At 37.5% G+C, this 121,896-nt stretch overlaps 4 protein-coding genes across 4 annotated transcripts; 1 reads left to right on the top strand and 3 right to left on the bottom strand.

Moving 5' to 3' along the window:
* Nucleotides 1-2,320: 2,320 nt before the first annotated feature.
* LOC121426405 (cytochrome P450 20A1-like) lies at nucleotides 2,321-20,307 on the bottom strand. The gene is made up of 12 exons (XM_041622698.1): nucleotides 20,269-20,307; nucleotides 19,187-19,320; nucleotides 17,248-17,300; nucleotides 15,300-15,469; nucleotides 14,704-14,849; nucleotides 13,163-13,330; nucleotides 12,313-12,391; nucleotides 8,948-9,124; nucleotides 6,802-6,925; nucleotides 5,715-5,826; nucleotides 3,788-3,852; nucleotides 2,321-2,843 (listed from the first exon to the last, which is right to left on the bottom strand). Exons 2-12 carry the CDS (start codon nucleotides 19,256-19,258, stop codon nucleotides 2,582-2,584), a joined length of 1,428 nt encoding a protein of 475 aa, XP_041478632.1. The 5' UTR covers nucleotides 19,259-19,320; nucleotides 20,269-20,307; the 3' UTR covers nucleotides 2,321-2,581.
* A 4,465-nt stretch (nucleotides 20,308-24,772) lies between these two features.
* Nucleotides 24,773-43,072, top strand: LOC121426471 (cytochrome P450 20A1-like). The gene is made up of 9 exons (XM_041622792.1): nucleotides 24,773-24,944; nucleotides 25,935-25,987; nucleotides 27,175-27,365; nucleotides 28,175-28,320; nucleotides 28,832-28,999; nucleotides 35,629-35,707; nucleotides 37,271-37,447; nucleotides 39,141-39,264; nucleotides 42,880-43,072. The coding sequence occupies exons 1-9, from the start codon at nucleotides 24,834-24,836 to the stop codon at nucleotides 42,887-42,889; spliced, it is 1,059 nt and encodes a 352-aa protein (XP_041478726.1). The 5' UTR covers nucleotides 24,773-24,833; the 3' UTR covers nucleotides 42,890-43,072.
* A 4,056-nt stretch (nucleotides 43,073-47,128) lies between these two features.
* Nucleotides 47,129-52,444, bottom strand: LOC121426650 (carbonyl reductase [NADPH] 1-like). The gene is made up of 6 exons (XM_041623019.1): nucleotides 52,439-52,444; nucleotides 51,652-51,921; nucleotides 51,264-51,376; nucleotides 49,067-49,195; nucleotides 48,421-48,565; nucleotides 47,129-47,443 (listed from the first exon to the last, which is right to left on the bottom strand). Exons 1-6 carry the CDS (start codon nucleotides 52,442-52,444, stop codon nucleotides 47,249-47,251), a joined length of 858 nt encoding a protein of 285 aa, XP_041478953.1. The 3' UTR covers nucleotides 47,129-47,248.
* Nucleotides 52,445-85,678: 33,234 nt separating this feature from the next.
* LOC121426649 (protein ALP1-like) lies at nucleotides 85,679-86,980 on the bottom strand. Its single transcript, XM_041623018.1, has one exon. It carries the CDS (start codon nucleotides 86,978-86,980, stop codon nucleotides 85,679-85,681), a length of 1,302 nt encoding a protein of 433 aa, XP_041478952.1.
* Nucleotides 86,981-121,896: the final 34,916 nt, after the last annotated feature.

The following is a 121,896-nucleotide window of genomic DNA, read 5'->3' as shown; positions in this document are numbered from 1 at the left end:
CGCCGCCGCCGTCGGAAAAGCGGCGCCTATAGTCTCACTTTGCTTCGCAGGTGAGACAAAAACTAACAAATGATAGGCGAAACACTGAAGAACAAACAGATACATGTAAACAAAAAGACGGCTCTTTTCAAAGCATTAGTAAGCCAGTACTTCTAAAACAAACAAATATATAATGGCGATTGGCGAGTACGTAAATATACTTATAATATTGTTAAGGATCTATGTCAGAAATCATTTTAAGTAAGAGATGTCTAATGATCGTAATAAATTTGAACTACCCCCATTCATGTTACTACATTGACATAAATGGATATCAAAACTAAAAAAAGAGTACTTTGAGAGATGAATGAATATGATTTATGCATAAATCACTCAATGTCTCCTAGCACTGTTGTTACATTTCAAAGGTTGAATAAATTTAGAGAATCCTGCATATGATTTCATTTTAATCAAAAGATGCTTTCTTAATGAGCAGTGCCCTATGACACTACCGATTTCGTTGACAACCTTTTATGAAAATATAATTTCAGAAAAAACAATGAGCTTTTTAAGAAAAGGTAAAACAATGAAGATTACCGGTATCAGAACAGAGCTGCTGTGTCTTGAAAAAAAATAATTATCTGTGACCTCACAGGCTAACTGCATGTAATAAGAAAGCATGTCAAATATTTTTTAGCAAGGGATAAAATGTATTTTTGTCCTTTCAAACAAGCTTTGTAATGGGTATTGCAATCTGGGAAACGGTGAAAAATTGTAGGCTTGTTTCAAAATGGATTAACAAGCTAAGGGGATGCCCGGGGGGCCACTTACATTTTTTATTCAATGAATTAGTTATGCTAATTTATGCATGAAATAAAAAATTTGCTCTAATCAACTATCATATGGCCCTAAAACTGCTAATTTTTTATTTACAGACTCTTTGTAGGATCTCGATCAAACCTACTTAAAAAAAATCTGGTATCGCAATTAATTTCTCATGTATTTCTGTTTTACAACTTTTTGTTTTTTATTGGTTTTTCGATGGAAATTATTGCAGACTTCTGATCATGAACAAGACAAAATAAATTAAGTTTAATCAGTGAAAGTAGAAATAATGATACATTTATAAACATTGGCTAAATACCAATTTCCACTGTATTTGTACATTGTACATGAATTCACATTTTTCAGCAGTTTGGGGTTTGATATGCACTTACATAATGTTGCACAATTTCGTAACCGTATACCCGGGCATCACAAATTTGGTCTCAAAAGTAATGCAAGATTTGAAAGTAAAAATTCGCGAGCGGCGCGGTTGAAAGGGGTGGGGGGAAGGGAATCCGCCTTCCCCCACCCCTGGGCCTTTAAGGGTAAAAATGGAAGTACTGTACATTTCTAATAAAATATGATTTTTGTTGTAGTTTTAAACTAAATTATACAAATATGTAAAACTGAATGAATTAACTTTAAATCAGATAGGCAAGATATATTCGTTGATATGACATTAACAATTCTAACACGTGTATTAAATACATTCTACAATCGCTACATGTTTTTTTTCTAGAGAATACCGGTAGTTATAAAGACAATATAAGTATTTTTTTTTCAATTTTCATACTGCATGATGAGAAGTACATGTACCACTTGTTAACATGGGCAAAAGCTATTTTGCTTTTCTCATAACTAAGTAACGTAGAAAACAGAACAGGCTAAACGACCGGTTTGTCAGTTTGCGCGACTTTACATACGACTGGCGATCCTTTTTTGCACTAAAGTATAATAAAAAGTGCCTGTTTAAACATAATGAAAAGGCATTACAATTAGCTGTAATCTAACCATGCAAATATTGAATTTTCTATTTAGATTCTCACAAAGCTAGCAATTCAATCAAGAACAAACTGTCAACAAACTGCTGATGGGAAAGAAAATAGAGTGATTCAGAATGTAATTTAGCACCTAGACTCAAAATGGCCACTCGGTACACGCCAGTCGAGTGTAAAGTTGTACATAACTTAAGCTTTATGACACACCATCCCAATATTGAATTTCACAACAATTGCTAACGAGGGGGGTGTTTTTAAACAGTTAAGTGTGACTTAGAGTCGGACTTCAATTTCCATTTGCGCAAAGTTGAGAATAATAAAAATAATAATAACGCAGTATAGCACATATCCCATTATGTCATAACATCCCTATGCGCTTCCAAAAGGACTTGAATATTATTACCCCGGCTTTAGCCCTGCAGCCTTTTACAGCGCTGTGGCATTTCAAGGAATAAATTCCTGCCAGGTACCCATTCACCTCACCTGGGTTGAGTGCAGCAAAATGTGGATAAATTTCTTGCTGAAGGAAATTACGCCATGGCTGGGATTCGAACCCACGACCCTCTGTTTCAGAGTCAGAAGACTAATCCACTGGGCCACAACGCTCCACTCCAGAAGGCATCACTGCATTTGCCAAGTCAAGCTAAGAGGATACGCGCTACTACGTATAATCAATAAGATCGCACATTATGAGCCATGTGCACGTCGGTACAAAAGCATCTCTCTAAATCATACTAACTCTTCGAGAAACACCCCCCAGATTTACAAACTGATGGATCTCAACGTTTTTCAACTGTAATCCAGACGTCCCCGCCATCTTTGTTGACAAGATGCGAGACCAGACCGTGAACATGATGCGGTTTTTGACCCGGGACTAAGGCGATCTTGAAGGCACGTAGGAAGACCGCCAGGAAGATGGCCACTTCCTTGTAGGCAAATTGCTGTCCCGGACACACCCGTCGGCCAGCGAAGCCAAAAGGCTGGAATGCATCGCGAGGGCGACTCTTAATGTTAGCCGCAGAGAAATTCTCCGGATTAAACCTGTAACATTAACAGAATCAAAATAGGTTGTGTTGATGCTCGCTTGATATGTATGAGTAGACAAGTGGTTACAAAGGGTGAATTAGTGTTGAACTGAATGGACAGTTGGTGAGATTCTGTGAATACATAATTAGTAGACTGGGGCCTTAGTTGTGGGGTTGTGGAGTGCGCCTGTAATCCAAGCTATGTAGGGAAGTTACAAATTGATCCAGAGGTTCGAGCCCTGGTCACGTCTTTTGGATGGTGACGTTAAAGTTCGGTCCCAGACGTAAATAATCATACCTGATTGATACATGTCTAACAAAACTCAAATACACACAAACACACATTTTATTTTATGCATAGAATAAAATGACAAAATTAGTAAAGATATTTGGGGGTGTTTCATTTTCTAGCTTTGTTGAATATGCCATGGATAATGTGCAGCCCAATTTTTGTTGTGATCGCACAGTTGGCAGTCGAGATGATGAGAGCGGGGCTGACTCAGCCCCATGGCCACCAGCCCCCCCCCCCCCACCTGCACCCATCTGTTTTCTTAGAAGTTACAGTAGCCAAGTCTGTTTTTATTTATTTATTTCTGATATTTCAGAATATTGAATAGATAAATGTTCAGGTTAATTGAATAGATGAGTAGATGGATTAATGAACATTTAGCTGAATAAATGAGAGAATGACTTAGTCAATGAATAAGTCGTTGAACGGACAATGAATGAATGTGAATGAACAGATGAATGATGGATTGAATGACTGACAAAGTGACTGGATGAACGAGTAGCACAGTTCATCACAGACTGGATAGCTGATTGAAAATACAACAAAAACATTGCAAGCTTGCATGTTTAATATAGACCAAAACAATGAATCTTCCTATTTTCTAGCTTAATGTTTCTTTTAAAGTAGACAATTATTTTATCCCGCATTTATTGAGAAAAAATCTCACTCACACTTTGGGGTTTGGAAAGTACTTCTCAGACATCAAGGAGACGCCCAAGGCATGAATTACTGGAGTCTGAAATGAGAAAAAATTGAAAAATTCATAACATACATGTATGCTTTTACCTTTATCATTTCACTAAATTATCACACAACAAACAGAGGTGATATATATCTGTCTCCTCACATAAAACAGAAAGGGAAATCAGACTGATACGAAAAGCCCAATTACAACAAATTCTGATAACTGATTCCCAACTTATACAAATCGTTTTAAAGTTGTGGTTTAAGTATGGGTAGCCAATTGTTACATAATCACTACCAGTAGAGATATCATACTTTCAGCTCATTCGGCTCTCAAATCATTCATAATCATTCATAAGTATATTACATAGATGATTGTCTTCACCACTGATGAATCAGGAAAGAGCACAGTAAACATAAGAAACATACAACTTAATAAAAAGTTTGATACTCTTGGCTTTCCATACTTAACCCTAAAAAGACTGGGGGGGGCTGATTCAGCCCCCCCCTCGACATTTTTCGCGATAAATCCGCCGCGCAATTTTTTTTTACCGCGTCGCTCGCTGACTTTTTACTTTCAAGTCTCGCGCAACTTTTGAGACCAAAATTGTGACCCCCGGGTACGCGGTTCGGAAATTACGCAACATTTCGTAAGTGCATGCACACCCAAAATTACTCGAAAACGTGAATTTGTGTACAAATCCAATGCAAATAGTGTTTTTAACCAAAATTCATAAATGTATCATTATTTTTCCTTTTACTGCTTAAATCAATTAATTTTATCTTTTTTATGGTCCAAATAAAGTCCCTGACAATTTCCATTGAAAAAATAATAAAAAACAAAAAGTCGAAAAACAAAGAAATACATAAGAAATTTAGAAAACAATAGAATACATAAGAAAATAAATGTGATGTTGAAATTTTTTTTAAATAAATTTGATCAGATGCCTATCTAGAGTATGTGAAACAAAAATTAGCATTTCAGGGGCATTATTTTATTAATTACAGCAAACTTATGATTTTACGCATAAATTAGCATAATTAATCAAACATGAGATTTTTGCAGAATTTGATGTTATAGTTTTGTAGATAATGCCATGGGTAACGCGTGTGCCAATTTTCGTCGCGATCGCGTGATCGACGGCCGAGATCATAAGGGGGGGCTGAATCAGCCCCCCCCCAGTCTTCTTAGGCGTCGAAATAGCCCAGTCTATTTAGGGTTAAACCACAACTTTAAACCTGAGTTTAAGTTAAACCCGACTTCAGAATACGGGCCCTATAAATCGTTTTAAAGTTCCACTCTCAAAGAAGTCATGCACAAGGGGCTTTTGCTCATGCAGGGTCAGCCCTGAGGAATCCTCTGCCACAGCTTGAAATCTCAGACGTCAGCGACCGCCTTCAGGTGCAACGTGTATAATAATGCTTTTTGACAGACAACCTATATTCATTAGTAAATTTCAAACCTGTCTTGTATATCTTTTTTTCTTTTCTTTCTCTTAACTCTTTGTGCACTGCACCATGAAACCCCTCTGTGCTGAATTACTTTCAGGGAGGGAAAAAATGGACTGCTTGGTTGAACATGAAATGCAAAGTTTAGGCGGCACCAAGTGTGCATTGGTGCAAAGTAAGCGTGGAAAGGGGTTAATTTGCTCTGAAACACCTTGATCATCAAATCAAGATGGAATGTGCACTTTAAAAATTCAATCTATCATTATCATTGAAATGTTCTGGGTGCTTACGATAACTGATATGTACTGCGATATTAGCTCAACTGTGAATTCATAAATAAATTCATCATGTTAAGCAGGGCCCACTGGGAGAACAGTTCTCGGAACCTTAAGCGACTGCCCTGAGTAAAATATGACATTACTATTATCAATTCACAGACGCACATAAATCAGAGATTTTGCCTACCCCCTTTGGAATCACATGACCTCCTAGGGTAACGTCAAAGTCCTGGTATCTGGCAGCGTAAGGGGCAAGAATTGAGACTCGAAGGGTTTCATCTATCACCTGCCTCATGTACCTGTTGATTGGAGAGAAAAATTCCAATTGCAATATCAGAGATACATGTTATAATAAGACAAACATCTATTGTTATCTACCTTGTTGCTTGTATAATAATGTTGCTTGAGTTTAAGGTTAGGGTATCACAGTCTCTTTTATTGGTAAAATGAAAATAACACAATTTTTATTTGAATTAATAATACTTCGGGACAAATCTTTACGACTAGATATTAAGTTTGTTTTCATTCTAATAAGGATGACAGCACAGTCACAGATTTGAACATAGATATTCATACGATGATTTAGAACATTACAATTCACGCAGTAAGGTATTTCATGTCTCAACATTAGCATCAAATTCTACAAAGTTTTATTACAAAATGTAGTCGCAGGCCCATCATAAGGTGTGCAATGGCCTTTATACATAATAAAGCCCGGAGCATTGTCGCAGGAGCAAATGGAAGTGTCACATAATTCTGAACACAGGTTTGTCTCTATCATCCCCGGAATCATGAAGAAGAGGAGACGGTGTGAACGGCAAGGTGCACTCATCTGTCCAAAACCATATAAACGTAAGGTAAAAGATAACTGCCAGTTGTGGTAACGATTTCAAAATGAGTTCGTACAGAATCCAATGAAATGACCACCTAAGTGTCTGTTTGTATAAATGAAAAATATGTGCCAAAGGATTCTGGAAGAAATTGTGCAATTGCTGAGAAATTAGCAAACAAGCGCTGGATTCGGCTAAAGCGTCGGGCCGACATTCAAAGCAATAATAATACACTGACCCACATGCGCTTATCTGTGTTGGTGACCTTCAATGTGAACATTTTTCAGCGTAGATTTCAAGATTTCAAAAAGTTCGGTTTATGTAACTGTACCAGATCTAGATCCACAATGAAAATGACAATTAAGCCTGGTTTTACTGACTTTCTCATGAAATCAGTGTTTACTGCAACTACTTTCATTTATCTTTAATCAAGAGAAAACTTACGTCATTTCTGCAATGTCTTGCATGCTGACCGGTCCAGTCTTGCCCACGATGTCCATCACATGGTTGTACAGTTTTTCCTGGATCTTATCATGTTCTGCTAAGAAGAACAGTGCCCAAGCAAACACTGGAAACGAAATGGAATCAAAAGAAATCTCAAAATCATCAGAATACTATACTATTAATAATGATGATAATGGTTGGTTTTTATACAGCGCATAGCACATAAACAAATACATGTATGTCTTTGTGGCTTCAGAAAATAAAGGAAAGGAAGAGATGTGTTGGTGATTTCACTTTGTTGAGGTTAGGTACAATTTAAACAAGTGGGTGTAATAAGGGCTGTTTTGAATTTAGTTATTAAACTTAACTAATTGTTTCTGAGCCTTCTTTGAGCAGAAATCCAAGGGCACGAACATAACATACATGTATTCAGGTAAACGTGAATATGTCGACCTTTATAATTCAATAAAAATGCATGCCCATGTCAGAGCAAGTTTTAGACCAGGGGGCCGTTTCATAATGCTGTTCGTAAGTTAGGAGTGATTAAAAGAACGACTGGTTATTCTTTCTTACACGCTAAACCATTGCCAATGAATATACCATTTACCACAAGAAAGGATCACCAGTCGTCCTTAAAGTGGCTCTTAATGTACGAACAGCTTTATGAAACACCCACCGGGACCCGTAACACAAAGCTTAGCAATTGATCTTTGGGCTGATTACACACAAAGCGTTCAATTAGTATACAAAATCTGTCACTTTGTGAGCAGAGCTGCCAACCTGAAAAAGAACATTTCAGTATTTTTAAAGGACAAGTCCACCCCAACAAAAACTTGATTTGAATAAAAAGAGAAAAATTCAACTAGCATAACACTCAAAATTTCATCAAAATCGCATGTAAAATAAGAAAGTTATGACATTTTAAAGTTTCGCTTATTTTTAACAAAACAGTTATATGAACGAGCCAGTTACATCCAAATGAGAGAGTTGATGATGTCACTCACTATTTCTTTTGTTTTTTATTGTTTGAAATATGAAATATTTTGATTTTCTTGTCATTGTCATGTGAAATGAAGTTTCATTCCCCCCTGAACACATGGAATTCCATTATTTTAACATTACGTGCATCAGGCAAGGTCCTAATCATCAAATTCGTAAAAACTGAGATATTGTATAATTCAAACAATAAAGAACAAAAGAAATAGTGAGTGAGTGACATCATCCACTCTCTCATTTGGATGTAACTGGAGTCGTTCATATAACTATTTTGTTAAAAATATGCGAAACTTTGAAATATCATAACGTTCTTATTTTACATCCGATTTTGATGAAATTTTCAGCATTGTGCTTGTCTGATTTTTCTCTATTGATTCAAATCAACATTTTTCTGAGGTGGACTTGACCTTGAAAGCTGAAAATCAGTATTTTGATGATGACATCAGTATTTTCAAAAAAATACCATAAGACAACACATAAAAGGGAAACTTTAGAGAAATCGGTATTTTGCATGAAACCATCGGTATTCTTCTTATTTTCAGTACTAAATACTGAAAATCCGTACTACTTGGCAGCTCTGTAGTGAGGCATAATAAAAACAAGTGGAGCATAGGAACTGAAACTCTTCTGGGTAAGATCCTGGTGGATCAATTAATGACAGGATCCGACTATTGCTGTTTTGACAGGGTTCCCAGCTTTTCAAGAAAACAAAATTCCCTAATGAAGTTTAAAAATTTGCTGATAATTATTCCAACCCATTCCCAGTTTCGCATTTATCACTAAAAATGTTGGGGGGGCTGAATCAGCCCCCCCCCCAGTATTTTAAGGGTTAAAACACTATGGTTATGTTTGGTAGAGTACATTGTACCAGATATGTGTTTTCTTTCAGCAAGAATTTTACCCACACTGTGCTACACTCGACCCAGGTGAGGTGAATGGGTACTCGCCAGGAAGAAATTCCTTGGATGCTCGTGCGCCCGATCAAGTTAGCCATGCTAAAGCCAGGGTAATAATAACATTATCACATAAAGCAAGGCCCGCTGGTAGAACAGTTTTCAAATACAGTAATGGCATTATTGTTATATAATTATTATTATTATTGTCAATATTTGTCCTCTTTATGAAAATACATTTAATTCAGACCACTCACAGTTCCCCGAAGTGTGGAACCCTCCGACCATGTATGAAATCATGTCAGCCTGCAGCCTGCCTTGTGGATAGTCTGATTTGAGAAGGACGTCGATGAAAACTTCTTTATCTTGGCTGGGAGGATTAGCCCTCCGTTGATCGGCCACGTTTTGGACAATGGAATACAGCCTATCCCTGGCTGAAAACACAAAATACAAATACATTGTAAAGAGTCTTGGGGGTATAGAAAATAAATGCCAATTGTGGTACGAGTTAGTATAGAATCTATTTCTCTTGTGCTGTTATCGATAACATAACGCATATCCATTCATATTCGCTAGCAATGAATTGGAATAGTGATAGGTGCATTTTGGTGGATTTACCAAAACTATACACAAGCTTTAACCCCGTACTATAGGTGGGGCTAAATTGCCATTTAGCCCCACCTATAGTACGGGGTTAAGCTTAGCCCACTTTCGTTTTACACTAGCGATCTTAACCCCGTACTATCACTCTTAGCACCGCAATTGCTTAGATAACCCTGCTTTTTTGCAGGGCCAAATAATCCCGTACTAAAGGTGGGGTTAGCCCACTTTGCAAAAATGCTGTGTAAAAAGAAAGTGGGCTAAGCTTAACCCCGTACTATAGGTGGGGCTAAATGGCAATTTAGCCCCACCTATAGTACGGGGTTAAGGAAATTTTAGCCTGTGTAAAAAGGATAATAGAATAATTTCACCATATTCTTAATTTTCATAATAGTTGGAATAGCACGTTCGAATTCTTCTTGATTATATTTCCTCTAATAGCCACTTCTAAAGCACCGAAATAAAGGTATCCTGCAATAGGATACACTGCCATACGTATATATGATTCTCTCTGATTGCCGAGTGTTTTGTCATGTTCGTAACTTCAGAAAAGTAAACAAGTTGGACTGACAGTGCATAATCTGCGTCACAAGTTACACTATGTCGGCGTCGCCAAAGCCTAGCCTAAAGCTAAATGTCACCGACGTGGACGTGATGCGGCCTTGTCTAAACTCCCATGGGCATTTAATTTTTCCTTGAACCAGCTTATTATTAAAATGTTCACTCGTTGATTTATTTATATCAGTAAGATATTTTTACCGATATATCGACATAGAATTTTCTTAATGATAACAGCACTTATAGAATCCAATAAAATACAAGTGGAATGCCTCTAGCAATCTCACCTGCATCACGCAGTTCAATATAGCAGCAGTGCTGACTTTGAAAACTACTCTAACTCGCACAAGATGTTCAGTGATACATGGTTACTCTTATGTCCACTTTTTATGAACTAGACCAATAAACTTACAGAGATACGATGGTTATTCAACAAAAAACCCCAACATGGCCAAAGTTCATTGACCTTACATGACCTTTGACCTTGATCATGTGACCTGAAACTCGAACAGGATGTTCAGTGATACTTGATTACTCTTATGTCCAAGTTTCATGAATCAGATCCATAAACTTTCAAAGTTATGATGGGAATTCAACAGATACCCCCAATTTGGCCAAAGTTCATTGACCCTAAATGAACTTTGACCTTGGTCATGTGACATAAAACTCAAGCAGGATGTTCAGTGATACTTGATTAACCTTATGTCCAAGTTTCATGAACTAGGTCCATATATTTTCTAAGTTATGATGACATTTCAAAAACTTAACCTCAGGTTAAGATTTCGATGTTGATTCCTCCAACATGGTCTAAGTTCATTGACCCTAAATGACCTTTGACCTTGGTCATGTGACATGAAACTCTAATAGGATGTTCAGTAATACTTGATTAACCTTATGGCCAAGTTTCATGAACTAGGTCCATATACTTTCTAAGTTATGATGTCATTTCAAAAACTTAACCTTAGGTTAAGATTTGATGTTGACGCCGCCGCTGTCGTCGGAAAAGCGGCGCCTATAGTCTCACTCTGCTATGCAGGTGAGACAAAAATGACCACCCTAGTGTCATTTTGCATAAATTAAAAAAACATGCCAAAAGAATTCTGGCAGATATTGGGTCATTGCTGAGAAATTAGCAAAATAAGCATGGGATTCAAGCCAAATGTCAGGTATTTTTCTAAGCAATAAAATATACAGTCCGACATGTGCTAATTTTTGTCAGCGATCTACAGTGTTATCATTTTCCAACTTGGATTTCATAATTCCACACAGTTCAGAGTACCAGAGGAAGATCTAGAATGATACAGTGGAAATCAATCTTGGTTTTATATTAAATTTTCTCATTAAATTGGTGTTTATTGCAAGTACTTTCCTTTATCTTTAAAGTAGATCTACTTGTACTCATCAAGTTTGCCACAGCTACTGTAAAGCTCTTATCAAATTATATCGCCAGCGTTTATCTGAACCGTCGTATCAGTCAATTTCGATTAAAATAAAAATTTGATTTGATATTTTTGCAGAAAATATAAGTACAAGTCCTACATGTATTCTATCCATAACCAAATTTCTACGCAGCAATTTATTTTAGTTTCTGAGATATGAGGGGATTACCACGGCAATGCCATACAAATGTTTGGTAAAAGGCGCAAATCCCATTGGAAACTTTTAATGTAGCAGAGCAATACGACATTTTGACTGACTGCAATTTCAATGCGCGTGGTCAGCCAAACCATCGTAACGGCCATCAGCACTGGACTGACTTTGCACATAAAAAGCGAAACGTTTTCACTGACCGCGCATTGAAATCGCGGTCGGGATTGCTGTATCCCCTATGGCGCTTTTTGTATAAGGGGAAAAAACTGCTCAAACTGAAATTTCAAGCATGGAGCTCTTTTGAAATATTTTCTATGATTCTTGGTTTTGTGTAAAATAATGATACCAATATCAAGCAATTGTCTTGGTCTTTCCAACCATGTATTTTTCAAGCAATGAATATGTTGTAAGGCTGGGGAACTAAGTGTGAAGATCAGAGTAAACTTTGGAGTAAATTTTCTCTGAAATGGGTTTGCACCGTCGTATCACACATACGACGGAGAACCGCCGACGATATATACATACATATTAAATAGGTAACATTGCATGTAGATTCAAATCAGGGATAAGTCAATACGCCATCACGTAAACAAAGTCGCAGGGAACACATCTGTTACATTCTAGGATTTCTCAGTGACTATGCTTGCCTTGTGGCCAAGTCTTGTTACGCAGGAATGTGTATAATCATAATAAGAGCTCATAAACTTACTAAACCTTTGGTTTGTCTTTGTAAAGTCATGGTTATAATGACAGGACGAGGTAGCTTTGCTTATTTCATCTACATTGCATGCTATGTGACCCAGGCATCAAAAATGTTATTTTCCGGTGCAGGTTTCCGTCATCAGACAGAATCTATCCACATCAAGTCACTTACCTTGTTCAAACCTCTTCATTTGGTCACTTCCCTCCTCTGGAATGTCGCCTTTCAGTCTCTCTTCCATCTCACTCCAGACCTATTAAAACAATATACAAATAATGCACGTAAGCGCGTGCATGCAGGGCCAAATAACGAACGATGTGCGAGAAGAGCCAAGGGATATACCGCACCGAGGTCCGCATGCCCGAGTGCGCTATATCCATTTGGCGAGTCGTGCACAGAGTTCATTATTTAGGTCCTCTACGCACAAGAATGCGTACATTGTTTATTTATATATGTACAACACCTCATGTTACTAAGTTGCCCCAAATGCTATATTCTATCTAAATTCTAGATAATTGTAGATAATTCCAGACCTCGCACTATCCTGCACTCTGACGTCAGAGTGCAGGATAGTACTTTTGGTGTGACGTCAGAGTGCAGGATAGTGCGTTTTGGATGCAATAGTGCAATTCGCTGAATATCACGTGACTCGATTTGGACCAATCAGATTACAGAACATTCTTGGGAGTTGTACGATATACAAATAGCGAATAGGCATGAGTGCGCTGGTGCAAGATTTCGCATGAGGTGAAAGAAAGATGCTCTATTCAACGAGGCGTTAGCATAATCTAACCAGGGGCCCGTTGCAGAACACTTGCAATCAATCGCAACTCTAAAAAATCTTGCGCAACTTGATTTTCAACTAATCAACAGCGCGCATTTGGGACTCTTTCTGCAACAGCCCCCTGTGCCAAAATGCCTTTTATACTGTACGCAACTGGGAATTTAAGAGCAACTCTCAATTAAGTCACACTAAACTCTTAGTGAAACACCCCCCCAGTCTTCCTATTCCTGTTATACCTACAAGATCATAATCCTTCCTGAAGTTATTAATGCTCTTGTCGTCCTTGAAATAGTCCCCAAAAGATGTCAGCATGATTCCCTTGATGGCTAGACTAAGACCCGTCTCGTGTAGTGCGATGTGCTCCCCGGGAGGTAGGGATGAGATCTTCTCCACCAGCTGCTCTGTGATCTGTTCATGATATGTGCAAAATAGGGACATAGAGTTTTAATCACATGATGCTCCTCAAATTGGCAACACAAATTCCTGCTTTCATGACAATACATTTCCTTCAGCCATGAGACATCAAATGTGACCTGCCAACCAAAACCAATTATAAGCCACCCAAAATGAATTTTAAGATTTGTATTGAGCTTTTATTGAAAAAACACTTCCTCAGCTTTAAAGTGATATATCACATATAGCAATAGCCTACAAAAGTATTAGAATGAATGCACATGAATGAGTACTTGCAGTACTCTGCCAACTTTGCTGAAGAATGTGCGATCATCGAGCAAGCAGGTTACTAAAAATATACTTACATGTACTAGGTTTTGGATAAGCTAATTCTGTCAGTTTTACTTTCTGAAGACCGAGGGTGGTATTCTGAAGTCATTTATCTTAAAAATATTTTATTTAATACCTCTTAAAATGAAATTGGTATTCTGAGATGACATTTTATCTCTGAGAACAAAATTTGAAATTTTATCTGCAATAGATTTTATCTTGCATATCTAAAGATGATACGCGACAGAGTAGTGCCTGCGTAGACATATCCATCGCGTATCTGACCATGGCAGCGCGGAAGATGTGCTTGTGCTCATGTTTACTTTGAAGAAAAATAGAAATAAACTTAAAATAGAGTGGGTGTTGTTTTAGTTCAAGATGTTCATTTCAGCAATATTGCTAGGTGAATAAGCTCCAAATGTTGAAATGAAAATGAAGAAAAAATTTATAGTTATTGAGAGTAACACCTTAACATTATTCCAGTAGAATTAGGAATTATTTCATGAGCTTTTTCTTGACTAATATTGTATTTGAAATGATGCTTGTAAGAATGTGATATTGACATTGAAAAAAAGATGGGAATATTGCCATTTTTTCAAAGAAATCGATACAAGGATGCGCTAGCGTATAGTGTAAGCGCATTTGAATTTAATAAATAGACGCAATCTCGCTCCTTTGTCACACCTCCTGGCGTAACAGATTTTCATTGGTTGAATAAGATGAGAGAGCTATAAAACTGTGTTCCTCATTGGTATTGCTTCAATAGAGATATTGCTTCAATAGAGATATAGCTTCTTATAGAGATAAAATGAAGCTAAAATGGTTCTCAGAATACCGATTCAGAGAGATTTTAAGGGTATTTTATCTCACTGATATTAATGGAGATAAAATTACAGAGAATCTTTCCTAATAAATCATTGTTGGTTTGGGGGTGGCTGGTCACATGTCAAACATCATATGTATTTTTTTATTTGGTGCAATAAATCAACATGTACGGGACGAGTTCAACGCATGGCCATGACATTACACTAAAGACTAGAGTAACAGCATCAGCTTACCTCATTGAAAATTTCAATGAAGTTCTGAAGAGCTTGAAATCCAAAACATCTGTCGGTGAGGTCCCGTCTTTTACGACCGTCTGCGCCGTTGGCGTATTGGATGCTGTCTGGCGTGATGAGAGGCTCAAACAACTTGAACAGGAGAGCTGTGAATTTTCAAATATGAGGATAACAATCATGGTTATTCAACACCTTAACACTCATCATTGAAAGAGGAAGTAGGTCTGCTATAAGTTTCAAAAGGAGGCACAAAGGCACAGATGTTAGTGATAGTCTTGTATTACTGTACAGTTGTGATACCAAGTTAATGTAATAGTGCAATATGGAAGGGCATTTATCTTTAAAATGACCCGGTCCCCGTAACACAAATGTTAGTGATTAATCGCTAAATTGAAAGAACAATTCTGATTGGTTCCTAGTCAGTGTACTGAGCACATGCGCATGCAACCATGATCTAGATGGACCATTTTATTTACTGATTAATCATAAAGCTATTAAACCCATGTTTAACGATAACATAGCCATCAGAATACCGCCATGGACATCAAAGCTATGCGCTACTCCTTGACTATAATTAAAAATTAAAGGCGACTTACGAGGCCTATCAAAGACCGCTTGATGTTCTTTAAACAGCTCTGGGGACTTGATGCTGACACAGAGTTGATCGGTGAAGTAAAACGATGCAATGTCTCCATACTCAGCATGAAGGTTCACCAGAAATTGATGAAGACTGCCGGCATCACCTATCTCATCTAAATTCCCTTTCCTGATAAAGATAATCATTAATCGTTCATAATTTTAAAAAAATTATTAATTTTTACTAGTTTTGGTAATGATCTCAAAATGAGTTCATACAGAATGAAATAAAATGACTACCCAATGTACAATGCATAATATAAAATATGTGCCAAAATATTCTGGAGGAAGAAATTGTTCAATAGCTGAGAAATAGCCAAATATTAACCCTATATCTAGGCCGGGGTATTTTGGGAGTTCATATGGTCGGGGGGGGGGGCTTGAGATCTTGGGCATTTGCCGCGCAACTGTGCCAAAATTGGCACGCAGGTTGTCTTGGAAATAATCTAAAAAAAATTGTTTAGAAATTTATTTCATGCAAATTGCTATTTAACAAGTGATTACGCTAATTTATGCATAATTAGTATGCAAAATCATACTCTCCCTCTTACTCTCTAAACAAAGCTCCAAATGTTCACATTTTTGGTATCAAAACTCGTTATGGTATTCTTAGCAAGTGCACATGAAAAAGATTGTGATATCAGATCAATTTATTATGTATTATAGTGTTCTTTAGCAATTTCTAATATATTTCTTTGTTTTTTGGACCTTCTGTTTTTCAATGAAATTTGTTGGGGATTCTTCTGAGGTCATAAACAGCATAAAATAAATACATTTAGATCAGCAAAACTAAAAATAATCATACTATTATGATTTTTGTTTGAAAACACAATTTGCATTGACTTTGTACACAAAATCATGTTTTTGAGCAAGTTTTGGTCTGACATGCACTTACATAATGTTGTGTAATTTCGGAACCACGTACCAGGGTGATGCAAAACTGGTCTCAAAAGTTGCACCTTACTTAAAGTAAAAAGTCAGTGAGTGGTGTTTTTTTTTTTTTTGCGGCGAAAATATTGCGCAAATTGTTGAGGCTTTGTACAAGGTTTTTAAAAAAGCTATAATCCCTACATGGGATTTCAAACTGTCCGAGATTTGCCACTCGGCAATCATTGTAATCTTTTTCAAAACTTTTGCTTTTCTCAGCGATATTTTTTTTTTATATATTCCATATATTAAATGCTATTTATATGAAAAGGTTCTTAGAGCAGACAGACACAATGCAAACATGTAGAAGACGAATAGGAGAGTAGACCCTACACACCTGACAAGCGCGCATGGTTGATGGCCGAGTAGTCACATTCTACTGAAAATGCTACTTTAAGACTTAGTCTTGGTAATTTTTTTATTGAGAGAGCCATAATTTCCCATCCCTTTGTCATATTGATACTTGGTGCAAACTTCCGACCCCCAAAATCTAAACAAAACAGTTTGATAATGAAATTGGATTTCCTTTTACTTTCATAGGATGGTGGAAGGTGGAAGTGTATTTCCTTTTCCTTTCATAGGATGGTGGAAGGAACAAATTAGTACAAAGTGTAACAGTGTTATCCCCTTCAAAATCCACACTAACTATAAGTGTCCAGTCACCAATTAAAAGTACATGTAATCCTAACTGAAAATATAGAATTTTCAACAGATTGAAAAAGAAAGAATAACACATTTAATTAATGTAAATTTGCCCTTTTTCACCTTGTCATTATTCTTACAATAATAGTAACATTACTTTCCACTACACTACACTATGTATAAAGCGGACGCATCCGAGAATAAATCAACAATGGTTTGCCAGGCTTCCGGGCTTTATCAAACAATAAAAAATATAAAAATGTACATTCCTCAATTCCAGAAGAAAGTGGCAGCTCCCTACACATTAAACCAAATCTTGACAGGTTGGCCAATACTCACACCGGGTCCGACGGTTCAAGCCCTGGTACAGTTGTAGCCTTTGGAGGAGATGTCTGTATTCAATGGGGAACAAAATATTAATGAAAACATCAATGTCTTTTTTGGTGACAGTGTTCCCTTGCTACATACCTTTGGGATATTCTTCTAGGTTACTTGATACAAAATTTTTGAGATGAATCACAAATTCTAAAACATGATTCTGGTAGGGTATTTTTTCATCAATCTGTAAATATCTGTAATAGAGAGTAGAGGCGTCGTTTCAATGCATTTCAGGTGCTATGTAAACATAGGTTGATAGTGGGTGTCATGAGATGTATTCAACAATGACCTTGATTAGTTTTAGTTGTTCGCATTTCATGACTGATTGTAAGCCTTTGTGTCAAGGTGTTGTTAATCAGATGGTTGAAAACATTTTCTTATTCTAAAGCAACATACGTGTGCATACATTTTTACAAGAGAATTTTCATCTATTTCATGTTGAACAAAGTGCCGTGCCAGAAACTATGGGTAAATTTCTTGCTGAAGTAAAAAACATGCCATGGCTTGGATTCAAACCCACGTCCTCTGACTGAAAGGCGAGAGTCGTAACCACTAGACCATGGTGCTCCCATGAAATATTTCATTTTATATAAGAGACAATAAGTACCAGTGGCGGATCCAGAGGGGGGCGCCCCGCGCGCGCCCCCCTATTTTCGCCGGATTTTTTTTTTTTTTTTTTAGTCAATTTCAAGGGCTAGATCTAGTCATAACTATATTTTAACTTACGCTCATGGCCTTTGTGTTCGCACAAATGCACCTCTGTCATACTGTTTTGCAATATGTAAATTCCGGAATTCCAGGGCACGCAAGTCGATTGGTTGGAAAGTTGCACCACTTGTAATCGGGAGTTGCAGTGCAGTGACCAGTGTGAAGATGTTGGATTGGATATCATTTTTTCCCGAAATTTTGTGTTTTTTGTAACATGCGTTTGTCCGTCTTTATGGCAAATACATGTAAATTGTAAGTAACAGATCGCGAGAGAAAGTGTCAACGATGAGAATGATAATGTCTATCCCCGAGATTATTCTTCATTCAAAGATGAAGCCCTATATCGGGCGCCACGTGCGCAGCATTATCATTCTGCCTTGGTCATGTACGTTTTCACTGAAATGTATAGGTCAGACATATTTGTATTTAATGTAAACTAACTTTTACACTTTCTGGTAGATTCAGAGGCATATTATCCAGGGCGCCCCAACTAAGTTTCGCCGAAGCAATCATTCCAACGAATTATCAAGGAGCAAAATTGTATATTCTCAATCACCAGTCGACCCCACTCCGCGTTTGCTGTGTATAGGCAGCTATATGTCAGCGTAAGGAGCGAAGATTTTGTGATGGGGGGGGTGGGGGTTGGGGAGAATAAAAATACTTTCGTGCTGGGGAAAAACGTCCCGAGGACACATTGTGTATTGTTAAAAAGTAGAAATTGTGACATAACCCCCCCCCCCCTTACCCCATTTTTAATGTTTGATAATCTATAGGTTTGCTGATTACAATATATCTTTAAAAAAAAATTGCCAGCAAAGAAAAAAAAAAAAAAATAGTTTTAAAAATCTAGGGGGGGGGGGACGACCTCCCCGAAATATTTGAGGGAGAACACGTCCCCCGTCCCCCCAGTAGTCAGTATGTGTCTTTTATTCATGAAGTTACAGAGATTTAAGTGTGCATTTTTCTTCTAAAGGTGCTCTCAAAATATGACTTTTGGACATGATTTTTTGAAAAAGTCCTTGCCGTGGGAAGGGGGGTATCCCCCCTCCCACACCCTCCCCCCGCTCGGTCGCTTCGCTCCCTCGCCGCTGGCGTCCCCCCTATTTCAAAATCCTGGATCCGCCCCGAGTACTGAAAAAAAAATGAATCAAGGGGTCTTGATATTGAGGCTAAGGGCTATATAAGTACTTACTGGATAAATGTATATCAGTACACCAACAAGGAGAATAATGAATGTCACAGCAAAGATGGCAAAGTCTAACATGATGATGCGTCCTCTTGTATTTCTGTTACAGAGATGATTGGCAACAATCAGATGACTTTAGTCTGAGAAAATAAGAATATTAAAATATGAATTATGAAATAAGCCTTATTTTCTCTTTTTCTTTGGCATGTTTGGGGCAAATGCTTGATTTTTTTACACTGACAGTTTCCATTAGACCTGTTAATTCATACCGCTTGGCTCTTATTTAAATTTGATTCTTTATATCATTTTTTCTTAATTAAAAATAGAGATAAAAAAATGAAAATTTTCTTGCCACATTACTTTCCACCAATAGAGGGCGTACACAAAAATATGCCCAAAATTCAAGTTTTTGAGCGCTCTGGTGAATACAAAAATTATTCCCACATTACTAATGATAAATAAATTAAAACTGTATGGAAATTAGTAATTTTGGTCACAAAAGTGATATTTCAATGATTTTTTAAAGTGTGTGCTCTATACAGCATTGGCATACCATAGTCCTACCTGTAGATTCTCCACAGGCCAGATGGTAGCAGTGAACAAGTGCGTTTTCCCTAGATTCTAGTTAATTGTATCTAACAATTCTAACGTTACAATGAAAACAATTCATCTATCATCTCTGTGGCAAGACAAGCTTCCAATCAAATATCCCAATCAAAATCAAACATTATAATGAAAAAATCATCATAACCTTGTTCACTGAATGAGTGCATCTAAACATCTTCTTTCTAGTACTAGGCCTACAACATATAGCTGCACCAACCCCTATGAACGCTCGATTCGCACTCGCGGAGCTCCCCGGGGCAAATCCATCGAATTGCCGTTTGCAAAGCCAACGCCAACCGAACCGGCATATGCGTATCGTGCCATGCCTAGAATCGAGGCTTATCGGTAATCAAACAAATGGAAAATAGCTTAACTTTAACATTCATTAAAATATGAACAAATAAAACACATAAGAAAATACTCTTTTCTTAAAATCGCTTTATCAAAAATGTTATAAGCGCAGTTTCTTAACCTTACAATACAACGCTCTCCACCTACGTCACCTGCTTGATGTATGGAACGCTTAATATTTTTTCTTTTCACGTAGTGCATATTTTGTAACGGATGCATGTTTTTTTTTTCTCTCAAATCAAAATACACATTCATTTTTTATGTACAAGTTGTACAAATTATATGAAAAATGATTATAAATTATACAATAAATCCATATCCCATATAATTATACAAATATACATCAAACTTCAGATACCTGAAGTAATTAATGAATTTCAAAATGAAATGTTAAAATATTGATGCATTAAAATAAAAGACTAATAAACGACAAGAGAGAGAGAGAAAAACAAATGATAAAAACAGTGATATACCTCACACCCCTCTTCCTCCCCAGGTATAACGAGCACCCTCCCCTTTATGCCTATTCTACATGGAAGGGACAGAGATTCCCAGTATTATATTCATGTTTTTTCTGCAATGAAAAATGAAAAACAAAGTACGTGTTTTTTGTTTAATTTTTGTTTTGTTTTGCGGTTTTGTCTCTTTCCTTAAATAAGACATCTTGCATGCTTCTATATAAAGCCAGCCCTTTTTTTCTTCGCATTCTCCTTTTATTTCCTTTTAATTTTATCCATGGTTATGAAGATTTTTTTCTTTGTAACAGATTGCAAAATGATTGACTAAACGTTCCGTTCCTTCATCCTTTATTTCTACACCTATAATTATACAATAATTTCCTCCCAGCTTAAATAACCAATAGAAGTGGTGGTTTGTATAAGCATTGTTGTGCAACTAATGATTCTTAATTGAAACTCTCTTAAACTGCTGTTCAGAGTATTGTCTTGGTCCGTCAGAAAAATGTGTTCAATCTTTTCATAAAAAAACTGTATTCGTTCTTTTAACCTTTCGAATACATCAGGTAGGGCGAAGTTCATAAAATTTGCATGTAGATACTATCTACTGATAACTTTTTTTTCAGATATAAACGATATTTCTCCCTAATAGAAGCCTCTTTGTTATCGATTTTTATATTTCTTTTGCTATTTTCATATTTCGCGTATTAATTGATTGGGCGATCAAATGAATTTATTCTTTTTGATTTTATAACAGAATATATAATATTGTCCTGAAAAAAAACATGTAGCACCTTCCTATACCTATCTTACATATAAAAAAATACTACTGCTAAGGGTGTAGTGAAGATGAAATTTACAAAAATACTGGTAATAACAATAATGATATAATGTTAATAATGCAGAGAGTAAAAATAATCAACATTCAAATGCAAATTTAAATCTAAATTTCATTTCATTTCCAACAGAAAATATAAAGCAAAGATGTCAATTATAATTATTCATATCAGTAATAAAACTACTAAATATAACAATCATAGTGGGGTTAGAGAATAATGATAGAATTATAACAATGATAACACTGCTAAATGTCAATGAAAAGAAATAATTACCAAAATATCAATATTTAATGCTTTTCTCGCGTTTTCGAAAACCTACTTCTCAATAACATGGAAAGAGAGAAAAAAAAGTAGTATACAAACCTGTAAACTTTAAAAACTTTCTCGCGTTTTCGAAAACCTACTTCTCAATAACATGGAAAGAGAGAAAAAAAAGTAGTATACAAACCTGTAAACTTTAAAAACTTTCGAATTAGTGAATTTTAGAAAATGTTCGATAAACAGATAGTAACATTTGCTACTATTCCGAATGAGTAATAGTACAAGGTGCCGATCTAAATTTCTATAGTTAGACAATTTACCGGGACCTACATGAGCATCAATGTATCGTCCTTTCTGCAACACTGGTTATCCCAATTTAAAATTTATTTCTAAATAAAACAGCAAAGAAGATGGGCTGGTCAATGCTAGAACCCCTCAAGAAAAGCAGAAAAATATAGGCTTTTACTAACCGTGAGATATGTCGATTCTGCGAGTATATAGGCCCTATATATCCTATTGGTCCCAAATGACCACAACCGTGTTGAAAATCTGACTAAGGCCTATAAACTTTCATGCCTCCTGCAACAATAGTCAGGAGAACAATCACTTCCATTAATGATAATTTTATAACCACTTCAGATTCAAAGTCTAGTGCGTAAGAATGCCCTGACCTGAGCAGAGTCAGATATAAACTATATATATATCCATATATTAGTCTGCAGGCACAGACCCTGGTTGAAACTTTGATCAGCAAGTGTGTCTCCACGCAGAGACTAGCACATACAAAACCTGCTGTTTCAATTCAGCGAGAGGACCTTCATCAGTACACAAGGCATGGGTAGGCTGCACATTCAGACCCTTAACTTGAGTGAAGGGTTTGCACAGCAGACTATACCCAAACATTATAGACCGCAAGTGTGTTATAAACCACTTAATACTGTTTTCCTTTCTTTTCTGCAAACATGACCGAGTAAAGTGCAAATGGAAAATAAATGGAGAAAAAGATAAGGAGGAGAAGAATGAGAAGAAAGATGAAGAAGAACAAAAAGAAGAAAGTAGAAGAAGAATGAAAATGAGAGGAGCCAAAAAGAAGAAGAAGAAAGAGAAGAAGAAGAAAGAGAAGAAGAAGAAGAAAGAGAAGAAGAAGAAGAAGAAAGAAGAAAGAAGAAAGAAAGAGAAGAATGAAAATGAGAGGAGCCAAGGATGAAAATGTTTGAAAATGGGTCGAGACATCAACCTTCTTATAAAACATCTCAATATATATATATATATATATATATATATTTAATATCTAATTTCATTTTGTCTTACAAATTACCCTATAAGCGAATTGTATTTATTATTAAGATGTTAAAAAAATCTTTCAAATCTCTATTCCAATCATCAATGCTCATAATTAGATGGGTTGAATAGATTCGATGGTGTTTCAAACCAATTTGATTTTATATCCAATATTGCATCTTCATTACAACTATTATGGTTGGCCTATTTGATTAGTCCGAATTATATGAACGCAAGAAGTAAAAAAAAGTCATAAGGTATGTGCCGCAAACCATTTTGATTTTATATTAATTAATATATCTGACTTTCCCTCTCTTTTCAATTTTGGCTATCTGTAACCTCTATCCTTTTTAAAAGGAGTATGAGATGTGGGTCTAACAGAAGTGTATGTGTGAGGGTGTGTGTGTTTCAATTTGTCCCAATGGGCGATCGAAAATACTTTGCCAATAAAGAGCCAAAATACATACATGTACATGGAAATTCCGCACTGCAAAAACTCTGGTGTTGATTCTCTACATGTCCACACCAGAAAAGTGTTGAGCAACACCAGTTTCGTGTTGGTCTAACACCAGATAGGTGTTTGTACAACACCAATTAGTATCAAAACATCATCGGTTTGATTCCAAACTGGTGTCGTTTTAATACTTCTCTGGTGTGGACATATATAAATTCCGGGCTGGTGTTAAATCAACACCGGAGTTCTTGCAGTGCAATGATTGATTCGCTCTACATATATTTTGGCTTGAGTGAGTGACCAAACTTCCTGCGTAATGCCAATCTCTCCTATTTTTTTTTATAGTGAGGACATCCTGTATGATAAATATTTTGACTCTTGGTCAACATGGTTACAGGTCGACGTGACAATCTATCTTGTACCCTAGCTGATTTCGTATTCCCTGAAGACCTCGGCCAGGAAGGTTAGTAAGGGCTTCAGGAAGGAGTAGGACATCAGCCTTGCCCTGAGAATCTGATCTGCGAATAGTACACCTTGTTGGTCAGTTTGGCATTGGTCATCGTGGTCAGAGCTACCGGGTGAAATTAGTTGGTAAATTGGTTGAAAACTGAGAGCGTCGATATCTAGGGGTAAGTTATAAATGTAACTATTACTTTGCATGCTTAGGTATTTTGAGACCAGAGAGGGGGGGGGGGGGGGGGCTGAGGAGTGTGAAATGTAAGGGGTGGTAATTATTAATAAGTGGATAAAATGATATGGAGCTGGCGTTATAACGAAAATAAAGTCATTGTTTGCCTACACTTCATCTTTTTTGACACGTGTTACTCTTCTTCTAATTATTATTATTTTTATCAGTAACAAAATACATACCTTCGCTGACAATCTCATTTTTTATAACACTGTTCTTGAAAATGTAAACCGCACACCGATGAATGCAAGACAATTTAAATGACATCGGAATTATCAAACTCAATACTTTCTTACATACTTTCTTCTCACACTCTATACTTACACTATATCATACATTTGGGGTTGTGCAATCCAAACACAATTACAAGGGATACTGTTGTTGCAGAAGGGGGCGCTATTAGGACAATTTTTTTCAAACTCAATTCAGATCGCACACAGATCTAATCTAAATATATTATTATTATCGTTATTATAATCATCATAGTCATCATAATCATCATCATCATTATTATCATTACTACGTACTATCATCATCATTATCATCATCATCACCACCACTATCATTATTGGTATTGCTAGTACTTTCATTGTTTTATCTTTGTGTAAAACACTGCATTTAAAATACCCCTTCCGCCGCTCCCACTCTCCCACGTTTCTTTTATAATCATTTTCCAGTTTTGCAGATATAAGAGTAAAACACAAGAGGATCCGTCATCATGTTCGACATTACCGCTTATGCAGCGACTTTCATTTTTCTGCTACTTGGTGTGATCGTCTATAGAGGGCCTCAAAACTTTGCAAAGTGTTGGCTCCATCTGCGGTCGTTGGTAAGTACTGGCATCACTGGGTGCCACGCACGTATAGCATTCCCCCATAGACTTGTGTGTTAAAATGGCACTTAAAAAAATCATATAAAATAAACGTGAAATTAGAGGGTCAAATGTTTACTGCCATTAGATAGGATATATATCTGACTTTCCGTATCTAACCAGAAAGGTTATCGTAGCCAGGTCATTTTATGAATAAATCGCCATTCATAAAAATACCTTTGATGGGATAAAACTCATCAACTGGAACAGTAAAATAGCCCTTACTCTTCCGCCGGTCAAAAATAGTTCCAAAATCATTGACATATATTGCAAATTTGGGCAAAGGAAGTTCATTACTATAGTTACAATTTCTAGAATCATTGTTAGACTTTCAATCATATCAATACACTTTTGTCAATCAACAATATCAAATTGAAAAAAAAGTGCTAATGGGTTGGGTCAAAGATATATATCTTTTGCCTTCCTGTTGTAATTAGGCTCATGGTTCCACTGGTAAAAGTGAAGTTAGAGGTCGTGCAAACAATGTATATTGACCTCCCATCTAAAAGTCGTTATCTTTCTTTGTTTTTAGAGACAAGATGGATTATGAGGGGAAGAACGTGGCTGTTGATAAAATTGATAGCATATGCACCGGGTGTCATAACTGGCGATTTGTATCATTTAATTTAAATGATTTCTTACTTAATGTCAATGAAAACAATTTCGATTGCGAAGAAAATACCAGAGCAATCCCTACAGGTCTGTCTTAAGTTTCGGAGCTCACGAAAAAAAGGCAGAGTCCAGAACAGGACTGGTGTCTTGATGTATTGATTCTCGACAAAGACTTCTTGTATGCAGACGGTCATGAAGGGCATCTGACAACACATTGTATATGTTCCTGAAAGCGTTCTGCGTCGCAGTGCCTCGTTGCGAAAGGAATCAATACGATGAACGATAGTCCTGATATTCTCAAGATTTGAATGGCTGTGTTGCTTATTCATCATGCAGAAAAGTCCGCAGAGAGCCACAACCGTGCCTGGACTTGATCCATCCGATCCAGTGTGAGTATATGTGTGTTATCATTTAGCGGTATATGTAATCAGCCACCCCAAAACCAACAATAAGTCGCCAGGAAATGTTCCCTGTAGGAAGCCAGAATAGTTTGATGAATTAAAAAATATACAAAAAAATACAGGGGCTACGGAAATAGGGATGGGGGCTGCACTTTTTTCCTAAACCGTGAACAAAAACGTAAAAATTACCATCTTATTATCATTTTTTGCACCTAATCAGCACCCCCCACTTTCAAAACTGTTCCACGCTCCCTGTTATACATCGTATTTTATACAGTAAACCACAAAAGAAATGGTAAGTAAGTGACACCATCAATTCCCTCACATTTGCAAACCGACCAGGATCAGAATATAAGTGATTTGTGAAATTATGCGAAAAATTTAACAATGACTTTCTTATTTTTCCGATTTTGATCAGTTTAACGTTGTGGTTAGTTGTTTGACTTTTCGTTTTGTATTCAAACCAATTCTTTGTTTGGGTCGACCTCCCCTTTGATTATCAATGATACCCCCCTCCTTGATCATGTCATTGAGACCTTTTTTAATTTAAATATATCGGCGAATTTGGCATGTTCTTTTAATATAGATGCGTAAAATTTCTTTCTTGTGACGTGATATACAAATATGTAAGATTTTTTTCTGAGGTGGACTTGATCTTTAAGAAGCTTTATTTTTTCACTTTTCGTAAGAATTGAATAAATCATTCATTCCCCCAGCCTCTCTGCCCTAAAGGGGAATTCACCCTGACGACAAGATGGTTTGAATAAACAGAGAAAAAAGAGAAAGGTTATGGGTGAAATTTTGCTGAAAATCCTTGAAAAATAACGGTTATAAAATATTTTTTTTTAAATTATGTGACGTCACAGACGAGTGGCTTTTCCATAATATTGTACGTATATAATTCCCAAAGTGTAATATTTTGAGAGAACAAACATTATTTCTTTCTTTTTTCAATTCTGAGGTAGATGAATAAAAAAACACGATTTCATAGCCCTTAACATTCTATACATTATGTTCTATTAAAAGCGTGGATTTCATATAGATAAGGGTGCTGCTGGCATATGACGTCACAAATAGAAAACTTTGAAATTATATACATAACTCTATCATTTATTGATCTTTTATCAAACCTTCACCAATATTTTCCTTTAATGTTTCCGCTTACTTATCATCAGTGTGATCTTCCCCTTGGACAGGAAAGGGAATCTTGATGAAATCGAAGATGCAGGAAGCCTACAGCAGTTTTTGGCAAATCTTCATGCCGAGTATGGCGACATCGCATCGTTTTATTTCACCGATCAACTGTGTATCAGTATCAAGTCGCCAGAACTATTTCAAGAACACCGGACAGCCTTTACCAAACCATGTAAGTCATTATATAATAGAGTTGTTAAATCAGCTATACATGTAAATTGACATATTTGTTGGAGAACGTCATGTTGAAAAAGAGAATGGCTGGTCGTAGGTGTGTGTGGATATGTGTTAATGAAAAGTAGTGTGTGTGTGTGTGTGGATCTGTCTTAATCAGAGTTGATAGAGAGTGATGCTTTTTCCTTCTCAAATTCTTCGGGGCAAAGAACATTCCTTCAGAAAATAGAGAATAATAGAGAAGTGGGTTATAATTTAATTTATATCGTAGCTAACCGTGTAACCTATCTTCAAATTTCGCAGAATGAGCAAAAACTTTGCAAAAGGGCACAAATCATGATTTTGTGGGCGTTTTGTAGCCTATTAAACCCAATGGGGAGAGGGCCTACCAAGAGGCAGTGCTCAATGTTGGCGAAATGCCCTATACTGGTTTCATCAGTGGCGTACAGAGAGGGGAGCTTGGAACGCCCCCCGCCAATTTTTCGCTAGCAAGAAAAAAAAAGAAAAAAAAAGAAATAAAAGGAAAGAGAGAAGGGTGATTGATATTCGATATTATTTTCTGAATATCATGTCGAAATCTATCACAAAGTTTGATTTTTGTAATAAAAAGATCAAACTTTTTGCTCGCTCACCTCGCTAGCCCGCAACTTTTATTTAAGATAAATTTTTCTCGATACCCCATATTTGCCCCCTCCCTCACAATATTTGGCTCATTACGCCACTGGATTTCATATTTTTGTTTTAAAAGATTAAATGCTAATTGTTTTTTTTTTTACTTTCATTCCTCGTATATCTACCAACCACTAGATATTCTCTTCAAGCTCTTAGAACCATTGTTTACAAAAGAAAGCATCGTCTACGCGGAGGAAAGTGATGTTCGTAAAAGACGAGAACTAACAAACAGGTGTTTTGGATTTCAAGCGCTCCAGAACTTTATTGAAATCTTTAACGAGGTAACAGGACACAAGTCGCTATTTTGCTTACTCGCGACTCGACTTGCTAATTTAGAACATAACTTCGACTTGCAACAAATGACTAGAGATTTGAACTGAGATTTGCAAAAAATCACTTGATACCTGAATAGGAAAATGACTTGTATACTAATCTGTTGTTGATGGAATAACAGATATATGCAAGATTTTATTCTACAAATCAATAATTTACATTAGAAGTCTCCCTTAAACAGGATTGTGCAGTTTTAATCAAACTGGTATGGATGGATTCCAATAAGAAATGAGATGAAATAAGTCTATCAGGTTGGTTTTTGTGCAGATTGAGGTGGATTTATGGAATGGAGCATTATAATTAAGGCGTTAATCAGTAATTGTAAAATAGGAAATGCCATGATTATGCAATGAATGCAAAATCGTACATACTCTAAACAAATATTGTTCACAGAATACGGAAATATATTTTTAAAGAGAAAGAAAATGGACACTTTCCGCATCACCTTTTTCTTAACAGATCACAGAACACTTGGTGGAGAAGATTTCATCATTACCGCCCGGGGAACACATCCCTCTGAATGAAACCTGTCTTGGTCTCTCCCTGAAGATGATAATGCTAACAGTATCTGGAGAATATTTCAAAGATGACAAGACCAGCACTGAATTTAAGAAGACGTATGACTTGGTGAGTAATTATACTTGTGTGTTCCAACTTGCAGAACTTAAGATCTGGGAAGCGTTCATGAAAGGACTTGACAGAAGTTTTATGCGACAAGTGCTGTTTTATCGACAGTTACCAATAGGAAGTAGGAACAGTGCTTCTGAGCCAATCAGAATTTAGGAAAGATGTCAGACCAGACAACTTGTCGGACGAAAATGTTGATGAAACGCTCCCCATGCTTTATCTCCATCGTTACAATTTTTGAGAACTGATTCATTACAACGAAATCCATTCTCGCGTCATAAAGTGGATGCCACCTTTACAAGGCTATCTACAAATGATTTCCAAGTAAAAATTTGTTCACCCTCATGAATTTTATTCATTTTTTTTGGGTGGGGTGGGGTTGCAATTTGTTCCCCTTATAAATCACACTGCATCACACTTACAAGTTAATAGCTCAACTTCTTTCTACTGCATGCACTACTTGCATCTGCGACCGCATCGCATCCACTTGATCTAAATGAAGAAAGATATTATGCACCTGGTGGGTGTTTCATAAAGCTGTTCGTAAGTTAAGAGCGACTTTAAGAACGACTGGTGATCATTTCTTGTGGTAAATGGTATATACATTGACGATGGTTAAGCGCGTAAGAAAGGTTCACCAGTCGTTCTTAAAGTCGCTCTTATCTTACGAACAGCTTTATGAAACGGCCTCCTGCTGGTGTCCACCATCATTTTGAAACTTAATTGCTTATAGTCCGGCAGCCCAGGAGGTTTATTCAACCGAAAGCCGGACAAGCAAATGACCCCATAGCTGGATGGCATGGACCTTGAAGTTTACAAAAATGCATTGCTGCCGGGTTCTATGCGTGGTCTTCCCTCCGAAATGACGTAATATATGACGTCACTACAAAATGGCCCTATTTCACCATTTTTCAGACATTCTACACAAAGCATGAAGTCAAGGGAGAATATCTCAGCCAAATCACGCTTGTTTTGTATGAAATTTATACAATGTATTGTTCGAGTAGTGCACAAGAGATATGCAAAATTTCACGAACAGAAATTATTGTTTACATATGCAAATTACGTAATGAAATTTGCATATCATTAGTTTTGGAGATTTCTTGCATAAAAAATTGTCAAAAATCGATTCAGAAATTTATTTTCTTTTTTAGTGTACTTTATTTGATATTTTTCCTCTCAAGCATAATATCATTGTCTTCATCTATATCTCTACTTTAAGAAAATATATGTCAGTAGTTGGAAATGACATTATAGACTGTGATTTCAGCCCCCTTTTCAATATGGTGCGCACATAGAAATCGTGCGTTTTTGGCCTATTTTCACCATATAGCTGAGGTGTGCGACCGATATGCCTACTTTATTAGTGCTTCTTGCATTTTGCATGATATTAAATCTTCCAAACAACATATTTTCATCTTCATTTTGACTCTGGTGATGCATCAATGATTTCAGCACAGATTGATTGCCCATTGGACAGTCTATAGGCTACGTTTTCAGCCTAGTTTTCAACAACGAACCTATACCATGTAAGACTGCATCGTTGTAGTCGAGTCGGATAAGAGGTTCCTGTGTACCATCAAAGTATTTTTCACTCAATTTTTCAATCAACGTTTTGGTATTTGTCTAAACTGTCTCGTTAATGAATCTTGATGTTAATCCCTTCCAAAAATCGTGTCCAACGGGGTTCAAAATTGATATTTTTGGCGGCTCTTGGACTTTTTTTAAAATGAAAATCAATTATTTTCATATTTTATTGCACAGAGTCTGACAATGGGACAATCTTTTAATCAATACGCATTTCACTATAATTGGGATAGTAGAAATCGATTTAATTCGTTCTCTGATGATATATTTTGAAATAAAATTTATCCCGAAATGGGCATGATTTTGGTCAAAAATTTGCATGTGCATTGATTATCTATCTGTTCAATCATTAACATCAAACAACTATCCAAAATATCAGCATTCGACACGAAAGAGGATATAATATACCGATAATACTGTAACGCTTCATGATAATATGTATGTCTTTATTTGCTTAGTTAAAGGGCAAATACCATTATTACCGATTTATTGGAAAATATGCCACTTTGGAGCCCATATTAAGGGAAAAATCGTTTCTGATATGGAATAAAGCCACTTTCATTCTTTTAAAATTACATGGAGATAAGAAGGGTAGAGTTTCCTCTATCTGCTACTAGCATACTGAAGCATACCCCCTTTAGGGAGCGTCGAAATCACCCACCCTTTTTCATATTTTACCTATTTGTGGGAAAATATGCTTTTTCAAGCCCCCATTGAGGCAAAAAGTGTTGCTGCTATGTAGTACGGCCACTTTCATTGTTTTTAAACTATGTGGAGACAAGAGTAGAGTTTTCTCTATCTGCTACAAAAAAGGTGTGCTGGTACAGCAAAGCCTACCCCCTATGAGGACTGCTAAAGTTACCCGATAATTATACGTATTTTGCCCGTTAATGGGAAAATATGCTATTTTAGAGCCCCCATTGGGGCAAAAAGTGCTTCTGCTATTTAGTAAAACCACGTTTATTATTTTCAAACTATATGGAGACGAAAGAGTAGAGTTTCTTCTATCTGCTACATATAAAGAGGTGTTGGCATATTGGAACATACCCCCTTAGGGGGTCTCCGAAATCACTTACCCTTTTTCCATATTTTACCTATTTATGGGAAAATATGCAATTTTCGAGCCCCCATTGAGGCAAAAGGTGTTTCTGCTATGTAGTAAAACTATTCTTATTGCTTTTAAACTATATGGAGACGAAAGAGTGGACTTTCCTCTATCTGCTACATTTAAAGAGGTGCAGGCATATTGGAACATACCCCCTTAGGGGGTCGCCAAATTCACCTAACCTTTTTCCATATTTACCTATTTATGGGAAAATATGCTATTTTCGAGCCCCCATTGAGGCAAAAGGTGTTTCTGCTATGTAGTAAAACTACTCTTATTGCTTTTAAACTATATGGAGACGAAAGAGTAGAGTTTCCTCTATCTGCTACATATAAAGAGGTGCTGGTACCATAAAGCCTACCCCCTTTGGGAACTGCCAAAGTTACCCGCCCCTTTTACGTAATTTGCAAAATCATGGGAAAATGTGCTATTTTCGAGCCCCCATTGAGGCAAAAGGTGTTTCTGCTATGTAGTAAAACTACTCTTATTGCTTTTAAACTATATGGAGACGAAAGAGTAGAGTTTCCTCTATCTGCTACATATAAAAAGGTGTTGGCATATTGGAACATACCCCCTTAGGGGGTCACCAAAATCACCTACCCTATTTCATAATATAACTATTTTTGGGGAAAACATGCTATTTTCGAGCCCCCATTGAGGCAAAAGGTGTTTCTGCTATGTAGTAAAACTACTCTTATTGCTTTTAAACTATATGGAGACGAAAGAGTAGAGTTTCCTCTATCTGCTACATATAAAGAGGTGCTGGTACCATAAAGCCTACCCCCTTTGGGAACTGCCAAAGTTACCCGCCCCTTTTACGTAATTTGCAAAATCATGGGAAAATGTGCTATTTTCGAGCCCCCATTGAGGCAAAAGGTGTTTCTGCTATGTAGTAAAACTACTCTTATTGCTTTTAAACTATATGGAGACAAAAGAGTAGAGTTTCCTCTATCTGCTACATATAAAAAGGTGTTGGCATATTGGAACATACCCCCTTAGGGGGTCACCAAAATCACCTACCCTATTTCATAATATAACTATTTTTGGGGAAAACATGCTATTTTCGAGCCCCCATTGAGGCAAAAGGTGTTTCTGCTATGTAGTAAAACTACTCTTATTGCTTTTAAACTATATGGAGACGAAAGAGTAGAGTTTCCTCTATCTGCTACATATAAAAAGGTGTTGGCATATTGGAACATACCCCCCTTAGGGGGTCGCCAAATTCACCTAACCTTTTTCCATATTTACCTATTTATGGGAAAATATGCTATTTTCGAGCCCCCATTGAGGCAAAAGGTGTTTCTGCTATGTAGTAAAACTACTCTTATTGCTTTTAAACTATATGGAGACGAAAGAGTAGAGTTTCCTCTATCTGCTACATATAAAGAGGTGTTGGCATATTGGAACATACCCCCCTTATGGGGTCGCCGAAATCACCTACCCTTTTCCATACTTTACCTGTTTATGGGAAAATGTGCTATTTTCGAGCCCCCATTCAGGCAAAAAGCGTTTCTGCTATATGGTGAAGCCACTTTCATTCTATTGAAACTACATGGAATCAAAGGAGTAGACTTTCTTCAATCTGCTGTGGTTGCACAGCAAAGTCTATCGCTTCCGGGGGTTCCGAAAGTCACCACCCCTTTTCCACCAATATCCCTTCCATATTTTTTCCAATATGGGGGTGCCAATCTTGGAGCCTCTGAAGAAGGTAACAGTCGATGTGCCAGCACTTTTTTTTACATGTAGCTGATAGAAAAAAATGCCTCTTCTTTTATTTCCAAGTGGTTTCCAAAATCAAAGCTAGCTTTACTATATAGCAGAAATGCCCTTTTGTCTGAATGGGGGCTCAAACATTGCATTTTTTTACAATAAAGAATGAAAATAGACATATGTAACTGATAAAGAAGATCCTACTTTGTCATCTTTATGTGGTTACAAAACAAAAACAAGGACTTTACCGCAAGGCAGAAACACTGTTTGCCTCAAAATGACTTATTTTCCGAGAAACTGGCAAGACTGCAAGATACGAAAAAAAGATTGGATGACTTTGGCAGCCCCCTGAGGGGTAGGCTTTGCTATGCCCCAATTTCTTTATATGTAGCTGATAGAGAAAAGTGATTTAAAGGAAAAAAATACATACTCAAAACAAAATTTTACCACATTGGGGGCTCCGAAAAGCACGATATCATAATAGTCAAGCTATGGATAATGGTATGGTACTGTATGTAACAATTTACTGGTTCTTGTGGGACTATGCTTTAAGGTGCCCGAGAGTAATTGCATGCAAAATGAAAATGCAGAGCAATGCCTCTTTTTCAAGAGATTTAATTATCATAAAAATTGTTTTGTGTAGAAAATGCCTTTTACCCTCGTACATGATACAAGCAATACATACCTTTCTATCGATCGCTAAGTACGTTATTTTCTGCATGTTAGGCACATCAACAAAGGCGATCGGATGCAAGATGAAACAGATAGATGTCAATGCACATGAACATTTTGGTTCAAAATTTTTGATGAATTCTTGTTTTTAATATATTAACCGGACTATTCAGAAAACAATTTCAACCGATTTCTACTATCCAAATCCTAGTGAAATGCGTATTGACTTAAAATTTCCCATTGTCAGACTTTGTGCAATAAAATATGAAAATAATTGATTTTCATTAAAAAAATTCCAAGAGGGCCGCCAAAGATATCAATTTTGAACTCCGTTGGACACGATTTTGGGAAGGGAACATCAAAATTCATTAACTAGACACTTTAGGCAAATACCAAAACATTGAGAGAAAAATATTTTGATGGTACATAGAAACCCCCTTATCCGACTCGACTACAACGATGCAGTCATACATGGTATAGGTTCGTTGTTGAAAACTAGGCTGAAAACGTAGTCTATAGACTGCCCAGTTGGCAATCAATTTTTGCTGAAATCATTGATTGATCACCAGAGACATAATGAAGAGGAAAATATGTTGTTTGGAAGATTTAATATCATGCAAAATGCAGGAAACATCAATAAAGTAGGCATATCGTTCGCACACCTCAGCCATATGGTGAAAATAGGCCAAAAACGCACGATTTCTACGTGCGCACCATATTGAAAAGGGGGCTGAAATCACAGTCTATAATGTCTTTTTCAATTACTGTTATATATTTTCTTAAAGTAGAGATATAGATGAAGACAATGATATTATGCTTGAGAGGAAAAATATCAAATAAAGTACACTAAAAAGAAATAAATTTCTGAATCGATTTTTGACAATTTTCTATGCGAGAAATCTCCAAAACTAATGATATGCAAATTTCATTACGTAATTTGCATATGTAAACAATAATTTCTGTTCGTGAAATTTTGCATATCTCTTGTGCACTACTTGAACAATATATTGTAAAAATTTTCATACAAAACAAGCATGATTTGGCTGAGATATTCTCCCTTGACTTCATGCTATGTGTACAATGTCTGCAAAATGGTAAAATAGGGCCATTTTGTAGTGACGTCATATATTACGTCATTTCGGAGGGAAGACCACGCATAGAACCCGGCAGCAATGCATTTTTGTAAACTTCAAGGTCCATGCCATCCAGCTATGGGGTCATTTGCTTGTCCGGCTTTCGGTTGAATAAACCTCCTGGGCTGCCGGACTATTAGTACGATGGTGCTCTCCTGAAATTCCTTTAAATTGTCTTAATAATGTATGATATATTTTGTTGGTATTTATTTCCGTTGCTTATCATTACGACTATCACATTACTTAATATATAATTATCTTTTTTATATTTTTCCTGTATACTTATCTCTGTTGTGTATAGAAATAAAATCGATAAATGAAATAAAACAATGTCAAACAGGGTCACCCATGGTCATCTGACTATAGAACACGGGGTATTTGGTAACGAAATTGTTTGTCTTTTGATGTTTTTTGTTGTTCAGGTGTGGAATGAAATTGAAAGTAGGTTTGCTGGTGATATTCCACCAGAAGGAAGTGGCAGAATTAAGACATTCAAAGAAGGTATAACAATTTTTTAGTATACATTATTTGGATGGGGGGGGGGGTGATCATATCAAATTAAATTTTAATCAATTTCCTTATTATCGTTCCACGAGAGATGTGTTTGTATTCAACGAACTGAATACGGTATATTAAATGTCTAGTTTGATGTATTAGCACCCGGTTTCATAAATGTACAGTTAGATTCCAATTAGGCATGGTTACTACCACGGGAACTTTGTTTTTGATTGGCCGTTGTGCCCAGTTGCCATGGTAGCTCCAAAAGAAAATTGAAGTTGGCATAATAAAACAGGACCTTGTATGTAAATAATTATTATTCACTATCGGGGGGGGGGGGGGGGGTAATTATATGATTATTCAACATTCAACTGGAATATACAGCTCTTACAAGTTTTATGGGTCTATATTGTACCCAATAATACCATTCATTTTGTTCACCAATTAAAATCCTTACATTATTATAATTACTACTATTAGTATTTCTAGTAGTAGTAGTTTGTAGTAGTAGTAGTTAGTAGTAGTAGTAGTAGTAGTAGTAGTAGTAGTAGTAAAAGTAGAAGTAGTAGTAGTGGTAGTGGTAGTAGTAGTCGTAATAGTAGAAGTAGTAGTAGTAGTATTTCTAGTAGTAGTAGTTTGTAGTAGTAGTAGTAGTTAGTAGTAGTAGTAGTAGTAGTAGTAGTAGTAGTAGTAGTAGTAGTAGTAGTAGTAGTAGTAGTAGTAGTAGTCGTAATAGTAGAAGTAGTAGAAGTAGTAGTAGTAGTAGTAGTAGTAGTAGTAGTAGTAGTAGTAGTAGTAGTAGTAGTAGTAGTAGTGTAGTAGTAGTAGTAGTAGTAGTAGTAGTAGTAGTAGTAGTAGTAGTAGCAGTAGCAGCAGCAGCAGCAGTAGTAGTAGTAGTAGTAGTAGTAGTAGTAGTAGTAGTAGTAGTAGTAGTAGTAGTAGTAGTAGTAGTAGTAGTAGTAGTATGGTCAGTTCCCCCATGTCTGCGCGGTCTCCCAAGTCTGCGTACCCGCGTACTGCGCGATTCTAGTAAGAGAAGATAAGCAACGAGTACGAACTTTACACATGCAATACATAGACAGGTATTCATAAAAAATCTGACTCAAAATGATGCGAAAATAACGAATTTCGTGTGCAAAGTGAGTGAGTGCGCAGACATGTGGTACCATTTTTTTTTCAATCTGAAAATGACAGCCCGAGGTTTTTTCAAGAAAATCTTATGTTTTCTTTCATTTTTTCATGAGAAATTTGGTACACTTACTCATAATAATATAAGGAACATTATTAATTGAAAGATTTGTGAAATAAGGACTTCATATTAAATCTTAATTCAAATTGTGAGGTGCGCAGACTTGGGGCCCACCATCATAGTAGTAGTAGTAGCAGTAGTAGTAGTAGTAGTAGTAGTAGTAGTAGTAGTAGTAGTAGTAGTAGTAGTAGTAGTAGTAGTACTGGTAGTAGTAGTAATAGTTGTTGTTTTTTGTTGTTGTTGGAGTAGTAGTAGTATCATTATCATTAGTATTGTTGTTGTTATCATTCGTGTTGTTGTTTTTATTGTGGTTTCAGCAAAGGAAATATTATTTTCGTTCTTTGGTCGTATCATTAATAACCGAAGATGCAATCCTCCCAGTGACGAGAGGGCAGTTTTCATTGATGTTCTAATCAAGTCTGACTACCAATCAGAAGTACTCCTTGCTGATCTGGAAACGTACTTGAATGGAGGATTTCATGCGTCCGGATATTGTAAGTGGTCTGGGATGGCCTATGCATGAGTAAGAAGTCCTGTATAAACCCGTTTTCAATCACATAATGTAGCAGAGTGTGACATGCCTTGATTGTTTGTCCTACACTCTAAAAACAGATCAGTCAAATATGACTAGTTAATAGGGTCAGCTGGGCGCGACTGTTATTCTAGTCATATTTGACTATTTTCAAGTCATATTTTACTAGAACAGAGTTATTTCTGACTAGAATATGTGTCAGAAATGTGTCAGATCAGTGATTGCCATATCAGTTGCTCCCAGCTGACTACTGGTCTAGTCAATTTGACTGATCTGTTTTACGAGGGAGTCTTTGCTCCATGATGCCCGACGGAATCAAGAACATAGAAATGTATTATCAAGTGTCCCTCAGTTATTAGTGAATAAACAAAAAACAATTTTGGGCTCTATAGACAAACACAATATTTGCACCTCCAAAGCTTAATATGCACTGCCGTTCCGGTTTACCAATATTTTCGACAAAGACCTCTCAGCTGTTCATTGTCATTTGGCGGATATATTTAATACATTTACAGTGTTCTTGAATCTTCTGTACGTCACAGAGCGAAAGCTCCCTATTGTCACTGACAGCCAACCTAAAACGCTGTTTAAGATTTTATACAACGCTGTTTACTATATGAACCTTACAGTAGTTGTTCAACCATGTTCACAGTGTAAACAGTCATGTTTAATTTATTGAAGATTAGGTATTGAAAATTAAACGTTGTTGATCAAGATTTTTAAACACTTGTTTAAACTGTTTAAACGATTACTGTAAGGTTCATGTAGTAAACAGAGTTGCATACAAATTTTAAGCAGCGTTTTTACTGTGTATAATCTCACAATAAAACTTCTCCAATACATAAGGTCATATTCTGGGTGTGACATTATGCATTGGTGTAATTTCATGCGTCGCTGCGACACTGGGTTTGGGGGGGGGGGGGGGGGCTGGCCTGTACAACATCACAATATGATTGTAATTTTTACGACATTGTACAAGATTAGTGTACCGGAGAACGTGATATGATGCAGGCCCTGAAATATATACCACACGGACCCGATGGAAGAACAGTGGTATCTTATTGATACCGCTAAAATGGGCCATCCTCCATCTGTATGTTATGTTAAATTGATCATGTATATATTTTATATTTTTATATGGAAATGAATACAAACAAACAAACAACACTCTTGGTGGAGCACAGAACAACCTAAACCTCAGCAACAAACAAAAAATGTATTAGGGATCAGAAAACAAAATTGAAGAAGTTATGATAATTTGTCTGTTCAATTTTACCAACTCTTATAATTACAAGTTCAGTGTTCATGACTGTTTAAATTCTTAAAGGTCTGAAAAGATTGTCAAAAATCCTTATGGGCGATTGCTGGTGTTATATTTCTTTCTTTGTAGTTTCGGTAATTCTTGTGTCGCGTATAAGATTATTGTAAAGAATAAGTAATCCAGTCAAGTTGAGTCTTTGGTTTAAATTTGCATATCAAAATTTCGTTAGATCAAGGTAAGACCTGACTAAAACAAAATGTGGTGAAATGTTCGAATTCTTCAACTTTGAAGCTCAAATGATTGCAGTTGAAAGGACCATTCTTGGTGACTTAATTGTGGCTTTTGACATTTTTAATTGGAACGGCGAATTGGTTTGCTGTAACTTCAATTGCAGTGTTTGCTTGGGCACTATTCTTCTTAGCTGAACATGATGACATCCAGGAAAAACTGTACAACCATGTGATTGACATCGTTGGCAAGACTGGACCGGTCAGCATGGAACATGTAGCAAAGATGACGTAAGAGTTATGAACCATATTATTTACAGTTATGTGATACTTATTGTTTAGACAGAAAATTTGTTTGCTAAATACAAATCCGGTGATATTTTAGTCATACGATGTCGAATACGCAAAGACGCATGGAAAATGTTTATTTTAACTTGAATCGTGTTGATGATATTATAGAGCAAAAGGAAATCCGACTCCGGACCGATTAAATGTATTATACGTTATTTCAAATGACAAACGATACGTCAATTTAAGGGGCTAACCGTTTTCCATGGAGTGACTATATAATAACACTTACTTGAACACGTAGTCCTATTCCGAGTACAGCATGCTGCTGGTTTAAACAAGAAAACAAACAATTCCATATCAATTTATGATAAATCTTTATAGGGCTGGCCATCAATTTGTTTTTCGTGCTAGCTACGCAGTCGCATATTGGAAGCTAGTGAATCTATAATTATCAAATGCCCGTAAGTATTTGTCGAGATTTGATCAATCGAAACACAAAGACATTTTTTCGATATTTCGTCAGTACTAAAAAAAGTCGGACGAAGCTGCTGATCCGATCAATCAACCCTCGACAAAGACTTCATTATTGTGAGGACTTGCATGCATTTCAATGCATTTGCTATGTTATAAAATCATTCCCCGTCGCTTAGCGAGAACTTTCTAGCAAATGTGACGGCCACAGTTCTGTAGCAATCTCGTTTTAACCTGTATCACAGCTGTACTAAAAAACAATCTTTCATCATGAAGGTAAAGAATGTGTCTAAAAAAATCAATGTTTGTCACCGAAAGTTTATTTTCTGGAAATTTGCATACGAATGTTTTCATAACGTTGAATCCCGGCGTTGATAAAAACTGGAAAACAGATAAATTGACTGCAACAGCTTACAGCAATTGCCATGGGTTTTTTTCTGTATTAAACACAGTTGCAATTGAACGCAATCATTAGGGAGTTTCACACTGCGACGGAGAGCGAATTCATGAACACAGGAAATGCATTGATAATGCCCGTTAAACGACAATCAAGAGATAGGAGTTCTTTGTCGAAAATTGGTGAACCGGGACTCACAGCAGTTTCATCCTAAGTTTCGGAGCTGAAGAACAAGTGCAAATGTGTCGTTTGTTCAGAGTCTTTGACGAAAGTGCTGTTCTTTAATCACCAATTTTCGACAAAGACTTCTTGGTTGCTATTAGCCATAAAGGGCATTTGATATAAATGTTTTCTACACTGTTAGAAAAAATAAAAGAAGTTCTGCAGCAGAGTCTCGAGATCACCTGTAATCTTACCGAATTGCGTAATCTTACAGGAAATTGGTATTTGATGTATGGAATCTTACAAATTTCCTTGAATAAAACACCCTTTTCCCCTTTTTAAACAGACCTGTTCTGTTAAATTGCAGAAAAAATTCTTGTTTTATGAATTTACAGAATGATTCTGGTATTGCTTTCTACAAAATCTTCTGTTTATTTTCTGTAAAATCACGGGTTTTTTACCCATTTCCTGTAAGATTACGCAATTCGGTAAGATTACAGGTGTTCTTGAGACTCTGCTGCAGGAACTTCTTTTATTTTTTCTAACAGTGTATGTTCTTGAATGAGTATCGCTGTGGTGATGATATCATTTTGGTTCATAAACAGGTACATGAGACAGGTGATAGATGAAACCCTTCGGGTATCGGTCCTCGCCCCCTTCGCTACCAGATACCAGGACTTTGACGTTACCCTAGGAGGTCACTTGATTCGGAAGGGTGTAAGTAAGCAGTCACATGCTTTATGCTTTCGGACAATTCATGAAATGAACACCCTGTTTTACATCCGAATCCCATTTTCTCTAGTTTAACTTTGCTCTCGTATACTGACCAAGTCATGGTCCTTTGAGAAAATACACTCTAAAAAATGAAGAGCTAATTTAGCTCTTAAAGAGAGTGTATAGTGACTGCACTTCGAAGTGCTGATTTGTCTAGTTCAAATTTCAACACGAAAAATCAGCACTCTGAATTGCAGTCACTATAAACGCTCTTTAAGAGCTAAATTAGCTCTTCATTTTTTAGAGTGTACAGACTGTCAAAAGAACAAGACATCAGAGACAGAAAATTAAATTAAGGAAGGTCCCACATATAGGGGTTGGACGCAGGGTCGGATCCAGGGGTGGTATTCTGGAACACTGTCATAACTTTTGTCATAAATTTTGTCATTTCTTTCCGAGATGTGACACCGCTATGATTGTCACAAATCGGTATTCTGAACATTGTCTTTTCCCTGTCATATCTCTCAAAGTTCCCGCCCATCTTTTCGGAAGCAATCCAATCAAAATCATCGTTAGTTCCCAGTGGGAGCCCTTCTAGCCAATAGGAATGCCCCGTGACAGGTAGGGTTTATTCCCAATTCTGTTGCTGGCATCGCGCAACTACGCGAATATTGATGCGCTTAATTACAAAGAGAGACAGGGAGCTCTGGAGGATTTTAGAGGAGAAGTAGAAAGATAAGGAAAACAGAGAAAAAAAGAGAAATTAATATTTAGGTTCTAACTAATTGTAGCATGAAAATATAATTTTAAAAATTGTCGTGGATGATGAGCGAAACTAATACCACAATCTAATCTAAATGGTATCGTTATATGCTTGACATTCAGTCGGCAGGGTATCGGGATATTTGGTACTAAAAGATATGACAAAATTTATGACTGCTACCCCCTGTCATAACTTTTGTCATATCTTTTGCTTGTATAAAATGATTACGCGCATTAAAGCCGCGTATTTTTGGTGCGCGCCAAAGAGATAAGACAAAATTTATGACAATTTTTGTGACAAAAGTTATGACATCCACCAGAATACCGATTTTGTCATATCTCTGAGATAAGATAAAATATGGAGATAAGACAATGTTCAGAATACCGCCCCTGGATTTTACAAAAGGGGGACACATTTTCCCGAGGAAAAATTTGACAAGCAAAAAAGTCTTCACTTTTAAGGGGGAGCACACTTCTGTTTTTACGGCATTTTTAAGTTACACATGTTAATTGTGGCTCTCAAGGGGGAAGAGGACGAGTGGGCACGGGCCGGCTTTGTCCCCCCCCCCTCCCCCTCCTGTGTGCGCCAGTGGTCAGACGTACATATCTTATGGAATTGCCCAATAAGATTATTTAATTTTCGCTTTCACGAGACACAACTGATTAAAAAACAGAAAAAAAATTTTTTGGCAAATGCCGTTCGTGACAAAGATCAATCAAGAGGTCTTTGTCGAAAAGTCGTACATCAAAACAGCCATTTCGTTGTGGACTCTGGACAGGAGACATAATTTGTGATTTTCCGTCAGCTCCGAAAATTAGACTGAACTGCTGTTCTGGTTCACCAACTTCCGACCAATACCTCCCACATTGTCATATGATGGGCATTTCGATAGATTTACTGCGTTCTTGTTGCGTCGATCGTGGACTCGTGGAAACGGAAAGTTCCTAATAGCCTACCTTATCCCCAAAACAAGAATCCTCTTAGAATTACAAATGAGGAAGATGTCTTTTGAATATGGTTTCTACTAACAGGCATTTCGGAGGAACGTTGATAGGCCGGCCTAATACTAATTAAATCTATAAATTGACATTTCATTTGTTCATTCTAGACTCCAGTAATCCATGCGCTAGGCGTTTCCTTCATGTCTGAGAAGTACTTTCCCAACCCCAAAATGTGAGTGACACATATACCATGTATACGTTGCAACTACCGTCGTGCATGCACTGCTATGCTATTGCATGGGATATCAAAAGTCAATGAAATGCATGGTGCATAATGTTCGAATGTAATTAGATTATTTAAGCGCCTTTTTTCAAGTAAGTATATGTATATTATTTCCCTCCAAGGCTGTTTAGATTACGAAAAAAAAATCATTGTTTTGTTACCATTACTATGACCATTATAACCACTTGATAATTGGGGATCCTGTTACAATCAGTATTATCTTTATATACTGTTGTTATCATGATTATCTTCATGACTGATGATGTCATCATTGTTATTGATATTTAAATTATTATTATTTTCATTATCTTTGTCATTATATTATCATTCTAGTTATTGTAATTACTTTCTTCCTACATCTTATCGTTGGTAGTATTTTCATTTGTTTATTATAAATATTATTGATATCAAAATCATATTTATTATAATTTATTCTATTTGGGGGAGGTCTGCGCAAAGAAATATACATGACTTAGACTCAATATTCCATGATACTTTTTTGAAATTTTGAAAAGATCAAATTATCATAGAGATGTAATAATGATTGATTTTTTAATTCTTCAAATATGATTTATTGTGGTAGCAATCATTTCCCAATTCAAATTTCATCATCGCCGGATAAAACAATAGCATTATTGTTTTGACGCCATTTTGTTTTGCCCTTGTATAGGTTCGATCCGGAAAACTTCTCTTCGGCTAGTATTAAGAGTCGTCCCCGCGAGGCGTTCCAGCCTTTTGGATTCGGTGGCGGACGGGTGTGCCCTGGTCAGCAGTACACCTACAAAGGAATGGCAATCGTCCTGGCGGTCTTCTTACGTGCATTCAAGGTCTATCTTGTTCCGGGTCAAAGGTCACAGCATTCTCACGGTTTCGTGTCCCATCCCGTGAACGAAGATGGAGGCGATTTATGGATCACTGTTAAAAAACGGTGAAAGTTATGAGGGAGGGGGCGAACTGTCCCCCTCTTTGCTATTGTTTCTCATTGAATGATTATTATAAATGATTAATCTTAAAGTATGCCTTTAGAGGTAGGTATTAGTAATCCATAGTATAAACTATATAGCCTATAATTATATATCTGTACTGAGAAACTTAAATTACGTCAGTACGATTTGGAATTGATTTTTTTAATTCCTACAGCATGCACAGTGAGGCTCAAAATAGACTGGGATTTCGATTTTGATATACATGTACATCCAACTGTATTCGGGAATTAGATCATTCAGCTTTTTTATTGGTTGAAATGTTTATATCAATTGCTATGGTATTTTTTTAAAATCAGATCCCAACGCGTATTGTGCGCTTGGCTTAAGGGAAACAACATTAGCAATTTCATATCTACCTTAGATGAGGTTCCCGTCTTACAAAGAGTTACGATTGATCCGATCACAACCTCAACTATATGGAAGTCCATCAATATTATAATTCATTTTCTTTGGGAAATTTACACAAAGACCTTTGTAAACACAAAGAAATGGGTTGATATTTCTGAATTGGATCGCTGAGGTAAGCAGGGGCGTTCCCAATATTTAATACAATATCTTTTGGCCTCTGTACGATAAAAAGGCAACGCTACTGTAATCCGACTAATACAACAAAAAGGAATTACGGAGGTGGAAGACAGTAAACTACGGAAAATTGAAATAAAGTAACTACAAGGAGGAAAAATATAAGAAAACGAGAAGAAAAAACAAAAAGAGGTAAGAGTTAACTGGAAAGTAATATCTTAAACTGAAAGTGGACATTAGGTTTGTTCTGTTTGTTATGGTTTGATGAAGTCACTGAAGCTAGTAATTTGCTATTGAGTTCCTTTTAATGGACACAATCATATATCGGACTTGACATTCTTCCCTTTTTTTCAGCCAAAACGCTCATTTATTTGACGTTCAAGCAGAGAGGTGCTCGAATGTCGTAAATTTGTCACTGTAAAGAAAATATATTTTCAGCGGTTAATTGCTCTGACTCGTCTTTCCCTGGTAAAAAAAGGAACAGCTTTAGACGGTTATCTAGGTACTATACGCTCTTAAAATCCGGGTGAATTTTTACCCGAAAATCTGGTCTAGCTGTTCATGGAATAAAAAGGGACCCCGTAATTAATTCAGCTTTGACACAGAAGTGGTAAAATTTGACTCAGATCAGAGTGCTAGTATAGGCAATTTGGGAAGATATTTGAGACGGAATAATTTCGATTTATCACAAGCGCCTCTACGTATTTTACTGAATCCGTTATTTATTTAAGCATGTTTACAATGTCATGAATAAGATGAGTACACCGTAGTTGATTACACATCAAGAATAAGTATTTATAAGTAAGTATAAATGGATGATGTAATGTGTAGAAAGATGTAAAATATAAAAAGTTGTTCAATTTATCCTTTTTTTGTTCTTCGCCATCTGTTTCTAACAGTTTCCGAAATGAATAGTTTAATTCAATAGCAACCAACATAATAAAATTTGAGAAAAATATATCAAAGGTCATTATTCGTAAATACGGTAACTATCACTACCATGATCATGATAACCATTATTACTTTTATCACTATCATTAATAGCATCACTATTATTCGTTGATATTTCAAAATACTCGGGAATTGATCGTAATAACGTGTTTAAATCAATTGTTTGGCTTTTGTGGTACAAATAATGTGCTTGACTAGTTGTATCATGATGATAGTAACGAAAGATTTATATTCAACTAAATTAATGAGTTACCTTGTCATTTAACACATTAATTATGTCACAGTCAATACGTTATCATGACATGGAAATATACACAAGTATATATGAAACAAATTTAAAAGAAAATATATTCAGAAAGAAATGGTTTCATTTAAGAGTGTTTTCCGAACTGGGTGGCAATATTTCATTTAAAAATACATGATCATTGTTTACTTTATGGATAAATCTTATCTGAATATTAAGTCAGTTTGATTATTAATAAATGTGTGTACATGTTAAGAGTTACATACCTATTTAACTTGTTTATTTACTGTTTTGTATGAAATATTTTTGTATAATTACGTTATGAATGAGACTTTTAAGATAAAGAACCTTGTGCAAGGGGAAAATGAAAAGACAGAAGAAAAAAAAAATTACTATTACTCTTATAATTAAGAAGTAAAAAAATGAATAATAATAATGATGATAATGATTGTTATTATCATTATTATCATATAATGATCATACATGTACTATGAGTTATCATGCTGAAATAATAACGGTCGACCTTAAAGTATTTTTTTTTTGGGGGGGGGTAGTATATCTCCCACTCCCTCCCCCCCCCACCGATCGACATCAATGGGCCTATTATACAGTTGAGGCCAGAAGTTAACATACACCCAAAAAATTCAAAGAAAAGTTGACACTTGTCAAATATCATAAAATTTACTGTATCTTATAGTTGTGCTATCATGACAAATTTGATATCAAACAAATGAGAATGTCATGTCATAACATTGCTTTGTCATAAGGGGCGGACAAATATTTAGGTGTCATTTTTTTCCTAGAAAAATCTTCATATTTTAGACAAAATAAAAATAAAAACCTGACATAAACATTTCATATTTGTGCTTGTTACTTCTCAACTGGGCGCTCATGGCGCTTGCTCAAGAAAGGAAATATAAATGAATATATATATATACTATAGTCAATGTCTATGGCGGCCATATTGAGTGGGAAACCAATTTTCATAGGAGTGAGCACCATAAATGCACATAATTGTGATCTATGATGTAAACATCGTCTGAAAGCATAAATTCTAACAAGATATACAATTTCTTCTGCCAAGTAGGTGACTAATACTGTACTTTGATAGTCAAAATGGCCGCTACACGCCCTAACCATGCTAACGGAATCATGTACAATGTGAATAGGGACAAATGGTTTTAACAGATTTGGACTTTTCATGACGTGAAATACTCTCTAACTATATGATTTTTGACAAAATATTGATTTCTTGATATTAAAAATAGCCGACATGGACCCCTGTATAACCTTATATGTACAATATGGGGAAAACTAATTTTCACAAAAATACATACATTTAATAGCCAATGCGCCGGCAATTTTATGATTTTTCATGGGCTGGCCGATTTGCGGAAAATGCTCAAGGTTACACGAGTAACTCAATTTAGATTTGGAATCAGCACCCTCGAATTGACAAGAAACCATATATATATTATTACAAAACAAGGTTTGGGGACTATCCTGGAATAGACTATAGTGGGAAAATGCTGATGAATCCCTTTTCTTCTCTAGAGTGGAGTTAAGCCATGGCAGAATGGTTTCCTGTTCATCACAAAGTTCCCGTGCATGTCTTTCGTGCCTGGAGGCAAGAGAGCGAGGTAAACGGGGGTATCGGCCCCTTCTGCAACAGACAACTTTGGGAAACCAGGTACCCTAGGATCGATGTTAGAGGTCATGTCGGTATCTACGAAACCCGGGCAACACTGCATGCATTAAAAATGAAGTAAGAACAGAGAAAAGCCATTAGACAAGTAGAAAGATAGAAAATGCAGTATTTTCTACCGTTTACTCCACCGATTTACGAATCAAAATACAAAATTCGCAATTATTACGAAAAGTATTAAATTGATTTAAAAATGATTCGATTATAATGACAATGGATAACAAAGGAATCCATATATGTTTAAAGACATGAACAAAGAATGATAATAACAATTAACTTCAATTGCAGAGATGATGGGAGGGGAACATGTCACACTCCTCGTCAAATTATCTACAACGAACACACAACTAAACAGGGGTGGATCAAGGATTACGGAATGATAAGGTGTATTTTATTTTGCCTAGCATTAAACAATAAAGCCTAATAAATTGTTACTCAAAAAGTGGTTACTCTTTGATTAACAAAAATGGTAGGTCTTAACTATGGTAGGTCTCTCTATAATGAATTGACGGGTAGTACAGAATGGAGAAAAGGTAAATAAAGGTGTATGATTTCAATGGGTAATTTTCTCTAACGGCTTCGATGTAAAATATTTGTTTGTATACTTCGATTTATGTTTTATTGCTTAATACAAGTGAAAAGATACTGGCAAATGACCCCCCTCCCCCGAAATTCTGAAAACTTAATTATTTTACATGAAACTTTTCACACCATTCACCAAAAGTGTGCACAACATCCTTCAATTTTACATTAAAAATTGCAAAAGTGCCCCCATTTACAAGCTCGGTCGCTTTGCTTACTTCCTGCATGTCCTTGCTTTCGAGTTTCTTCGGAAAAAATTTACATGTCTTGCCTTCTCCCAGGAAAAAGAATCTGATACCATTGTGTACCATACTATACGTGTCTAACTGCGAATCGTTTTAAGTCAACTTTTCTTTTTTTTTATTTTTTACAAATGTCTTCAAATAATTCTGGTAGCCCTAGCGCCATACACGTGTATTGATTCCAATAGCTTACCGAATTGATGATGACATCATTTTTCGTGTTATCACGCGACATCAAACTAGCTTGATTTATGGTGAGTAAGATGACACCGAGCTTACTAACTTCATATGGAAAGGGTGCCCAACCGCTTTCTTCAATTTTATCCATTTTGCAGGCACTATAATATATAAAAGAAAAGTACAGATATGACAAAAAAGAAAATAAAATCGATTCTGCATCAATTTCAAAGAACAAAATTCCAATATTGGGCGATGGGTATGAGGTGCATAACCTTTGAAGTGGTAAGGATGATAAACAAGTTCGGAGAAACAATAACAGCAAGTGCAGATGAAGATCACTTGTACCGAAAAATAATACCCACTGACAATAAACTTAATAGAGTGCCTGACATTTATTTAGGCAGACTGACTGAATGTGGGTGAAAGTCGTCTCTATAGTCCGTGGTCGTTATAACAACATGATTACTTTGTATGAATTTGACCATCAGCAAGGTGTCTCGGTCTCAGTCTTTGGTATCGTAGTGGGCACCAACACACAAGTGTTGCTGCCCTCTACGTTCGTTGGTATCATCGTAACGGTGTTTATCTCCTCGTCTGAAACTGTCTCAGGTTAGTTTATAACGGTATTCACTACGCCATATTTTCAAAATGTTTCTCACCTCATGAAGTCATTCATGAGTTCCACAATATCTTCTTCGGCTTGGATTCGTCGGATTCTTTCTTTCATACCATCGCTTAGTTCCTCTTCGAAAAGTCGATATCCTAACCAGCTAGCCACATTGACAATTCTACAACATATTTTTTAGTGGAAACGTATGATCAAATGATGAGAAATTGGTTATTATTATTGTTGTTATTATCATTATTGTTATTATCATTATTATAAAATATGGTAGGTCCTTACCTTGTATCTCTGAAAATAGATTTGACGAGTAGTAAATCCCCAGTCACATAAGATAGACACGGATTCTCAAGGATCAACACGGCAATGTCGGCATGATATAGGGGAGGTCAGGGATAGTTTTGCCCCGGATTGAGCGTTGATCACTTTACACACGGCATCTTCACGTGGATCTACCCGGACCATGCCGGCAGAGCACGTCATCTGCATGGATTATCAGGGCGTCTACACGGACCAACGCGTCAGCTACACGTACCAACACGTCAGCGTCACAGACCATAACGGCAGCTCTATTGAACAGTCCGGCAGTCGAAAATCTGCTAGGAAATTGACCTTATTTTCCTTTTTCACTTCATTCTTTCTGTCGTCCTCTTCTTTTCTGAGTGATTTTTTTTAGATCCAAACTTCCTTACACAGTAAAAACGCCATTCTAAATTCTATACAACGTCGTTTACTATTTTACTGTAGTCGTTAAGTGCTTGGAATCTTAAACAACAGTTTAATTTTGAACAAAAATAAAACACATTTATGTCAACTTTTTAATAGCTAATAGAATGTTCCTGAAGTAAACAGCGTTGTACTTGATTTTCGACAATTTTTTTTAACCGTGTATGTATTGTATCTTTAAAGACAAATTATTCATTTCAACATGCCAAAGAGGATATCCGCTGTGAACGTCGTTATGCCAAAGCAACGAAAACCTCCTAATGAGGAGCCAGAACCTGAGCCTGGCAGATCAAGGGGCATCTCCCCTGCTTTATTTTATGCTTCGTCTACTGGGAACATAGCACCCAACACGACTGGAAAGAGATCCAAGAAGAAGACTCTGGTACTGACTGACGAGCAGGAAGCTGACATGGCTGACTGGTTGAAGCGCCACCCTTTGCTCTACACCAAAGCCATGAAAGAATACAAGGACACCGCCAAGAAGATAGACTTGTGTAACGAGAAAGCCAATGAACTGAACGTCGCGACGCGTCGATGTGTAGGAGAGAGCAAAAGAAAAAAACCCCGCAAATTCGGATGGTTTTCAGACGGATAGACCTATTGCATATGCTCTGTACATATCAACGCATGTAAAATGGTTTCGGCTGGAGAGGTGATCTGACCCATGGAATCAATTGCCAGCGATCCACCAATAATCCACATTAGACGTAATATCAATTCGATGGACTGTAATAAGCTATATCTAAGCCTTAATGCATTAAGTTTTTCCTCACTCAAAATGTACTCGACTTGTTTCAATAAAAAACTCACTTTCTTATCCATGTCATAATCTACCATGTAGGCCTAGCACTTCGAATATATCCAGACAGCTGCCTTAGTAGAGGGCCGCCGCCGGCTCAGGCGATCATACGCTGATGACCAGTCGCAAATGCATGAAAGCGGGATTCAATCTCGCATCTTGGAAAGGCACGTATAAATGGAATTTGCACAAGAAAAGCAGATCTATATGGCTTAGCAATGATTGTAGTGCAGTTTTCTACGTTTGATTCTATTGACTATAATGTACAATCAGTCTTAAAAATCGAGTGTATGATTAATCGCTAACTTTTGCATTACCAGACCCTAATTATGCGTCCCCGAGGTTTGCGAAAACTCGCTATTGCCTTTCAGTTTAACATGTAATATGACCTAAGAAAAATCCCATCAGTCTTCGCGAACCGTGTTCCTGTGGATAAAAAGTGCCATTGAAACAAAATTCAATACAATTAGGTCGTTTACCTTCTGGTCTCTCTCATCATAGACCTATTCGTCATCCTCATTAACACTGCATATTTTTTATTATTGCTTTTCGTAATTCTGTATATTTAGATATTTATGTGGGTTCACGAGTAAAATAGTCATAATGTATCTTGATGGTACGGTATTGGGAACTTTGATCAATTTGCGATGCTTAATGGTTGTTTTCTTTCTTTTTACCCCTCCCTCCAAGAGAGTAATGAACCTCTCACCTTCCACCGCTGCGAACCAACGGAAATAGGCTTTTGCAGACGTCCCGTAAGCCGAAGAAATTCACTTTGATGGTTTGTACTGACTCCTCGTCTAGTGGGATTTCTGGATTAAACTATAAGATAAAAGAGCGAGTAAAAATTTTGACCATTTTTAATGTTAGTACCAAAATCTAATTTTCTTATAGACTATTGCAATGTTTAGCAAATAATGTCAATCCCCTTCCTTTTCTTTTTCCTCTCTCCCTTTTCTTGGTCGTGACTTTTTGTTTGGGTTGGGGGGGGGGAGGTCAGAGACCCCATGCCCCCTTCACATCTGTTCGCCAGTATGTCAAGGGAAGACTTTCTTTCCTGTAAACGTGTAAATATAATATTTGTATGCCACACTTACACCTCGTAGATAAACTGCTGCGTTGTTGATAAGAATATCAATCCCGCCATGTTCCTTCTCCAGATCATCCCGGAATCGATCAATGTTTGCTTGATCGCTGATGTCGAGAAGATGAAACTTGGGATTAAGTCCTTCTTTCTGAAGGAGCTCAACAGCAGCCAGGCCGCGCCCTTCATTACGCGCAGTCAGGTAAACGATCCCATCTTGTCCAAAATGACGGCATAGAACTCTTACGACTTGGAGACCAATACCCTTGTTAGACCCAGTTATCTACAGACACAACGACACGTCAAAGACACAAATAATTACAAAAATAAGTGTCATTTTAATGTTAATATTCACAGCAAATCAAACATTGATACAATGATTACAATCACATACAAATGACTGCAAATTAAACAAAAATATAGGCCTACATTAGCCTCGTTCAGACGTGGGTTCACAGTCAGGCTCTAAGCAAAATCTATAATACATGGATTAAAAATCCAAAAGATATTTATCTTATCATGACCCAGACGTAGGCTGTTTTGTTCGGAGGAAGGGTAGGAAGAAAGGTCGGAGTAGTGCCCATCTGGTCAGAATTACTCGGACCTTCTTCGACCGAGATACTCCGACCTCCGATCAGTACCCGGATAAACTTATGAGGCCGACGTATCTCATTAAACATGCAATTTTTTTTTCTCTCTCTCTACTTTGCTTTTGTTTCTCCTTTTAGTCAGGCCACGATAGGTGAATTATTTTATCAAGCGAACGATGCATCGGGACAATATGGGAATGCACCCCTTACCCCCATATTAAAAAATGAAGGTCTTGCAGTGCTTCTCTGCTTCACGTGGCCCCTACAAACGGAGGAAACCAAATAGTGCCCCTAGATTTAAAAAAAAGTAAATTATCTTGAAGAAAAATATCAGAATTCATTCTCCGAAGAGAACACGTATGTGAACCGCCTGTAGTTTACCGAGACAGCTACGTATCATGATTACAATCATTTGCTTTTAGGTATGACTATCATAAAATTTCAGCTCGCTCTTCGCTCGCATTATGTGATCACCGAGATGCACATCCGTTTAATGGCACTGTCCTTAAAATGCCTCTATTAGGTCAACATACCTGGCAACTGCATGAGCGCGCGCTCACTAACACCGTGTTTACACGCTGCATTTAAATAAAGCCGATGCAGCATCGGCTTTATCATAGCGTGTAAACGCGATTAACTTGCGTCGGCTCTCTGTTCAGAATCGTGAATTTTGCATCACCAAAGTAGTAGGTTCATAACCGTGAGCCGATGCAGAATCGCCTTTTTTACTACGTGTAAACATAAAGCCAATTCGGCATCGGCAATTAGCGCGCACATTTCATTTACTGTACCATTATGACGTACTTGTAAGCACATGGATCCAGCGTTGTCTTTATTATGATTCGTGTAAACCACTAGCGTACCTACGGGGGGGGGGCAGACTGCCCCCCGGCCCTGACGAGTCACAACCCATGCAAGGGACCTATCCCTGCCCCCCCCCAGACGAGAAGTTGAAGACTTTTTTTGGCTTCTCAATTTTTTTCTGCTGTTAAATGTCCTTTATATCTAGTTGAGGACATTTTTTTCTTGTCATTTTTTTTGTGGCACTAAATCCTTTATTTGTGGTTGAAATCCTTTTTTTTATTTGGCATTTTTTGGGGGGACGATTTTGCCCCCCCCCCCCTGTGGAAAATCCTAGGTACGCTGCTGGTCTAAACGCAGTGCAAGATAAACCAAAAAGCCGATTCTGCATCGGCTCGCGGTTCTAAACCAAAAGCCGATCACAAACCCGGTATATTATGACGTATATTGTTGGTGCGCGTATAATTTCAGGTTTTTGCCACGCGAGCCGAATGATTCTGCACCGCGAGCTGTAACAGCGTGTAAACGCGATGCAAGATAAACCAAAAGCCGGGGGGAACAGTTCCCCCCTAAATTTAAGGTGGGGGGACGGTTCCACCCTAAATCTTTTGTTGATAACCTTTTTTTTTGCTTGTCAATTTTTTTAGATGTGTCCATCATTGCAGGTGTACCCCCCTAAATTTATTTTCTTCCGCCGCCAATGAGTGCCCCCCTACGCCACTGGGGAAGTTAATTTGAAAAAAAAAATACAAGACAGTCTACGATATTGCATGAGACCATAGACTTCTTATACTCACACTCTGAGAGAGCATTAATGTATTTTGCATTTAGATTCTATTTTGCGAGCGAGCATTTAGCGACCGAGCGAGAAATTGTTGAATTTGAATAGTGAAAACTTTGATTTTAGAGCACTTGACAACATGAATGGAACACTGCATTAATAAATACATATTTACGCAAAAAAGACCTACATATCTATTATTTGTGATCGATTTTTTTTTTTTGGGGGGGGCTTCAGTCCCTAACCCCCCCAAAAAAAGATAAGAATAAAAATAAAAACACGCCTGACGTACACACATCTCGTAAGCAATTACCCCCACCCCTTTGCTCCTCAATCCGCCTTAAGTTCTTTTTAATATGGATAATCATATGCAAGTAAACAAACTCACGACAATAGTTGGATTCGGCGCCGAAATTACCTTAAATTTAGGGGGCACAAAATTCATGTTCGAACGGGCCGCCATATTGACCTGAAATAAGGGGGCGCCAATTGATATTTAACCGGGGCACCAAATTGACCTTAAACTTTAGGAGGCGTCAAATTTATGTTTGGTGCCAAACTACGGGGCTCCAAATTTACATAAACTTTGGGAGGGGGCGCAAAATTGAATGATTGATTCAATGATACCCTGTTTCAAAATTTGAATGGAGCTTGAATATACGCCCTTTTATAGATCAATAGATAAAAAATTTCAGCGTTCGATTTTTTTGGGTTTCGTGATATAATTATCCTGTTCCTGAATCCAGGTAATGCTTTAAATTCCCCTTTTAAGTTCAAAACGGAACACGCCCGGGTCTCTACATAACGCCAAATATACAGATATAAGGAAACCGCTCGCATCAAGAATGGCTAGTACTTCATCAACGGATGAAGGTGATAAAGGCAAGGGACAGGCCGGCTCCCCAGCATCAAGGACCCGTTCTAAGACGGAGGGCCGCCACAGTATGAATTTTAATGGTGTTATAGTCTAATCTAGATTGCTGAAAAATGTTCAGAAAATGGTGAAAGCATATGAAAAGTGGCACAAAGGTAGAGCATTTTATTCTAAACATCTTTAGCAACGTGAGTTTCCCAAATATAACAACGGTTACTAGGTAACATATTTACCTTAGTAACTGAACTTTATTTGGCTTAAATGTATTGTTTAACTTTGTGAGCAGCTGATTTGAAAAAAATTCAAACCAAGATGAAACATGTGTACAAGTGCATGTATTAGAACTAATAAACCCTGAAAACAACCATTATTGAGAATGAAAAGCTAAGACTACAAGGCAAACCCAGATTTTGTAAATAGGCCGTGTTACAACCGATAATTGGGACCTTTCGCAATCATCACGGACGCTAGTATTAGGGTCCCCTAACACAAAAGTTAACGCTTAATCATACACTTGATTTTTAAGATTGATTGTGCATTACAGTCAATAGAATCAAACGTAGAAAACTGCTCTACGATCAATGCTAAGCTTTGTGTAACAGGGGGGTTACAGGTCCTACAAATCTGCTTTTCGTGTGCAAAATCCCTTTCCGCGACACCCGTACCGCATACATGCATGTATATTACGACTGATGGCTGGAGATATTCAAATGCAGAACCTAAAATAGATTTATGACATGGAGAAGAAAGTGGTTTTTCAAACAAATCGAGAACATATTGAGTGAGAAAAAACTTACTGAATGAAGGCTTAAATATAGATCATTACAGTCCATCGAATCGATATTACATTTAATGTGGATTATTGGTGGATCACTGGCAATTGATTTCATGGATAAGATCAACCTCTCCAGCCGAACATTTCGCATGCGTTGATATGTACACATCATATGCGATACCTTTGAACTCGTTTCCTTTTGTTTCTTTTGTTTACTCCTTATACACAAACGATATGCCTCTCGCACACGATGTGAGGGGCATTATGTTTTACATTCCCCAGAAATGGGGATTAGATTCAAATTCCGGGGGGACCACTTCCATTGATGAGTGGATACCAGGCACGACCATGGGGGTTTCGAAAAGTACCCTAAACATGCTAAACAAGGGAAGCAATTCTTTTCCAGATTATGAAAATGCATCTCTTAACAAGTATTTGGCTTGTGAAACCCTACAAGTATTGAATATATATCCCTTATTTCAGCATTTTAAACATCGTTTTGACACCCTTATAACGTTACATAGGCCTATATACGTAACGTACCTGCCCACTCTGTCCCTTTTTACGGGTGGTCGCTACTGGTATCCACTAATCAATGGAAGTGGGCCCCCCGGGCGGCCTCTCGAGCTCTAGGAGGAGTCAAATGTGGCTTTGGAAAGTCGTCCTCAATCGGATAAATCGCTGTTACCATAGTAGCAACCAAAATTTTGCACACGAAACGCATATTGAATGTTTCCGTCGCAGATGCGAAACGAAAAAAAAATCTCATGTCACACAATTTGCATTGCAGGACTGAGTTTTACGACCATGATGACGGGCCCAAAAAGTCCCTTCCAAAGTCAACGACCGTTGTAAATAAGCGTCCGCGTCCTCAAACGAAAGGTCGGGACTGTCGCACCAACGCATAATGTCGCAGATTGCGACATTCCCGACCTTTCGTTTGAGGACGCGGACGCTAATTTACAACGGTAGTTGATTTTGGAAGAGACTTTTTGGGCCCGTCGTAAAACTCTAGCCGGCAATGCAAATTGTGTGACATGAGATTTTTTTTTTCGTTTCGCATCTGCGACGGAAACGTTCAATATGCGTTTCGTGTGCAAAATTCTGGTTGCTACTATGGTAACAGCGATATATCCGATTGAGGACGACTTTCCAAAGCCACATTTGATTCCTCCTAGAGCTCGAGAGGCCGCCCGGGGGGCCCACTTCCATTGATTAGTGGATACCAAGAGCAACCACGCGTAAAAGGGGACAGAGTGGGCAAGTACATTACGTATAGACCTATGTAGCGTTATAAGGGTGTCAAAACGATGTTTAAAATGCTGAAAAAGGGATACTGACATATCCAATACTTGTAGGGTGTCACAATCCAAATACTAATTAAGAGATGCATTTTCATAATATGAAAAAGACTTAATTCCACTGTTTTGTGTGCTTTTCGAAACTCCATTGTCGCGCCTGGTATCCACTCATCAATGGAAGTGGTCCCCCCGGAATTTGAATCTAATCCCCATTTCTGGGAATGTAAAACATAATGCCCCTCACATCGTGTGCTAGAGGCATATCGTTTGTGTAGAAGGCGTACACAATAGAACAAAGAAACCCGTTAGCTCAAACCATGGACCCTATAGGGTCCGTGCTTAAACGTATTGTACATGTATATGCTGTGTACAGAAATGGTTTTGGCTAGAGAGGTTGATCTGACCCATGAAATCAATTGCCAGTGATCCACCAATAATCCACATTAAATGCAATATCGATTCGATGGACTGTAATGATCTATATCTAAGCGTTCATTCAGTAAGTTTTTCCTCATTCAATATGTACTCGATCTGTTTGAAAAACCACTTTCTTATCCATGTCATAATCTATTTTAGGTCCTGCATTTCGAATATCTCCAGCCATCAGTCATAATATACATGTATGTATAGTGCGGGTGTCGCGGAAAGGATTTTGCACACGAAAAGCAGATCTGTAGGGCCTGTAACCCCCCTGTAACACAAAGTTTAGCATTGATCGTACAGCAGTTTTCTACGTTTGATTCTATTGACTATAATGTACAATCAATCTTAAAAATCAAGTGTATGATTAAGCGATAACTTTTGTGTAAGGGGACCCCAAAATTAGCGTCGGTGAAGATTGCGAAAGGTCCCAATTATGCCAAGAGCGTCCGACGCATAATGTCGCAGTCAACGCATAATGTCGTAGTTTTTCTAACGCATAATGTCACATGTCGCAACGCATAATGTCGCAGCAAATCGTTAACGCATAATGTCACATGTCGCAACGCATAATGTCACAGCGGTATTTTCTTCAGGACTCGAGCTACAGATAAGATATAAAACATGCTTTGACTTAGTATTTTGAGACAAGAAAAAGAGAATGAAATTATTTTGAAATCAGGATTACTCTTTGTATGGATATTTGTCGCTTTATTACCATTTCGTCTACTGCCTTTTCCCCACTATCGCATGGTCTGATATCATTTCGTCTACCATTAGTCAGTCAACTATCAACATAGTCCAATATCCATTTTGTCCAATATCATTACGTCTATTACCTTTTGGTCTAATAGCCAATTGGTCTAATAACCACTTGGTGTACTGTCATTTTCGTCCATGTTCCATTTGGTCTAACTTTAGTCGGTTCGCTATCACTTTGTCTAAATCCATTTCGGCTAATACTCATTTGGTGTCGTTGCCACGGGTCCAATCACTAATATGTCCAATCATTGGTTCTCGGACAATTACCCCCACGGACAATCACCCTTCCGGACAACTAATCCCTGACAATTTTACATACCCGAGGACAATTACCCCCTGGACAATTACCACCTGAGGACAATTACCCCCGAGGACAATTACCCCCTGAGGACAATTACACCCCGGACAATTACTCCCGGACAACTACCCCCGAGGACGATTACCCCCTGAGGACAATTACCCCCCGGACAACTACCCCCTAGGGCAATTTCCCCCCGGACATTTACCCCCTGGACAATTACCCCAGGACAATTACCCCCTGAACAACTACCCCCCGATGACAATTACCCCCGGATAATTACCCCAGAGGACAATTACCAACTGGAACAATTACCCTGCCCCGGGGACAATAACCCCCTAGACAAAGGGAGTGCACAGAGTTAGGGCCTAAATAGTAAAATTACATGGCGTTCTTGTGTATATTATCTTTGCATATTTTCTTTGCTTACTGTATTAAAACTAAAGCCACATCTTAATCTGGAATGTGCACCAATTGTTTCATAATTCTTAGCTTCTTGTTAGATGAATTGTTTTAAGATAACAGGTTTATAGGTTCTTCTTGTCAATAGTAGTGTTGATGGTTTGCGTTACCGACTTTCAATATTTCTACCTGTGAAGGTGTCTTTTTAATGTTTTATCTATTTTCCTTATTTTTTCCTGAAATTAAACCCCAAATGAATCAAGAAAAAATCAGATCAGTTGGAATCAGAGAAATTAGGCATTTGTGATGTCTAATCGTGTCTTGAATGAATTTTTCAATTGTTCTATGAAAACTAAGTATGTGGGCCAGTTTACACATTTTCTGATGTACATATGCGTAGCTATATAGCGCAAGCCCCCACTCCTATTTTTCATGAGGCAGAAGGCATTGCTAAACAAAAAAAAAAGAAAAAAGGCGGAAAAGGAAGAAAAAATGAAAAAGAAGAAAATGAGAGGGGGAGAGAGGAAAAGGGAGAAAGAGAGAAAGTTATTAACATAAGATAAAGTAGAAAATATATTGAAAACCTGTGCCACCGACCCAGACCATTATAATGGTTCACGCCCGGGGGGGGGGGGCACTCAGTATATAATAATGTGCAGCGGAGGGGACCCCCATTTTTACACTCAAATTTCCGTTCCGAGGCATAGCATCTTTGTCTTATTGAGAAAAAGAACAAATAAAGCCGCTCAAAGGCAAAACATTTTTTTCTTATCGAGAAAAAAGAAGAAAGAAATCCGCTCCAAAGCTTGTCATATTTTTCGTTACCCCGTTCCGGTCGCATTGATCTGCTTCAATGAGCTGCAATTTTGGTGAAATGCGGCCGCAGAGCGCTGTCCGACCATCACCTCTGCGCGAGCGCACCCGGCGGACGTGCCGCCGGGCGAGCTACATCATGCACGCATGTCCGTTCCACAGGGATGCATCAGCACTGACACGCTAGCGATCCGTTCCAAGGACCCCGTTTTTTTTCTCGCCCGCGGCACACCCCTACCACTTTTTTGGTCGAGTGCCCCCTTCCCCCCTGGAGTCACGCTTGATTCGATGCCAGAGAGAAGGTGGGGGGGGGGATTTTCCGGGGGTAATTGTTTGGCGGTAACTGTCTGGGGAATCATTGTCCTCGGGGGCATTTGCTGGGGGGGTAATTGTCTGTGAAATAATTGTCCAGGGGATGATTGTCCGGGGGTAATTGTCCTCGGAGGCTAAATGTCAAGAGGTGGTTGTCCGGAAGGTGATTTTCTGGGGGGTAATTGTCCTAGAACCGGTGATAGGACCTTTGGCAACGATACCAAATGATTGTTAGCCGAAATGGGTTTAGACAAAGCGATAGCAAACCAACTGAAGTTAGACCAAATGGAACATGGACGAAAAGGAGAGTACACCAAGTGGTTGTTAGACCAATTGGCTATTAGATTAAAATGTAATAGACGTAATGATATTGGACCAACTGAAAAAAATACAATCAGACTAAATGATAATAAACACAACGGCTATTAGACAAACTGGCTATTAGACGAGATGGTAATTAGACGAAATGGTTATTGGACTATGTTGATAGTTGACTAACTAATGGTAGACGAAATGATATCAGACCATGCGATAGTGGGGAAAAGGTCGTAGACGAAATGGCAATAAAGCGACAAATATCCATACAAAGAGTAATCCTGATTTCAAAATAATTTCATTCTCTTTTTCGTGTCTCAAAATACTAAGTCAAAGCATGTTTTATATCTTATCTGTTGCTCGAGTCCTGAAGAAAATACCGCTGTGACATTATGCTTTGCGACATGTGACATTATGCGTTGACGATTTGCTGCGACATTATGCGTTGCGACATGTGACATTACGCGATAGAAAAACTACGACATTATGCGTTGACTGCGACATTATGCGTCGGACGCTCTTGGCATAATGTCGCAGATTGCGACATTATGCGTTGCTGCGACATTATGCGTTGCTGCGACATTATCGGTTGTAACAGGCCGCGTCTATAAGACGCCTAAATAGCACACATAAGTGTATGGGATGAAATTAAGATGGTGTTTCCGGTCACTTTATATTTCAATTTTTGAAGCACTAAATAATTATTTTCGAACACAATTTTTTCTGGGCTTCATTTTTGTCACATATCACAGACACAGGTGAAAATTGTGACCTTCTAACTCAGATTTTTAAAAAGTCAAACCAATGTTAACCAATCACTAAAAAAAAAACAGTTTCACAAATATGTCAATCTTATGAGTTCATCGTAACAGAACTTATTCAAGGAGCTGCAAAGCTGAAAGTTGTAACTGTCTATCGTCCGCCGCTTTCAAAGAAGAATAGTGCTAATAACTGGACTGATTTTTCCCAGGAATTTTCGGCTTTGTTAGACAGATATTCTCTCTACACAGGGAAATTGTTCATCTTAGGAGATTTTTCACTGGGACAATCAGCTGTGTAACAACACCAGATATTTTCTAAGGATATACTCCACGATCATTATCTCCAGCAAAGAGTGTACGTGGAACCGACTCATGATATTCATGATTTTGGTCACACTCTAGATCTTGTTATCATCCGTGTCAATGACGACAGTGTGCATTAGGACTCGATATCAGATCATTGCTCTGTCCATTGCCTTCTTCAACTTGAGAAACCAAATCCCGTGAAGAAGATTACATATCGTAAAGTGAAGTCGATTGATTCAGCTCAGCTTAGATCAGATATTGAATAGTCAAGTTTACTTGCCGATGTCTCCAGCTCCACCGAAGAATTATTTCACCAGTCATGCCAGTATAATGAAGTTATGAGGGAAAAATCTCCGCAAAGTACATGTTTCATCGTAAAACAACCTGCAGTGCCATGGTACAATGAATGCATTGCTAATGCTAAACGGAAGCGAAGACAGCTTTAAAGACGATGGAGGCGGACAAAGCTCACAGTCGATAAACAATATTGTTCAAGAACCAGAGAAACGTGGTCACAGCACTGTTTGAGAATGCCAAGGCTAGGTACTACAATGAGCATATCGTCGAGTGTGGAAATGATCAAAAAGCACTCTAGGGAACAGTCAACAAGCTAATATCTCGCAAGACCGATTCAGCTGCTGCACTAGCTTCCACATCATTCCTCAACTGCTTAGCTAGTGACTTCTCAATGTATTTTACTGGAAGGATTGAGTCTACAAGATGTAACTTAGAGTCACACACAGTCAAACCTGATAGGGCAGAGTCAGAGTCTGAATCAGCGAGAGAGTTCGATGGAAATCTACCTTCCTTGTGTGATGATCATCCATCCGAAACACCATCATCTCCTTTAGATATACAGAGTCATAAGGAAGTCCCCATTCAAAGTCATGCTCTCTTGATCTTATAACAACTACAATTAACGACTCCACAGTGTTCCGCCCTCGGACAGCTACTTTTTACTCTGTACACTGCACCTCTTGGATATTGCTCGTCATCATGTATTGCAAGTTCACTTCTATGCAGACGATACACAATTGTGTGTGACCTTCGAACAAAGAGTGAGAGATGATGCGGACGCTATTTCACGTCTGAATACCTGCTTCTCAGAAATCAGAAATGGATGGTACTGAAGTCGAGCTGAATAATGACAAGACCCAGGACAAGACTAAATATCTAGTCATTTCTTCACCACATATGCGAAACAAGATTGTTCCACAAAATCTTCAATTTGGCTGTGTGTCTGTTCCTCTTTCAGAGAATGCTCGTAATCTTGGTGTTTTTTTTTTGTTTGACCAGTGTATGAAGATGGACAAGCATATTTCCAAGGTGTGCCAGGCAACTTACTACCAGCTACGGAACATATCGGCTGTAAGATCACTACTCACTCGTTCTGCAGCAGAAAGCCCTATTCATTCCTTAATCACCTCCAGGATTGACTTCTGTAATGCTGGCTGGTTATTCCTTCCACTATGCTGAACAGACTCCAAGGCGTACAGAATGCTGCTGCTCGCCTGCTAGCTGGTACAAAGAAATATGACCACATTACCCAGGCGCGGATCCAGGATTTTGTAGGGAGGGGGCCCAAATTCGACCCCCCTGATTTTGGCGCCCCTGTGTACTTTTCGGCAAAATGGCGGCCCCTCCCTCCCCCAGGCAATCATAAGTGCCTTAAATGCATGTTAAATTATCTTATTTCATGGGCACATGAATCAGGGGCGGATCCAGCCTTCGCCAATAAAGGGGCCCGGAATTTTTTTTCAGCGATATTTTCCCCGATCGGCCGCTCGAAGATGTTTTTTTTCGTTTGTTTCTTTGAAGGGGGTAGTCCTATAAGTCACTTCTTAACTTTATTCTTTAAATCAACATAAATGTATGATATCATAATCCTTATTTTATAGTGCCTGCGCGAAGCGTGAGCAATTTTTTTTTAATTGTATGTATTTTTTCCTAAAATTTGAACATTCGGAAAAAAGATGTGCCTGCAATAATTACTGCGAACGCGAAGCACTAGTAGAATTTTTTGATAAACGTTTTCAACTGATCGGAAAGGTAGGCCTACCAGTCCTGTTAAAGACTGCATACAGTTAGCCATGAAGATGTTATATATTTCAACAATCAAATAATGCGAGCGCGAAGCGCGAGCTGAAAAATTTTGACATTTCTACATAAAAAATGGAAAACTTTAATCAGTTTTTGTAATCATGAACAGGACAGCTATACAGTATAACTAAACAATTGATACGAGCGCGAAGTGCGAGCGGAAAAATTCTAGATTTAGACCTAGAACGGGACACTCTATTCATGTTTCCTAAATCATGAAAAAGATGAGTAAGAGGGGATCTTCCTACATTAATCATGCGAGCGCAAAGCGCAAGCAGAAAATGTTTGTATACGTTTTGAACTGATCGAAAAGTGCCTTTTAAGGACTGCTTGCATTTAGCCATGAAGACATTACATATTTCATCAATTAAATAATGCGAGCGCGAAGCGCGAGCTGAAATTTTTTGACATTTCTTTATAAAGAATGTAAAACTTTAATACAATTTACTTAATTACAGAAAAAAAACAATGTCGAATCTGTACTGATTCCCAATATTTATCACACACAAATCCATTATTCCATAAACTAAAGACTCTAACAGTATTTGACATAAATACACTTCAAAGTTTCCTACTTATGTTTAAATAAATAAATAACATGCTCCCACCTACCTTCATTCCACAACTTTTATTCTCTGAATACATCTATTCATTCATACCGTACCCATAACTCTTCAAATTTCCATTTAATCAACCCCAAACTGCTTATTGCGCAGAGATCCATAAGACACCATGGTCCAGATTTGTGGAACTCTCTACCAGCAGAGTCTGTAAAACAATCTTCGTCTCTTCACTCATTTAAGGCAAACGTTAAATCTATGTTATTATCAGAATATTTGAAGTAAAATTTCTGTGTCGTATCCTTTTTATCGTGAATTTATTCCTCCTTCGATTTAGTCATTACCAATATCTTCATCATGACCACCATCATCTCCATGGCCTTCATCATCATCATCATCATCATCATAATCATTATCATCATCATCATCTTCATACTATAATATTGCATGAATTCATGTTTCGTATTTGAAAATATATGCCAATTCTGCTTTATAAATGTATTAATTCAATTAGTATAAGTTTGGGATTGTCATTTTTTCAAGCAATCTGCTTATGATGACAATCCTCCTGCAAATTGTGAATATCATATAGTTAATCATTTTTGTCAGGAATCATTTTTTAGTACTCTTTATTTACGATTCATGCCAAAAATGCTAACATATTATGTTTATTATGTTGTAAAAAAAATTATTATATGAATGTTATGGATGCAGAAGAAAACAATAAATCAAATCAAATCAATTGATGCGAGCGCGAAGTGCGAGCGGAAAAATTCTAGATTTAGACCTAGAACCGGACACCCTATTCATGTTTCCTAAATCATGAAAAAGATGAGTAAGAGGGGATCTTCCTACATAAATAATGCGAGCGCAAAGCGCGAGCAGAAAATGTTTGTACACGTTTTGAACTGATCGAAAAGTGCCTTTTAAGGACTGCTTGCATTCAGCCATGAAGACATTACATATTTCACAATCAAATAATACGAGCGCGAAGCGCGAGCTGAAAATTTTTGACATTTCTACATAAAAAATGTAAAACTTTAATCAGTTTTTGTAATCATAAACAAGATAGCTATATAACTAAACAATTGATGCGAGCGCGAAGTGCGAGCGGAAAAATTCTAGTTTTAGACCTAGAACGGGACACTCTATTCATGTTTCCTAAATCATGAAATAGATGAGTAATAGGGGATCTTCCTACATTAATAATGCGAGCGCAAAGCGCGAGCAGAAAATGTTTATATACGTTTTGAACTGATCGAAAAGTGCCTTTTAAGGACTGCTTCTAAAAAAATCGAGATTTCAACCTTGAACGGGATACTCTATTCATGTTTTGTAAATCATGAAAGGGGATCTTCCTACGTTAATAATACGAGCACAAAGGGCGAGCAGAATTTTTTGATATTGTGATCTGAAACTGGATAACTGAATGAAAATGCGCGCGCATGTTTCAGATTTAGACATAGAATCTAGGCATTCTGAACAATCTTTTATCATGAAAATAAAAGCGAGCGCGAAGCGCGAGCTTAAAATATTTGATATTCCGATCTGATATTTCAAACTCTTTGTAGGAAACTTGTAAGGTGGATATAAATCGCACTTGATAAAGAGCTGATATGTTTCATTATTACTTTAATTTTGAGACATAGGACCTTGACATCCTTAGGACATGTTATCATATGAATATGATGACTATATATCTTCCTATTCATCTTGCTAAGCGCGAGATAAACCAAAAGTGACAATTTAATTATTAAATTGATATCTTAGTATTAATGCATAATGAGGGCGCGGAATCTGATGATATTATGGCCTGAACACTGAACATTTCAAGCACCTTTTTATTTATGAATAGGATGCATCATTAATTAGTTGATATATTTTTAACCATTAATGCGAGCGCAAATCGCGAGCCGAAATTTTTGATAAACTGTCATGAAAAGGGGATTTTAAGTAGTTTGTTATACAATCAATATTGAGACATACATAACCCGCAAATCAAAAATGCAAGCATATCAGCGCTAGCCGACGCGTTTTGACAATCAGACCTGAAAAGGGATATTTTGAAAACTTTATGGAATACATGAAAATAATAGGTACCTGATAAATCAAAATTCGCGAACGCGCAGCGCAATTGGAAAATGTTAATATTCAGACCATAAAACTGACATTTTTACAGAGCACTTTTTAAAAATCAATATGTAAATCACAAAAATTAATGAAAGTTCAATTTCCAAGGAGAAATATGTTTTGTATACTGACTTCCAAACTTGATATTTAAGCTCCGTGTTGAACAAGATATGTGGATCACTTAACAGGCAATGCGAGCGCGAAGCGCGAGCGAAAATTTTATATAGTGACATAAAATATTTTTTCCAAGTCTTCCTCTCATCTTACTTTATTCATTCGTCTTCCTCCTTTTCTTTTTTCTCTTTTCTTTTCCTTCCTTTTTCTTTCTTCCCCTCCCCCTTTTTTTTGCTCTACCATAGGGGGGTCCGGGCCCCTCGGGTCCCCACCTGGATCCGCCTATGCATGAAGAAGAGGCAATTGAATAATGGTTTTATAATGATGTGTTCATGAATAAATGTAATATCACCTTAAAAAATAATCAATGCGAGCGGGAAACTCGAGCGATTTTTTTTTTCAACCATTTGATGCTTTCAATTTCGTTTAACTTCTCATCAGAGTAGGCCCTGCTGGAATTATGTGAGTGGGAGCCAGGCGCGGATCCAGGATTTCTTAGGGGGCCCTAATTTCAAGTCAAGTAATAATCGTGCCGAAATATTGACTCCCATTGCCGAATGGGTAATGTCTAATTCAGTTACTTCTCACAGAAACCTCTCTTGCATTGTAGGCATTCTTCGTTCTTGTGGGTACTCCCATTTTTTTTCTACTTTTTGCTTCAGGGGTTGAAAAATCTTACGGGGATGACGCCCCTGTATCGCCGCGTATGAAAACTGGTTGTGCAATAACTAAATTGCATATTCTGCATGAAAGAAAATTAATATTTTATTTTGGGTAAAATATTCTTGAAAAGAATCAAAAGTATCAAAAGGTTATGTATCTTATAATCTTGCTCAAATTTTATATACTCCAAATAGATTTTCAAAAGAAACAGAATGCGTGTAAACGGTGAATATAAAAAGAATATAAGATACTAAAGATAAATATACTGTAAAAATATACTTTATTGTCAGTGTCTTTATAAATATGAAAACAATGCTCTTAAGTTCGCATCATTTTGGACGATAAGTTCTTATCTCTCTCTTTCATACAATACTAGTGAAACATGAATTCCAAGGTCCCATGTATCTTGTATACATCAACTATTTCAAGATGTAACAATAAATGTAAATGATAGCAATGCAGTTTAGGCCTGAGTAAATCCACGTAATAGTTTCAGTGGAATTCGTTTAAAAGAAATAAAACGTGATTTCCCACTGTAGGTTGGAAACGAAAAGGTGTCGTATCAACTGTATATAGCTGTCTTTTACGCATTACTACATGAAACAAAAATATAGGAACGATATAAACCATAGAGTTATTTCAGTTATTTGAGTATTTGACGATTCGTCAAAAAATAAAAAAACGCATCCGAAACTTTCACCATTACAATGAAAGTTTCATTTATTCTTTTACATATTGCACACTAAGAAATAAAGGTTCAAAATTGAACCCCGAAAGGTTCATGCAAAATCAGCACCCTATGGGTTAAAAATTTGAACCCCTGATTTGGGGTTCAAAAATTTAACCCTGTGGTTGGGGTTCAGTTCGAACATCATTTTGGCATCCCTTCGAACTCAATTTGCCTTCCCTAGTTCGAATATCATTTCGCCCCCTAGCTCGAGTATCAATTTTGCGCCCCACTAGTTTGAACATCAAATTGGCGCCCCCTAGTTTGAGTATAAATTTGGCGCCCCCTACTTCGAACATCGATTCGGCCCCCCTCCCTAGTTCGAGTATCAGTTCGGCGCCCCTACATGTAGGTCGATCATCAATTTGTCCCCCCCCCCCCCGGCCCCTGTTCGAACATCATTTCGGCCCCCAGTTCGAACATCATTTTGGCATTCCTTCGAACTCAATGTGCCTTCCCTAGTTCAAATATCATTTCGCCCCCTAGCTCGAGTATCAATTTTGCGCCCCCCCCCTAGTTTGAACATCGATTCGGCGCCCCCTAGTTTGAGTATCAATTTGGCGCCCCCCTACCTCGAACATCGATTCGGCCCCCTCCCTAGTTCGAGTATCAATTTGGCGCCCCCACTTCGAACATCATTTCGGCGCCCTCCTATAGTTCGAATATCAATTCGGCGCCCCTACATGTAGGTCTAACATCAATTTGGCGCCCCTAGTTGTATATTAATTTGGCACCCAAACATGTAGGTCGATCATCAATTCGCCCCCCCCCCGTTCAAACATAAATTCGCCCCCCCCCCCCGTTCGAACATCATTTTGGCATCCCTTCGAACTCAATTTGCTTTCCCTAGTTCGAATATCACCCCCCCCCCTAGCTCGAGTATTAATTTTGCGCCCCCCCCCTAGTTCGAATATCAATTCGGCGCCCATACATGTAGGTCCAACATCAATTTGGCGCCCCTAGTTCGAATATCAATTCGGCGCCCCTACATGTAGGTCGATCATCAGTTCGCCCCCCCCCCCCCGTTCTAACTGCAATTCGGCCCCCAGTTCGAACATCATTTTTGCATCCCTTCGAACATCATTTCGGCGCCCTCCTAGTTCGAATATCGATTCGGCGCCCCTACATGTAAGTTCAACATCAATTAGGCGCCCCTAGTTCGAATACTATTTCGCCCCCCCCCCCCCTAGAGCGAGTATCCATTTGGCGCAACCTAGTTCCCACATCAATTTGGCGCCCCTACGTCGAACATCGATTCGGCCCCCTCCCTAGTTCGAGTATTAATTTGGCGCCCCCATTTCGAACATCATTTCGGCGCCCTCCTAGTTCGAATATCAATTCGGCGCCCCTACATGTAGGTCCAACATCAATTTGGCGCCCCTAGTTGAATATTAATTTGCCGCCCCTACATGTAGGTCGATCATCAATTCGCCCCCCCCCCCGTTCGAACATAAATTCGCGCCCCGTTCGAACATCATTTTGGCATCCCTTCGAACTCAATTTGCCTTTCCTAGTTCGAATATCATCCCCCCTAGCTCGAGTATCAATTTGGCGCCCCTAGTTCGAATATCAATTCGGCGCACCTACATGTAGGTCGATCATCAGTTCGGCCCCCCCCCCCGTTCTAACTTCAATTCGGCCCCCAGTTCGAACATCATTTTGGCATCCCTTCGAACATCATTTCGGCGCCCTTTTGGTTCGAACATCATTTTCTTTCCTCCTCTTCCTCTTTTTTTCTTCCCTTCCTTCCCCCTCTTCCTCTCCCCTTTTCTTCTCTCATTTCCTCTCTCTCTCTCTCTCTCTTTTCTTCTCTTCGCTCTTCCTCTTTCTCCTTTTTTCTCCTTTTCCCCTCTTCCTCTCTCTTTCACCCTCTTCCTCTTTTTTCTCCCCCTCCCCTCCCTTTTTCTTCTCTTCCTCCCCCTCTTCCTCTTTCTTTCCCCTCTTCTTTTCCCCTTTTTTTCTTCTTTTCTTTCCCCTCTTCTTTTTCTTCTTTTCTTTCTCCTCTCTTTTTTTCTTTCCTCCCTCTTCCTCTCTCTCCTTTTCTTTCCCCTCCTCTTCCCCTCCCTTTTCTTGTCTTCCTTCCCCCTTCTCTCTCTTTTTTTCCCTCTTCTTTCTTCCCTCTTCCTCTCTTTTCCCCCCTCTTCCTCTTTTTTCTTCTCCCTCCCCCTTCCTTTTTCTTCTCTTCCTTCCCCCTCTTCCTCTTTTTTCTCTTTCTTTCCCTCTTCTCTTTTTTTTTTCTTTTTTCTTTCCCTTCTTCTTTTCTTTCCCCTCTCTTTTTTCTTCTCTTCTTTCCTCCCTCTCCCTCCCCTTTCTTTTCTTCTCTTCCTCCTTTTCTTTCCTCTTTTTCCTCTCTCTCTTTTTCTTCTCTTCCTTTCCCCTCTTCCCCTCTCTCTTTTTTTCCTCCTTTTCCTTTCCCTCTCTTTTTCCTTCTCTTTCTTTCCCCTTTTCCTCTCTCTTCCTTCCCTTCCTTCCCCCTCTTCCCTTTTCTTCTTTTCTTTCCCCCTTTTCCTCTCTTTTTTTCTTCCCTTCTTCCTTTCTTTTTTTTCTTCTTTTCTTTCCCCTCTTCCCCTCTTTTTCTCTTTCTTTCCCTCTCTCTTTTTTTTTAGCCGAAGGGGGGGACAAACGAACTAGCTAGGGGGGCAAGGCCCCCTCGGCCCCCCCTATGGATCCGCGCCTGACATCACCCCTATTAGAGTTGCATTGGCTACCAATTAATTGAATTCAAAATCCTCCTCCTTACTCTCAAGGCTGTGCATGGTTTAGCTCCAGGATACGTGACCTCCCTTACACGTTCGTGTACGTCCTGGCTTGCGCTCATCTGGTGTCACTCTTAATGTACCCATCGCACACTTCAGGGGATTTGGAGACCGTGCCTCTTCTTTGTTCCATGCATTTGGAACTACCTCCGTTCTTCACTTCGTGAAATTGACAGCATAGAACTCTTCAAACCGACTCTCAAAACTCACTTAATTCGGCAGATGTGTACTGATTAACTTATTAGATGAGCCTGCGCCTTTGAATATTTCAACAGATATATGGCGCAATATAAATGCTGTGGATCATCATCTTCATCGATGTGTCACATAATTTTTTTGTATCAGTTTTTATCAATTTATTCATTTATTCAACGGGAGCCTTTTCGATAGCAACAATTGCTTATCATAGTTCAGATTAGTATAATTTACTCAGAAGAGCTCAGAAATTAATTCTAGCCCATAGATTCCTTATGTGAATGTTTTTATAGGTAGACCAAAATGAGCACCAAAGAAACGGCTGATGGGAAACATATTCCCTGATCAGTAACCAATACGTATAGGGTGTTTTTATTATTATAATTTATATGAGCCACCACATCTTTTCTACATTTTTTAAAAGCATTAATACATTAATCACAATAACCCAGGAACATGTTTACAATGCACACTCGCCCATGATAAGTACCAGTTGTTTTGTAACATGTTTTTTGCAAACGATTGTTAAAGGCCGTATGGTAATTTGTGTTTAAGAAGCACTAATACTAGTAGATGTTTGAAAATGTACAACCTTGCACAAATTTAACTACCTCTGTCATGATATGGTTTATATTTAAAAAAAAAAAACGATGTCTATAGGTTCCATATCATCGGCATAATAATACTTGATGCTTGTTAGAAAAAAATTATTAGGGAATCACGTTAAACCAATATTTCTCCATTAGGAAACCATAATTATTAGGGATTAACCTAAACATAATTATGTAAGATATCAATCGTTGACTAAATCATTTGGTGTCTTTCATAGTAAAGGGTAATTTGTTTAAAAAAATTATTACTATATAGTTACATACTTATCGTTAAATGATAATAGACCTCATGATTATTTATATGAGCGATTGACAATAAACATGATAAAGGTAGAATTGATCAACACTTGTATCATCGAGAATTAAAAGTCTAGAAAACGTTGAAAATCTATTTTCCAAGGATCTCTTTTAAGATCCTGTATACTACAAAATTAATGCCCTTAGAAAGAATTTCACATATTAAACATTCGACGAGAGGTATCTCTTATAGAAGAATAGTTTAATAAAAAGAGTTCACCAGGAGGTCATGGGTTCTTACAACCTAAACATCTGATCTTTGAGAGGTGAAAGAATGACCGCCAAGAATATGATTTAGTCAACTCAGTTTAAAAGCATTTCAAACAACATAATCGAGACAGAATGTAATTTTAAATTGAGTTCTTGTATGGATACAATTTTATCTCTTGCTAACAGTAGTCGGTCGCTTGAAAGGCCTTGGTTCCCCTTCCCTTCCGTAGCCTGCAATGATGATCAGACCATGCAGACCGGACCTAATGCTACGTGCAGTAGTTGATTTTGACTTGTCAGTTCGTCTCCAGGTGTTTTGACTTGGACTATCCTGCACAGCTCCGGGATATCTCAGGAAGTAAGAGATCTGTCAGAGTTGACTTGGATCATTGAGTTCCGTTTCCAGACGTGTTGGTCTGGACCCTGCAGCTACATGATCTATCATGACTTCTACAGAAGTTAATTTGGACCTGTTTGTTCCCATTCCAGGTGTTTTGACCTGGATCAATCCTGCAGCTTTGGGATCTTGCCAGAGTTGATTTAGACCTGTCAGTTCCATCTCGAGGCGTGCTTGCCTGGAGCCTGCAGCTATTTCAACAGCTCAGTCTTAGCATGTAGTTCTCACTGACATTTCACAACATTAATGTAAGTTGTACGATGCATTATGTTTATCATATCTCAATTGCTTTCTGAACTCCAAAATCAAAATATCTCCTAACATGGTCATGTAACAGGGACCCTGGAACGGTTTTCAAAGTGCGGGTGCGGGGGGGGGGGGGTTGACCATGCACAAAATCACAATAATATGGTAATTTTCACGTTTTTGTACATGGTTTTTTTTTTGCTAGGAACGCTACGTGTTTAGGGTTAAATTTGCGAGGGTATAGAAATTCAATATGAACGATGGAATTTTTTCCCAACTGTCAACACTACGTGTTTAGAGTACGACTTGAGCGAGGTTTGGGAGTTGGGGTCGTACTAAAGCCAATGATGTAGGTTAAGGTAAAGCCGACGCTTGTTACGATCTAATAAGCGAATCGTGCTTATAGTGTAACTCGCCGGGTAAGTTCGCGTAAAAGTGTTCTATTGCAAATATAATGTACGAGCGTACAGTGAATGGGTAGTTTATGCGAGAAAATCACTTCAGTACAAAATATTCACGCACAAACACTCTGTATGTTTCTTTTTTCCAACTACTTAAGTTTTTCTTTTGGGGTGGGGGTTGTAGTCCGTTCTAAAAAACACATCTTTCTCATCACAAAATAAAAGAGATTTAAGACATATAATAACCTGGTAAAAAACTGCAGCATATTTTTCATTTAGAGCAAATCATAGGCGATCGTGTACGTGTGCATGCAGTGGATCCTATGCGTGCATCCGGTGCGTTGGTGTACAAACAAATGGTACCAAGCAACACAGAGGCAGTGCGTGCACACACTGGACACATTTTCAATAAGCTAGGGAGCGAGTTACACTATAGCAGGAGTTTACAGTTTAAGACCGTAACAGACGCTGTACTTGTTAAAGGTGCTGTCACACCTTGGCGTTTTAGACAGCGTATGCCCGACGTATCAAAATTTCTCTAAAACGTCGGCATACGCTGAACTTTGATTTTTTTTCAACTCTGGGCGTATACTTAGCGTATTCATAACGAGTTGGACGTATACATAACGTATTAGTAACTTATATCGAACGCTTCGTTAACTTATAAGTAACGTATTCCAACGAATGCTTAGCGTATTGCTGGCGTACACAACTTATGCCCTACGATAGCCTAACTTACGCATAGCGCGCGGCAGCGTATTGCTGACGAACACGTGGCCTATAAAAAGGCTGCCGCTCGACTATTCAAATCATAATCGCACGATACATCACCTATCAACACCACCGCCATGCCGAAGAAAACTCCTGTGAACCCCACCTTTATATACCAATTCCTATAAACATGATAAACGTTGTCAATACGCCATTATACGGTAGCTGTAAGTTATAAACACGTTCAGTAAGTTTTGTGGTCGTCCGGAGCACGTCTTCATACGTCAATATACGTTGGAGTTAAGTTACACATACGTTCAAAGCACGTTACTCATAGGTTAGAAGTAAGTTTTAGGGTACGCTGGACATTATCTAGACGTACATCGACTTATGAGTAACTTACGAGTAACGTGTGTCAACGTGTATCAACGATCGCGTAACTTGCCTACAACTTATGGCCCGCGTATGCGGGACGTATGAGCCATACGCTGGCAAACGTCGAAAAATTTTGTGCTTGCACAAAATTTTTCGACGACCTCGCCGTATGACGACGTATACCAGCGTGTTTTAGCGTACTCTTAACGTATGCAAAACTTACCCGTAACGTATTCGACGTATGCCAGCGTATTCGCCAAATTCCTCATACGTCGGGCATACGCTGTCTAAAACGCCAAGTTGTGACAGCGCCTTTAGGGGCTCAATTCAGGGAACGCTTGCAAAGACTGTCGTTTTGTTTCCAATTTTTGTTAGGGGTAGGGTGTCACACGCTAATACTTGTTAAGGAGTGAATTTTCAGAATATGGAAAATTCTTGTTTAGGGTACGAAAACAAAACGACAGAAAGAAACGAAGTGAAAAGCATCAATCGGGCAAGTGGAGAAACTTACCACCGCTATAGGAGGCGACATATTCCAGACTGGACAGCGAAGCGTAGGTACTTCCAATTTCAATACATTCCGAGATGAGAATCGAATAGTGCTTGTCTGAGGCTTCAGTCACAACTCAGTGCCGCTGCCGACTGATTTGTTTTCTGCTCAGGTGCCACTCGAATGAACCAGTTCGCAGTTCCTATCTGCGCATGATCATGATCATGTACTAAAGTGACATTTGGTTTAAAATCTAATCTAGGCAACTTTGATGTCTTGATAATTTATATACTCTTTTGAATAGTGGTTTTCATTTACATCCACAAAAAACAACAACGCGTCCACGAACGACTGGCATTTCACAGTTTGCCAAGTACATTGTGCAACATGCTATGGTATACATTCAAATTAGGAATTCAACAAATGCCTTCATAGAGTGTCCATTGGTGTGCTATTCTAGTCACCTGTATCGGTCGCACAGAAACGCTGTTAGCTATCATTTCACTAACATTGCGCGCCAACAAAGGGCCCCTGTTACAACCAGAAATCTCGCCGCGATGGCTATAATGCATTATTTACATCTGAGATCAATGCTTGACATCACAATCTGTATAGTATTATCCATTAAAAAATCAGCTCTTAACAACATGGGTAGGATTACTGCATAGAAGGCAGAGAAAGTTGTTGTTAGGGGATTAGAGTTAGGCAAAATCTATAATTTGTGCGTAGTCTTGGTAGTGATATAGATTTAGGTATGATTATTTGGGATAAGCCCGTCAGTCATAAGGACCATAAGTCATAATACTAACTGGTCATAAGGACCGCTAGTCATAACGTGTAAAATCCTATACCCAAAAGCTCGCTAGTCATAATAGGCAAAAGGGTCGCTAGTCATAAGGTCATAAGGACCATGGGTCATAAGGTCCGATTTTCATAATGCAAGATAAGGGTTGCTATTCATAATGGACCATAAGGGTAATTGATCATAAGGATCGCCAGTCATAATCAACAATGAGGGTCGGAATTCATAATACTAGATGAGGGTCGCTAGTCATAAAAAGGAAGAGGCTACATTGATCATAAGGGTCGCCAGTCATAATAGGGATGAGGGTCGCCAGTCATAATGGTAGAAGGGGTTCGCCAGTCATAATAATGGATGAGGGTCGCCAGTCATAATAATGGATGAGGGTCGCCAGTCATAATAATGGATGAGGGTCGCCAGTCATAATAGGAGAAGGGGTTCGCCAGTCATAATGATAGATGAGGGTCGCCAGTCATAATAGTAGAAGGGGTTCGCCAGTCATAATGGTAGATGAGGGTCGCTATTCATAATAGTAGAAAGGGTTCGCCAGTCATAATGATAGATGAGGGTCGCCAGTCATAATGGTAGAAGGGGTTCGCCAGTCATAATAATGGATGAGGGTCGCTAGTCATAATAATAGATGAGGTTCGCCAGTCATAATAGTGGATGAGGGTCGCTATTCATAATAGTAGAAGGGGTTCGCCAGTCATAATAATGGATGAGGGTCACTAGTCATAATAATAGATGAGGTTCGCCAGTCATAATAGTGGATGAGGGTCGCTATTCATAATAGTAGCAGGGGTTCGCCAGTCATAATGATAGATGAGGGTCGCCAGTCATAATAGTAGAAGGGGTTCGCCAGTCATAATGGTAGATGAGGGTCGCTATTCATAATAGTAGAAAGGGTTCGCCAGTCATAATGATAGATGAGGGTCGCCAGTCATAATGGTAGAAGGGGTTCGCCAGTCATAATAGTGGATGAAGGTCGTTATTCATAATAGAACAAAGGGTTCGCCAGTCATAATAATGGATGAGGGTCGCCAGTCATAATAATGGATGAGGGTCGCTATTCATAATAATGGATGGGGATCGCCAGTCATAATAGTGGATGAGGGTCGCCAGTCATAATAGTAGAAGGGGTTCGCCAGTCATAATAATGGATGAGGGTCGCCAGTCATAATAGTAGAAGGGTTCGCCAGTCATAATAATGGATGAGGGTAGCCAGTCATAATAGTAGAAAGGGTTCGCCAGTCATAATGGATGAGGGTCGCCAGTCATAATAATAGATGAGGGTCGCTATTCATAATAATGGATGGGGATCGCCAGTCATAATAGTGGATGAGGGTCGCCAGTCATAATAGTAGAAGGGGTTCGCCAGTCATAATAATGGATGAGGGTCGCTATTCATAATAATGGATGAGGGTCGCCAGTCATAATAATAGATGAGGGTCGCTATTCATAATAATGGATGAGGGTCGCCAGTCATAATAATGGATGAGGGTCGCCAGTCATAATAGGAGAAGGGGTTCGCCAGTCATAATGATAGATGAGGGTCGCCAGTCATAATAGTAGAAGGGGTTCGCCAGTCATAATGGTAGATGAGGGTCGCTATTCATAATAGTAGAAAGGGTTCGCCAGTCATAATGATGGATGAGGGTCGCCAGTCATAATAAGAGATGAGGTTCGCCAGTCATAATAGTGGATGAGGGTCGCTATTCATAATAGTAGAAGGGGTTCGCCAGTCATAATAATGGATGAGGGTCACTAGTCATAATAATAGATGAGGTTCGCCAGTCATAATAGTGGATGAGGGTCGCCAGTCATAATAGTAGAAGGGGTTCGCCAGTCATAATAATGGATGAGGGTCGCCAGTCATAATAGTAGAAGGGGTTCGCCAGTCATAATAATGGATGAGGGTCGCCAGTCATAATAGTAGAAGGGGTTCGCCAGTCATAATAATGGATGAGGGTCGCCAGTCATAATAGTAGAAGGGGTTCGCCAGTCATAATAATGGATGAGGGTCGCAAGTCATAATAGTGGATGAGGGTCGCCAGTCATAATAGTAGAAGGGGTTCGCCAGTCATAATAATGGATGAGGGTCGCCAGTCATAATAGTAGAAGGGGTTCGCCAGTCATAATAATGGATGAGGGTCGCCAGTCATAATAATGGATGAGGGTCGCCAGTACTCATAATAGTATAGAAGGGGTTTGCCAATCATAATAATGGATGGGGATCGCCAGTCATAATAGTGGATGAGGGTCGCCAGTCATAATAGTAGAAGGGGTTCGCCAGTCATAATAATGGATGAGGGTCACTAGTCATAATAATAGATGAGGTTCGCCAGTCATAATAGTGGATGAGGGTCGCCAGTCATAATAGTAGAAGGGGTTCGCCAGTCATAATAATGGATGAGGGTCGCCAGTCATAAAAGTAGAAGGGGTTCGCCAGTCATAATAATGGATGAGGGTCGCCAGTCATAATAGTAGAAGGGGTTCGCCAGTCATAATAATGGATGAGGGTCGCCAGTCATAATAGTAGAAGGGGTTCGCCAGTCATAATAATGGATGAGGGTCGCCAGTCATAATAATGGATGAGGGTCGCCAGTCATAATAGTGGATGAAGGTCGCTATTCATAATAGAACAAAGGGTTCGCCAGTCATAATAATGGATGAGGGTCGCCAGTCATAATAATGGATGAGGGTCGCTATTCATAATAATGGATGGGGATCGCCAGTCATAATAGTGGATGAGGGTCGCCAGTCATAATAGTAGAAGGGGTTCGCCAGTCATAATAATGGATGAGGGTCGCCAGTCATAATAGTAGAAGGGTTCGCCAGTCATAATAATGGATGAGGGTCGCCAGTCATAATAGTAGAAAGGGTTCGCCAGTCATAATGGATGAGGGTCGCCAGTCATAATAGTAGCAGGGGTTCGCCAGTCATAATGATAGATGAGGGTCGCCAGTCATGATAGTAGAAGGGGTTCGCCAGTCATAATAATGGATGAGGGTCGATCGCAAGTCATAATAATGGATGGGGTTCGCCATTCATAATAGTGGATGAGGGTTGCTATTCATAATAGTAGAAAGGGTTCGCCTGTCATAATGACGGAATGAATTACATAAGGTTGATTGTTATCAAAATAAATATGGATTTCTAAAGACTTCCAATCGTACCTCTGATGAGTATTTGTAGGATATTTCGGACAGAAAGGACATGAACTTTATGCCAAAAGAAGGCCCAAATGACCACTGATATTGTGATTTGGCAAATGAAACCACTTTATTTGGAATCTGGGTGCATTTTTACTTAAGATAGACCCTGTTAATTGCATGTGGCTACAAATTAAAGCATTCTGTTAAGGGATAATTTTTCAAAGAGTGGTTAAAATGGTAAGTTTTGGTCAAAATTTGGCCAAAATGGCGCGAGTACGGTCAATAAGAGTGATATTTTTGGAATCAGCGCAAAATTTTACCGCGGATAAGCTTGTTAAACTTTCCCCACCAAAAATTCTGAATAAAGCCCCCCTATCTCCTACACAAATTTCTCTCTCCCTAGCTCGATCACATACACACACCCCATCCTCAATCACAGCTCTCATATCATATTAAAGATTAACTAAAAAAAAAGTACATATAGAGTAAAGACATTTTTCTCTTTAAAAAATCTTTAATGAAAAGAAGGCTTTTAGAAAATACTGTGGTACAGGTTTAGGTCCAAACTATCCAAACTTTGCATATATTCAGAGTAGATTTCCTTGATATTGGAATTATGCACAATCTACACCTTTTCCCCAAGACATAACCAATTGCATTTTCTAATATATACATTACACCCGTCCCCTGCATATACTGTATAAAAAAATCATACGGACATGTCAAACAAAATGTTGTAAGAAACAAGTGATTTTATATGATGAATTAAAACATAATTATTTCAATATTGGGTGTCATGAACATCCCAAATGTTAAGGTTTTAATGTCTTAAATTTCCGTGATTATCGATGTTAATCTAAAGGATGATAATTTAATAAATTAATATTGGACACATTCTTACAAAATGTGTTCACTTGGTTAATTGCACTGTGATGAATCAAGACTATCATGATTATCAAAACATTTTAAACTAGTGTCTAAAATCAAGGCTTTGTTGCGGGGAAATATTCTATACAAATAATTCATGACATATTGCCAGGTTTAAGAATATAAAATGGTGAAAACCATGAATCAACATATTAAACAAAAATGCTTATTAACAGCTTATGCTAAACCATGTAAAATCTTATTTAACAAAATAAAAGGACAACATCTGTCATCCTGATTTAGTCTTGTATATCAAATTTATGGTAGCCATTTATACAAAATGAAAGCCATGTTGGAAACAAATGGTAATAAGTTTGCTATGCTTTTCGTCTTATTAAAACCTCTGCACTAGAAAACCTCACACATCTCACATGGGAAATATGACAGATCCACCACAGCATCCTTTAAAACCTTGCATTTTCTTGTGTTTTCTGGGTATTTAAAATAAACAGTGCTAATGTTATAAAAAGCTGATTAGCTTATTAGGGCCAATACTACTATGGTATGTTATTTAAAATCGTTGACATTCCTATGAAGGCATTTCTAGATCCGTTGAATGGTTTAGAGTGGACAAAGAGACTGAAAACTTGCCCCCCCCCTTAAAAGAGGGGAACGTATTTTGCTTGTCAATTTGTTTTGGTTGAAAACCTTTTTTTGGGGGGTGGCTTTTTAAATATTTCCTCTGAAAATTTGCCCCCCCCCCCGGATTACTAGATCTGTCCGTGAAGTTGATTCAGAATCCATAAAATATGACTTGGGATTAAACAAACTTCCCACTTCATCACATACTTCCTTCACAGACAATTAACTCTAAGTAAACGGCTTGATCATAAAGAAGTGCCAGAAGTTAATTAAAATAATAATCACAGCAACATATAGATCCTTCAAGGTTGCCCTTGGGCCCTTTGCAAAAAAAATTATGCCATATCTGGTAAACAAGCAAAATCTCTGGCATCCAAAATTATACCATTGGAAATTACACATTAAAAAACTCAGGCCAAAAATTTGCCAGTTTTTTTTGGGGGGTAAAAGCTAGTTTTATGCAACAGGCCCCTGGTAAGCAGGCAATAAATTGCCCGAGTTAGATAGACACACTGACACACAGACACACACTGTGTCCAGATTATCACATGCTGACCAGGTCATAGTTCAGGACTTAATATGGTGTTACACAGGGCTGCTATAGTTCGCATTAGTGCAATGAAGGGGAAGTTCATCATCCTGACACTAAGACAGTTTTTATAAATGTAAAGAAATGTATATATTTCATTTTTTGTGATGTCAGACATGCAGCACATACATTATGCTGAGTCATTGCACTTTTTCCGCCAAAAATGACCCTCATCCATTATTATGACTGGCGACCCTCATCCATTATTATGAATAGCGACCCTCATCCATTATTATGACTGGCGAACCCCTTCTACTATTATGACTGGCGACCCTCATCCATTATTATGAATAGCGACCCTCATCCATTATTATGACTGGCGACCCCCTTCTACTATTATGACTGGCGACCCTCATCCATTATTATGAATAGCGACCCTCATCCATTATTATGACTGGCGACCCTCATCCATTATTATGACTGGCGACCCCCTTCTACTATTATGACTGGCGATCCCCATCCATTATTATGAATAGCGACCCTCATCCATTATTATGACTGGCGACCCTCATCCATTATTATGAATAGCGACCCTCATCCATTATTATGACTGGTGAACCCCTTCTACTATTATGACTGGCGACCCTCATCCATTATTATGACTGGCGACCCTCATCCATTATTATGAATAGCGACCCTCATCCATTATTATGACTGGCGAACCCCTTCTACTATTATGACTGGCGACCCTCATCCATTATTATGACTGGCGACCCTCATCCATTATTATGAATAGCGACCCTCATCCATTATTATGACTGGCGACCCCCTTCTACTATTATGACTGGCGACCCTCATCCATTATTATGAATAGCGACCCTCATCCATTATTATGACTGGCGACCCTCATCCATTATTATGACTGGCGACCCCCTTCTACTATTATGACTGGCGACCCTCATCTATCATTATGACTGGCGAACCCCTTCTACTATTATGACTGGCGACCCTCATCCTTTATTATGACTGGCGACCCTCATCCATTATTATGACTGGCGAACCCCTTCTACTATTATGACTGGCGACCCTCTTCCACTATTATGACTGGCGACCCTCATCCATCATTATGAATAGCGACCCTCATCCATTATTATGGCTGGCGAACCCTATCTACTATTATGAAAGCGACCCTCATCCATTATTATGACTGGCGACCCTCATCCATTATTATGAATAGCGACCCTCATCCATTATTATGACTGGCGAACCCCATTAACTATTATGACTAGCGACCCTCATCCATTATTATGACTGGCGAACCCCTTCTACTATTATGACTGGCGACCCTCATCCATTATTATGACTGGCGAACCCTTTCTACTATTATGAAAAGCGACCCTCATCTACCATTATGACTGGCGAACCCCTTCTACTATTATGACTGGCGACCCTCATCTATCATTATGACTGGCGAACCCCTGCTACTATTATGAATAGCGACCCTCATCCACTATTATGACTGGCGAACCTCATCTATTATTATGACTAGCGACCCTCATCCATTATTATTACTGGTGAACCCCTTCTACTATTATGACTGGCGACCCTCATCCATATTATGACTGGCGAACCCTTTCTACTATTATGAATAGCGACCCTCATCTACCATTATGACTGGCGAACCCCTTCTACTATTATGACTGGCGACCCTCATCTATCATTATGACTGGCGAACCCTTTCTACTATTATGAATAGCGACCCTCATCTACCATTATGACTGGCGAACCCCTTCTACTATTATGACTGGCGACCCTCATCCATTATTATGACTGGCGAACCCTTTGTTCTATTATGAATAGCGACCTTCATCCACTATTATGACTGGCGAACCCCTTCTACCATTATGACTGGCGACCCTCATCCATTGTTATGACAAACGACCCTCATCCATTATTATGACTGGCGACCCTCATCCATTATTATGAATAGCGACCCTCATCCATTATTATGACTGGCGAACCCTTTGTTCTATTATGAATAGCGACCTTCATCCACTATTATGACTGGCGAACCCCTTCTACCATTATGACTGGCGACCCTCATCCATTGTTATGACAAACGACCCTCATCCATTATTATGACTGGCAACCCTCATCCATTATTATGAATAGCGACCCTTATCCATTATTATGACTGGCGACCCCTTCTACTATTATGACTGGCGACCCTCATCCATTATTATGACTGGCGACCCTCATCCATTATTATGAATAGCGACCCTCATCCATTATTATGACTGGCGACCCCCTTCTACTATTATGACTGGCGACCCTCATCCATTATTATGAATAGCGACCCTCATCCATTATTATGACTGGCGACCCTCATCCATTATTATGACTGGCGACCCCTTCTACTATTATGACTGGCGATCCCCATCCATTATTATGAATAGCGACCCTCATCCATTATTATGACTGGCGACCCTCATCCATTATTATGAATAGCGACCCTCATCCATTATTATGACTGGCGAACCCCTTCTACTATTATGACTGGCGACCCTCATCCACTATTATGACTGGCGATCCCCATCCATTATTATGAATAGCGACCCTCAACCATTATTATGACTGGCGACCCTCATCCATTATTATGAATAGCGACCCTCATCCATTATTATGACTGGCGAACCCCTTCTACTATTATGACTGGCGACCCTCATCCATTATTATGACTGGCGAACCCCTTCTACTATTATGACTGGCGACCCTCATCCACTATTATGACTGGCGATCCCCATCCATTATTATGAATAGCGACCCTCAACCATTATTATGACTGGCGACCCTCATCCATTATTATGAATAGCGACCCTCATCCATTATTATGACTGGCGAACCCTTTCTACTATTATGACTGGCGACCCTCATCCACTATTATGAATGGCGACCCTTATGATCAACGAACCTTTTTCCTCCTTATGACTGGCGACCCTCTTCCTTTATTATGACTAGCGACCCTCATGTTTGATTATGAATGGCGACCCCCATCGTTGATTATGACTAGCGACCTCTATGAACAAAGCCCCTTATGAATAGCGACCCTTATGACTATTATGACTAGCGGTCCTTATAACTAGCGGGTATTATGACCAGTGGTCCTTATGACTGGCGGGTGGACCCCGATTATTTGCACATCTTACAAGTTTAAAATCTTGTCTAGGAAAGGGTAAAGGAATGTAATTCATTATCATATAGGCCTACAAAATTGATTATAACATTTTAAACATGAAATGGCAGCAAGTAGTATTACTAGTATAATTTTAAAAATATCGAATAAGCTTTAAAAGATTTCTTAAAATTGCCTATCATGATATTACGATGGAGAGTCTGCCCACTTTTCATCAGTTTCTTTTGTTTGCAAATGCTCTTCACAGACTTCACTCATCATGCTCGTGATAGAGTATTGGCCAGTGATGGTAATGTATACATTATCTGCAATACTATAGAAACCATTTGTACAACATGTGTTATGTTTACTGGTAATGCTGTTCTCGAGCAGCTTCCAGTTTTAGGTGATTCTTTAATGCACTCCTAAATTGACAAAAAAAAATTAACGGCTTTTATTTTATTATGAAGAGCATTGCAAGATTGGATGCCACTAAAATAAAAAGTGTTTCCAATATGTCCTTCACGTTTTGGTAATACGAAATTAAAGTATTAAGTATATGGTGGAGCGTTGTGGCCTAGTGGATTAGTCTCCGGACTTTAAAACAGGGGGTTGTGGGTTCGAATCCCAGCCATGGCGTAATTTCCTTCAGCAAGAAATTTATCCACATTGTGCTGCACTCAACCCAGGTGAGGTGAATGGGTACCTGGCAGGAATTTATTCCTTGAAATGCGTGTGCGCTGTAATCATAGTAATTACGGCAGCCAAGCTACAGCTGGGGTAATAATATCCAAGTCCTTTGGAAGCGCATAGAGACATTATTCATAATTGTGATATGCACTATACAAGAACTGTTTATTATTATTATTAATTAAAATTACTATTTCGAGTATCGTACCTGTGGATATTTCATACACGTTTAGTGTTAGGGGGTTGAATAATTACAAGTAAGCAGACGATATGAATAGCAGACGACATGCACCCATACGTAAGTCACCTGACCCACCGGCGGGAAGGATCTGCACTGAGCTGTACCACTGCACTACATACCGATACTACACACACCATCCAACCAGACTTCACATTCATCCCCCGTGAGGTACGGACCTGTACAAGAGAGCTTAAACTGTGACGGATACAAGAGAATAAGGTAGGACTTTTTCCCGGTGTGAAGTGTATGCGAGCTAGTGAGTTTGTATATCTGTTGGTGTTTCGGCCCCTCCACAATACTGTCAACGAGGATAAAGGTGTTTTCTATGTATTTTCGGCAAAACAGTTTCCTTAAGCCCCTTTCACAATTGGCGCCTCACTCGTGCGATAATTTTTTTTTTCGAAAATATTTTTTCCGTCCTGTTGTAGAAGTGTTGTCTTTGAGTCGCAAGCAATATATAAAATCGTACGAGAGGTGAACGACCACTGCACCAGGAAACAACAGTCGTGAGACGTAATCGTGCGATTATTTTCATGTTTCCGGGTGCAACAGTCGTACAACGGCTGCAACGGTTGAACGCTGATGCGACCAAGTCGCACGACATATGCGTTTTGTAGCGCCATATGTCGCACGACCTAGCGACCCGTTTTACGACTACTTCAACCGATCGTACAAGGCTACGACCCATTGTGCGACACACCGCACGACCTGTCGCGCGAGGTGTTGGCCTATAAATTCGACACGCGATGCGACTTTCTTCATTGCTACATGCTATTAAAGGAGAATCAACTTTTATTATTTCAAACATTTCATTGTCAAAGAAATTTTTGTTTAAAATAAATGTTGACATGATCAGTCATTTCTTCTTTGAAATGATTCATTCCACTAAATCAAGGAGGCAGCAACAGCGCCGTCACATCAATCATCATCCATTTGAACTTGTCAGATATGTCAAATAAAGAAAATGAACAGTGAACTTTTGTTTGGATTGTTATTGTTACTTGATGAACTCTCTCAATTTAATTTACAACTGACCCATTTTGGAACATTTATTTTAAACTTTATTTTAAACATTAACATGGTCAATAAAATTAATTATCGTTAATAAAATGTCTTTGAAAAATATATATCATGTTTAAAACAACATGATTAATGACAAAAGAAAATATGTTATATCTGTACATCTTTTTTATTCTCATAAATCACATTTTTTTCAAACATGTTCTCCTTCATTATTTTATTTCAAACACATGTTATTAAGGAGAGTTAACTTTTTAAATTTCAAACTACCTTTCGATGTAAAAGTAATGTATGTTTAAAATAACTGTTGACATGGTCATTCATTTCTACTTTGAAATGATTCATTCCACAAAATCATGATCGAAGTTTACATGCCATTTTTATGGCAGAGTCTGTGCTGTATCCCAAGTAGTGCGCCAAGTGGCAGTCTATATCATGTGTTGTTGCCAGGGCAGGCTTCCAACTGGACTGTTGTAGTAGTGCTTCAGGTAAGTTCTCAGCTTCTTGCCCTCTTTGTTTGCCTGGTAGCCTCCGCCAACTCGTTCAACATCCTGCAGAACTGCTGCGTTTCTCCATGCCCCAGGGATGTGGTTGCCCAACTCATCTTCATGGTCAACGTCAATGTTCTGAAGCCCAGGAAAACGATCTCTCATTAGGTTGTGGAGGCACATGCAGGCCATAATGACTGTCCTGGCTTTTTCTGGATCAAGCTGTAGGGTACTCAACAAGCATCTCCAGCGATGGGCAAGGATGCCAAAGCTGTTCTCCACCACACGGCGAGCCCTCGAGAGACGATAGTTGAAGGTTCTCTCCTCGTCGGTCTGCTCACGGTTGGAGTACGGCTTCTGCATCCATGTCCTGAGAGGGAAGGCGTCGTCCCCAATTAAGAAGTAAGGGGTGTCTCGGTCATCATCTGGCAGGGGCTCTGGATCTGGCAGGCCAAGAGTACCATTCTCCAGTCCACGTCTCAGCGGGCTGTGGTTGAAGACCTGGGCATCCGATGATGAACCGGGATTACCAACGTCAGCCCAGAGGAACTTGTAATTGCCATCAACTAGGGCCAAGAGGATGAGGCTGTAGAAACCATTGTAGTTGTAGTAGATCGTACCAGAGCCTGGTGGATTTCTGATGGCCACGTGTTTTCCGTCCAAGGCTCCGCAGACATGATGAAAGTTCCATCTGTCAGCGTAAGTCCGGGCCACTTCTCTCCATTCATCTGGGGTAGTTGGACAGGAAAATACTTCATCTTGGTATTCACTGATGATGGCCTGGCACACCTCTGGTATAAACAGAGAGATGGTATTATGGGCAACACGGAAGGCATACTGCAGGGTTTTGTAGCTGTTGCCGGTCGCAAGATATCTCAAGGTGATGGCCAGTTTGAGCCCAGGATCCAGTGGCTGCCGGTAGCGATAGGACTTCTCTATCCTCGGAGTGATGCGCTGCAACAGTTCAAGGAACGTTTCTGGTGGCATCCTCATGTAGTTCAGGAAGTCACCCTGACATTCTCTCTGCAACTCCGTCATCAGATTATCATACTGTCCAAACAGCACACGTCTCTCAATCCAGGGTTTGACCCACCACCTTCTTCTTTGCCTTGCATGTCTTTGACGTCTACGGATGAGTAAGGCCATCAATATGACATGTCTGTCTTGAACGTTTTGGATTTGCCTTCTCAGACTTAGCAAATGCAAGAGCCTCCCAGGAGCTATTGGTCGAGCAGCAGCCATGTTTACAGTATGGATGGTCCAGACATTTGGGATGAAAGCTCAGGAGTTCTCGAGCTTATATTGGGGGTGAAAAAAAAATCGTACAACGTTGCAAAGGGGGCAAGACAAGTCTTCCAATAGTCTTAGGGTGGTACAACGGACTCGTACGACAGGATGCATCATCGTACGACATGAAAATACTCGTGCAACACTCGTTCGGGGTCTTACGAGTGCGTGCAAGGTCGCACAACACTCGTACTGCCTGTCGTGCAATTATTTTTCATCGCGTCAGTCGCTCAAAATATCGCAGCAGCACGGTTTTTTTCCCGACCGAGATGCGACCATTTTGTCGCATCTGGATCGTACAATAAGTGGTACAACGGCTACAACGAGTCGTACAACGGGAAAAATTTCGAGTCGCAAGCCGTTGTAGTCTGTTTGGCGCCAATTGTGAAAGGGGCTTTACTTCGCCATAGCCAACGCCGATTGCAGAATCTGCGCTGCATGGCTGTGGCCAAATATAAAAAAACTGCTGGCTAGCGACCGACGGGTTTCCATTCTCAGCCGTTCTCTGATTGGTCAATTAAGGCAGTGCGGTGTCTGTGTTCCGTGTGTGTATGTGTGATGCGAAGCGTGCAGTACATGTGTTCACTGGACGTGAGGGCATAGAGTAGAGACCCAGTCGTTTTCTTGATTTTAACTTTACAAAAACAATGATTAGGGATGGGTTTATTTTGTTGCAGTGTGTGCATGTGAAGGATATTACAGCTCTTAATCAGCTGACTCTCTTTCCAAACTTAAAAGTGTAATGATAATTGCTACATTCCAATTATTTGATTTGTTTGTTTTAGAAAGGGTCTTTTATTTTTTACTCAGTCTATCAATCCTCTCATTGATTAAAGAGAGTCTTCACTTAATTGCGTTGAAACAGAATGTCCACTGTAATGAAAATGGAAACATGCCAGTCATTGACCAGCATAATGTGAAAATGGAAACATGCCGGTCAGTTTACCATATGTTTCAGTGTATAATGAAAATGGAAACATGCCGGTCAATTGACCAATATAATATGAAAATGGAAACATGCCGGTCAGTTTACCATATGTTTCAGTGTATAATGAAAATGGAAACATGCCGGTCAATTGGCTATAGGTTTCAGTGTATAATGAAAATGGAAACATGCTGGTCAATTGACCAGTGCATAATGAAAATGGAAACATGCAGGTCAATTGACCGATATGATATGAAAATGGAAACATGCCAGTCAATTGGCTATATGTTTCGAAAAGTGAGTTGATTATTTTATTACAAGCCTGAATTTGCTTTTCTCCTTTGACCGCCGCGCTGCTGCTGCTGTTGTTAGTATTATATTTTTGTAATTATATTACTGGGTGTTTTTTGGAGAAAACACCAGAAAATTGCTGCTGCTGTTGTTAAATTGCTAGGAATTTATTATTTTTGGGGGTACGTCTCAGGAAATCAGGAAATTAAGTAATAATTATTTTGTTGTTGCTCCTGCTATTTTATTGAATAGTTTGTTGTTAATTGCTGCTGCCGTTGTATTAATTATTTTGTCGCTGCTGTTGTTGCTGTGCTGTTGGATTGTTGCCGCTGCTGCTGTTGAGTGAATGTTGTGAGCTGTGCTTCTGACATTCAAATTTATAAATTATAAATTGTAGAATTAAATAAATTGTGTATTTAATTAGAGTAATTGTATATAGAACTATTCATTATTCCATTTGTCACAATTCTATTGAATCTGATTGAATTCTATATTGACACAACTAACTTATAAATATTAACTTTTGTTAAAAAAAATTACAATAATAATAAAAAACATACTTACATAATTCAATAAGAAATTATTTGAAATTATTTCTATATTTTATATATTATCCTTCTTTGAACAAGTAGGCGTTCAATTGTTTGCATTCCCCCCCCCCTTTCTCTCCTAAGAATTAAATCATACAGGAATTTTTTTTTTAAGGCAAGGTAGCCTCTGGAGTTAAATTTTATTACATTGACAGGATATTTTGAGGTTAGTTCTGTTAATTTCTCTTTCATACTTTTATTTAAAAAATTAATTTTGTCCCAGATTTAGGTGTGTTGTCAAAAGTGTTTGTGCGTCTTTTCCTTTAAACTCTACGACGAGCCCGCTGACCGTGCCTTTGTCCGTTTTTCTTTCCTACGGGTCAGTGCTCTTGCCATTCAAGACGGCAGCGTGCCCTTTTGCTGCGAAAACGGAAGCGTGCGCTTTCATCTTTTCTTTTGACACCCCCCCCCCCCGGTTGGCTCTCCGATAAGATGTTTTTGCATGAGCGCCCTCTATGTCCACGATATCGGCGTTTAAGTCAAACTTTTTTTTTCCAAAGTTCACAACTAGCTATCAATAATGCATATAGCATTTTCATTTATTTGAAAGCAAGATAAAAGAGCATTGTAGATTAAATACCTTGCTCACGGGCATATAGGTGCCGCGGCCTGGGATCAAACCCCGGACTTTTTCATGTATAGCCAGGCGCCTTAGACCACTCGGCCACGGCACCTCTCGACCACTCGGCCACGGCACCTTTCGGCCATGGCACCTCTCGGCCACGGCACCTCCACTATTGAATGCCCGATCTCTAGTCACTGATCTGAATATCGTTGTGTCCTTGTATCGGTGTGCCTAGTCCAATGGGGTATATTTTCCCAAAGTTTCGCTTCCACAATTTCCTTTGATAATTTTTCGTTTCGGGTTTCTGTATATGACAAAGTTCAATAAGATTTAGATTTAGTTTCTTCAATAGAACAATTAAGCTCTAACCCTAGCACGGGTATGTTTTTTTTTAACAATAAACCGTTAGGATATTGACTTTCTAAAAGTAAATATTCAGGCGCTTGTAAGATTTTTTTCATCACACTGAGCCCACACAGACAGCATTGTCAGGTGAAAATGAAAAATATAAAATTGTCCTTAACATCTTTGTAAACGAAATGCAAAACCCCCCGCAAAAGATGCAATATAAATCATACCTGGTTCCAAAAATGATGGCATTATACCCTTTTCATAAACCCATACTCCAATTAGCCGCCTAAGAGTAATGCAGATAATTCAATAAAAATTGCGTTCACAAACTCCGAAAATAATCCGCACTATTTTTACAAGCGCCCGTCCTGAAAAAGGCGGATAATCGTCATGACAACTGGACATGCCCCCTCCGATGCGGTGGTGTTGGAAAAGGGTGACCTTGTGACCGCACCATGGCAATTATCCGCATTATTTGGAAATGCGTTCATAAAGTCAAAATCTGGTCCCGATGCTGCTATTATGCGGATAATAGCAGCATCAAAATAATGCGGATAACTCTGGTCCTCCTCCGATTTTACGACCAAATTATGCTGCTATTAGCCGCATAATTGGGTTTATGAAAGGGGTATATATTTATACACTGAAACGCTACTGTGACAAAAAATAAATACATAAAAGGCAAGCGTTTTTTTGTAAAAAAGGATGAAAAGTAAGGGCATGGTTGAAATTCAAATTCGAGCTAAACAAAGGCGTACAATTTAGCCAAGTGCATATCGATTTTACTCTTATGTTTAAACATTGACATGTTAGAAACTCGTACAGTCAAGGAAACTCCCGTTTTTGCGAGAGCGGCAGAATCTCGAATAACAGGGATTGGTGGTAGCATGACGTTATCTTTTAGGATCTCACTGAATAGCTTTCCTGTACAAAGTGAATGGGGTTTTCTGACATACCCTGACTAAAAAAATCATATAAAAAAAGCACCACGGTGGCGGTTTTTATTTTCGAATATGTTAAAGAAAACTAAATTTCTCAACTATATTCGAAATTAGAGAATTCGCCACCGTGGTGCTTAGATGCTATTGAAGAAAGAAGACATATTTATGATGAAAAAATGCAAGCAAAAGTTCTCGTAAGAGGACGTTAGTCTCTGCGTTCAGCCTTTGTGCCGCGATACTCCGCTGCATGTTGTAGCCGAACGTGTGGTGTGTGTGCGTGTTTGTGTACTGCGCGTACAAAGTGTGCATAGAGCTATGGTACTACAATGGACCCTTCCATGATCAGGCTGAAAGCTATCTTGGGTACGGCATTGCGTAATATCTGATAAGAAAGACTTGGAAAATATAATCGTTCCCATGGTAATAACCTCTAACCAGCTCTCCGGCGGTTGATGCTATCATGGGCTAAATGGAAAATGGACATGCAGTTCTCGATCTTCATAATGTTCATAATCTAAACCATTGATCTCACACCTGTTCACTGCTAGCATGGATCATGTCGAATGGAGAATGTTCATGATCATGACATGATATCATGATATTGCTTGTAACTCATCTGGGCTGGATGTTTGGGGGGAGTTTGGACATGGATCGAGCTGACAGGCAGACATTTATAATGCACTTGATTTGGTGACCGCTAGCTAGCCAAAATACTTTGCAGTATATACTGTTCAGGGGCGTCGATCCATTTTTCCGATTGGGGGGGGCAAAATCATTAACATTCCAAAGGCGCTGGATCGTACAAGACACCCACATATACACAAGCGCACACACCCACACATACATACATATATATATATATATATATATATATAAGCATCTTGGTTTTCCACGTATTGGCAATAAAAAGACATCAGGAATGCGAAACAAATTCACGAGTAATGCAGTTTTTGTAATGCCAACAATTAAGTTCTTTTATTAACTCTCCAAATTTTCGGTAGACCTCTACCTTCTTCAGGGAAGATTCGTGAATTGTGACAAGTTTGAATGACAGTTGTTTTTATTAAAGCGTGCGCGATCTCAGCGGGACTAGGGTAACTGCTGCTAGGTGCGCAAAATGCTGTTATTAATGTATATTGCGCGCTTTTTGGTAAAATATCATTAATGACGTAAGTTACGTAATATACGTAACAATAAAAGAATATGATTTAAGTTTTGTAATATATATATATATATATATATATATACATATATGACTCATGAGACACAGACACGTCGTATCTCACCAACAAATGAATGCGAACGCGAAGCGCGAGCTGATTTTTTTTAGTATACTGGCAGAAAAAGCGTGCCTGTTTAGAACTGTTTGTAGTAACTCATGAGGAGGATACATATCTCATTACACAGATAGTACGAGTGCCGAGAGTGAGATAAAATTTCTTCATATTCTAACCTGAAAGCTTGATATCCTAAGCATTTTTTGGTACCAATGCAGGCATTTTGAGCACGATTTTAAATAAAGAACGAGTTGTGTATCTTATTCTCGCTTGCTGAACATTACAATCTTTTTTTTTTTTGGCCACATCCGGAATTATTGGGGGGGGGGGGGCAAAATGATATGTTTGCCCCCCCAAATATTTTCATTGGTGGGGCGATTGCCCCCCCCCCCAGGATCGACGCCTCTGAGTATGTTTGTTTTGAAGGTGAATACAATATTCTTTTTTCCAATTCTTTGGCTTCGTCAACCAGCCAATGATTGTTTTAGGACAGACCTGTATTTGGCATGTTTTGAAATCGCATATCGACTTAATAATTTCCATGACTTCCGCCGGCACTAATGGAAAATATATTATAATGTATTGATCATGGATTGTGCAGCAGATCATAAGCTGAAGATGAATGCTCAGGAATTAACATGAAAGTTGGATATTACGGATATACATGTTGCTGCATGACGGTGGATCCAAAAATATGGTCCAATTACGGCACATTTAACGTCCAGACTAAGGGTAAGTGATGAACGAAATTTAAATTGAATGCTTGACAATAAATGAGAGAGAGAGAGAGAGGGGGAGAGAGAGGCACATGTTTTACAGATAACAATGCCCCGAACAATGCACGGTTGTATACACGCGTACACATTTTCACCGCTCTTACCGAGTGTTTCGCGCACATACATAAGGGTCTGAAAACAGCAGTGAAAGACTACACAGGGCGAACGTTTTCAGCGGTGATTCACGCTTCGGTGAACGCAACTATGTCGAAAAAGGGGCTTTTCAAACGATCTCGGAAAACCGGGAGTTTCCCTGACTGTCGTATATTCACACATAATACAGATGCCGTGCAAAAAACGAATAAAATATCATTAATTTGAACTTTAAAAATTAAATTGGATGCTCAAGCAGTCATATCGGTCATTGTAGATTAAATGCACAATTCTTTAATTTCATTGCCCGATATTCAGAACAAAAAGTATTTTCTTTACTTTGTAAGACCATTACAAACATCTTTAAGTTCGAACGAAATCAAAAGCACTTAAAAATATAAATATTGAAATTATCAAAATTGAGGTAGTCTTGACTATGGATTAAGTTGAGTGTTTATAAAGGAATTAGTGCGTCTTCTAATGAATCCCATTCTAAACTTTGAATGACCGATGAAAAATATCGCGTGAATTAAAATGCAAACTCCGACATGATACTGGACAGGAAAACCTATATTATCTTTTACCTGGGATCTAGTATCCCGTAATTAGAAACCATCTGTAATAAAATTATTGGAAATGGTTTTTTGACTGATTTGAGTAGGTATGGGTGTCAACATTTACCAAAAAAAAGTTAGGAGGAATACGGGTCGGGGAAATTGCTTTTTTTCAAGGTCAAAGGTCAATGACCTTTTCATATATACTGTATAATGGTATCTCTGAGATGGAAAGGCGCAGGTTGGTGATAATGGTGTCAAAATGCACAAATTCTTACCACAATATCAAATAAAATGAAATTAAGTACCCAGAATGCACATTAAACGAAACCTTTCAAGGTCAAAGCCTTTCAAAGGTCATTGACCTTTTTTACATTATATATCATATACAATATAATGGTATCTCTGAGATGAAAAGGCGCAGGTTGATGATTTTGGTGTCAAAATGCACGGATTCTTACAAGAAGAACAAATAAAATCAAATCAAGTACATTCAGTGCTCATTCACCAATGAAATTCAAGGACAAAACCTTTCAAAGGTCAATGACCTTTTTTTTACATTATATACCATATACGGTATAATGGTATCTCTGAGATGAAAAGGCGCAGGTTAGTGATCTTGGTGTCAAAATGCAGAGTTTCTTACAGGAAGATTAAATAAAATGAAAATAAGTACCCAGAGTGCATATTAATCCATAAAGTTCAAGGTCAAAGGTCAATGACCTTTTTACATAGGCTATATATATATATATCGTATAATGGTATCTCTGAGATAAAACGCTGCATGTTGGTGATTTTGGTGTCAAAAAGCAATTTTTGCAAGAAGATAAAAAGGCACAAAATAATATTAAAGAATTATCCTTCACCTTTGATATCCAATGTCAAAGGTCAAAAGTTAATAAATATTGATATATCCATTCATGATTCCCCCCAAAAAATTAATCCATTATATTCACATTTTTTGTGAATAATAGAAAGAAAAATAGCTATTTGTAATGAAAACTTGGATGTTTAATAATTTCACTTTGAAATAATTATAAATAATGGACAGGAAAAATATATTTAGGGGTTAGAGGTCAATGAACTATGTCAAAAACGGCTGGAAATTTAAGTAAATAGGTCGATAACTTGATTGTGGCATGTAGGTATATAGTGATTCTGATGGGAAAAAGACTCACCTGCGTGGAAAATGAACAGAAATTTAATAGTTGATTCCTGGACCAATGATGATGTCAAAATACAAGTTCGAGGTGAAATTTAAATCAAATAGCACTCTTTAATTTATACTGTAGTAATGCATTGCCAAAAGTGTAAAAAAAAATCATGTATGATATAATTTGAAATGGTGAAGTTGTCTAAAGTAGCAGCATTTAGATACGCATTTTATAAATCTAAATCAAGGTACCAATTTCTCTGTAGCAATATTTCACTAACCTCAAATGCTACAATTAATACTATATACTATAACTTAAGCTGTAAATGGAAAAGATAGGGATCATCCAAGAACATTTTCATATAGCCAGGGACAATGATGAAGAATTGAAATAAGGCAATCATTAGAGCTGCAGCTTTTGTCATAGTAAATGGAGTTAAGTGTCTCAACTTCAGCAAAGAGTAATCAAACTCTTGGAAACCTTCTTACATTTTCAGGACTTTGATCTGGCCCATTCAATGAAAGCCTTATGTTCTGTAAAGGGATAACATACCAGGATCTATATTATTACTTATATGTTGCACAGCTTCATCCTCAAGAACTGGAAGTGGTGCTGTAGGAGTGTTGTTAGGTCAATGGATGTGTACTTGTAAGCTATTATCTCCTTTTGAATTTCATTACTATGCATGATAACAATCAGTTGTTCTGGACCAAATACATGATCCTTGTACAAACTGATACCTATTAGAAATAGCATCATGGGTGACCTACGGCAGCTAGAGAGCAGATATGAAGTTTTGTCATGAAGCATTAGCATCTCAAGAGATTCTGGCAGCTCGCAATAAGACGTAATTAATAATAATACGGGAATTTATCTTTGTTAAAGATGAGATACATGCCATTTTCTATGACAAAAACTGCAGCTCTAATGATGGCCTTCATTTCATCTTCATCGTCATCCCTCTGCTGTTTGGAAATGCTCTCAGATGATGCTAGCTGTGACATGAGATTTAGACCTATCCTATCCATTTTCAGAAGATTATGCTAATGAGATGAATGTACTATCGCTGGAGAGAAAAAGACACGACAACCTTGATTTAGATATTACGATGCATCAAATTTCAAATTGTATAATCCATTTTTTTTCATTGCTTTTGGAAATGCATCGCAGTATATGAAGAATTGTTATTTGGTTATCCCCTTTTTTAAACTTAATTTCCACTGATATTTTGGAAGAGTTCATTGACCTCTGACCCCTAAATACATTCTCCATGACCTTACTTCAGACTGAAATTATGAAACCTCCATGTTTTCATTACAAATTAGCCATCTTTATTTTTTCTAAAAGCATGTACAAAAATGTAACAAGTGGAATGCCTCTGGCCGTCTCACCTGCATCACGCGGTTCAATATAGCAGCAGTGCTGACTTTGAATACTACACTAACTCGCACAAGATGTTCAGTGATACATGGTTACTCTTATGTCCACTTTTTATGAACGAGACCAATAAACTTACAGAGATATGATGGTTATTCAACAAAAACCCCAACATGGCCAAAGTTCATTGACCTTACATGACCTTTGACCTTGATCATGTGACCTGAAACTCGCACAGGATGTTCAGTGATACTTGATTACTCTTATGTACAAGTTTCATGAATCAGATCCATAAACTTTCAAAATTTTGATGGTAATTCAACAGAACACCCAATTCGGCCAAAGTTCATTGACCTTTGACCTTGGTCATGTGACCTGAAACGCGCACAGGATGTTCAGTGATATTTTATTACTCATATGTCCAAGTTTAATGAACTAGACTAATAAACTTTCAAAGTTATGATGGTAATTCAACAGATACCCCCGATTCGGCCAAAGTTCATTGACCTTTAATGACCTTTGACCTTACTCATGAGACCTGAAACTTGCACAAAATATTCAGTGATGCTTGATTACTATTATGTCCAAGTTTCATGAATCAGATCCATAAACTTTCAAAGTTATGATGGGAATTCAACAGATATCCCCAATTCGGCCAAAGTTCATTGACCCTAAATGACCTTTGACCTTGATCATGTGACGTGAAACTCATGCAGGATGTTCAGTGATACTTGATTAACCTTATGTCCAAGTTTCATGAACTAGGTCCATATATTTTCTAAGTTATGATGACATTTCAAAAACTTAACCTCAGGTTAAGATTTCGATGTTGATTCCTCCAACATGGTCTAAGTTCATTGACCCTAAATGACCTTTGACCTTGGTCATGTGACATGAAACTCTAATAGGATGTTCAGTAATACTTGATTAACCTTATGGCCAAGTTTCATGAACTAGGTCCATATACTTTCTAAGTTATGATGTCATTTCAAAAACTTAACCTCAGGTTAAGATTTGATGTTGACGCCGCCGCCGCCGCCGCCGTCGGAAAAGCGGCGCCTATAGTCTCACTCTGCTTCGCAGGTGAGACAAAAATGACCATACTATTGTGAAATGTTGGTGTCTCCCCCGATTAGGCCCCTCCCCCATTTTAAAACTCTGGATCCACCACTGATTTGTCAATAAATTAAACTGATCATAAGAAGTTGTTAGGAAAATAATACATTTATGCAGTATAAACAGTATTCACTCCTAAGATTTCGAATGTGCTCGCTCAACCATGAAAATGTTTAAACTTCGGAAAGTGTGTGGTGATAGAAATGATGGATGATAAAACAAACAGCAATTAATGTCACATTTAAAACCGAATTTGCCCCCAATATTCACTTTATTACCCTTTAAAATGAGTCTGTGACATTGAAAAATACTAATTATCCATCTTTGATGCATGCTCACTCGTACATGAATAAACGAATCGATTTCATTTTTACACAGAATTCTGACCATAGATTGATAAACATTACTGCCAAATTACATTGCTAAAGACGGCCTTGAAAAAAAGTTCCACCATATTGAATGAGGGGTTACTTATTCTTAATGATATGCACCCATAATGTACACAAGTCTATAAGAGAGGAAGTCAACATTTTAACAAATATGAAATGAGGGTTTGTTTTTAATGGACGATTTTTGTTACTTCTGCCAACAGTTATTTCATGAAACTTCGCACATGGCTTCAGAATAACACTATCCAAAAGGCGTGCACACCAAAATTACCATTCTATAAGGCACAGAGTGGGGCCAATGCCTTGAACTTTCTTCTCATTTGCATAATTTTTTAATATTGTGTGCTCACTGTTGCATTAAACATCTGAATTTTCATAAAAATCAAATCAAAAGAACTATGCAAGGAGGTTTTTGACAGATATCCATAGTTACAAATTGCATTTTTTCCAGTTACGTAAAAAGAGCTAATCACATTCCACATGTTCATTCAAGCGTGAATGTTTAATTAAACGCCTTTGAATCATTGAAGCATGTTAATTGGTCATGAACATAACGAAAAAGTTGAGAAAAGATCATTTTCAGTTACCAAAATGAAGCAATACATGACTATGATATTTGAAAATCGCATTTTTTTTGTTTTCAATAAATGTTCATTGAACCGTGAACGATGAATATTGTTGAAGATACTATTCCCAAAAATAAATGTCATCATGTTCTTTTATTTTTATTCATAGAAATGTGTGAAAATCCAATTATAGCAAATTTGGATTTGTGTTTATTCAACCGTGAAATTTAGCAAAAAAAATTGTATCGTCTTTTAGAAAGTAACTTTTACAAACCTTCTGACTATTTCTCATGATGAGAGTGTGGAATTCGTTCCAATAAAATGGAATCAAAGTAATGATATTCGGCTTGTGACTTTTGAAAAGTGACATTTTTGCCTTTTGACTGCATGTGCTCACTGAAGCATGACGTAAAATACGTCCATGACATTTACTCAGAAGATAGCTTATAAAATTACCTACACACTCATGTATATATCGAAAATATATTGAAAACTTGCATTGGTTCGGAAATTATTGATGTTTGTTTAAGGGGGACTTACTTTTTTTGTTGTGTATACATTAAATGTCGAAATGTTGAGAAATATAATGGAAACCATATCAATATGCACATTACGAAAAGAAACAAAATCAAGGTTCTAGTATGGGAACAAAACGAGAACAAAAAAAACTACCTATTTGATGCTCATTTTAATCCCCCGAAAGCCGGACGTTGAAAATGACATGGGCCAGCACACTGCAAGCTGTATTTAACGGCTTACCCCATTGTCAAGGTATGTTTTAATTACCCCATTCTTTATTGGGGAGGTTACCCTATATTCTTGAACATAGAGGTGGTCTGACTGGTGGCGGATTTCAATAGAAAGATGACCTCTTGACTGGTAGGGGTATGTCAAGGGGAGATTATCACTTTGTCAGCGCGGGTGACTGTCTTGATACTTTGATGTTCCCCGATGTGCCTTCTATTCGAAAACCGTGTTTGCAACTAATCCCAATTATGAGACTATTTGGCATCAAAATCAAAGTCTAACTGCACCCTTTTCATAGATTTCTTTTGAAAATAAAATACTTACATATAAGGTAAAATTGGAATATGAGAATCGTTCTGATAAAAAAAAGAATCTGTTAACGGCTGCTTGTAATTATCCGTAAATGAAAACGTTACATATTTCAACAATTAAATAATGCGAGCGCGAAGCGTGAGCTGAAAATATTTACTTTTCTACCTGAAGAATAGAAGTTCTAAGCAATTTTTGTAATCATGAAAAAGGTAAATATACAACTAAGCAATCGAAGCGCAAGCGGAAAATTTGAGATTTGTAGGAGAATTGTGAGTGGATATGGATCACAGTTAAAAAGGAACATATATGATTCATTATTATTACTTTGAGTTTTGACATAGGGCCGGGAAATTCTAAGAACAATATTCCATCATATGCAAATTATGACTGTCTTCCTATTTCTCTTCTTATCAAATCGCGAGATGAAACTTTTCGATATTCCATTCTGAAAAAGGGACAATTTATCATTAAATTAATTTATTAATCTAATAAGCCTAATCAGAGCGCGAAATCTGTCAATATTATATGTTTAAAGCACATTTGTAATTATGAATAAGATGCATGCATTGATATATTTTCAGAAATCAATGTGCGCGCAAATCGCCAGCCGAAAATTGTTGATAAACTGTCATAAAATGGAGATTTTAATTAGTTTGTAATATAATTAATATTAAAAAAATTTCATAACTCACCAATCAAATGCGAGTGTGCAGCACTAGCTAATATGTTTTTACAATCTGACATGAATAGGGATATTTTGATAACTAAAATGGAATACAGGAAAATAATAGGTACCTGACAAATCAAATTTTGTGAGCGCGCAGCGGGAGCAGAAAATGTTAATATTCAGACAGTAAAAAATAAATTTTTACAGAGCGCTTTTTAAAAATGAAAGTTCGATTTCCGAGTTGAAATATGTTATGTATATTGACTTCAAAATTTGATATTTTAAGTTCCATAAGTGTAAATCACCTAAAAAGCAATGCGAGCGAGAAGCATGAGCGAAAATTTTATATAATGACATGAAAGAATTAAAAAAAAAATGTTTTTCCCTCATGTTGTTTATTCAATCGTTTTCCTCCTATGTTTTTTTTCTCCTTTCATATTTTTTTGTCTTTCTTTCCCTTTTTTGCTCCGCCAATAGAGGGAGGAGGGAGGGGCGGGCCCCTAGCCCCCCCCCCTAGATCCAACTCTGGAACAATCTAACAGAAAGTATTAAACAAGCAGATTCAAGAGAGAAATTCAAATCCATGTTAAAACTTTTTTTTTTTTTTTTTTTTTTGGGGGGGGGGGTTAAATAGCCTTTCCCGCCGCATGTGAAGCCCCCCCAACCCTATCGTTTACAGCCTACTGTGAACTGTGTAACTACTTTAATTCTTGGTGAAAATCATTCTCTCTTTCTATTTGTTCCGTAGCGTTTAGATATATATTTTGTGCTTCACTTGTAAGTGGTATACAAATAATGTAAATTACTATTAATGGCGTGCGTTTCCCGATCTCCTTTAATATCGAAATTAATATTAATGAGAGAGCACAATATTGTTCTCGCTCTATTGGAGGGGGGGGGGGGGTCAGTGTTCTATCAAGCAAAAGACGTAGGCCTATATTTGTAAGTTCATATCATTGGTGTAATGATAAAGAACCTGATGAATTCTGTTTTTGTATATCGACGTTATTAGAAAGTTAATGCAAATGACAATCAATATGATTCAGGCGTACACCGCTTTTACTGATATAACATGCATCCAGAAATCGAAATATCCGATGAATTCAAATCATACGTAGCAGGAATGGCATGCAGTTCGGATGTCACAGCACTCTAAAATTAGAATAATCTCGTATTACAAATGTCAATTTTGCTAAAAATGCACACAAACTCATAACTTGATAGACTCTGGGGGATGATGTCGTTGATATAAAAATCGCATCGACCTCGATATGCAATCATTTTTTATAGTGCATCGTACTTGACATCCCGCAAAATCTTTTCCATAATTAGATGGCCACCCATTCTCTTTCTTTTTAATCTATATATAATCTGTCTTTCAGGATCATGATATGAAAACCCTTTTATAACAAACATGATAAAGGAAAAACGTGTCTCAAGTTATACATGGTTCATTGCTGCAAATATACCAATTATCTTCGTTTGTTAATGTTTAATCATCAACATTAGCACTGATATTGTTATTCGTATTATCATGTCCATTAATATCACTTCAAATTTATAATTATCACCATCATCATCACTGTTATCATCATCATTCATTCATTATCTATTTCCAATCGTTCTCCAGTATAAATTTATAGTTTATATAATGAAAAAAATATGAAAGATAATGGTAATGATTATGGTGATGCTGGTAATCATGAACATTCGATCCGTTTTGTGAGATATTTTATGCGATTTTACACGCTGATCGCTACTCGATGATGGTGAAAGAAATCTTTTAAATAGCACAAAAGAAGTCGGGACGGTAGTTACTGCATACACATACTTTAATACACTACATTATTACAAAAGATTCCCTATCGGGGGGGCCAACGGTCTTTTGAAGTAGGTTTATTCAATTCAATTCAATTCAATTCTTTATTCATTCAAATTCAAATAGGTTAAAAAAGACATATGTACAATGCAAACAAATTAAAAATGCATACAATAATACAGAGTAAATCATTTCATAAATAAACAAAACATTGCCTTGATTAAATATCATAATTGAATGAAAGAGAACTTGAGAAGAAAAGCACAGAGGCCTTGTGAGAATAAGTTCTCAAAAGAAATTATAATATATATTACACAGGCATATCTAGATCATTATAATAATGTAGGATGACATCAAAAACATGTAAAAAAAATAGGGAGAGCAAAATAATTAATACTTGGACAAAAGGGATTTTTTAGACATCTTTTAAATAAATTTAGATTTGTGTATGATCGTATGTTACGAGGAATGGAATTCCAAACAGTGGGAAAACTAAAACGGAATGATTTTTTGTGAAGGTTGAGGAAACTTTAAATAAATGAAAATCATTGTTTATTCGAGTGTTGTAATTGTGAACATTGCTATTTATCTGAAACATCTGTAAAACATTCGATGGTAAAACATTTTGAAAATAAAAGAATCCAAGAACGGCAGTATAATAAATGTATAAGTCATAAACATTCAATATGTTTAATTTTTTAAATAATGGTGCAGAATGTGCAAGATAATGACTTCCTGTGCAAATCCGGACTGCTTTTTTTTGTAGTTTAAATAGTGTGTTTAGCTTTGATTGATTGCAATTGCCCCAAGGTGGTATACAATATATTAAATAAGGTAATATTAAGGAATTATACAAAGTAAGCAGAGCAGACAGGGGTAAATAATGTCTGAGGTTAAATAAAATACCGACGCACTTTGATATTTTGTTGTTTATATAGTCTAAATGTACCTTCCATTGCAAATTTTTATCAACATAAATACCAAGAAAATTAACATCATCTGACCATTTTAAAGGTTTTGAGTCAATGGATATGACAATATTTTCTACTTCATTAATCACATTGCTATATTTATTGTGGAATGGAACAAAATATGTTTTATTGAAGTTGATTATCAATTGATTGTCTCATACCATGTGATAACTTTGCGGAGTTCAGATTCAATATTTTCTTGTAAATTTTCTGTGTTTGGTTGTGTATAAAACAGAGTTGCATCATCAGCGTAAAGTATATATTCAATTTTTTTTGAGGATTTGGTGATATCATTAATGTACAATAAAAATAACAGGGGGCCGAGAATGGACCCTTGTGGCACGCCATATTCAATCAAAGTATTATCTGAAGAACAATTTGCAAAATATGTATAATGGTAGCGATTATCTAAGTAGTTAGTAAACCATTTCAAAACTGTTTCCCGTAAACCATAGTGATTCAATTTATATAACAAGATATTGTGATCCACAATGTCAAATGCTTTTGACAAATCCAGAAATATCCCAAACCCAAACTTATTATTATTAATAGATGAAATAATTTTATCTTGAATGTCTATAATTGCATGGGAAGCAGAATGATTTTTTTCTGAATCCATATTGGCTGTTAGTGATAATATTGTGGCTACAAAGAAAAGAGTACACTCGATTATAAATACATTTCTCAATCAACTTAGAAAAACAGGGTAGAATAGAGATTGGACGATAATTGTTGAAAACATGACAATCTCCCTTTTTATAAATGGGCACTATTTTTGCAATTTTCAATTTGAGTGAAACATCAAGAGTTTCAATAGACATGTTAAAAATATGTACTAAAGGCTTCACAATGGAGTATATAATTTGCTTCATAATATTAACATTTAAATAATTAAAGTCATATGAATAACTGTTTTTTAATGATTTACAAATTTCAGCAATTTCAGATTCTGTAATAGGCTTAACAAATATTGACTTTGGACAGCTATCAGCAAGATAATTATCAATAGTGATGTTGCATTCACTATTAACAGGAGACGTTGATTCCAGTGCTATTGAACAACAGTTAGCAAAATAGGAATTAAACTCTTTGGCAATATTATGTGGATCATTGATTTCTTTCTCATCACAAATAAAATAGTCTGGAGTATTTTTTTCTGATTTTTTTAGTATATTGTTGATAATTGACCATGTTCCTTTAACATTGTTTTTACTTTGACTTAACTTATTAGAATAATACATTTTCTTGGCATTGCGCAATAAATTATTAACTTTGTTACGATGCCTTTTGTATTTAACTTCACTGGAAGATGTTTTATTTTTTAGAAATTGTTTGTATAACTTGTGTTTGCGTTTGATATATCTCATAAGTTTTGGGGTTATCCATGGTTTCCGAATCTTTATATTACGAACTTTATTTGTCTTAATAGGTAAACACTTATCTAACATAGCAATGAACATGGATAGAAATATATTATAAGCTTCATTCACATCATTAGATATATAAACAGGGGACCAGTTTAAGTTATAAAGCTCATGATTTAACTTATTGATTCCTTCGACTGACAACTTACGAGATATAATTTGATTCTTTTTCTTATTCTTAGATAATTGTATATTTGTTATGAGAAAAATAGGTAAATGGTCAGTAATATCAACACTTAACCAGAATCAAGTTTAGAATCTATGACATTTGTAAAAATATTATCAATAAGTGTTGCACTGTTTGAAGTTATACGAGTAGGAGAATTGATAACAGGGAATAAACCAAAAGATGAATTGATGTTCAAGAAAGTACAGGCATCATGCTCCAAATGATATTTACATAAATCAATATTAAGGTCTCCTAAAATATAGAGTTTCTTACGCGAACATGAAATCTCACAAAGTAATCTGTTGTAAAAGTTTAAAAACACATCATTATTACAGCTTGGTTTTTTATACATGACACCAACTCTAAAGTTAATATTATTTTCACTAAAATCATTAAATAATGCTTCGCAACAGTCTTTTTCTTCATCTGTTTGAATAATATCATTACAAATTTTGAACTTGATGTTATCACATATAAATAAACCAACCCCACCTCCACGTCCGATATGCCATCTAAATGAATAAAAGTATATCCCTCTATTTTAAAGGGAATAAGTGGAGTTTTAGAAATCCAAGTTTCTGAAATGGCAATAACAGAAAAAGAGTGTGTTAATAATGATTAAAAAGTCTGTAATTTCGTCAAAATTCTTTTGTAGACTTCGAGCATTAAAATGTATTATGCTGAAACCAGAGGGTATATTAAATTGCAAATTGAACTCATTTGTGGTATAACAATTGTATGAATAGGAAGGATTTAATACATTTATATCAGGATCTATATCATGAAGAGTACTAACCATACACTAAGTGTAAAATAGTATAACAGCTTTGAATGAAATTCCATAAAAGTGTATATATATTTAAAAGGAAACACATTTCTCCAGATTTGATATTGAAAGGTATAATTGAATAAAAAGTTGATCTCCTCCAAAAATACATTACATACAAAAAAGAACAAACATGTAAAAACGTAAAGAAAAAAGGGACTTACGAGTTCTGTCAATCAGATGATATAGTAGAGATAATGAAACATGTTAACAATATACACATGAATATACATGCACATACAGGAAATACAGACACAAAAACAACAATCTTCAAATAAGATATTAAAGTCCAGAATTGGAAAAACTCCACCAGGATTAATGCAATGAAATCGAGATTAAGTCTGTTCAGTTTTAGTCAGTTTGTCCATTACTTGCAAGATGTGAACTATAACTTCTTTAGAACATCAATGTTATGGATTAGTTTTGTTTGATTCTCTTTTCCTTTCAACACGGCAAATATGCGTCCGTCTTTACTCCATGTTTTGTCCACTTTGTCATTTTGTCTCGTCTCATTGAGCAGTTTTTGATTTCTAGATGTGAGGTCCTCAACGATAGACATTTTCTGACCTTTCAGCTTGCGTCGCTTTGAGATGAACTCCTGGCGCTTCCGATAGGATTTAAATTTGACTGTGATGCCTCTTGGATGATCTCTGTTGGGATGCTCTTTCCTCTGACCCACCCTGTGGGAGCGTTCAATGTCCTCGATCTTGAGATCTACTTGGAGATGTTCATTTGCAACTTTTAAAACGATGATGTCGGTGTTTTCCCCTTGTCTTTCTGGGCAGCCAAAGATCCTTACACAATTTCTTCGTGAGTACTGTTCTTGTGCATCTAGCTTTTTATCAATTGCCTGTACATGTAGATTGGTATTATGGAGACTAATCTGCCTTTTGACTTCGGTGAGCTCCCTGTATTTGTCATTATTGCTTATTTCGAGTTCCATAATGAGGGCACTTTGTTTTTCAATTGTCTCTTCCATCGCTATGACCCACTTTGCGATTGATCCTTCCACCAGAGATAAAAAGCTCTTACTTTGAAGAATGTCTTTAATGACTTGTTGTACCAAAACAGAGTCACTTTGTTCCACTGATTGACTAACTGACTTACAGAGGATGATCCTGGGACTAAAGAAGTCATGATGAAGAAAGACTGTCCACAATATAAAGACCACCACAGTATATATAGTGTTCACAATATAAAGACCTGTCCACAAAAAAAGACTGATGGTCTATTATCAGAGGATTAGCAAAGCAATTGCAAGTTCAAAGAATTCCTCGAGTGTGCTATTGTTGACAGCTAAGGGACTCAATCAGTGTTACTGTATGTCAGCAAACCTTACAGTAAAAAGAGTGCTCTAAAAGCTAACATCAAAGACATTCTGTGGGACCAGAGCTCTGATTCTGATATATGGTCTGAATATCAGGTTGGAGTATAGCTTTTCCAGAATCAGTCACAGCTTGAAAATATCACAATATTTCTCCTGGTGAAAGACAGTATCCCAAGTAGTGTTTACATGATGATATAACTCACATAAAGATGCAGATAAATGAGTATAAACAGGAGAATAATCAAACAGGAGAATAATCAAGAGCTTATCTATTGAAATTACGACAATAATCAAGACAGCGGATATGGGAAATTAAAGACTGTGAGCGTCTAGCTCTCCCATTGTTTTCTGTGGCGAACCCGCTGAGCATGCTATTGTCAACGATTCTCTACTATACGGGTGAGTGATCTTGCTTTTTCATGATCATAGGCCTGGGCAATGACTAAGAACAGTTCGATGAGTATCAATGCCAAGCAATCCTGAAAGGTCAATAATGTTCAATTCTCTCGATGGAGAAGCTTATATCATGGCCCTATTTGCTTTTGCTTTTAGGCCAGTAAGTGAACTAACAAATATTAATAATAAATAATCACATTCCATCTATATTAGAGTATTGATCTAATGCTAATATCACTCTAAATATCTCCCTGCAGCTTACGGCCCCATATCTTCACCCGTGAAGTACTAAATTTTGAAGCTTAAATTATCGAACATGATGGCATCCTTGTATTGTAATGATGTAATCACTGGAATATAGATAAAAACATTAATTTAATTCTACTCACATTGATTTTACTTTAGAACAAACTCACCCCCCCCCCTCTTCTATTTCTTCTGTTTCTCCGTCGTTATTCGTCTTTTCCACCTTATCATTCTTCTTGTTCTCATCCTTCGCCCCCTTCTTCATCTACTCTTCTTACTCCTCCTTTTCTTTATCTTTTTTTCTTCTTCTTCATATCCTTTGTCTTTCATTATTTTTTCTCCAACTCATCCTTTTCTGCTGTTTCTTTCTTTTACTTCCTCCCCCTTTTCTACGTCTCCTCTCTTCTTGTTGTTCTTCTGCCCACCTGCCCTTTTTATACGTATCCTACTGCTTTTCCTTCGTTCTTCTTTTTCTTCTTGCATCTCCTTTTTTTTCTCTATCTTCCTTTTTCATCTCCGTATCTTTCCTTATCTCTCATTATCATTCTCATCCCTTTTTACTGCTCCCCCATTCTACATGTACGTCTGCTTCTCCTCCTCTTTCTCCCACCCCATCGATTTATGAAGATAAAATTATAATGAAATAATAGAAATGTTAACGAAGATAATACGTATAATAGAGAAATGAAGATATTTGCGATAGCAACAGCGGTGATGACGATATCGATAACTATGGGAGGTTATAGACCATGTACAGCACAACGTATCAGGCGCAATTTCAAATATGATTACATGACGATTTCGATACGAAATTCTCATCATAAATCTAGATCTAGTACAAAATTAATATACACTTATCTTTGTAGAATAATGAAATCGCCGCTCAATATCGATAATTCTGATCACTAAAGCAGAAAAGCATACGTGGGACAATGTATTATATTGCCTCGAAAAATGCCTGACATTTGATGGAATTCTGTGCTTATATCGCTCATTTCTCAGCACTTTTACGATTTTCTTTCACAGGGCTATTTGGCAATATTTTTCATTTATACAAACAAACACTTCGTTGGTAAATTTCATTGGATTCTGATCGAACTAATTTTCAGATCGTTACCACAATTGGTATTTATCTTCAATTCCAAACATTACGTTTAATACGTTAAACCAATTAAATGAAGTTATACTTTAGTCTGTTATATCTTGTTTTTATGTTGTACTCTCATACCCCGAGAGGGGATCGATAGGGTGAATAAAATGTAAATTTAAATCAGGGGCGGATCCAGCCTCTGCCAATAGGGGAGGGGGATTTTTTTTACCCATATGTTCTCCGATCAGCTGCCCAAGGTTGATTTTTGTTTATTTCTTTGAATTGGTTGTCCTAGTGGCGTAATGATTATTAAAGTTATTTTCTAAGTCTTCGCCTCATCTTATTCACTCGCCTTCCTCCTCTTATGTTTCCCCTTCCTTTTCTCCTCTCTTTTTCTTTCTTTCCCTTTTTTTTTGCTCCGCCAATAGAGGGGGGGGGTGGCGGGCCATATAAATGTAAATCCAACAAAAGAATTGGGGCTATATAACATAATGTCTAAAGGTCAGGAGCGGATCCATGACAGGGGGAAAAAAGGTTTCGCTTTCAAGGGGGGGGGGCACTCTTCTGTTTTAGCTGCATTTTGCATTACAACGGCTCCTCTCCCCCCTGAATCCCCCACTGATCGAAGGGTACCGGAAATTTGAGGATGCTGATTCATTCATGGCATACAATTTTCGAAATAGACGACCACAATTTCGTAAATATCCAGTACACGCGCATGCGTACTCTCATTCCAAAGACGCAAGTCATGAATTTTGGAAAAAAATAATTTCACCCCCCCCCCTCCCTACCTGATCACGGCCTCTGCGAGAACACAACTCTGCTTTCTCATGAATATTGATTTCGATGCAGAGGCAGAAATCGGGATGCGCACGCATTTGGTCAAACAAAAATGATTAATAAATATATTTTTTTATATTAAAAAATATTAAGATTAATTAATTCCCCCTTTACAATGGTTTAGGAGTTATCTTAAGCCCCTTTACACCTTCACGGATGCAACACGGATCATCACGGATCTCAGTCCGTGATGATCCGGGGTGCCAATACGGAGTTAACAGTACGGAGTTAACTGTTATTAACACGGATATGTAAGGAAAAGTACGGAGTCTACAAGGATAGGCAAGGTAGCAATAGGGATCCTGTTTGATATGCTCCCGGAGCCAACACGGAATACGCGGATGATCACGGATGTTACTGGGTCTTTACACGGACCTTCACGGTTGCTCACATTTTCGTGCCTTTTTGCAGCATCTGGAGCATGTTCTTGCTTGGTTATGAATACGGACTACTGTTCTTGTACGCAAACAATACAAACATTTGACCCCGGATAAAGCCGGTATCAACAAGGATCACCCGGTTCTTACAAGGAGCTTCCCGGATGCATTCGGTAGCTACACGGATGTACAAGGAGGCTACAAGGATGAACACGGATGATTATAAGTCCGTGTACTCCGGGATGAAAAATTAAACATGTTTAATTTTTCTCCAAGACATGCCGGTACATCAAGGATGGCGCCGGATTGACAATCCGGGATGATCCGTGTTGCTTCCGTGAAGGTGTAAAAGGGGCTTTACTGATAGAATTCAGTTTGTTACAGTAAATGAATCAGAATCTCCAACAAGGCCAGTTTCCTGATGAATTCCACACGATAGTATTCTTGGCCCTTTGTTATTTATACTTTATGTTAATGATATGAAAAATTCATCTCATGTTCTCTCATTCTCTTTGCTGATGATTCCAATATTTTCTATACACATCATGATCCACATGTACTTGTGAACACTATGAATACAGAATTTAAAAAAAGTAACAAACTGGATTAAACCAACGAATTGTCATTGAATCTGCAAAAAGCTAATGATATGCTTTTTAATAATTCATTGAAACATTTACCGCATCAAATACTTTTAGATAATACTGAAATCAAAGAAGTGCAAACAACAAAATTTTTAGGTCTTACTATTGATAACAAGCTTACGTGGAATGCTCATATCAACAATAATTGTAAAACTGTGTCAAGAAATACTGGAGTCATCAATAAGCTTAAAAACGTTCTTCCAGCACAGGCGCTATCCATGTTGTATTGTGCATTAATTCTACCATATCTTAATGTGGAATTCTGGCATGGGGTAATGCCTCTCAAACTAGGCTAAACAAAGTCTTGCTACTTTAGAAAAAAGTACTGAGAATAATATGCAATATGTCCTTTAGAGCTCATACGGATGAATTGTTTCGTCAGAAACGTATCCTTAACTAAAGTCAATGACCTGTACCGCTTGCAACTATTCCAATTCATGTATCAGCTAGATAGAAATAGTGTACCTAATGTCCTACAAAAGAAATATATTAGAAACAATACTTTCCATTCATATAATACGAGACAATCAAATGACTATCACTTACCTAAAAGTAGAACAGTATTTTCTAGCAAAACTGTATTTTTCACAGGACCAAAACCCTGGACAGAGAAATGAAAGAGGCAGCTAAACTTATCCGATTTAAATTTCTCATCAAAAAATTTATTCTGAATTCTTATTGATTCAATCAAATATTTGTGAACTTCATACTTATCCACGGTAGTATTGATTATTTTAAAGTCAATATTTAATTTTGTATATAGTGTATATACATTTTTGTTACAGTGTTTATATTTATAGAATTTTATAGAATTTTGCTGATTATTTTACTCTATTTGTATCATATTACCCTTGTATAAAGTTTTGATAGGGTGTCTACATTTTACAAGCTCTGCTTTTTATTAGGCCCATCCACTTTTTTTCATTTCATTGCTACGTTTCAATCCTGCATATGTTATGCATTTTTCATTGTAAACATGATTTATTACGAAATGTACTTTGGTGATTGTGGAAAATGAATATATCAATAAATAAATAAATTAATAATCCATGACAGTCGTTTTTAACACAATCGGACATTGACGTCCAGGGACATGGAATTGCTCATCTGGAGAACCCCTCTCAAATTTCCGAGTTTTTTTCCACTCTTTCAACTGTATTTCCTCCATTTTTTTTCACCCTTCCTCTTATTCCATCCCAATATTATTTTCTTATTTCTCTCTGTTTCCCCTTCCTTTTCTCTCCCTTTGACTTCTTAGTTTTCTTTTTCCTCTTTTCACAATCCCTTTTGGTCCCGCTTCTTTGAAACATGGAGATGTTTTTAAAGAAGCTCTCGACACTTGTTTGAGATGCGAGTAATAATTAATATTCCAAGTCGACGTGAATTCTACGAATGGCTTGGGCCTACGAAACGAAAATATGTGGAATCTTATTTTCCCACCTAAAACATTATGAATTGACTCTCTTCCAATTGCAAAAAAAAGAGGTTTTCATGGTTATTGCAGCAAAAAGATCAGTAAAGATTTATGACACGTGCGTGATTTTTGATTAAGCTACCGTGGCTTTATGAATGCACCCGAACTTCCATTATAGATACGAACCACAGTTCACAACAGTGACCCGAACTCTCGATCCGACAGTCAATATGAACATGATGAAGGCACACATTTGTTTTGGTCGCAGAGGGAGCTATTTAGAATAGATTCTTCGGCCTTTCGACAGAAAATAAGACTTGCAGGAAAGACGAACAAAAGAACGGTGGCATTATTAAAAGGGCCTTTGATGGCGGCCGTTCCTTTGAAGACAAGGGAACGTTGGGCGGGAAAGCCGAAGCGAAAAGCCGGATGCGGGAAGAACGATGAAGAACGGTGCATGGACTTTTGACAGCTCCCTTATTTTTATTTTATCCGCAAGACAAACTAGTCTGCAGGATAATTTTTGGTTAATTACAGTTCAATTTTGGAATTTGATTTGTCCCAAATTTATTTTCAATTAACTATTGGGATTTTTTTTGTTACTGATTAATATTATTTCTTTACATCAAGATGGCGAGCAACATTTCAAGAATCAAAATCAACTTTTTGTTCGTTTGAGGAATCGATGAGTCTGCCTGGAGTGGGTATGGCCACCGCCAACCGCATTCTACACGCGAGGGAGGCGGCCGACCTTACTCCAGAGACATTATTGTCGATACCTCATATACCGAAGGCGGAAGTATTAGTTTACGCCTTTGATTTTGAGGCAACAATAACGGCTCGTAATGTGGACCGCATAGAAGTGCGCTCCGAAGGAGACGAGCCTTCTACGAGCGTTCCTCTTATACCATCTAAGGAGTCCCCCCATAAGCCAGGCGTTTGAGGCTTGGCCACAGCATACCCGTGCACATAGCACACGGGGGTGCTGTAGGCCAGTCTTCTCAGACACAGGCCGGGAGGTCCCTCATTTTTCACAGGGGAGGCCAGGTGGCGCTTATACTCAGCAGCCCTCGGCCTCTCCAGAAGACAGGGCTAAGTCCCTCTGGGCTAATCAATTTGGGTTTTCAGGATGGAACGATGGCCTGTTCCCACCACAGGGTCCCCACCAAGTTACCCCACCAGGACCCCAGTTCCAGTGTGGTCCTCATTCCCAAGTAGATTTGCATGGTCAGGCTCCCAGTACTCATGATGGCCGACTAGCAATGTTTAATCAAACAACCCAGACACCTCAAAATAGCTATCCACAGGCAGTTCCACTTTTTACTCAAGTGCAGTACGAGGAAATGTATGGTGTGATGTTTAGGATGAGGCAGATGATGCCATTCGGAGGAATTGGACAACCAGCTCCTCCATACGGCAACCCTGCTGCCGCCTATGGTGGGTATTGCCCACCATGGGCTGGAGGCAGATATCCACCTCACTATCCTATTAAACACTGTGGCCCCGCAAACCTCTCCCCAAGGACCATGTGACTTGCAACATGGGGGTAGCAACCCTGTGTATCAAGGCGCGGGACCCCAAGGAGATGGACATGGGGGCCCAATATTCAATGAACATGGAAACACCACAAGGCCATCAGTAAGTCCGGGATACTTGGGGCTGCCAACAAGAAATCAGCCGCCTCGCATTCCCAGACTTACTTCGGCATCAAGACCTGTTGTACCGGAGTATGACGACAGAAGGCCCCCTTCTAGACCAACCTCTTTGCCGAAGACTATTTAATATAAACTATACCTCCAACCGAGCTCTGGGAACACCGGACAGACCAGAGTATATCTCTGGTCGGGCTCCGGGTACATCAGACAGGCCGAGGTATAACTCTTATAGAACGCCTGATCGGTCAGAAGGAGGCAGAAGACCATCTTCGGCCCTTCCATCAACCGATCGGCAGCGAAACATCACAGGCTGCTTCAACTGTGGGGAAGAAGGCCATTTCAGTAGAGCCTGCCCCAGAGGGAGATCGCCTGCTCAGATCAGACAACTGAGTGCTGTCACCTTTGAGGAGGAGGGAAATGGACTGGGATTGGAGGAGATGGGGAATCCCCGATCCGATCACAGATCCCCACCCCACCATCTCCATTCCATTAAAAGACAGCCTCATGCCACAAGACCATGGTCACTCGCGGGCATCGGACTCACAAGCAAGTCTAGGGAGCCCAAATTTCTCTGAGGTAATAGATATCCCTTGGAGGAATCCACCATGGCCACCAGATATTTCTGGTGAGGTTAAAGATCAAGAGATTGAAGTGATGGACGGCATATCAAGCTGGGTACCCAAATACTCGGCGAGAAGATGTATGTACATGTAGCTCCGATAGCAGATGAGATGTTGTTTGGCGTTGACTGGTTACGAAAACACAATGCCAATATTAGCATCCCAAATGCTATCTTGACTATTAATTTTTATTTTTTTTTATTTTTTTTATTTATTGATATATTCATATTCCACAATCATCAAAGTACATTTCGTAATCATGTTTACAATGAAAAAAAAATGCATAACATATGCAGGATTGAAACGTAGCAATGAAATGAAAAAAGTGGAGGGGCCTACTAAAAAGCAGAGCTTGTAGACCCCCTATCAAAACTTTATACAAGGGTAATATGATACAATAGAGTCAAATAATCAGCAAAATTTTATATAATTATATAAATATAAACACTGTAACACAAATGTATTTACACTATATACAAAATTAAATATTGACTTAAAAAAATAATCAATACTACCGTGGATAAGTATGAAGTTCACAAATATTAGATTGAATCAATAAGAATTCAGGAGAATTTTTTTGATGAGTAATTTAAATCGTATAAGATTAGCTGCCTTTTTCATTTCTCTGTCCAGAGAATTCCAGAGTTTTGGTCCTGTGAAAAATACAGTTTTGCTAGAAAATACTGTTTTACTTTTAGGTAAGTGATAGTCATTTGATTGTCTCGTATTATATGAATGTAAAGTATTGTTTCTCATAAATTTCTTTTGTAGGACATTAGGTACACTATTTCTGTCTAGCTGATACATGAATTGGAATAGTTGCAAGCGGTACAGGTCATTGATTTTAAGGATACGTTTCTGACGAAACAATTCATCCATATGAGCTCTAAAGGACATATTGCATATTATTCTCAGTACTTTTTTCTGAAGTAGCAAGACTTTATTTAGTCTCGTTTGACAGGCATTAACCCATGCCAGAATTCCATAATTAAGATATGGTAGAATTAATGCACAATACAACATGGATAGCGCCTGTGCTGGTAGAACGTATTTAAGCTTATTGATGACTCCAATATTTCTTGACACAGTTTTGCAAGTATTGTTGATATGAGCATTCCACGTAAGCTTGTTATCAATAGTAAGACCTAAAAATTTTGTTGTTTGCACTTCTTTGATTTCAGTATTATCTAAAGTATTTGATGCGGTAGATGTTTCAATGAATGACTAAAAAGCATATAATTAGTTTTTTGCAGATTCAGTGACAATTTGTTGGCTTTAATCCAGTTTGTTACTTTTTTAAATTCTGTATTCATAGTGCTCACAAGTACATGTGGACCATGGTGTGTATAGAAAATATTGGAATCATCAGCAAAGAGAATAAATGAGAGAACATGAGATGAATTTTTCATATCATTAACATAAAGTATAAATAACAAGGGGCCAAGAATACTACCTTGTGGAATTCCACAGGAAACTGGCCTTGTTGGAGATTCTGATTCATTTACTGTAACAAACTGAATTCTATCAGTAAGATAACTCCTAAACCATTGTAAAGCTGTCCCTCTGATACCGTAATTTGATAGCTTACATAACAGTATTTCATGATCTATTGTGTCAAACGCTTTTGAGAAGTCAAGGAATAATCCTACAGTATGATCAGAATTATCAAAAGAAGTAGATATTTTATTTATTAATGTCAATATAGCATGAGTTGTATTATGTTTTTCTCTAAAACCAAATTGATTATCACATATAATACTATATTTCTTAAGGAAAGCAACTGTCCTTTTATAAATGATCCTTTCAAGAATTTTTGAGAACGAAGTTAACAAAGATATTGGGCGATAATTACTAGTAATTAATTGGTCCCCCTTCTTGAAAATGGGTATAACTTTAGCTATTTTCATCTTCTTTGGGACCTGGCCAAGCTGCAATGATAAATTAAATATATGAAGCAGGGGATCAGCAAGAGAATGTATAATGTTTTTCACTACTTTATTTGTAATGCCATCATATCCGGGTGTCTTTCCTGCTTTCAAATTAAATACAATCTCAAGTAATTCTTCTCTATGAACTGGAGTAAGAAATATTGAATTATCATTTTGTTTGTCCAAAAAGTCCTTAAACGAATTTTCTACAGGGATAATATTTCCAGCTAACTTTGGTCCAATTTGAGAGAAATATGAATTAAATTCATTTGCTATAGAATGAGTATCTTCAACCATATTTCCATCTACACATAATTTATTAACAGCACTAGATTTGTTAATTTTGTTTAGAGCCCCATTTATTGTTTTCCATGTATTTTTAAGGTCGTTTTTATATGATTGTAATTTTTCTGAATAAAACCTCTTTTTTGCTATTCGGAGAGTAGTTGTTAAGGTATTTTTATAAGACGTGTATCTATTCCGTGAAACATCATTTGGATTTGATATATAAGAAACATACAGATTATTTTTCCGATTGATAGACCTTAATATCATTTTTGAAACCCATGGTAGCTTTGGAACACGTTTATAGTCGTAATTTCGATATTTCTTTAAAGGAACACAAGAATCTAAGCAATCATTGAAATATTTCAAAAATATGTCAAATGAGTCATCGACATTCTCTTTCGAGTTATAAACGTCAGACCAATCAACAGAGCTTAAATCTTCTTGGAGGCGTTCAATATTTTTGTCACTAAAGTTGCGACAGATCCTATATTTCTTTTCCATTTTTGCGAGTGATTGCATTGTTTGGATATGGGTAAAAATAAGAAAAAGAAAATGATCGGATATGTCTGTCGTTACAATGCCAGCTTTCGGAAGAGGGTGAGAGTTACAGAATATATTATCTATAAGCGTAGCAGAATGATCAGTAATACGGGTTGGTCTAGAAATAATCGGCAAAAAAGTAGAAGTTAACATTAATTCAAGGAAATCGTTTGTTGCAGAGTGATTACTGGTCAAGAGATTAATATTGAAATCACCAGTGATGATACAATTGTTATTTATCAATTCTCCGTTTTGCAAAAGTTCATTAGTAGCAAGTAAAAAATCTTCTATACAAGAAGTTTGAGGAGGTCTGTAGATGACACCTATTAGAGTTTTCTTATCTTTTTGAAGTTTTACTTCTACAAATAAGGATTCGATGATATCATTCATATATTCAAATTCATGTCTAATTGCATAATCAAATGAAGACGGAATATATAATGCTAGTCCACCTCCAATTTTATTTTTCCTATTGTTTATAACAATATCATAATTCGGGATGGTGCATAAAGAATTCGGTGTTTCCGTGAACCAAGTTTCAGTAAGACCAATGATTGGGGGATTGGCAAACTGCGTATTTTCTAATAATTATCGTAATTTCTCGAAGTTTTGGTTAGCGCTTCTTATATTCAAATGCAAAATAAAAACATCATCTTCTCCAATCAATTTAGCATAGTCTTTGAATGAATTTTCTGTATAATATGGAGAAGAGGAAAGATTGTATGCTTTATCATGAATATCGAATTCAACTTGAAGTTCATCAAAATTATTTGTAAGAATATCAGTAGAAAATCTATCAAATGGAGTATGATGATTTGAGATAATATTGCTTTTATCCTGACTTGGATGATTTAGTAATAAGAAATCATCATTATTCAGATGATAAAATGGGAAATCACGCATATTATCCACCATTATGAAATAGAATATATTGCCATTTTAAATCAAAATCTTTGATTTAAAATGGATATGGCTTTGGCTATGGCTTTAAAACTATGAATAGTTAAGACCTACCAATCATACAAAGAAAAGATCCATAAAACAAGGTGATATGATTGGGGAGGCTTATAACTCTTGATTGTAGGACCTGACGTAGAACCTTCAGAATGTGTCCCATTGTGGATACTCATGAATCGGATCTACTCTTCATCTTCTGTATCCCTGGAGCCGCCCTATTGAGGGGCTGGCCCCAGGTGAGCAGGAATTAAGAAGACTTCTACTTAAAAGGGAAATAGATTGGTACACTTTGTAGATTGAGTAGACAATGATGTGCCATTAAGTCAAAGAAAAAGGGTCCCAAACGTGGCTGCTGTTGAATCTTTCCCTGTAATGTGCATGGAAATATATTTCAACAAAGTCAATTCATTTTAGATCCGAATAGCTGACCCGGCTGAGGTGGCAGAGGAACCGCCTTCTGACGATTTAGTCAAGATCACGCGGAACCAGAACCAATTCCTCGAGCCCCTCCGCATGTGGTTAACGTACAAGAAAGAGCCGGCTTAAGAGACTCTGTTTCTCCTCCCGCCAGAGGGAAAGTTTTTGTGGACAAACAGGGAATTCTTGTACCTTTATAGAGAAGGAGTTATCTTGATGGAGAAGGATGAGCGTGATGTCATGATGAGTCCTGAATCACTAAGACATTACATCATCCAGCTTAATCATGATCCTCCTTCAGCAGGGCATGCTGGGATCGGTAGCTTTCATTAATACCGAAAGGCATGTCGGAAGACACTCTCATCTGCATATAGCCAGGTGTGCAACTTGTAATACAAGAAAGCGACCCGTTCTGGGAGGCATCCTACGAAACGTTTTCATGTGAGCACCTCCTCGGAATGTGTCCATCCTGAATTCAATCCTGGTTATGACAGATTAAAGCAAGGGAGCTCTATTGCCTCGAATAACGGGGCAATGCTACTCCCTTGCACCTGTCTCTGCCTGCCACCGTACAAATCAATTTATTTAATAGGATGTGTATTTCAATGCAATACAAGAAAAATAAAATGAATGCCTATAATATCATGTATAATTTAATACCGAATGAATTTTGTATTCATCACTTATTGTTTATATATTAATAAAAATAGATAAGCTACTTGGTTGATCACACCCTATATGTATATATGTATATATTCATTGATTTAAATATTTGTTTCTATTACTAAGGTACATACATATAGATCAGCGTTATGAGCTTATTTAATTTGTATCCAGGCAGAGACAAGGTAAGAATATTTGGTATGATTTGGCAGAGATGTATTGGTAATGATGTATATGGCAATGATGTTTATATTGATGTATATATTTATGTTACATTTATGTTCATGAACAAATAAGAAAGAATAGGAAAAGAAAAAAATAAAAGATCACAAAAAAAGATCACAGAGATAGAAAAGAAAAAGATCACACAAGAAAATGAAAAGATTACAGAAGAAAAGAAAAAGAAAAAAATCAGACAGAAAAAATTAAGGAAAAAAGAAAAAGAAAAACGAAAGAAGAAAAAAATATATCAAAGAATAAGAAAAAAAAGAAAGGAAAGAAAAAGATATGATCAAGAAAGAAAAAAAGAAGAAAAACAAATTTGCGTTGATGTATATGAAATGTTATTTCATTTTGAAAAGTATGGGGTATCTGGTACAGACCTTTTGTGGTTCAAAGTTACTTAACAAACCGGAAGCATTCAGTAAGATGTCATGGTAAACAGTCAAACCCTATTGATTCATAGGCGGATCAAGGTGGGGGGACGAGGGGCCCGGGTCCCCCCTTTTGGCGGAGTAAAAAAAAAAGGAAAAATGGGGGAAAAAGAAAAAAAAAAGGGAAAGAGGAGAAAAAAGAATTGGAAACACAAGAGGAAGACGAGTGAATAAAATAAGATGAGGGTAAGACTAGGGAACAAAAAATCTTTCATGTCACAATAATAAAAATTGTTTAAAAAGTTATATAATGAGAATCGTTTAAAGATCAATATTACTCAAAGAAGTTCTATGCTTATTTTAACTCGTTATTAAAAAAACAAAGGAAAATTGGATATAGTGCTTAATGGTGAGCAACTCAAACAAGTTAATTCTGCAAGATATTTAGGTGTTGATGTTGATAGTAATCTCATATAGAATGTTCATGTCATTTAACTTACATGCTTTAAGACATTAGTTCAACTCTTAAACCAGATTTACTTAATACTTATATAAAACAACTATTCAGCCATGTATAGTTTGTACCGTTTGGAGTAATTGTTCATTAAAAAATAGGGAACTTATCATAATACTGCAAAGGCGAGCGGCACGTATTGTAATGAAAGAATGTGATTTTTATATTAGTTGTCCAGATTTCATGAAGAAATTGAAATGGCAATCTTTTGATACAAGGAGGGATTATTTCTATGTATTTTAGCTTACCAATGTATATTGCACCTATTAGACTCTGTAATGATGTTGAACTATTTATTGATACGGAATGACATGGAATGCATACACGTAATGCAGATTCACTGAATGCTGTATTACCTAAGCCAGACATGCAAAGTTTTTAAGCAATCCTTTAAATATAGTGCAAAAAAGACATGGAACTCTTTGCCAAATGAACTTCATAATATTTCAAACCTCCTACATTTCAAGAGGTCGTACAAAAATAGGAATTTTTAAATTGAAAGTAGACTGATTTATTATCCATATTTTATTGTGTACTTGTAGTTAAATCTGTTTTATGTTGTTGCACTATCTTTCCTCTCTCTTTCTCTCTCTAATTCTGCCATATACTTAACCACACTATCTCTATCTTACCTCTCTCTATCTTCCTGCTCTTCCTATTTTTGTGCAACTTTTATTGTAAATGAAGTAAATTTTAACTTAATCAAGTTGGTATGCATTTTTATTGTTGTTTGATATTTTCAATGTAACAGGACCGTGTTGAAAAACAGTGTATTTTATCTGAACATGTTATCCTGTAGAGATGTTTTTATCAATAAATAGATAAATCAATAAGTAAATTACATTTAAAAAGAAATATTATTTCTCTTATTAATACCATACTTGTAAATATTGAATTTCATAAAGTCGTTGTCTGGCTTCAATGCAATAAACTGTCAAGGAACCTCGAAAAAAATAACAAATTTGTACTATTTAAAATATAAACTAAAAAATGGTACTGACATTCCTCCAATTATTATGATTGGCAAGATTATTTCCCAGGTATCAAATATCAATATTTAAGGTGAAAGATAATTGCATTTCTATCCTGGAAACCTCATATTGATGATTCATGCACACGTTTATCAAGTAGTGGTGTCTTCCGCAAACTGAAGATTATTTTACCCAGACATTTATTAATTTCACTTTATGATACATTTGGTTTTACCCCATCTCACTTATTTAAAACACATTTAAAAAGATTATTTCTTATAAAAAAAACGTTAATAAGAACAGTCTGCAATGCACATTTCAATAGTCACATAAACAATTTATTTCTTGATTGTAAAATATTGAAAATTTGTGACTTGGCTCTCATGTATACTTATATATTTATTTACAATTACCATTCAAAACTGCCAAATGTTTTGAATAATCCCTTCAACACAAATGCCTCTTACCATTCATACTTTACGCGGCATTAAACGGATCTTCACCCAGATCTTCCAGAAACTAAAATTACCCAACATTCTCTGCGTTGTAGAAGAATCAAGCTGTGGAATCATTTAAGTAATGATATTAAACAAAGCCAAACTCTAAATAAATTTTAAAAACTTCTGAAAGAGGAATTTTTTCTCCCTGTATGAACATTCCTGCCAATAGCATACTTTAGGCCACTATGATTTATAATCACTACTTCTTATTTGTTCGTTTTTTCCCTAATAGCCCATTGCTTCTTTTCTCGTCCCTACGACGACAGTTTGACGACTTTGAATGGCAACTTTATTTTGCATTTTCGTATGACCAGATTGACGTGATTACCATGATTACGATGTCATTTACTGACCAATCTACGACAAGCAAATTTGCATTTCTCTATGACCAGATTATGACGTGATTATGACATCATTTATTTACCAATCAACGACGAGGAAATTTGCATTTTTATATCATGACCACATTATGACGTGATTATGACAAATTAATAATTAAACAATTTAATATAATACTTTTGCTATTTTCTCAACTTTGCCATGTTAGCAAGGCTATTTTATATTTAGAAAAGGAAAAATAAAATTAAACAGTACAAAAAAGGTGTATCATTCTTCAAATGCCTGTGCATGAGCGCTGCATTGCAACCGGCAAGTCTCCATTTGAATTCGCCGTCAAATGTTGCAGTTTTTCGAGCGATAATTAAGTGCAACGAAGAAGGCCGTTAATGATTCAACTACTACAACAATAACACGGGTCAGATTTGGACAACGACTTCGGAGACATTCGCAGTAGACCAAACATGAAGCTTGATAACCATTTTCTAATGTTTTCTTTTCGGAGCTTGCAGCTAGCTTTAGATTTCATCACTGACACTGACAATCCCTTCACGTCACACCAGGCGTCGGCCGGGGTGGCTGCGCCTAGCGCCGGAAAGCTGAGGGGGACTGGATGGTGGGTCCCCGGCCCAAGTCTTTACACTTAACCGCTAAC

The sequence above is a fragment of the Lytechinus variegatus genome, chromosome 13, assembly GCF_018143015.1.
Source record: "Lytechinus variegatus isolate NC3 chromosome 13, Lvar_3.0, whole genome shotgun sequence".
Classification (NCBI taxonomy): domain Eukaryota; kingdom Metazoa; phylum Echinodermata; class Echinoidea; order Temnopleuroida; family Toxopneustidae; genus Lytechinus; species Lytechinus variegatus.
The sequence above is the reverse complement of the archived record's forward strand: the minus strand, read 5'-3'. Positions and strand labels throughout refer to the sequence as shown.

What these genes read in the sequence shown, in the direction of transcription:
- LOC121426405 (XM_041622698.1), bottom strand. Translation starts at nt 19,258, where the DNA reads ATGTTAGACTTTGCCATCTTTGCTGTGACATTCATTATTCTCCTTGTT. An exon ending in GTTCCACACTTCGGGGAACT is followed by an intron (nt 6,926 to 8,947) that starts GTGAGTGGTCTG and finishes TTTCGTTTCCAG; the next exon opens with TGTTTGCTTGGGCACTGTTC. An exon ending in CAAGACATTGCAGAAATGAC is followed by an intron (nt 5,827 to 6,801) that starts GTAAGTTTTCTC and finishes TCCAATCAACAG; the next exon opens with GTACATGAGGCAGGTGATAG.
- LOC121426649 (XM_041623018.1), bottom strand. Translation starts at nt 86,980, where the DNA reads ATGGCTGCTGCTCGACCAATAGCTCCTGGGAGGCTCTTGCATTTGCTA.
- LOC121426650 (XM_041623019.1), bottom strand. An exon ending in TTGGTTCGCAGCGGTGGAAG is followed by an intron (nt 49,196 to 51,263) that starts GTGAGAGGTTCA and finishes AATATGTTGTAG; the next exon opens with AATTGTCAATGTGGCTAGCT. An exon ending in ATGATGTCATCATCAATTCG is followed by an intron (nt 47,444 to 48,420) that starts GTAAGCTATTGG and finishes TAATGCATGCAG; the next exon opens with TGTTGCCCGGGTTTCGTAGA.
- LOC121426471 (XM_041622792.1), top strand. Translation starts at nt 24,834, where the DNA reads ATGTTCGACATTACCGCTTATGCAGCGACTTTCATTTTTCTGCTACTT. An exon ending in CTTGATCCATCCGATCCAGT is followed by an intron (nt 25,988 to 27,174) that starts GTGAGTATATGT and finishes ACTTATCATCAG; the next exon opens with TGTGATCTTCCCCTTGGACA. An exon ending in GACAGCCTTTACCAAACCAT is followed by an intron (nt 27,366 to 28,174) that starts GTAAGTCATTAT and finishes ACCAACCACTAG; the next exon opens with ATATTCTCTTCAAGCTCTTA.